The following is a 134,333-nucleotide window of genomic DNA, read 5'->3' as shown; positions in this document are numbered from 1 at the left end:
TGTTGTTTCATTGCTAGATGCAAGGTTATATATTTGAGTGGTGATTAAGCCTCTAAGACAGAGTAAATTTTACAAAGATAGTTCTTATCGTCATTTTCGATGTTTTGTATATCATTTTCTGAAATTTTATCACATAAACAGCTCTGGATTTATATGTTCTACTGCATTTATAACATTTTTCAATAGCTTTTTAAATAGTAGTTTTAGTTGTTTTTGATTCCACAGTAACTTTAGGATTATCAATAGATTCTAATTCTATTGCCAGTTTGTAAGCCAAATTTTGATTTAGCAGGCCAACATTAATTTTTGCTCCTTGAATTGTTGTTTTTGACAATATTTGTTGCATCTGTGCAACATATAAATTGTCAATAAAGGACTATACATTTCTCCCTTTATCAATCAGGAACATTTTGTTAGATATGCATTAATAGTGTAGGTGACTGGTTCGGTACCTTTTTTCTTTATATGGAAGGTATATTGGACATTGTTTCTCTGTTAATCAGTTGCAGTTGTTTTAGTGAGATCATAGTTGTTAGAGTCATCATAGAGCTGCTCACAAGCATAGATAATATGTTCAAATGATATTGCATCAAGCTTTACTTTAACACCACCCCTTGTTCTTACATATTAAATTTCTGATCTTTTGGTAGATTCAAGTTTTTTCTTTGATTTTTCTAAATTAAGAGTGTAGCTGTTCTCATATTCGCTTCTGATTGAGATTTTACAGTCGCTATTATAATGCCTCAAAGATTTCCTGAGAAGATCCATTTTTGTATTTTGTTACTATGCACTGGTTACAATTACTTACTGTTTGGCAGGACTGTTGTGACAATGAGAACTAGGACACTGTGGAAGGTCATTGCCGCCATGTTGGCCATGCATTCAGTGCGCTATCTGAAAAGGGTCTCCCATGCCAGTCATTATACATATAAAAGATTCAAAAGATCTGGTCTTTTTTTTTTGCAGAAGAGGTTAGATTCCAAAACTAGCCAATTAGAATCAATAATTGACTATGACATTTATGGTTTTCATTCAATACGAGCGAAAGGAAGAATGCGTAATGAGAAGCATACAGATTCAGTACTCCCGCAAATTTTCTTGCAAATTGATCTTGTAGATTCTGAGGAGTTGACAGAAACAGGGAAATGCAGTTTTGTCAGATAAGTTTTTTTATGCTATTTATGTTAACACGTCTACTTCATATCTTGATTTACTTTTGGAAATTGACAATTGAATGAAGGTAGTTTGATAACTTAACTTGGTAAAAATAAAAAAAATCATTTTTCCGATTGTAATCAATCAATTTCTGTGTAGAAACATTCGAACAGCGATTTCACATTATTTATATATCTCTCCAAGTTGATATAACATTCTAGGTCTTAACTTGCTTATCATCATTTCCTTGACAGACGGTTGCTGCTTCCAGGAAGCTATTGAACTAAAAGTTGCTATAGCAGTAAAGTTGACGTCATCATCTCGAAAGGATACAAACACCATCATGATTTGGTTGACCGTACAGATGACCACGGATATGTTCCACTTGTAGCCATAAACCCGTTCTTCTTTTCCTTGATTGTGATTTCACGATTGTGACATATCACTGAAAAAAGTAAAATAACAAAAAAACCGAACTCCAACGAAAATTCAAAACGGAAAGGAGGAGGTACGATAAGAACAATTATTTTGTCCTCTGAATTGCAAAAAATAGTAAACTCATTCAAGACTTTCATAATGCTGTCAATTGTATTGATATATGAACAAATTGGTATAATCTAGACACTTTAGTGCATACAGGTCACTCGTGATGTCACTGTGACGTCATAAACATGACGAAATTTACGTATTTGACCTATATTACCCATTTCGCGCATAGTTTTTGGTCAAAATACGTATGAGCAATAGCTTTACATGAATGATATTTACGCACATATTTACATCTTTGCTAAATGCATTTAACTTTAGAAGCATAATATTTTTTTGGTAAATCTGTTGCTCGTATCCAAATATACTGTAAATGAAGCTATTTTGGCAATTTCGGCTGGTTTTTTTTATAGAAAAAATGTTGAAACCCTAATGTCAATATATAAGAGACACAATTCAAATATAATACTGATGTCTGATAGACGAATGACTTATATATGAACATCTGAAAGAATTTATTTGGTAGATTTAAAATCATTTTTCATTTTCGAGTTCAAGAGGTTGGAAAATGTGGCTTTATAATACCTTCTCCTTTAACTTGCCACGAACAACACGACTGGTGTTCATGAAGAAGAGGAACTGCACACACTTCCGAAACACATGGATTCATCCCGGTTTTGGTTGGATTGCTGTTGCTCACGTTTTTTGTTTCCTGTTTGTGCTTTTGGACTGATATTTGTCTTTTCTTTTGATCAGATCAAGGTGGTGTCTGTCTTCTTCGACTTAAAAGTTTTTGTGTGCGTCGTTGGTATCTTCTCCCCTTTCATGTCACAAACAATTCTATTCTGAACTTCAACTTTTTATAATTATTTTCCTCAAAATATCACCCGAATAAACGTTTATTATCATCATAAAAGATAGATTTAAATGTCTTATAGTTCCCATAAGTTTAGAATGCTGTTAGCCTTAATGAATTATTCAATAACTTTTAGTGCCACAAGGTTGTTTTTTTTAAATATTCAGTAACTTTTATTGCAACGGAATGTTATTCAATGATAATTGGTTTAATATCAGGATTGAAATTATTGTTTTGGAATGGAACATGCAGTGTGCATTTACTTTTTGAGAAATTACACGTTTCTTTCTAATCAGGCGTGTTTAACAATTTCGCCATTAAAGTTGTTTAAAAGCTTTAGAGGATAAAACGTCATTGAAACGGAAAAACAATTATTGTAATTTGTAATATTTCAGGTTAACTACCCTTAAATGGTTTAGATGAAACATGATATGTATTGAAAAATTACCACTGAGTCACATAAAGATAAATGGATGTACCTATTGCTTTTAATAACCAGTATCTCTAGATCTAATTGAGGAAACGGTTGTTGATTATTTTTTTTAAACATAAGACGGATTATTATTCTAGTGTAAAAATTCATGTGGAACTATTGGCTTTATCATTATGATAAATCATTCCTTGCGTCGGCTTATCTCGAAAATAAAGTGGAAAGCAAAACAAAATCCGCATCATTGCTTGGAAAATAATACACTGACGTTTCTATCCAATATTAACCTATTAAAAATACTTAGAATTTCGTCAATAATTCTAAGGATAGAATTAGCATCCTATTCATAGGTATTTAGTTCTCCTGGGTCAACTAGATGGTTTAAAGAATCCGTGATATGATTTTATGAGTTTCGTCCCATTACTCAAAATGAAAGTATGAATGCAAATAGAAGCATTTCGAACCAAACTGACGATCTTGTATTTCTTGAGGATGAAATAACAAGAATCATCTTCGTATATGTGTCACCGTGTGTAATATTTATTGGAACCGTTGCTAATATTTTAAGCATTCTTGTTTTGTCAAAGAAAACGATGCGTCGATCAACAACAATGTTCTATTTGCTTATTTTGTCGTCTGCTGACCTTCTCGTTTTGTACACAGGATTGTTAAGATACTGGATTGTTATGGCTTTTGATGTGGACATACGATTATACAGTGATTTTATTTGTAAACTTCATGCTTTTCTTGTGTACTTTTCTCTAGACTTTGCGTCATGGATTTTGGTTGCCGTGACCATGGATCGCTGTATTTCTGTGATGCGACCACTCAAAGCTAGAGTATGCTGCTCTCACAACGTATCAAAAGTTATTGTGGTAGTTTTATTCGTGACAATGGTTTTTATAAACAGTCATTTGTTTTTTACAGTTGAGATTATTTCAAGAAATGGATCAAAACCCATATGTCAAGAAGCAAATGCCACTTTTGTATTTGTCAGTAAAATTTGGCCATGGATAGATTTTGCAGTATTCTGTTTTGTGCCATTTGGAATAATGATAATAGCTAATTTATTAATCATTCGGAGAGTCTCGGCGTCTGTTAAAACTTTGAAAAATATGACAGTTGACAATGATATTAGCAGAAGTTTCGACAGTTTATACACACGTAGAACCTCACTTAGATCGAATCATATTTCAGGTGAGCAATCAGAACAAATATCAACTATCACAGAAACGTTTGGAAACCATGGCTTTTCCAACAATGCTGTAAATAAAACAGCCATCAACAATTCAACAAGATTACAAACAAGCACAAACGTGACTGTGATGCTCTTGACCGTTAATTTTGTGTTTTTCTTGTGTACAACGCCAATAGCAGTCTATTTCATTGGACAGCATTACTGGGAAACCCGAGACTTGCACCCTCATAGGATCGCTGTACAAAATCTAGCTTACTGCATTGTGAATATTCTTCAATACCTCAATAACAGTGTACATTTTTTCTTGTACTGTTTCACAGGGAAGAGATTTAGAAATGAATTTTATAAACTGTTTTCAAAAAAACGTCGATCTGTCATTTTTCAATGAGACATGCAAAATTAGCATTCCTGTTTATTTGGATGCAGTCCTTTTGCGCCATATATTTTTTTTCATAGATATCAATTGCGCAAAAAAAAAAAATTTATTTGCGCCAGTTTACTTGTACACATATTTATCAAAGTAAATACTATTCCTAGAAAAATTATTGTACTACCTTAAAAAGAATAATGTATGGATTTAATGGGACTGTAGTTGCTTAAAAGATCAAATGAAAGGTGAGTGAGTGTACGTCTGAATACTAGACCAGAGGCATTTCATAAGCACTCGAATCAAATAAATTATTGTATTCATTACATCCATTTATGTTTGTATTGAATTGGTGTCGCATTGTACAGTCATGGATTTATAAAAGTTTTCCAAACTTGTTTCCGAATCCCATATTTGAATTTTATGTAAATTGTACTACTGCATTGTTATAATTTTTCAATAATAAATACTGTTCAAGCAATATGTTTTTTTATAATTTGTTCTTACTGAATGCCATCATTACACCACTGTCCTGTGGGGGGAGGGGGATGGGCACCCACAAATATGTTTATATTCATTCTATATGTGTCTGTCACAATTCAAGAGCCTGTAATTGAGTGGTTGCATGGCGTTTGTTGCTGTTTATAATATTTGTTTTCGTTTATTGTTTGTACATAAATGAGGCCGCATGATTTCTCGTTTGAATTGTTTGCATTTGTCATGCATTTCAGGGCCTTGCTTTGCTGTATGGGTTCTGCTCATTGTTGAATGCGATACGGTGATCTATAGTTGCTTATTTCTACGCCATTTGGTTTCTGGTGGAGAGTTGTCTCATTAGCAATTATACCACATCTTCTAAATTTAATATCATGTGTACACTCAGAAAGAACGATTATTTCATGCAAATCTACGATCTCTTAAAAGTTCGATAGAGTTTCAACAGTTGGTCATCGGATTCACAGTATGAACTTTTTGAAAATTATATTGACCCGGCAGAAAGTAAAATAAATTATTTCGAATTCACGATATGTACCACATTTAATTAAACCATGGGAGAATAGTTCTATTGAACATAGATAATACAGTTAACATGTATCACCATGATTAGACAGGACTGTCAGGATTTCTCTCCTCCTGTCAATAAATAATTCGCCAAATATTTAAAGAGCCATTTAAAAAATTCTTTGAATGAAAAATACGGGTATTAGTGTGTTTGGAGGGTGTTCATTTTGAAAATAAAATTTTTAAGGTAGACCGGATTTCTTCCACTAGCTCGGATTTGTAAATTACTATAGAAAACAATCGATCTACAACTTTAATGAAATATGCATTTTAAATGAGGAATGCAATTCATTTGTAAGACTTTTCATTTCAATGAAGATAATTACATGTTTAATACTAATATTCCGATCATGGCGATAGATTTGAAAAAAATGCAAAACCTGCAGCTTGAAAAAAAATCTCTGTGACTTCACTTTTTATCAGAGTTTTGAAAACAACATGAGTCTTCATTTAAAGTATGAACAAATTCTAATTTTTTTATTTTAACTTAAACCCTGCTCTACTTGACTTGAATAATTATATATGTGTTTTAAAAGACTGTATAGTTGTCCTGCTTGCTTCTTTCACATTTTTTTTGAAACGGCCATTATTTTACGATGCGGTCTACAGTTATGACGTCATATTTTAGCTTTACGTCAAAGTCATATGACGGCAGCAATGGGAATTCTGACCCTTGCAATAAACCGAAATATTCCTGCATTGAAACCCTGTGTCGAGCCTCAATGTATTACCCCTACCCATCTGTGACGTAACGTGTATTGTTACAGAACAGACGAAAAAGGCAACCGTTGCCAAGCCTAAATAAAGACCGTTGGCATTTGAAAGGAGTACTGAAAGCCTAAATTTAGGATTTACGGCTTAGTAAGGGTTAAATATGTTGATGGATTTTTTTCTCTGAATTAAAGTGGTGCTTATTTGAGGACAAAATCATTGACCTAAAGAATCGATAATTATTAACTTATTTTAAACAAAACTCTAACCTCGTTTGTAACATTTAGAAAGAAAACTGTCATATTTTAAACCAAAACTCTATTTAATTTTCTCTATTATCAATTACTGTGAATATTTATACATGTAGATCCAAAAGTATACGTAAATGGCAATATTTTTTAAGAGGATTCAGTATAAATCCTTCCATACTTGGAACATTTTCTGTATAAATAAACACTTATAACCCATTGTTCAATGTAAACGGTTATCTTTGACAGAACATTTTTCATATTGTCATGAACATTCTGTGATTATTACTTATAGCTTCGCATCTCGTTGCTTCGTATCACGGTGCGAAGCTATAAGGTCCAGTCGATATTCTACCATACCATACACGAAAGTTTTACTATACAGTTAGTTCTGATTGGTTGCTTCTTGGTGTGGCTAAGATTCTATATTAGTTTGAATGAGTGATAAAATGGGGAACACGTCAGAAAAGGAAAGAAGAAATTATATGTGGATGGTATTACGGTATGGGTATTCGAGAACCGATCGATGAATATGTTGTTATAGGATCATATTGTAGGATACGCGAGCTCATAAACAACATTGATACATTTATTATTAAGGAATTCCTTTGGTATATTATAGTCTATATACAAGATTAAATTTATTCACAATATTTTCTATGTATGATGTGTATGGTGTACATATCATATTATCAGTCATTGCATATAATATACGAAAATGATAGCTCTGTTCACTGATGCGTTTACGATGCTGACCAAAATGTATTTCATGTATTAGATATAAATTTGTTAAATATCACATTATACAATTTAGAAAGTATGGTTCTAAAACGACACTTTAAAACTGTACAACAAAACAACTAACACACATGTATATCTAACGTCAACAGTGTAGGTGTAACCATCGGAACATGGTAAATTGATTTAAAGCATCAAGTTATGGGTTACTCTCATCGGGTACTTTAGGTGATGATGAAGTTGAGAGTATCAATTTACTTGACAGAAATAATTTAATTCATCAGAGAGAGAGTAGCATCAACGATATCGTGAGTCAGTCTAACCAAAGTGATCCGAAAGTATTACTAACCTCCTTTAATAGCTACTGAATCATTTTATCAATTTTAGTATTTTATGTTATATTTTTCCTTTCACGGTCCATTTTTCGTTCCCTTAGAACGGAGCCGATTCCCTGTTTGGTCATTCTGTGTATCATATTAATAATTATGAGAATCAACCCAAATGAAATTTATCTAATAATTACAAAAAATAATAAATATTAGTACTCAGTGTCTAATTGTTGTGGGGATGTATAAGTACCCTACCACGTCCACTCTGTGTTTTGTTATTTGTTTGTGTATCTATCTGTTGAATTAAGCCCTTTTCAACAGATTTTTATAGTTTGTTCATTTGTCATTTCGGGGCCTTTTATAGCTGACTATGCGGTATGGGCTTTGTTCATTGATGAAGGCCGTACGGTGACCTATAGTTGTTAGGTCTCTTGTGGAGAGTTGTCTTGTTGGCAATCATACCACATCTTCTTATTTTTATATTTATTATTAAAAGTACATCAAACTGCCTGTTTTTAAATAAACGTAAAATAAATGTATTCTATTAACACAGTGCTTAATAACGTATAAAATAAATTTGTTTTAAAATATACTACTCTGTCTGTTAAGAATGAGACATAAAATAAATGTTTTCCCAACCCATAGTGCTATCTGATCTCAATTGTTCATAGAATATGTTTCAATTACATCAATCTCACGGTCTGTTTAATATAAGGCATAGACTAAATTTATATTAAAATCTTTACTAATACACTTTCATTCGTAATTATATCTAAGAAGACAGTTAAGATCTCCCGTCGTCCTTTCCGACGATGATTAGTAACATTGATTCTGATTTTCACTTTTTAAATTTGTTATTCCGTTCCGTTCCGTTCCGCAAAGTACCAATTGCTCTGAGGAATTGTTATGTAACGGAATCGAACGGAAAAAGACATCTATGTAAAAGACGGTATGATTCTTTTTTTTTTCGTCTTACACCTCTTATTCTTAATGAGTGGTAAGTGTTTTAGATATGCATCCAATAACGGATCAATAATTTATTTGAAATAGGCAAGTCAGACAAAAAGTATTACTCCTTTCATTCGTAATTATATCTAAGAAGACACGACCTCCCGTCGTCCTTTCCGACGATGATTAGAAACATTGATTCTGATTTTCACTTTTTAAATTTGTTATTCCGTTCCGTTCCGTTCCGCAAAGTACCAATTGCTCCGAGGAATTGTTATTTAACGGAATCGAACGGAAACAGACATATATAATATAATAACAGCAGTATGATAAAAAAAAATTGTCTGAAACCTCTTTTTTGGCATGAGTGGTAGGTGTTTTAGATAGCATTTTCGACCTGATCAATAATTATGAATTTACCACAAATGCAGGTTAGACAAAAAGTCTTTCTCTTTCCATTAGTAATTCTATTTAAAAAGAGAGGCCTTCCTCCGCCCGTTCCGACGATGAGAAGAAAAACTGATCAAGTTGAATCTGATTTAAACTTTTTAATTTATTATGCCTTTCCGTTCCGCAAAGTACCAATTACTCTGAGGAATTGGTAGTTAATGGAATCGAGCAGAAACAGATATCTATAATATATATATGTAGGACTCTGAAACGCAAAATCTACGAAAGTTTTTGTTAACGTACGATGGAGCGAGGTATTCTCTAAATACATACGGGTCCACAGACTCTCCTTATTATAATATAACGGTAAACGAGGATCTCATGTGAGGAACAAAGTAAAGATGAAAGTTAACGCAGAATTATGTCCATATGCAGAAAATCAAAGAAGACGATCTCTCATTTAGTATGCAACTGTAACTAATGAATACATAGACAATAATGCATGCAAATTTATATACTAACTTTGAAACAAATATCATGACTGCTCATAATAATTGCACATCTTAGATTTTAAACTAGCTATCACACGTCATATAGACCATCGCACATCATCGAACGAACCACTGCACTTCGTCGCAGACCATAGCACTTCAGCGTGATCATAGCACTTCAGCGTCCCCGTCACACCTTCGAGTCATACATATATATACACCTCTGTTTACTTGATTTCAATAATTGCAAACACTTTTTTATACCGATTTTCTGAAAATGGGTTTTATTGTACTATGGTAATAATTATATTTCCCGCGGGTATAACCCAAGGGAAATATGATTTATTTTAGGGTTTATAAATCTTCATAGCTGAAATATTTTGATGGTTATGTAACGATCAGATATCTCTCCTTTATTCAATTGAAATGGAAATTAAACTCATAACAATATTGTGTTTTAATTAAAGAAAGTATAAAATTTTGAGATTTCTAAAGTAAAAATTTTAACTTTAAAGTCGAAATTATGAGATTTTAAAAGTCGAAATTTCGAGATTAAAAAAGTAGAAATTTTTGTTTAAAGCCGAAATTTCTTATTGCCGAAATTTCTTAAAGTCTAAATTTCGAGTTTTAAAAAAGTCAAAATTTCGACTTTTTAAAAGTCGAGATTTCATGATTTTAAAAACCCAAAGTTTCAAGTTAAAGTCAAAATTTTAAGATTTGAAATGTCAAAATTTCGACTTTGAAAAAAAAGTTCAATACCAATTTTATTTTTACTATCTCCCTTATACGCTTCGGTCGTACTATTCTGTATTTTTGCGTGAATCCCCTGAGGGGTTCACGCTTATATATTGGCGAGTTTTGGAAGTGTCTATGGGCCACTCGATATCCTCGGAATCACGATTCTCGGAACGTTTCGAAAATTTTCCATCGTTTACACAGGTAGTTACTTATGTCTTTGATACGGTCCCTCTATGGATAGGCTACAACGTGACATTGTATATTTCAACAATCCGGCAAAGTTCATTTGTAGATTTGAAAGTAAAACAAAAAAAAACTAGGTTGCATTCTAAAATCATTTATATGTCAGAACCTATTTGCCTTTTGACAAAACATATATGTTTTTAATAATGTGAATGTTTATTAAATATCAAGTATAATGATAACGCAATTATATAATTCATGCTTTGAGACGGTCCCTCTACGCGTTGTGTGTGTAGTATTTAATAAACATGGGAATAGTTTATTGATATACAATGACCCAGAATGAACTGATTATTTCTGAACGTTTATCATTTGATATTTGGTATTTCAATCATAGCATGAGAAAATGTCGGAAAGCAAGAAGAAAATTAAGAAAACGATATTTCTGTTAAAAATATTTATCTAAGGTCGGAAGCAATATATATATATATATATATATAACCAGTCTAAAAGGGTACAACATCACCAAAAAATGACAATAAACGAACAAATGTAACTATAAATATTTCGGATAACAGATATCCTTCATCAGTATGAGCTCGATGTAAAATGAATCAGATCAATCTTTTCTGATTAATAAACTATAGCAATCTTGAATTCTATACAATAAAAAAGTGAAACAGTTTCACCCGAACATCATAGAGACGCTAATAAACTTTTAAAATTTCCGAAAAATGACTCAAAGACATGCCTAAAATGAAAATAGTAATTAGAGATATGAACTGGCACAACTCTAAAATTCCAAAATGACGTCAGTTAAGATGTTACAACAACTGCGTGAAAATACATTCCCCCCAAAAAAAACAGCACTGATCGATATAAGCTGGTAAAATATGTCAAACAGAGGCTTTTATCATCCCAAATAAATAGCAGTTTTATAATGAAAAGAAAAAAATAATAGTAAATTTGGGATAAGGTTAAAAAAATGGACGTAGATGCGTACTTGTACATCCCTACCAAAATGAAAAGAACCCTGGTATTTAAACTAGTAAAATTCAAAAAATTCCAAAAGAATCCTTAAAACTGTAAGGGTCAAGTAAGGAAGCCGGAGTAACTGGAAACAAATGATGTCAGGAAAATGAGTGATGGTAGGGAAAATGAGTGACTCATTCTATGTTTTTTCATTTATGCCCTCTGGGGAAACTGTCCTTAGCTTTCTTATCCAAAACCTTTCCCGAGCAAGTCTTTCGGCCCTTGACCAACCCTCGTTGTGGTCTATGATTGTGATTGTAAGGTTTTTGAGATCAGCTTGGGCGTGCCCAGGTGATCTCAAATGACGACTTACGGGGAGGTCGGGCTTGCAGGTGTAGTCACTTCGATGACCATTCATGCGTTTGTTGAATGGCTGTTCTGTCTCGCCAATATACTGCATGCCACATCGACACTGAAGAAGGTATACAACATTCTGTGTTTTGCCAGTTACATTACAAAATATAGTGTACACAGACCCAGTGGAGTGGCAAGTAAATGTTTGAGTAGTCAGTATTTGTTGGCAAGTCAGACATCGTCTGTTACCACACGACTTGCACCATCCTGCAGTTGAACAGCTTTAATTAGAAGAGACGTCAGCTTTCACAAATAAGTCTTTCAGACTTGCTGGTCTCCGAAAAGCTAAGACAGGAGGATTGGGAAAGATCTTGGACAATTTTGGGTGCTTGGCAATAGTTTGCCAATTGGCACGGATCAAACGTGAAAGGTTAGTAAAGGTGGGATTGTATGTTAAAACAAACGGAACTATTTTGCTGCGCCTCTTCTGTTTGTACTGTAATAGGTCATTGCGGCTGTTGTTATTAGCACGCGCAAATCCCTTATCTATGTCCAATTTCTTATAACCTCGTTTGGTAAAAAAAAACCGCGAAGTTCCTGTAACCGTTTAGTGACAGCCTCCTCAGAGGAGCAAATCCGCTTTACTCTGAGAGCTTGACTGTACGGGATACTTTTTGTACAGTGTTTGGGGTGACAGCTTTGGGGAGAAAGGTATTGATGTTTATCTGTACGTTTACAGTAGAGATCTGTTGATATGACACCGTCCTTAATAGATGTAGTAGTGTCTAAGAAAGATATTTTGGAGTCGGAAGTTTCATATGTAAATTTATCTAAATTTTGAACGGTCGTGAATGAAAAAATACATGCGTGGTTTCAATTCACAAGGATTTTAAATCCTTGCATCTCACAAAAAACGTAATTAATATTTTACAATAATCATAACAAAATTAATTACTATCATAATGCTAATTATTTTATACTGTTTTAGTAGGGATTAATAAGTCTCTGGTTATATTTTGTATAGCAATATTTTCATATAGTGGCATGTTAGACTTGAAAAAGAGATTCATTTGATGAATAAAATGTCCATCCGTAAATACTTGACATTTGTGTTTATTGATATTATATTCAAGCTATTTTCGGAAAAAAGTTCACTAACAGGAATGTATGTTTATTATGAAATTTCATTTTTTTTTTCTTTTATTAGTTCAACCTTATGGCATCAAAATATTTGTACTATGGTACGGTTTTTAATATTGTATTCATTGTGTTGTCCAGGTATCCTACACGTCTTGATTCATTCACATTATACATCACTCTGTTCTCATGCACACTATCGGTTTGCGTTCACAAAAATTCCGGATAAAACGTCAATGAATCCGGAGTCAAAACGCTTGAGTTAGGTAGTTTGACATCCGAATTCAATTATAAGATTAATATATGTGATGACGCAAATGCGTATTCTTATCCAGAGTATCATTGCGTATGCTCTCTATTTACTATTTCTTGCACAAAAATACCACGTTCATGCATAAATATTAATTTCACTCGCGAATGCGAATTTTCGCTTTTCTTATCTAAATTCAGGACACGGCAGTAAGAGCTTGACATGTGATTTTCAAGCACGGTCATCATTGCTTACGGTATTCTGACCTCTAGCTGTTTCTCTTTTGTTTTCTTTTTTGAGTCACTGTCCTTTTATAAACGTTGACATTTTCGAAATGCCAAGGATTTTCTACCTTGAAGGAATAGATTACTTAACTTCGTACTTTATTTGGCCTTTTTAACTATTTTTATTCGAGCGTCACTGATGATTCTTTGTAGACTTAACTCGCGTCTGGCTTACACCATGTTAATTCTGTTATCTTTTTATATCTATATGTCTTTTTATATTAATTGGTTCTTTTGAGAGTATGTTCAGGTATTCATAAAACTTCTGGAAATAAGATGTTCTTCAAAACCAAGTTTCCCTGTAGAATATTTGGATTGATTTAAGTAAAATCAGGAAATCTTTAAAATTTGAGATGTTTTATGAGACCAAAATAAGTCTGTATATACATTTGTAAGAGGTCCAAATGAAGCTGGTGTGTTACTCTCAAGAAAAATATACGACACCTTCTTATAAGTTGCATGCCAGAGAGTTTCACTTCACATGGAAAATGGACTTAAAATTTATTTATACAACATCTACCATGAGAACAGACAACTTCAATAACGAGTTGAGAATATGAAGGCATCCATGCAGGAAACAAAATATAAAGATATGATAGATAAGATAAATGCATCCAGATTATGAACCAAACTGCATGAGTGCTTGAATATATATTGCGATTGGTTTTTGCATTATACATCCGGTTTGTAGAAACTGGGATTTGCAATAGGATTATGAAAAATTGATGTACAATCCCAAGTAATAAATGAAATAGTCTAGCTTTAAAATGTATATTCAAAGAGTACTGTATATATACTTTTCTGTTCGCAACTATCCAACATTGCTTTCAACTGACTTGTGCAAGACTGTACACACTATAACATATTTTTGATAAAGGTTGTTTAACTTCATCATTATCTTCTTCTTTTCACAGTCAACTATTTCAATTCAAAAGCAAACACAAATTCAGCAACAATATTTTGGTGACCAGTCAGCGGTCTTGGGTTCACGTATTGCTTTTCTCTTTTTTTAAAGAAAGCAACTTGTTTGTCCATTCTGTAAACTCCATCCACACCCTCTTATAAGTCGAAGTTAATGACAAACAACATTTGAAATATTTGTCGGTCGATTTGTATATCATTAAAAGTCCATTACCAGGGTTTCCGCCCAGTAATGTCTCTGATACGAATAATAAACAAATAAATACACCCGATTGCGTTTAACAAAAAGAAAATTAACAAAAATACCAAACTTCAATGAAAATTGGAAACGGAGAGCACCTTATCAAATGACGAAATCAAAAGCTCAAACACATCAAACGATTAGATGGCAACTGCCATATTCCTGACTTGTTGAACAAATTTTCGAAATTTAATAATATGCAGTTACTTCCCCTTAAATTTTATGTCAAGCATATTCTTCTAATTTTATGTTGTGCTTTATTTTGGTGTATAAATTATCTATTTAACGTCTTAACATAAATAAAAGTAATTCAAAAAAGAATTATTCAAATTAACTATTTAATTTTGTTTTCATTTATGCAAATACAAATTTGATATGTACCGTTTTTATAATTATAATTGTATGTTATATAGTTCAATGGAAGCCGAGTTTTCATTGGACGGACGGACGGGCGGTATTGCCGTTATGATACCCCCCTCGCATTTAAAAATAAAATTTGTGTCGGCCTTAATGCAAGGCTAATAAATACTAGGTTAATATAAAAATAAGAGATAGCTGAGAGGGTGATAGAGTAGATTGTTACCCCGAGAAAACATTGTCAACTGAGGCGAAGCCAAGGTTGACAATGTCTTTTTGAGCGGTAACAATCTGCTCTATCACCCCCTCACATATGTGTTATTTAATTTATTATACTGAATGTATTGTTATTACTGTCTATTACATTTCAAATTCAAAGTAATAAACTATGACGTCTTGTACATAACAATCATCCGTATTTATGAAAGCGCACAATTGGGCAACGTCTCCTTGAACGGTAATAGAGTATTTGCCATGGGATAGTATACACATAGCTGAGAGGGTGATAGAGCAGATAGTTACCCCGAGAAAACATTGTCAACTGAGGGGAAGCCAAGGTTGACAATGTCTTTTCGAGGGGTAACAATCTGCTCTATCACCCTCTCAGATATGTGTTATTTAATTTATTATACTGAATGTATTGTTATTACTGTCTAATAAATTTCAAATTCAAAGTAATAAACTATGACGTCTTGTACATAACAATCATCCGTATTTATTAAAGCGCACAATTGGGCAACGTCTCCGTGAAGGGTAATAGAGTATTTGCCATGGGATAGTATATAAATAACACATTAGCTGAGAGGGCGATAGAGCAGATAGTTACCCCGAGAAAACATTGTCAACTGAGGCGAAGCCAAGGTTGACAATGTCTTTTCGAGGGGTAACAATCTGCTCTATCACCCTCTCAGATATGTGTTATTTAATTTATTATACTGAATGTTAGATGTTATTACTGTCTATTAAATTTCAAATTCAAAGTAATAAATTATGTCGTCTTGTGCATAACAATCATTCGTATTTATTAAAGCGCACATTTGAGCAAGCGTCTCCGTACAAAATGTAGCATAGTTTTTCTTGTTTGCCTTTTAATATTCTTATCCAATATGCTATCATTTTGATTTTGATATCAATATTAAGAGGGTATTGGCCGAGTTCCCCATATATAACATAGTTAGGTGTAGTGGATTTTAAATGGAGAAGGAGTTTACAAAATTTTAAATGAACTTTTTCTAGGATGTCATTGTTTTCATATCCCCATATTTCACAGCCATATAAAAGAATTTGTTTAACAAGTTTGCCAAAAAGATCAAGTTGACAGCTAATAGAAAGATTATGTTTTCTTCCTTTTCGTATCACATCGTACATTGCGTTAGTAGCCTTTCTGCCAAATGAATTTTAACCGTTTTAAAACTCCCAGTTCTAGAGAAATATACCCCTAAATAATTAAAGGCTTGATATTTGATTTATTGTATTTAATTAGCAAATTCTTTTGCAATCTTTCCTTTGTAAAAACTACTAACTTTGTTTTTCAACATTTACCTTGAGTCCCCATATGTTACAATAAATATTAAACTTATTTAGGGATGCCTGGAGATCAGTCGCAGTTTCTGCAAGTATGATCGTGTCATCAGCGTAAAGTAAAGCAAATTGATTCAAATAAATATCTAACTTTGTTTCAATGTTTTTGCTTATTGTTTCTAGACCAATCACATTTGCTTTGCATAGGAAATCTTCTAAGTCATTTAAAAAAGAGAAAATAAAAAGGGGGATAGAAAATCTGATTTTTGTCCATTATATAATAAACATGATTTGATATTTTGATACATATTAAAAATAATGTTGTACATTTTGCCATTTATATTACTTAAAAGCATTTTGTACCACAGAGCATCCCGTCGAACAGTGTCGCACGCCTTCTCGAAATCAACAAATGCACAAAAGAGCTTCTTATTCTTATTTCTAAGAATTTAAAAAAATGAATGCAAAACAAACATGCAATCAGTTGTCGAATAACCTTCACGAAAACCACATTTGATTTTTCTTAATCAACAATGTTTCTTCCGAAAATTTATTTATTCTTGCATTTAAGATTGAAGTAAATAGTTTTCCAGAACAGCTAACAACTGTAATCGGACGATCATTATTAGGGTTGTATTTATCACCTTTATTTGATGTAAAAGGGTTTAATGGTCCCAATTACCCATCATTCAGGAATTTTTCCCGATTCAAAGATAAGATTGATCAATTTGACATAAAGCTCCATATACCGACCAACGGAAGATTTTATGTATTCATTGATTATTTTATCATCTTAACAGGCTTTGTTGTTTTTTAATTTTTTAACGCACTTTTAAATTTCATCTTCAGTTATTGGCATCTTAAGGCTTTCATTGGTGTTATTAACGAAATCGCAATGAACTTGAGAAGTGTCTAACGTATCTGGTATATTGTCTTTAACTGTAGTTCCTTGAAAAATGTAAGCAAATTTTCAAAATCTATATTTGGTTGTATCGTGCCATCACGGTTATTCAAAATTTTCCAGTATTCTTTTGTATCATTATTTCTCAGTAATCTCATTCTTTTTTCTAACTTCTTTTTTATATTCCTTTTGCGCTTTATTCATATTTTTTTTATATTGCTTTTCGCTTGCTTTTGCGAGGTTGCAGTAATGTGCGATAAGCTTTTTCTGCGTTTAAATTTCAGGAATTGTTGTCTTGCCTTTGAGCAACCAAAATCAAACCAAGGTTGTTTTGCGTGCCTCGGTTGGTTTTTGCTATAGCTTTAGATACAGGTTTTTTAGTACCAAAAGTCTTTTTAGCCGAATCTAATAGGCTATTTCCTATTTTATGCACAATTGAATCTATACTAAATTGAGACACGTTCTTAGTGTCTTCAATTTATTTTATTAAGTTAGCGATCATTTCGGTATCAATATTTTCCTGGAAAAGCAATAATTTTGCCGGGTCCCATTTCTGAATTTTCTCATCTTTGACATTATCAATTCCATCATCAGTTTCCTTATCTAAATTTAAACACTTAATTGATATAAGTAAAGGAGACTGGACATCAGAATATAAACTGGAAAAATCTAATATTTCTAAGTTTAAATTTTTTTGTAAAAAAGCTACATTACTTATACAGTAATCGACCACGCTAGCATTTCGACATGTTAATTTACCTTCCATATCTTTTGTTGTTCTGCCATTCATAATAAAAAGATTATTACCTTTACAAAAATCTAATAACTGGTTCCCAAAACGGCTTTTGCATTTTTCTTTATTGTTCCTTTTCCGAGGTAAGTTTTTCGCGTTTAATTCACACACCCTGTTTACAGTCACACCCTCACCATCAGTGCATATTTCATTTTCGTTAACATAAATTAAATATCTGTCTTCTGCTGTTCGCGAATTAAAGTCACCGATTAAAAATACCTTTTCAAATTTGCTTGAGAGATCTAAATATTCATTTTCTATTTCATCTAGAGCACTTGACGAAGAGTATGATGTATATTCCGGTGGTATAATGTATATTCCGGTTGTATATAGACAATTCCTAGGATCACATCTTGGTTAGAACATATAATTTTTGAAATTTTACACCACAAAACAAATTTACAATCAATTTTTAAAACCTCAATATTTTCATGAAGGTGTTGTTTAAAACTTAGAGCTATGCCCCCGGACTTTATTCTACTTACTTTTTCCCTATTTTTCAAGATAAATTTATACCCGTTTAGCCGATGGCATCTAAATCATCAGTTTTAGTTTCTACAAAGCAAACAATGTCATTTTTGTAAATAAGTTCACTAAATTCGGGGTATAGTTGATTTTTGATTTTAGACCACAACAGTGTATACACGGTATATTTAAAACGTTCTGTTCATTTTCTATACGAACTTCCTCTTGAAAGGATTCTCTCGATTCATCCTACATATATATGGGTTGACAAAGTACTTTTCTCATTTTTATCACCGACAGAGTCATTTCTCGAACGTTTAAACCGACGCGGTGGTATTGGCGGGGATCAATTAATTGTCATAGAAGATTTGTTGTTAAGAAGAACATCTCTATATTCTGTTGTTTGTTTGATGGGTGCTGTTGTGTTATTGTACGGTTTTCCATTTATATAAAGCTTGTTTCGGACAAGCTTCACTTTTTTGCCCTCTGCTTTGGCCTTCTTCATAACTGGATATGGTTCTTTTCTTTTGTTTTCAATTTCTGGTGGGAACTGTTCACAAATAACAAATCGTTTGCCTTTTAATCTATATGTTTGGCTAAGGAAGTCTTCGAGTTCTCTTCTGTAAATAAAACGTGCCACTATAGGACGGACGCCATTTAGACCTGGTTTGCCGAAGCGATGAACATTAATTTTTCCAAATGATGATACTCGATAATTTATCCCTAGTTCCGATTCTAAAAAGTTTTGAATTTTCACTTCACATTTCATTTTGTTGGAAATGTAAGCCAGAAAAGATTAGGTTGTTTTTCATGCTTCTGCATTTTAAATCTGTGATTGTGTCTTGCATTTGTTTGATTGTTTCCTTCTCCCTCTGTTCTGATCGGTCATCTGTTTCTATAGCCAGGAGCCTATCTTCGATGTTCTCAATTGTGTCCGTGTTCCTATTACAATGGTTTAAAGCAGTATGTACAATTTTCCCTATACTTTTAATACTTTCTTCTATTACTTTGTTGTTGATTTGTATGTCATTTAGCAGCTCTTCGTGTTCTTGTACTCGTGCCACTACTGATGACAGTTTTTGCGTTAATGTCCTCTATTTTCTTAACATCTGTCGCTATTTTTTCGATTTTATCGTTCAGATGAAGTAGGGTGTTTAATATTCTGATCAGCACAGTTTTTGTTTCGATCTGATCGGCTTTGCTATATACTATCGTTGATTTAATCTTTTGTAGATCGAATATTCCAATATCGTCCATTTTAATTTTCTTTGAACGGTTGTTAACTGTTCTCCTTTGTTCTCTATTGTTCTTGGTATCTGTGACGTTCATGAGAGGAACAAATTAAAGAAAAAAATGTTAACGCAGAATTATGTCCATATGCAGAAAATCGAACTTTGAAACAAATATACTGCTCATAATAATTGCACATCTTAGATTTTAAACTAGCTATCACACGTCATATAGTCCATCGCACATCATCGAACGGACCACTGCACTTGGCGCAGACCATCGCACTTCAGTGTGACCATAGCACTTCAGCGTCCCCATCGCACCTTCGAGTCATACATATATATACACTTCTTTTTACTTGATTTCAATAATTGCAAACACTTTTTATACAGATTTTCTGATAATGGGTTTTATTATACTATAGTTATAATTATATTTCCCGCGGGTATTGCCCAAAGGAAATATGATTTATTTTAGGGTTTACAAATCTTCATAGCTGAAATATTTTGATGCTTATGTAACGATCGGATATCTGTTCTCTATTAAATTGAAATGGAAATTTAACTCATAATATTGTGTTTTAATTAAAGAAAGTATAAAATTTATTTAAAAATTACCGTTATAAGGTCAAAACTTTTTAAAAGTCGAGATTTCATGATTTTAAAAAGCCAAAATTTCATGATTTTAAAAAGTCAAAGTTTCAAGTTAAAGTCAAAATTTCATGATTTGAAATGTGAAAATTTCGAGTTAAAGTCGAAATTATAATATTTGAAATGTCAAAATTTCGACTTGGAAAAAAAAAGTTCAATGTCAATTTTATCTTTACTATGTCACTTATACGCTTCGGTCGTACTGTTCTGTATTTTTTGTCCATTATTCTCTATTCTGTAAACTCCATCAACACCCTCTATAAGTCGAAGTTATTCCCAAACAACATTTGAGATATTTGTCGGTCGATATGTTTATCATTAAAAGTCCATTACCAGGGTTTCCGCCTAGTAATACTCGGACTCCTGATATCACATAATCAGGACATAATCCATACGAACAGAGACATATATACATGTGTATATATGTCTGTCTCTGATACGAATAAAGTAAATAAACAAAAATATCGAACTTCAATGAAAATTGGAAACGGAGAGTCACTTATCAAATGACGAAATCAAAAGCTCAAACACATCAAACGATTAGATGGCAACTACCATATTCCTCAAACCATATTCCTGACTTGTTGAACAAATTTTCGAAAACTAATAATATATAGATATAGGAAGATGTGGTATGAGTGCCAATGAGACAACTCTCCATCCAAGTAACAATTTATAAAAGTAAACCATTATAGGTCAAGGTACGGCCTTCAACACGGAGCATTGGCTCACACCGAACAGCAAGCTAAGCAAGCTATAAAGGGCCCAAAAAATTACTAGTGTAAAACCATTCAAACGGGAAAACCAACGGTTATACATAATTCTATATAAAACGAGAAACGAGAAACACGTATGAACTACATAAACAGACGACAACTACTGTACATGATCAGATTTCTGACTTAGGACAGGTGCAAACATTTGCAGCGGGATTAAAAGTTTTAATGGTACCAAACCTTCTCCCTTTTCTGAAACAATAGTATAAAATCACAACATAGAAAGACACACTATAAAATATCAATTGGAAGGCTTAACGTAATCAAAAAACGTAAATTAACACACAATGAACGAATAAATTTGATCTGTGATACCTGAATGCAAATACATAGTTAATAAAAATTATAAGGGATAAATAATTAAGGTCACAAGTAAATAAACAGGTCTAAACAAAGTTAAAGTATGATACCACTGTGAAATGTTAAACAATATTTAGAAAATCATCACTTTTGAAAAAACCTGCGTCATATTATACACAGGTAAATGAAAATAATTTTGTTGTTAAGTGTACTTCTTCTTCTGTGTGTATAAAATCTTCCGTTTAGGAATACCAAGAAATTTCTTTAATATCAATAAAACTAATTTAACACTTGGTACATATGGGGTGAATATCAACAATAAAACTATACAATAAGTGCTAGATAAAACTTCCTGTACAGTATTTAAGGAGAAATGAAATAATTTTGATGTTCATAGTACGAAGAAGAGAAAATTTGTAGTAATACCAAATAATCAAAGCTGGTATATAGACAAGATCCATGTTAACATTAAATAACAAAAAAGCATTACAAATAGTATCAACAGGTCAAATTAAAAAGAAAGTACGATTTGAGAGTACTCCTAGTTACTGACAGCTAGTTAAAAGTCAAAACAATTAATAATAAAACATCATGCATCAGAGACTGAAATCAACTAAAACACATCACAGGGATTTGGTATTTTAACGTCATGAACAGTCAAAGAAGAGCCCAAAATAAATGTATCGACAGGTAGTAGGATAGTTAGGAGGGACTTCTTTATAGATAAAAATGAACGTGTGTGTGTCTCTATACATCCCGTTTGAAAAGAAAATACAAATTTAGTTATGTTTTAATTTGCTAAAGACAAAATCGATAGTAGTGCCAATGTAAACTATATTCAGAGATCTAATTACAACATAAGTTTGTTTAAAGGTTCGATGAGTTTACACGGATCACATAGTGATTTCCGCGCTTTAAGTACAATGTTACCGTAAAATTTAGGATGTGAAATACCATTTTTAATAAGTTTTCTACAGGTTCAGCCAAATTTACTAATCAAATCTTTACACAGTTACTTCCCCTTAATTTTTATCTCAAGCATATTCTTCAAATTTTATATCATGTTTTATTTTTGTGTATAAATTAACTATTTAACATCGTTATATAAATAAAAAGTAATTCAAAAAAGAATTATTCACATTAACTATTTAATTTTGTTTACATTTATGCAAACACAAATTTGATATGTACCGTTTTTATAATTATAATTGTATGTTATATAGTTCAATGGAACTCATACTTCCATAGCAAAATTTTATAGTAATATCAATTTCTGCCGGCCTTAATGCAAGGCTTATAAATACTTATTCATTAGCAATCAATCAATCACACGATACTCCATCATAGTAATATTTCCATTCCTATGGAATATCACACCCTACTCCATTATAGTATAATTTCAATTCCCTATTTTAAATCACACCCTACTCCATTTTAGTAAAATTTCAATCCCCCATTGTAATGATATGAAGAAAAAAATGTTACAATTTTTGCAATTTGCATGAAGCGAGATTGATTTTTACCAAATATAAACTTTTATATAAATTGGTTCTTTTGAGTGCATGTTCGGGTATTCACAAGACTTATGAAAACAAAACTAAGTTTTCCTGTCGAATTTTTTAATTGATTTAAGCTACTTCAGGAAATCCTTAAAATTTGAAATGTTTTATCTGACCAAAATAAGTTTTCTTGCGCAAGAATAGTAAATGCGACAAGCATACGCACTGCTATTCTGGATAAGAATATGCATTTGCGTCATCACGTATATTTATTCTAGGTTCAAATCTAATCTTAGTTGAATTCGGATGTCAAACTGCCTACGTAAAGTGGTTTTACTCCGGATTCGTTGCCATTCAATGCGGAATTTGTGTCAACGCAAACCGATATTGTTGTCAAACCAGATTTTAAATCCGATGTTGTTGTGTCATGTGAACAGGGTGTAATAATAATAGTAATAAGGATCGTAATGGGGGTACCGTCATGACGAAAAACGGTAACGTATTTTTGGTGCATGACGATAAAATGTACAGAATTGACTGATTTTGACGAATCACGTAAAAGTTTTTACAGTAATAACGATAACGGTTAATTATCTGAGACAGTAGCCGAAAATGACCGTTTGACGCCTGACGATAAAGGGCATTCCTCCCCTCAGTAATATGATGTAAATAAACGACAAGACGTTTGTAGGGTAGCTGGTCAACACAATGCATACAATTTTTAAAATCGCACAATCATTGCAAAGATTAAGATGCTATAAGGTTGAACTATTAAAAAAAAAAGAACCTACATTATATTCCTAGATGTTAATAAATCTTTTCCAGAAATTTAAAATATACTATCAATAAACACAAACGTCAAGTTTTTACTAATGGAAATTTTTTATCAAATCAATCTCTTCTTCAAGTCTTACTTTCTATTTTATTTCTATACAAAATACAAGTAGAGACTTAAAAAACCATACGTAAACGGTGTAAAAATTAGTAACGTAAACGTAGTAATTATTATTATTGTAAAATATTAATTACGTTTTTTGTGAAATGCAAGGATTCAAAATTCTTGTGAATTATTACCATGCAACTACTTTTTTCATTCCATACGGTTTAAACATTAGATACTAATTTATTTGTGTTCATTCCTGATAATTGGTACTCATATGTTGCATATGATTTTCATAAATGTATTCACTGTTAAAACTCGTGGGATGATAATATAACATTATTAATTATATTCTATTCGGCGCTTTGCCTCTGCGCCAATTGGCATTTCATTTGCACTAAAAAATCTTTCATTTGCGCCACAAATAATTTCATTTGCGCCAAAATGAAACATTTCATTTGCGCCAATAAGAGTGGCTGCTAGCTTGAGCCTGGTAAATAGTATAAAAAATGATTTATTCAAAAAAGTCTTTTAATAATAACTTTAAACACAGTTTTTGTTTGCATAGTGAAACATATATATAGCCAAGGAAATATTTTTAAAGTCATTTGTAGATTCCATTCCTGAAAGATAGAGAGAAATCTGTGTTCAAAATATCAATTAATAGAAGTATTGTACGTGTTTGCCCCAAAAAATTCTTCTAAATTTGGCAAAAATGTATTTGTACATTTGGAGATAGATAATATAAGTATTGTTCTGTTTAATTTGGAAAATAAATTTTGACTCGCATATAGTACAAGCAATATTGTATCGTATTTCTATTAATGATAAATTTAGTTTCAGTTTAATCTTTAATAATTTTAATGAATACTCTCTTGTCTGTTAGTATCTATTAATGAAAATAACTATTTTAGACAGAATATCGTTTTGTTTAATTATCTTTCTGTTTTCCGACCTAAGATAAATATTTTTAACAGTAATATTGTTTTGTTCATTTTCTTCTTACTTTCCGACATTTGCTCAGGCTATGATGGAATTAGAAATATGACATGTTAAACGTTCAGAAATAATCAGTTTATTCTGGGACATAATTTAATGTCAGTATCATTATTCCCATGTTTATTGTCACAATGCACACAATAGCACGTTGTATTAAATACTACGCAAACAACGTACAGGGACCATCTCAAAACATAAATTTATACAATTTTTTATATAATTGCAATAAAAAAACGCATATGTTCTGTCAAAAGCAATTAGGTTGGAATATATAAATGGGTTTCTTACTGCAATCTATTCTTTATTTTTTTACTTTCCGATCTACAAATGAACTTTAATTTGATTGTCGAAATATTAAAACAATGTCACGTGGTAACATATCACTAGAGGGACCGTACCAAAGACATAGATAACTATCTGTATAAATGATCGAAAATTTTCGAGACGTTCCGAGAATCTTGTTTCCGAGGATATCGAATGGCCCATAGAAGCTTCCAAAACTCACCAATATATAAGCGTGAACCCCTCAGTTCACGCAATAAAAACTATAAAATGGCAGGTATGCGTCAATCAGACAGTAACACAACAACAACAACAAAAATCAGTGCCGGATCAATATCTTACATTCGTCAGCAAAACGCAATTGTCATTACAGTCCATATGTCATGCCTTTAGTCGAAGCAAGTTGTGAATAAAGTAAAAGTTCAGGAAAAGTTGCCATTTTGCATTAAACCACTTTTCAAGAAAAAAATCAATATTGAAGCCTGGACGTATTTCTAAGAAAATGTTTTTTTTTCTGTTTTCGTATCTTTCTTTTCTTGCGCAAATATTAACAGAATGTATAAAGCTGTGAGGCACCGACCATTGAAAAACAATTTGTTTAAGAAGAGAGAAAAAAAAAGAACTGTTTGTGTCTTTTGTAAATCAGTTTAAAAAAATAAAAACGACACTGATATCTAAGAAAATTCCTTATTCCAAAATGTTTTCGCAAAAAAAGTTTTGTGTTGTTATTAAAGTTTAACAAAAAGGTTTGTTTCTAAACAAAATATGCTCGGCCAACACAAAATGAATGGTTGGTGTTTTAATGATTTTTTCTTCCTGTACTTTGCATGACGCTGCTGTATGAAATCAATCCTAAAGTAGGGCTATCGATAGCATGAATAATGGGATGCGCGGGTAATACATCAAATCAACACAAACACAAGTCAGTTACCTGACATCTAAAATTAAGAGGTATAAGCATAACCCGCGCTTGTATCAACTTTATATGTAGGACTCTGAAACGCGAAATCTACGAAAGTTTTTTGACGTACGATGGAGCGAGGCATTCTCTAAATACATACGGGTCCAAAGACTCTCCTTATTATAATATAACGGTAAACGAGGATCTCATGAGAGGAACAAAGTAAATATAAATGTTTACGCAGAATTATGTCCATTTGAAAGAGGACGATCTCTCATTTAGTATGCAACTGTAACTAATGAATACATAGACATTACTAAATGCAAATTTATATACTAGCTTTGAAACAAATATAGTGCTCATAATAATTGCACATCTTAGATTTTAAACTAGCTATCACACGTCATATAGACCATCGCACATCATCGAACGGACCACTGCACTTCGGCGCAGACCATCGCACTTCAGCGTGACCATAGCACTTCAGCGTCCCCATCGCACCTCCGAGTCATACATATATATATATATACACTTCTTTTTACCTGATTTCAATAATTGCAAACTTTTTTATACCGATTTTCTGATAATGGGTTTTATTGTACTATAGTAATAATTATATTTCCGCAAGTATTGCCCAAGGGAAATATGATTTATTTTAGGGTTTACAAATCTTCATAGCTGAAATATTTTGATGGTTATGTAACGATCAGATATCTCTTCTTTATTAAATTGAAATGGAAATTAAACTCATAACAGTATTGTGTTTTAATTAAAGAAAGTATAAAATTTATTTAAAAATTACCGTTATAAGGTGTTGTTTTCATTTATTACAGCACTGGGTCGATACCGCTGCTGGTGCACTATTAGTCCCCGAGAGTATCAGCTCAGTAGTCAGAACTTCGGTGCTAACATGATTTATATAACAAACATTTCTTAAATTGTCAGTTTATAAATTTAGAAAATATGAAGAAACGAAGGTTTCAGCTCCCTCGGGCAAAGTTGACCCTAGATGGATTTAGCTCTTCTGTAAAAATAAGGAGATGTGGTATAATTGCCAACGTGACAACTATCCACCAAAGTTCAAATGAAGAGGATGTAAGCAATTATAGGCAACCGTACGATGAAAAAATACATACCGTAAAATCGGCTATAAAAGGCCCCGACATTAAAAATATGAAACAATTCAATTTAGAAAACTAACGGCCTGATGTATAACAAAGCAATTTACAAAAAAAAAAAAGAATATAACAGACTTGAAATAACGACAACCTCTGAACTACATGCTCCTGACTTTGGACATGTAAATCCAGAAAATTGTTTCGGATGCATGACATTTATAGAGTGTTGTTTTGTGAGGGGATCGTGACGTAGGGATGTGAATGAGTGGTTTATGTCTGCAATAATTTCGGCCTTCTTAATCATAGAGTAAATCTACAGTTGTTTCATGTAGTTGATATACAAATTATAACAATTCTTAGGATAAGATGGATGAATTAATAGTTGGTTGTTTAACGTCCAGTGGCAACTATTAGATGCATTATTAGGGGGAGAACATTAATTATGATATAAATATGAACAAGGACGTACATATATATATATATGCAGATTTTCAACTTTATTTTAAACGACAGTTTCCGATCCCTGGCGTCAAAACCGAATTTAGACTTGTGTAAATTTATTAAACATACATTTCATAATTTAACCAATGTTAAGCGTTCGGAATTCACGCCACATTTTTGAATTTATCCTCATTATGATATCAAGAAGAAAGAATTTTTAAATGCTCAGGCAAAACAAATAATACCGTTTTGAGCTATAATGTCAAATCGATCCTGAGGGAAGGATATACACACAAGACCTAACAGTTCACCGTTTATTATGATGAACCAATTTGAAAGTCAAACGTAACGTACTACATGTATATTTGATGGATGAATTCTGTATTCTGTATTATTTCCCACAATGAAAGCTCGAAGGAAAAGGAATTGGAATGATTTAAAAACCAAAGTTATAAATCAACCTTATTCATAATATGACTTGCATTTTCAGGAACAGAACCTGTTTTGCGATACACACTGACAGTGTGCGCATTACTAGACCGAATTGCTGAACGGGATTTAACCTTGATAGATGCATACGAAACTTCAATGAATAATTTGTATTCATCAAAATAACTATTATATCCGATAATAAACAGCTGCGCCATGAGCGCATGATAAGCCCGTCGTCTTGTGTGTGAATTTTTATGCAATAAGCATAAATAGTTTCTGACATACGGCGTGACATGCGAAAACCCCCTTTTTTTTTTACAAAAAACTCAATATCTCTAAAATAAAATTTTGAATCAAAACCAAAAAGTATACAGATCTTTAGATTAATATAACTAAGAAGTGTGTAAAATTTTAAGCAATAATCATAAATCGTTTTTGAGATACGGCGCGACATGTGAAAACCCCCCTTTTAAAAAAAAAAATCAATATCTCAAAAATAAAATTTTGAATCAAAACCAAAAAGTATACAGATCTTTACATTAATATAACTAAGAAGTGTGTAAAATTTTAAGCAATAATCATAAATCGTTTTTGAGATACGGCGCGACATGTAAAAAATTTCCTCCTTTTTTTACAAAATACTCAATAACTCAAAAATAAAATTTTGAATCATCACCAAAAAGTATACAGATCTTAAGGTTAATATAACTAAGAAGTGTGTAAAGTTTTAAGCAATAATTATAAACTGTTTTTGAGATACGGCGCGACATGTGAAAAACCCCTCCCCCTTTTTTAACAAAATACTCAATATCTCTAAATTAAATTTTGAATCATCACCAAAAAGTATACAGATCTTAAGATTAATATAACTAAAAAGTGTGTAAAGTTTTAAGCAATAATCATAAATTGTTTTTGAGATACGGCGCGACATGTGAAAAAAAACACACACCTGTTTTAGTTACTAAGTCCCGTAACTCAAAAAGTTTAAATCTTATTTTCACCAAAAAGGATACAGATCGTTTGACCATCATAAGAAACAACTATGTTAAGTTTCATGAAATTTGGATAAGTCATTCTCAAGTTACGGTGCGACATGTTTACGCCGGACAGACAGACGGACAGACGGACAGACAGACGGACAGATAGACGGACAGACGGACAGACAGACGGACGGACACCGGACATTTGTATACCATAATACGTCCCGTCAAATATTGACGGGCGTATAAAAATGGAAAAAAAATCAATCGAATAAAAACTACCGTTGTTTTCCTATGAGACAAAATATATCCTATATTGGAGTCAAATTTCTCCTATGGATTCGTAAAGGACAAAAATGTCCTCAGTAAAGGAACAAAAAAAACCCAATGGTAAAAAAATTTCGTCATTTTTTAATAATCCTAGAGGGTTAACAAAGTTCTAAATAAATTATTTTTTCGGAAATAATCCCTTAGACATACCTTAAAAACGGTGTGCCGGATTTACAATCATGAACACGATTAAACTAGTCCGCCATTCCATCTAAATCTCCGCACCGTTAGTGTAGCGATAAGTGAACACAACAGGGGTCCAGTTTAGAACACGATGAAAAGCGCAAATTAATCCGAGAAAGTGTTAAATGTTTATTTTAAATGAAATAAAGAATTATTATATACCCTAAATTTAACTATTGCATCAGAAAATAAATATCTGTATTTTAAACCTGTAAACACAATTTCAAGTAAAAAAAAAGTTCCTATATTAAAATCGTTCATAAGGAATACTTGATATGTTTGCCTGATCTTGAATTTGCCAAATAAGCGTTTATACATTGGACATGATCTTATTAAATGATATTATCAGAAGTTCGTTTCTACGAATTTCAGAATTCTGATACTATAGTTGTAGGTTAATAAGTTCCTTTTCAATTATAAACTTAAGTAAAGTTTATAACACAAATTTGAGAACAGGAGATTTGATATTTGCTGTTTCAAATATAATGCAAGTAAATAAAGATAAAGTTAAGAATCAGAATACACATAATAGTTAACCTATTATTATAACATCACATACATGTAGATGAGAAATATATGGCTATTATGTCTATGTTAGTACTAACGTTTAAAGTCGATTTGATAGATTCTTGTCAATATCCAAACCCTGATCATCATATTTAAGATTGGCATGAGAAATATCAAACGCGTCATATGGAGATAAATTAGGAACCAATGTAGCAAATTCAAAACCGTGAGTTACGTGTACGATTTTCTTTTTTAAAAACAAGGATTTATATAGTATATATAGTTATAGTACTATATAAATCCTTGCTATGAATAAGATTTTTTAATAAGTACATGTAATATCGTTTCCATATTGATAAAAATATTGAATAATAATGTCTTATTTTAATACATTTTAAATATGAAAAAAGTTAAATGTGAATTTTGTAATTTCGTCAAAATATAGTTCTTACATTATTTAAGCTTTACGAGTTTTAGCTGTAGATGTAAAACAAGACATCATTTTGAGAGTCCTGCAGCAGGATTGTTGAAAAGATCATTTTCATACAGATAACGCCATCATGGACACTATGAAAATTCTTTAACAGTACAACAAAATTCACCTATGGCATAAATAATTCTATAGAACAGAATTTCTTTATAAGCATTTAAATCTCGCCAATAATTTCTAATCTATACACAATTTTAAGTAATAGTGAAGTATTAATACTCTCTGTCTGCCGTTGCATATTCTTCATGATCCGTTTTGGTATCGCCCGTACAACCGAGACAAAAATATAAATAAAATATTAATATTCCTATCAGTAGTATCTGACATTCGCGTGGATATAGCCATTGTAGAGCAGCAGAATATTACGATTATATTATTTTGGTCAATCAATTCTCGAAACTCAAGTTTTCAACGAAAAGGCTATGAAGTTTTCGAAATTATTAAGTGAAAATTAATATTACCCCTGCTCCGAAGGAGGGGATACACTGGTTTACGTCTTTCCATGTGTCCGTCATCCGTCCGTCTCATTAAATGGGTTAATCTCCTTTTTTTATATATAAAAATCGATAGATATATCAAAACAATTGCGGTTACCTTCATTTGACAAATCAGCCAAAATATTCATGACTGCAGTTTTTAACAAATTAATATTGTTTTCCTTAACAGAACATATTGCACTGGATGTATAAGTATGAACTGACTTCCAGGTAAAAAAATATTTGGGCCAAGATCCTTCGACACAAAAGTTTGCAATTTTTAATGCATTTTGCATGTTCAGCTGAATAACAATGTAAGTATATGGGTTGATTGTTGTTTGCTTAAAACCAAGTGGCAAATGTTTCATTAGGACGAGAATAAGTTAACATTTTATAAAATAGGTAGGTTCTGTCTGCATTATTGTTTAATCTAAGATGAAAAGTGAAAATTTCTACAACCATTGACACATGGGGGCAAAAGATGGATTAGAATATTTTACATGCAGAGGGAATGCATGGCACTCCCTCTACACTAGGCATATGCATCTGTGATTTATAACCATTCCCTCTATCCATTTGGACGTAGCTAAGCATTTATACATCCCAGTATTTAAACCATTGTGGTGACGTCAGCCTATTCATTTACCGTGGATTCTTTTTCTAGAATCAACGCTTCCTAAATCTGCCGCTGAAATTGACTCACCAACTTATATTCAATTAATTCCTTTGTGTGCCTAATTTCATTAAGTTTGAATTGGCTAATTTACTGATTTCTGTTCACTTATGGAATTAATTTAAAAAATTACCTTTAATTTTTGTAATTTTTATATGCCTTCACTGGGAATCGAACCCTTCCTTGAAATCTGTTATGTGTGACTGACATCAACACATCGACTAAACCTCTCGGCTACCAATGGGTTACACTATAGATGTCTATTTCATATACTTAAATGAACATCTGATATACATCGGTTCATCGGACACACAGGGCTTGTACCTTTATATAGACACAATAGGCAGTCGTATAGTATGAGTTGGTAGCCGCGAGGTTAGCATGGTTAAAATCAATGAGTCAAAGATAGGGATTCGTCGGTTTAGGTTCGAATCCCTGTATTCTCTCTATTGTTCCAATTCTTAAGTTATCCTGTTTTTTTTCTTATTTTGCATGTTATAGTGGATATTTTTGTAATAATAGCGAGTTTTTACCGTTTTTTTTATCATTATTGGCTATTTCACATGTTTGAAACAAAAATGATTACATTCTATTTGTCAATTTTTATTTTATAAATATAGTATGATTTCATCTGTTTTACTACATAATTAGTTCTTTCCACTTTTCTGTGGAAAGACCTATTGTATTTGTTCTGATTATTATTATTTTCTTCCGCCAAATTTTGTTCTCGCGTAAAATTTTTGTTTCGCAAGATGTCACTTAGATATTTCTTATATAGTATCATACAGTTTATGCGCTTTTCATTTTCACCCATTCTAAGCCGAACAATTTTCTTTGTAGGAGTTATCTCCCCGAACACTGTTTTCCTTGTGACTGCATCTCCTCCGTAGCCGTAAAAGAAAGCGACAAATTTATTTTATAAAATTGCTCGTTATATCCTTTGCATGATTTGTCCTATTTTGACCGAAGCATTATGAATATTCCATATGAGAGTTATTTCCTCTTATGCATTTGATATAAGTGATATGCATTTCTATCTTGTAAACCATAAGTGATAGAGACCTAGAATCTTTTGATTTGAGGTCCTTGATCCAAAAATAAGAAAATTAGGTCAAAGTCAGCGGTCAAGGTCATATTTTAAATTTTGATTTTGGCTTATTTTCAATTCTTTTCAAAAACCGTATAAGATATCGACAACATATTTTTACTAAATTGTAAGTTGCGACATGTCGTAACACATAAATTTTGGTTAAAAGGGTACGCTAACATTAAATTGGAGTTTTCTCCCCTCTTTTATTAAAAGTTAAGCATATAGCGATATAACTCATTAACCATATATAATTAAGACCTATAGTGTTTCGATTTGAAGCCCTTGGTTTATGACCTTGAAATTGAGCTAAAGGTCATAGGTAAAATTGACGTTCTAGATTTTGACCTTTGCTTTTACCTCATATGTATACATGATAAAGCCATGGGACTTTTTGCATTACGTGGCAAGCCACTTGACTATGGAAAAGCCAACCGGAAGTGACCTGGTGTAAACCGGAAGTAGCTATTTTTTGTACTTATTTAATGTAAAAGTATATTGAACCATATATTTTTGGAATCAGTATCAAGTAAACTATCAAATAAAACCGGAAGTGACATTTTTCAAACCGGAAGTAACAATTTATCTCCCTTATTTAGAAAAAAATGTATAGAAACCATATATTTTTGGAATCAGTGTCAATAAGCTATCATTTGACGCTGGATATGATATATCTAACTGAGTTTTAATATTTCAATATCAAAATTGATCTTTATGGGTGGAAAGACCTTCAATTGTTCTCTGAACAATTGGTTTTTAATTTTACAAAGGTTTGTTCGCAAATTCCTATGCGTGAAAATCGTGATGTGCCTAGAGTGCTAGAAAAATTTCGATAACATACTTATTATATATACTTTATATATGCTTTTTGGTCGGGTTGTTGTCTCTTTGACACGTTCCCCATTTCCATTTTCAATTTTATTAGAAATAATTTCGAATATGTCTTATTTTTTATAAACAGATAATATTCATATGCCTGGTTATATGAACATCTTTAAAGGTAGAAGTGTTATATTTGTGTTTTGTTAACCAATTAATTGTGATCTGAGATTTATCAATGCATCGTTGGACACGATAACATGGTTATTTAAACTCACTTACAATACCTTCTAATTAAGAAAAGGCTTTAATTTTGAAAAGAAATTAACACAATAGTTTAAGTTATAGATACAATGGATAAGCGTAGATTCATGAAAAACAAACCATTCGCCCTCCGGGCTCATGGTTTCTTTTTCAAGAATCCACGCTTATCCATTGTATCTATATAACTGAGTAAACGAATGCCTCACTTCAGTAAAGAAGGGAGAAGTCAATTTTCCTGTTTCAATTTTTTATTTATCTATTACAATTTTTAGAGTGAAAGGCAAATTAAAAGGAAAATTAGTAAAAACATAGCATAAAGAAAGCAAATTCATCTAGGTGTAATCAAAGGGTTTTCCTCAAGTTAGTGTTTTCATAGATCTTTTATCAAATGCTGATCCAAGAAAAAACGGCGAACAAGAAGTGGGACTTGCTAACCATTTATGAATTAACCATATATATTATTCCATAACAGCCCTCATCCTCATTAATCTGCCTTTGTTTTTCTATTATAAATTCCGAGATCATAGACAACAGAAAAAAGTATTGTAAATTCAGAAATCATTGCGAGGTTTTATTAGTGCGAATTATACGACTGGGTGAGTATCGCAATAACATAAACTTGCATTCTGATATCTGATACATTTATCTGTATGCAGATAGTCCTTAATGGCAATAATTAATCTGGAATTTGGTTGGTCATGTCAAAATCACATTAATAAATGTAATAATTTCTCAATTTACGGTACAGTGTAGTTAATCAAAGTACTGAAGTACTGAACATCGGATGACTGCAAGTTCTTGTGGATGGTCACAAGCACTTGTCTCAGAAAAAAAATCACATCTCTATACCTGAAAGTGAGGTTAATGTACAGATATAATTTTTTTTTCGTAGACAAGTTCGTGCGTGGATGATTAATAAATGACAGGGGATTCAACCTCACCGTAATAAATATGATATTGAAGTGATACAAATCAGTATACTCTGGTTTGTTGTTATATATTATATTAATATTTGTTTATTACAGTTACATGTATATATAATTTTCATCCATTTGTATATCATTCTATTCTACTATATTAATAATAGTGCAGTGCAAGTGCATGGTGGACACTCTTCTGTAATAATTCGATTTTTCTAATAGATTGGATTTGAGTAGGCATTCATATTTTCCCGCCAAACTTTCAATCTCCCATGCAGAGTTATCGGTCCTTGAGAGAGAGCGAGGACCGATAACTCTGCATGGGAGATTGCAAACGTTCTTGATATATTCTTCCGCATGCGTTAACACACATTTTCTGTACGTGTGCATAGATATTAAAGATTTTTTACTTATATATATATTTCTCACGACAAAACATTTTCATATTATTAATTTATGATCTAAAAAAAATATTTTTAGGAGTATCCATTGAAAAAATGAATTTATATCAAGCGATAAGGAATGTTATTTTGCACTTGATAATGTCCGCGTATTAAGCATGTTTATAGATCAGTTACAACCCCGACACGAAAGTTACGTAATGGAAATCTAGGCGACAGCAACACACCGGAATGCCCTCACGGTCATCCGATGTAAAAATCATTATTTACGGTTATCAACAGTGTAATAAAGCCATACAAATGACCAGGCGTCAACACGAAGGGAAATTTTACGTTTTGACATACATTCTTTATAATTACCAAGACACTGAGGGTAAGACAAGATTTATCAGTGTACACATATCTAGACGATGGTGATATTTGAACAAATTACATTCAGTTGCGGATCCAGGATTTTCTAGAAGGAGGAGGGGGCTGGCAAGCCGACGTTTGGAGTGATTCTTGTAAAAAGTCTATGTATTTGTCATAAGTCTAGACCAATAAGGGTGGCCTGGGTCCCCTGCCTCCTAAGATCCGCATCTGCCATTGATAAAAAAATACAAGTATATATGTAGTTAATTCATCAAAATTCAAGATAATAATCTATTGAGTGAATTTATAGATAAATATTTTATAGTTAACCGATTTAATAAACATGCAATTAATCTGAATGCTACATGTTTTTGAATAATATAATCAAAGTACTGAAGAACTGAACATCGGATGACCGCAAGTTATGGTGGATGGTCTCAGAAAAAAAATCATATCTCTATACTTGAAAGCTAGGTTAAGGTACATACATATATTTTTTTTCTGAGACAAGTTCCTTTGTGGATAATGAATAAATGACAGGGAATTTAACCTCACCGTTATAATTATTATATTGTAGAGATATAATCATTTGTTATCAGTACAATCTGGTTTGTTGTTATATATATTATATTAAAGGGGCACTAGCTTCGAGATACATTAAAAATTTAAATTATGATTTTTTTTGTTCAATCATTAATGAAAGTGAAATAGTGAAATAATAATTCGCTATTAGCATCCAGTATGGTTCAATCTTGTCAAAATAAGATAAGAAACATCGATGATGAATTATTCACTTGCAAGTGAATAATTCGACCTCATGGAATCCGTATTCATGTGAACTTCAATTTCACCCCTTAGCTAGAGATGGATTATGCATGATTGATGCGTGTTAGGCTATTAAAAGAAAAGAATGTCAACATTGAAAGTAAAACAAAGGTAAATCATTTGATTGACTGGTTCGATCCACAAAAAATCATTCTTATACAGGTAAAATCGAAAATTAACTAATTTTTTTAACCTTAAAATTGAAATCAAACAGACATAGAAAAATCCATTTGCACGAGGTCCATATATCTATTTATATTTATGTTTATGTTTATATCGTGTTATGTGACCGTCGGTTGTTTTCGGGTCATCTCGATAGTTAATTAGATGGCGTCTAGACTAAAATACACACGAAACGAAGCTACATATTATCGAGCCCATGCCCTGTAAATTGTTTATTTTAGACTTTTATATAATTTGGATACATGTTTTACATTGTTATAAATCTAATATGAGAATTTGAATCAAATCGGTGAACATGAATTTGACAGCTAGTGCCCCTTTAATATCTGTATAACAGTTATATATATAGCAGATCATCTCTCGAGATATTCTTCCGCATGCGTTAACACAAATTTTCGGTATTCATGATTTGTTACTGATATATATATTTCTCACGACAAAACATTTTCACGGATATCATTTATCTATGTTCTTAACAAATATTTTCATGAGTATTCATTGAAGAAATGAATTTATAACAAGCGATAAGGAATGTTTGCACTAGATAATGTCCCCGTATTTATACGAAATACGTTCGATTATCAGTCAAAAGCGCAGGGAAATTTCTGCGGCAACATATAACACCGGTATGACCTCTCAAGGTCACATCCGGTGTAAAAACAACATTACGGTATAATATTCACCTCAATCAAATTACACAGATCAAATAGATTTACAATTTAGTGTCCCAGCATTATATTTCAGCCAGCAGTGGTCAATATATTACAGTAATAACACATAATAAAGCCCAAATTTGATCCAAATATTAAGGAGATATCAGAGTGAATAATTTATTGATGCTAATTAATCCATTCAATATATTAAAACCTCTTATTAGCATCCCTGCCGGGCAAAGATTAGAAAGTGTGAGGACTGGGTGTGAAACTTTTACATAAAGCATGGTTAAAATGGAAACGTGTTATTTTTGGTAAGCAGACAGAAAGTGACAGGACAAAAAGTCACAGGACAGAAAGTCACAAATTCGATAGGACAAAAAGTCACAAATAATTTGTTGACAGTTGTTTGAATATATAAGAGAAAGATCTTGAAATGTTTACTTTTTATTACATATCATGATTCATTTTACAGTTTAGAAAATTGTTTATTAGCCTTGATAAATGAAGATTTATTAAATTATAATCATGTAAAGGATATATTTCTTGGCACCATGAAGCAAAACATGGCTATTATATCTATGGTATGATCTACCTTCCGAAATATTAAGCTTTTAAGTAGTTAGTTAACGCCGTCGCCAGATCACTATCACTATGTCTCGCTTTCTGCGACAGAAGTCGCAGGATCGACAAAAAAATGTTTGAATAATGTATTATCAAAAAAGTGAAAAGGAATTTTTTAAAATGGGTTGATTAACTGAAAATTAAATGATAAATTTATAAAGGTTATACTTGAAATTTGATGAAACTTGTAAATAAATTGACAATTTTGCAAATTATAGATAACATGATTTACATGTATGTTAATTTTAGATAATCTTGAATATCAAATGATCTTCTTGGTACACATCTGTTTGTAATTTTATCTGTATGAGAATGAGGTCATGGTCAAATGAACCCTGCAAGACAGACATGTACACATTACAATCATTCCATGCATCAAATAAATTATATAGTTGAACTATTGCATATATTATCTAAGAAACAAATTTTAAGTAGGAAAACCTAACATTGACCAATGAACCATGAACATGAGGTCAAGGTCAGACGATACCTGCCATACAGACATATACACCTTACAATCATTACATACACCAAATATAGTTAACCCGTTGCGTTGCATATGTATAGTATAAGAAAAACAGACTAAACACAAAAGTTAACATTGAGCAATGAACCGTGAAAATGATATCATGGTTCATTTGACCATGACCTCATTTTTGGATCATGTTAAGTTTATGTGATACTTGTAGTAAACCTTTATATTTAGGACTATCAACATGAAATCAATGGTCAGTATATCAGGCAAGACATTTCAGCATGTACACTCTTGTTTACATTCATTGGAAAATTAAATGTAGTTTTTTGTCAGCGTGTTACTAATACGCTAAAGGAGTGAAACATTCAACGCAAAGATTAGTGTAACTAGATCGGAAACAATGTGCGAAGCTGCATTACAAGAATATCAATCACTTCATGAAATACTGTTCTTCGATTTCAGAAAATAAAACTGGATACATGATTCAGAAGAACACCGAATAACCCTTGACCAACTCTGAACAGGACCGATGTTATTTCAAGACTTAACAAACAGTATTTGACTTAACATAATTGAATACTAGAAGGTAGGTATTTTTTAAAAGCATGACTTTAAAATACGTCTTTGAAAAAGAATTTCCAAGTAAAAAATTACCATGATTATATTTAAGGTTTCAAAATTAAAGTTTGGTTAAACAGGGCTGACAATTAGACAATATAAAAAAAAAATTATAAAGCTTTTTTGTACATTGACATTTGCTGCTTTTCTGACAAGCACGCATCATTTAGGATAATTATCAATTGATTGTTTTATGCGTTCAGTGGACAATATTTCATGCATGTTCAGGATGAAAACAAATCGATACAATAACATGAATAGGTAGGATTTGCAATCTGAGGGGTCTACTGGGATGAAGGGCGGTAAATTTAAAATATCACTGGAAAATGAAGGTATATTGAGGACGGACAGAAATTGAGACTTGCAACAGGAGTTATAAAACCCCTTAGGGTATCGTTTAGGAGAAAGAGGAGACTGTTTGTTACTTTGCGAGTAAGCATGTGGAAAATAACTTTTAAATCTTGTCGTTTTAACTTTTTTCTCCAGTTTGTTTTGATAAATAGCTAATACTTTAGAACTGATATGAATGAACTTGTTAGTACTGACATGTGGATAATTTCATCTTTCAGGTAATAGAAATACATGTATGTAATAAGCCATCTGAGATAAAGAAAAGCTAATATTTACAAAGACAGTTAGAATGTTAAAAAGAAGAATTTCTGCTATCTTATCAATTGATCAAATGTTCTGAAGATTAGGACCAGGTACATTATTCCATAGCTACAGTTTAGTTACAGTGTACATAATGAAAAATATTCTCTCACATGTGCATATATAAAACATTCAACAACATGTTGAAAATTATATAAACAAACAATCATGATTTTTATGAACTTTCGAACTAAATAAAGTAGCTGATTTGTTACAAGACTTTTATAACACGTATCGAAAAGAAAGAAAAAACAATGTTCGAGGAGGGAGAGAGATATTATGCTCATTTTAACTTTGGACATTTTTCATTTTATTGACTTAATGCATGGTCAAGTCAAGATAAATAGGTATGCATTTCTATTAGATTTTGACTACATAACAAACAGATCGGTAGACTCTAAAAATATAACTACGAAGATCAGAAAGTTCTTTGCATATACAGAATAAATTTATTTTATATTAACTCTGTAGGATCAGAATGTTCTACGTATGTATAGAATAAATTTATTTTATAACTCTGGATGGTCAGAAAGTTTTCTGTTTATATAGAATAAATTTATTTTGTAACTCTAGGATCAGAAAGTTCTAATAATATGTATGTATAGAATACATTTATTTTATAACTGGATGGTCAGAAAGTTCTCTGTTTATATAGAATAAATTTATTTTATAACTCTAGATCTGTATGGTCAGAAAGTTCTCTGTATGTATAGAATAAATTTATTTTATAAATCTGTATGACCAGAAAGTTCTTTGTAGGTATAGAATAAATGTATTGTATAACTCTGTATGGTCAGAAAGTTCTATGTATGTATAGAATAAAATTTATTTTATAATTGGGGATGGTCAGAAAGTTCATTGTGTGTATAGAATAAATTTATTTTATAACTCTAGATCTGGATGGTCAGAAAGTTCTCTGTGTGTATATAATAAATTTATTTTATAATTCTGGATGGTCAGAAAGTTCTATGTATGTATAGAATAAATTTATTTTATAACTCTGCATGACCAGAAAGTTCTTTGTATGTATAGAATAAATTTATTGTATAACTCTGTATGGTCAGAATGTTCTCTGTATGTATAGAATAAATTTATTTTTACATCGGATCACCGTGAGGTCATTCCGGTGTATTGCTGTCGCCTAGATTGCCATACGTAACTCTTGTGTTGGGATTGTAACCGATCTATAAACATGATAAATACGCGGACATTATCGAGTGCAAAATAAAATTCCTTATCGCTTGTTATAAATTCATTTTTTCAATGGATACTCCTAAAAATATTTTTTTAGAACATAAATTAATAATATGAAAATGTTTTGTCGTTAGAAATATATATATAAGTAAAAAAATCTTTAATATCTATGCACACGTACAGGAAATGTGTGTTAACGCACGCGGAAGAATATCTCAAGAACGTTTGCAATCTCCCATGCAGAGTTATCGGTCCTCGCTCTCTCTCAAGGACCGATAACTCTGCATGGGAGATTGAAAGTTTGGCAGGAAAATATGAATGCCTACTCAAATCCAATCTATTAGAAAAATCGAAGTATTACAGAAGAGTGTCCACCATGCACTTGCACTACACTATTATTGATATAGTAGGAAGAATGATATACAAATGGATGAAAATTATATATACATGTAACTGTAATATACAAATATTAATATAATATATAACAACAAACCAGAGTATACTTATTTTTATCATATACTTGTTTAAAATATTACTAAAATTTTACAGTTCAATAACATTTAAAAATATTTAAAGGCTATGAAAGGATTACTAGGTTTATTGGTCAGATTCCTAAGAATTTCCTCAGCGGGCTGATAAAGGAACCTTTATTGACTGCTTCCGGAATGTTATCACATACCTTTCCGTTAATTTCCGTGACGTTTATCACATGCAACTTCGTGCATTTCCGGAAATTTGTTCGAAAACGGCAACACAGTGCGGAAAACCGCAATTCTAATGCAATTATTTTGTATCAATGGTTCTGATTGGATGACAGTAAGCGTAAAATTCTCTATGTCCTTGTCTGTAACTAGGGAAGCCGACATTTTGAATTCCGGAATGTATTGACATGTAATTTCTCCAATAATAAGCAAAAAAAACTTACATTTTGCACCTAAAATTTTCTTTTAATCAAATTTTATTCCATTCTGAAGCGGACAAAAAGCCAGAAAACGCCCGGTGTTTACGTTTGATGCCGGAAGCTTACCTATGACGTCACATAGTTTAGGCGCTAAAGAAGTTAACATCATTTCGCGGAATTTTTGTTTAATGGAAATTTTACACTGAAATGATGACTAAAATTCAACGATTTGTTTATTTTGCATTATAATAGAGATACGCGGAGACAGGTAAACGGATATTTGCGACAGTAAAACTACCGATGGACGTCCGCAAAGCTTCAAATACAATACAGTTATCTCTTAAGTGATTTAAGACTTTTCACAAAATGGTTGAGGGGCAAATTTCAACCTAAGAACATGATAATTGTTGTGACAAGTTGAATAAAATGCTTGTAATATCAATAAAAACAATTAAAGTTAAGAAATTTGTATTTGGTTGTCTGTAAATTATTACCTAAAAATTCATGGAAAGACAAAATTTTAATTAATAGTTCTTGTCTGTATTTCTTCTGTTGAAGTATATGATAAAAAGATAATTACAAGTCATTTATCATATCAGACCCTTTATCGGCCCTCGTTCATCATATCAGCCCTCGAGCCTGCGGCTCTTGGGCTGATATCATGACCTAGGGCCGATAAAGGGTCTGATATGAAAAATGCCATGTAATAATCTATACGTATCACTTCAATATCATATTTATTACGGTGAGGTTGAATTCCCTGTCATTTATTTATCATCCACGCACGAACTTGTCTAAGAAAAAAAATTATATATGTACATTAACCTCACTTTCAGGTATAGAGATGTGATTTTTTTTTCTGAGACAAATGCTTGTGACCATCCACAAGAACTTGCAGTCATCCGATGTTCAGTACTTCAGTACTTTGATATAACTCTGTATGGTCAGAAAGTTCTCTGTGTGTATAGAATAAATTTATTTTATAACTCTAGATCTGTATGGTCAGAAAGTTCTCTGTATGTATAGAATTAATTTATTCTAGAACTCTGTATGATCAGAAAGTTCTCTGTGTGTATAGAATAAATGTATTGTATAACTCTGTATGATCAGAAAGTTCTCAGCATATATAGAATAAATTTATTTTACAACTCTGAGGGATCAGAAAGTTCTCTGTATGTGTAGAATAAATCTATTTTATCACTCTGTAGGATCAGAAAGTTCTGTGTATGTATAGAATAAATTTATTCTATAGATATAAGAAGATGTGGTATGAGTGCCAATGAGACAACTCTCCATCCAAGTCAAAATTTATAAAAGTAAACCATTATAGGTCAAAGTACGGTCTTCAACACGGAGCCTTGGATCACACCGAACAGTAAGCTATAAAGGGAGACCAAAAATTACTAGTATAAAACCATTCAAACGGGAAAACCAACGGTCTAATCTATATAAAAAACGAGAAACGAGAAGCACTTATGAACCACATCAACAAACGACAACTACTGAACATCAGATTCCTGACTTAGGACAGGTGCAAACAAATGCAGCGGGTTTAAACGTTTTAATGGTACCAAACCTTCACCCTTTTTCTGAAACAATAATGTAACATCACAACATAGAAAGACACACTATAAAATATCAACTGAAATAGCTTAACTCAATCAAATGACATATTAACACCAGTGAACATACACTGAACAAATAAATTTGACCTATGATACAATGTAAATACAAAATAAATAAACTAAGGGAAGAATAATAAAAGTAACATGTTATATCGGTATGAAATGTTAAACAATATGCTCGAACAAAAATATCAGCCATTTGCAATTACATTAAACACAGGTAAATGAAAATAATTTTGTTGTTAGGTATACGTGTATAGTTCAAATAGAGAAAGGAAATATTTTTACAAAATAAATAATTTTGATGTTCATAGTAGAAGTGAAAATTTATAGTAATACCAAACACTTATCAAAGCTGGTATATAGACCAGATATAACCCTGAATAACATTAAATAACAAAAAAAGCATTACAATTAGTATCAACAGGTCAAATAAACAAGAAAGTACGATTTGAGAGTACTCGCAGTTACTGACAGCTAGTTAAAAGCCAAAACAATTAATAATAAAAAATCATGCATCAGAGACTAAAATCAACTAAAACACATCCCAGGGATTTAGTATTTTAACGTCATGGACAGTCAAGGAAGACATGACTTGTGCAATGCCAAAAATAAATGTATCGACAGACAGTAGGATAGTTAGGAGTTTAACCTCTTTATAGATCAAAATGAACGTTGGTGTGTCTTTATACATCCCGTTTGAAAAGAAAACAAATTTAGTTATGTTTTAATTTGCTGATGACAAAATCGATATTAGTGCCAATGTAAACTATATTCAAAGATCTAATTACAACATTGGTATATATAAGATAACCTTTACTAATAAGTTTGTTTAAAGGTTCGATGAGTTTACACGGATTACATAGTTATTTCCGCGCTTTAAGTACAATATTACCGTAAAATTTAGGATGTAAAATACCGTTTTTAATCAATTTTCTACAGGTACAGCCAAATTTACTAATCAAATCTTTGTATCTATGAAAGAACTTAGCAAAAGTTTTACGTAATTCATGGTAACGAAATCCCTGACTTAATAATTTACCAGTGATGCATTGATTACGTTCGTTAAAATCTATGACATCACTTCACACACGAGCATAACGAACGAGTTGGGATATATAAACACCGTTTGATGGAGCCAAAGGAACATCGCCGTCTAAAAAAGGAAAATCAACAATAGGGAATGAAAAATCGTCTCTTTTGTCGTAAATTTTCGTATGGAGTTTTCCTTTAGCGATTGAAATGTCCAAATCTAGAAAAGGACAACTACTGCTGTTTATGTTAGATTTAGTTAAAGTAAGTTCTATTGGGTAAATTTCGGTAGTATATTTAGAGAACTCTGGATTATTTAACGAAAAAAACTTCACCTAGATAACGGAAGGTATTGTTGAATGTATCAACCAAATGTAACAATGACGTGTCTTTACTGAGTTTGGTCATAAACTGAGCTTCATAGCAATACAGGAATAAATCTGCTATTAAAGGGGCGCAGTTAGTGCCCATAGGAATACCTACTACTTGTCGATACACTTTATCGTCGAAACGTACATATATGTTGTCCAGGAGAAAATTTAAATCTTCACATTTCCAGTAAGTGTATCTAGCATACTTTCCTTTTTCGTTACAAAAAAAGGCTTTAAACGAGTTACAGCAAATAAATTTGTATGCATTATTGTAAATAGACAAATTTCTTTGAAAGGACAGCTAAGTTCATAGCTCAAAATAAATTTATTTCAAGATGTAAAAAATAACATCATTATAATAGTTAATTTTAGAAATACACGCTTTGTAGAATAAAATTATTCCAGATAAGGTTCAAAATTGCATTTTTCAGGATTTTCGGGAAAAAAGGGGAAATTGTTTTTTGCCTTTTTTATTCTGCTCTCAGTTCGTGACTTTAAAAAAAATGTTTGAAAGAGGAACTAAAACACACAGAGTTTTGATTTCATTTGTCAGAACATAGCAAATTATGTATTAACGATATTATTAATCCGAATTGAACATCACATGCAGATATGTAGCAGGGCTTCAAAGACGTGACAAGAAATAGGGTTCCAAATTTTGGAGGTAAAGGTACATTTTATAGAGCACTTTTCTTTTTCTTTTTTTTCCATCATATTTTGGATTAATCTATGTAAGCGATGAATATGAGACAATGATCTGGTGTTTAATTATAATCAAATTTGATTTCAATAAATGAAACCGGTGGTTTAAACGGTTCATTCCTCCTAATCCCACTTTTTATAAATCTGGTAAGAAAAGTTAAAATTTCATGTGGGAATAGGGGGAAAACTTGTGCTAACAAAGGATTATACTGTATAAACATTGTTTAATCAACTTTTTATTGACAAGTGTTTTTTGGATAGGTAATAGGTTATTTTTTTATGTGTATGAATTCTGTGTTTTTAATTTAAATAAATATGCAAGAAAAGGAAACAAATATAAGTAAATTATTTTATTTCTTTTATAACACAAATTCAGCAGTAGATTCAAGCAAGCATAATAATATGAAACAAAAAATACAAATTAACAGCACTAAAACAAATCAAACATTGTAGCACACACATTAGAAATTCAATGTATATACATGTAAGTCTATTAAAGTTTATTAATCTATTCAACGTGAATAAGGTGGAGGCTGCATCACCAAACTGTACTGTTGCGACTTCCTGGTTGCGTTATCTATCCATAAGATCTTCTAATCTGTAGTTGATTTCGACATACTTTCGTTTTTGGGCCACTCTCTCTCTCTTCCCATCGGCTGTATACTGGATTATGGTCAGGGCGTAGCTTCCTTATGTTTCTGTAGTTTTATAAGTTTAAAGATGTTTGGATGTGGGTGTTGAACATATTTCTTCAGCTTGCATTGCCATCCCTCAAGGTGATGTGTAGTCCTCAGTCCCTGTGTTGTGTAATGGTCCCATCAGTATTTTGTTACATAGTCTGCAAAGGGCGTTTAGCTGATGTTAGTATCAATCTGATCAATGTCGGTTAGGGCATTAAACAACATATCTTCGACCTCAGCAGTAGGTACAAGTGGAAGGACAGCAGCACGGCGTACTAGTTGGTGAATGTTGTTGTCTTTCTTGTATGAAACCTGATTCCCTGTCCATTGTGCTTTTCTCCAGATGCATTGTGTGTAGTGCAAAAAACAGCTGAAGTTGTAGTTGGTGTTGGTGACATACATCTTTGAGTAAAGTCAGGAACCTTGTGTATATTAGTTCGCTCTTGGCTGGAAGTGAACTGTGTACCAGTGGATACATTGCGCCGTCAACCATTGCGTGAAATGGGTAAAGTTTGAAGAATAGGCTTGGACAGGAGTAAAATGTACCTTCACCATACTAGTATATGATATCTGCTGCTGCTTATGTGTTAGATTCGTTTGAGAACTGAAGATTAGCATACACCCAACTGTGTTCAGTGTCGTTTGTTATCAGGAATGGGTCACCTTTGGTAGAAAAACATATTACAAACAAACAGTGTATTATTATTATATATATTTTTTAAAATAATATACTTAAACAGTGTAAGAAATATGTTTTCTTTTAAAAAAATACAGATGAATTCTTAATTAACCTTGATTGTTATAAAAACAAATTATTTATCAAAACATCTATTGTTATTTGCATGTGAATAGTGATTTTAAAAAAGTGGGAATAGGAGGAAGACGCCGTTTAAACCGAGTTGTATGTTGTGAAAATTCCTTAGTACAAGTTAGTAAGTAAATTCTATCTAGAGTCGGCACTTATAAACATAACAATATAAGTAACATGAGCATTAATGAACTCTTATAACCGACTAGTCTTTATGAAACATTAGCATATATATACAAAGAAACACTGTAACGTTACGCACGGTAATCGGTCTATTTTTTGTTTGACTCTATCATGATGAATACATAGGATTACAACAAATCAATTCTACGTAAAATTAAAAGGATTTTCAATGTTATGTATTATTATATACTATTACAGGTTTCTTAATATTACGATCGTATGAAAACCGCCCAAACTAGACGCAACTCGCCGTAACAAGAAAAGAGGGGGGCATTTTTTTTATAAAATAATGTTGGACTCGTCTTTTACGTAAAAATACACAGGTTTTTGTTTATACCATTTGAGTTGTAGACTTTCTATATCAACTTGATGTATGTATAACTTATAATTAATGATTCAACCAACAGTAGAATTCTTTATTTTTTTTTTAATTTGGGCAAAGAAAATGAAATAGCAAGACCATGCAAATGAATCGATGATGTCTTGTTCATTATGCAGTTTTTGTCGCATTAGAAGTAACGACAAGATTCAACAATCCAAATCAATATGAGGGAAAAAATGGATTTCAATAAATGTGTTTAGGAGGTAAATACTATGAACATAGTCATCACACGAGACGGTAAAGTTAATTTTTACATCAGTTCGAAGTCTTCCGGCCATTTTCAAAATTCCGTAGATCTGTAAGATATGGAGATTCTGGGACAAACTTTTGTCCGCCAGCAGTTCGGCATTTTAATATTTAAACACAAACTAAAGAACAGGTTCTACTCAACATAAACTTTTATAATTCCATTATCCTTTTTGCACCTCACCTTACCCCAAATGCAAAGTTGAGTACAGGTAAAATTTATACCTAAAACAACCCAATCTTCAAAACGGCTCTAGACTTTCGATTTTAGTCCAAATTTTCTATACGTCTAATAATCCGAGGTTTTTTTTCTTGTTTAAATTTGTCTGTAAAATATTCAATTTAAATGCAGACCAGAAAATATGGTTGAATTAATTAATATTTTTATCGTCTGATAGCCAGTTCACAACAGTCAGATGTTTTTGTCCTTTTTTTGTAAAAGTTGTTTGTCACAAGTTCACAGTTTCTATTGTTGATGGATAATGAGTTTAAGTAATCAACAATCAAGTACAATGATATGACACATTTTTAGGTAATCTCTGTTCACAATAGTAAATTAAAAAAATGCGCTTCAGGGTATAAGAAATATTGCCATTTAGATGTTTGGTTATGTAAAACGTGAAAAAAACATGTATAAACAACCAAGGATACTTTTTCAAGAGGGAAGTAAGTAAATTATTTTTAATTTCAATGTAACCTAGACTACTAACAGTAATGTCGTCCTTGCTTAACAAATCTTTGAAAATACAATGTTTTGTGGAAGGAAGCTGTAAACATGTTTCTAGTAAGGCTGAATACATTTCACTAGGGCAGAAATTTTCCGATTAAGAAAATATTATAGCATTTACATGTTCACAGTAGACATTCATGTTCTACGGAAAGCGTCATTGGGTGGTGGTTTCTACCCATTAAAACTGTTCTTAAGAATAATCTTAATATGATGTTGACAAAAAACAAAATATAGCAGCTGAGAGTATACAACTATTCCAGACTTTATAGTCTTTGTGTGTATATGCTGTGAATATCAGATAAGGATTGATGTGATTCTTTTCACTTCTTAAATTAAAACGAAGTAATAAATAGACTTTTTAAATATATATATAAAGTATAATGACTGTTGTGAAATGCCATGAGAACGTTTTTAAAGTGTGTTGGGGAAACTTAAATTCTTATGATAATACTCGGACCAAACCATACCATTACTCTTGCAATGTATATGTGTTTATATGCAGATTTATGTCAAATTAAAAAGTGTTTGGTTTTTTTTTCGACTTTTTCTAATGTTATGTGCATACATGGAAAAAAGAGACTAAAGGTAATAAACCTATGCAATCATTTTTTTCAGGCTGTGTTTAGAATTGGATTTAAGATGCAAATAGACAACAGTGACGGTCTTGGAGCATACCGAAATGTTTCAAACGAAACAGGTATGATGATCTTAATAGATACATATCACGCGGAGTTACTTTGGATATATTTTTCACCGTGTGTAATACTTTTAGGAATGATTTCATCAACTTTGTCCATAAGTGTTTTATTGAGAAGAACTATGAGACGTTCTACAACTATGTTTTATCTAACAGTTTTATCATTTGGAGATATTCTAGTGGTCAATACTGGACTTTTACGCCAATGGATACGAGTGGCTTTTGACACTGATATTCGAACATTCGGTCGCCTCAATTGTAAAATCCACGTTTTTCTGACATATTTTTCACTCCAGTTTACGGCATGGATTTTGGTTGCTGTGACCATAGATAGGTGTATATCAGTAAAACTTCCATTGAAAGCAATGTATTATTGTACATTGCGACGTAGCCGTTTTGTTGTTGTTTCGATCGCCATTCTTTTAATCATGCTCAATGGACACTTACTATTCACTACCGATTTTCAAGATGAAATATGTCAGTTTGACTCATTTTCGGTGTCCGCTTGGCCTTTTATAGACTTTGCTGTATATTGCTTTTTTCCATTTACTATAATGCTGATATGCAATGTTCTTATTATTCGGACAAGTATCAAATCTTTCAAGCGGTTTTCAAGTATCAAAGAAAACACTTTGCCTAAGAATTTGGCATATCAAGCAAATTCCAGACGGCAACACAATCGAAATTCAAATATGACGGCCATGTTACTATCAGTGAATATATCCTTCCTCGTTTGTACACTTCCGGTTTCAGTGTATTACATCTGTGAGACGTTTTATATGGAAGCAGACCCATCTCTCATGTATCTTCTAGAAGCCATTTCAAGCTTATTAATGTATCTGAACAATGCAATTAGTTTCTTTCTTTACTGTCTTTCTGGGACAAAATTTAGAAAAGAATTGGTTAAAATGTTTACAAGGACTAAGAAAAGGGAAAAGACAAGTGCAGGAATTTATACAGTTGAAAGCGTTTCGTCAATAGTGGATTAGTAAAATCATTTTATCAATCCCTAACAACTATTACTCCTATTATATATATGTATATGTTTATCGGCAGATTTATGTCAAATTAAAATGTGTTTTGTTTTAAACTTGATTATGTTATGTGCTTACAAAGAAAAGCCACAAACTAACGAAAAAGTGAACGAAATGAAAAAATACCATAACAAATACCTTTTTTTCTTAACTAAAGGAATTATACAATAAATATGCCTTAGTACCAGCTGATAATGCAGCTTAATTCTAGCAAGTGTGCTATGTTTTTGCTATGTGTCTATCAGATTGTCTTGTTCTGAATTTTGTGCCGACTGGCGATGCATACCGCTATGTCAACAGTTTATTTCTTTCATTTTTGCATATTATCTTGAAAATTATAATATAAACTTTTAATAGCAAAAACATAGCAAAAACGATCTACAAATAAGTTTGCATAGCCGAAATAGTCGGTCGGTCCCTGATTGGAGTAATTAATCTTTAATAACCATTTTTACATTTTTTTTGCGTTTTTGCCTATTATCTTGAAAACTATAATAGATAGATAGAAACTTTAAATGCAAAATTTATCTGGAAGGCAAGATCTACAAATAAGTTAAATTACAGCCAATTGGAGTTATCGCCCTTCAATAACTAAAAACATTTTTTGGTGTTGACTTTTATTTTGAAACTATAATAGATCAAGAAAATTTAACACAGCAAAATGATCCACAAGGCAAGATCTACTAATGAGTTGATATTGCTGAAATAGATTATATAAATTAGTGCAGACAATTTTTACCATTTGTTTTGGGTCTTATCCTATTATCGCGAAAACTATAATAGATAGATAGAAACTTTAAAAGCAAAACTGATCAGCAAGACAAGATCTGCAAATAGGCCAGCATACATGTAGATGAATTTGTCAGTTGTTCAATCCTATAAGAGTAATTGCCCTTGAATGACGACTTTTACCCTTTTTGTGTTTTGGGTAAAACTATAGAAGATGGATAGAAACTGTAAACAAAAATAAAGATCAGCAATACAAGTTCAATAAACAAAAAGAGATTTTATTCATGATCAATAATCTAGTCAATAATGTTGGAGAGTGTCCATTGATGCAGATGCACATAGACCAAGCTGAGCGACATGGGCTCTTTAGAGCCTCTAGTTTTCGGTTGTATTGGTATTTTGTAGATGTAGTATTACTGACCATGGTTGTTGTTAAAGCATCTACCAATTTACTATAGTTTTTGAGATAATAGGCAAACACACTTAAACAAGTCAAGGAGTAACAAGTCCAATAGTTTTGGGTCACATTGAATTTTTTTGTACATGGTGAATGTTCTTCATTTTTGTCATAAACTGTTCCTTCCTATCTAATATAGTTTTTGAGATAATTGACAAACACATAATTTAAGGACAATAACTCCTTATGATGGAAACATCTGATAATTTTAGTGAAAATAGGAAGTAGGTAGATCTTGACATTTTGATAATTTTGTCCTCTCCAGAGTTGGCAAAGTATTACCCGGGTGGGAAAAAAGATATAAGACAATTAATGCATTTTAATACATATATTATATGTTAAGCCATGATGGCCATTTTAGTTGACGGACCGGAATAAAAAAAAGCGAAAACTATACTTAGGATCCGTCAGGCCAAGTTTCGTTGAAAATAGTTTATTAGTTTCAGAGGAGGAGATCGTTGAAAAAGTTTACGACGGTCGACGGACACCTTTTAGGCCATGTAAGCTTCAGACACCTAGATATCAGGTTACTTGCTGAAGATATGGTTGCAAGCCATCAACCCCCCTCTAACCTGACAGTCTTGTAACAGTACAGCAATAGTACAGACTAAAAAATCAACATTAAAGGGAAACGAAAAAGAAAGAATTGTCAGATATAGCTGTGTACATGTTTCGTACCAAATCCCATTTAAGATTGTGAAAGTTTTATCCAAAATATAAAAATGAAGAGGATGGTATGATTACCAACGACAATACCTGAATTACAGGCTCCTGACTTCGGACAGGCACATTAAAGAATGTAGCGGGATTAAACATGTGTATGAGCGCTCAACGGCCTCTCCTAAACATAGGGCAGTGGTGTAACAGCACAACATTAATACAAACTGTAAAAGTTAGAAATCTTAGCTTAGAACTTATAATTCATTTCCATAGCGATATTATTTTCGTGATTTCCGGTTATTTCTACTTTATAAAAACTCTCATTTGCACAATATCTATGTTGTCGATTTTTTAAAACATTTACCTAGATATTCCACACAAAGAAAACAGAATAACGGCACTCATTATTTTTTAAATCTTGGTAAATTCGTATTCGTGTAGAAGTTTTGACACTAACTGTTTTAGCACGCTAGTCCACAGGGCTAGAAGAGAAGAAAACCAACTAGCCTAGCAACAAATTCACTAGCCAAAAGAATGCAGATAAGGTCAAGATTATACCCTTTCCCTGGCCTTGACTGCATGTTTTAATAAAATCAATTTACCAGAAGGATAATCATGAAAGTAAATATATATGCATGATTCGTGAGCCTGATGTTTGATTATAAAGCAGAAAAATCAAAAGGTCTGTCCAGAGATTTCAATTGCATCCTTAATTTTTTTATCCCGCATTTGTTTTTGGTAGTAAAAGAAAAAAGAACAAAATCCTTTTTATAATATATGTACATGGCAAAAACCAACTTATCTTCAAATTTTACCAGGAGATTTATAATGAGTTTCCTGTAGGAGCATTTATATACTACTTAATATAAATTAATTCATATTTTCTATACTATAATCGGGTATTAAAAGTGTGACATGTACCATATTCTGAACAGTGACTTCTTCTTTTGTAAGTATTGCCTTCCTTGGTTAGGAACACCCCACTAAAGGGTAAGTTTTAGTTAAATAATTATCTTTTCATTAGGTATTCAATTTAAAATATATCTCCTGTTCCAAGTGACAGAGAAACTGTTCACCCAAGGGCCAGAATGAAATATTGTCATCACTTTGTGTCTGTCGTCTGTCCGTCCGTCCAGTAAACTTTGAAAAAAAATATTCCCCTTTGAAACACTAGAACTGATTTGAATGGAACCAAATTTTACGACAAGTATCCTTATGGTATCTACTTCAAAAGTTACATCACAAAAATTGCAGTTTTTGGCATCTGACAACTTGAAAACGATAAAAACTACAGAAAAAGTCAAAGCAAAATAAACAACCAATACGATCTACAAATAAACTGTAATAACGGACATCGTTGGTTGACTTTTATATGAGTTATTGCCTTTGATTGACATATCAAAATATTTTGGTCAATTTCTTCAATACTGTTTTACATAGAAAAAAACTGTTATCAGCCATTGTGATCAGTAAAACAGAAACGTTTCAAATTTTTCTCAACGCCGTGTTGTTTTTATAAAGGGACGTAACACCACTACTAACCGTGTATTAGAATAAGCCCCGCCTACTAACCCCATATGAAATATACACGGTCTCCAAACGGTAGCTTTTAACCAATGATATTCCTAGAAATGTATAGGAGGTAAGATATAAATATACATATACTGGTTTCTTTTAGCATGAACCCCGAAGTTTGACTGAGGTATAGAAATATGGCCACCTGGAATTATTCCATCCGGCAGTCAAACCCATGCTAAAGAGGGCCAACCGTTTGGAAAAATGTGGATGTATAAATGCGCAGCCACGTCGGACGTAAATTCCGCTGTCTCGTGTATAGTAAGTGCCTCGCTGAACATGTTAACGAACCCTTGCAAAATCTCCTTGAGGTGTTAGTAAGTGGCCTGTTGCAAGGAAAAAATTGAAATACTATTCAACACACCTTTTTCTATAGTGATTCCATGTTGGTAGATTCTTTATAGGACTGATTGCCTTTAAATGACGATTTTGTTTACCCTTGTTCGTGTTTTTGGCAAAAACAAAAGAAGATAGAGATATAAATAGGAAAAAAATATCAGCAATTTTAGATCAACGAAAAAGAGATTTTTTCATGAATTATATCCAAGTCTACAATGTTGGAGAGTGTCCATTGTTGAAGATGCACATAGGCCTAGATTAGCGACACAGGCTTAATACAGTATCTTGTTGTTATAGCCGGACCACCGTATGGGAGCGACACCGGATATTGGTACTAGCTGAAGCGGAGAGAGGTTGTAAAATGTAAGCTGTCGTACATATGAATACATAAGTTTCCGTACACTATTGAAACTTTGTCTTTGTGATTTATATAACATTTAAAGACAATTTCTTGATCTTAAGTAATCGGTGTCTCTTTTTTCCTGTATTAGATGGTATTTTTAATGTCCAGATTTGATTTACGCTGATGTCTAACAAAGAGACGATTTTTCATTCCCTATTGTTATATTTTTCTTTTTTAGACGGCGATGTTCCATTGGCTCCATCATACGGTGTGTATATATCCCAACTCGTTCCTTATGTCCGTGTGTGTAGTGATGTCATAGATTTTAACGAACGTAATCAATACATCACTGGTAAATTATGAAGTCAGGGATTTCGTTACCATAACTTTTTACTTAAAACGTTTACTAAATTTTTTCATAGATACAAAGATTTGATTAGTAAATTTGACTGTACCTGTAGAAAACTTATAGGAAACTTATTAAAAACGGTATTTCACATCCTAAATTTTACGCTTATATTGTACTAAAAGCGCAGAAATCACTATGTGATCCGTGTAAACTCATCGAACCTTTAAACAAACTTATTAGTAAATGTGATCTTATTAATGTTATAATAAGATCTTTCAATATTGTTTACATTGGCACAAATATCGATTTTGTCATCAACAAATTAAAACATAACTAAATTTGTATTCTTTTCGAATGTTTTTTTTTTTGGAATGTATAAATACACATCCACGTTCATTTTCTATATAGAGATTGCTTTATCTATATATTACATTATACATATTTATTATAAGGTTAAATCCTAACTATCCTACTGCCTGTCGATACTTTTATTTTGGCATTGCACAAGTTATGTCTTCTTTGACTGTCCATGGCGTTAAAACACTAAATCCCTTGGATTTGTTTTAGTTGATTTTTTATTATTAATTGTTTTTGGCTTTCAACTAGCTTTCAGGAACTGCGAGTACTCTCAAATCATACTTTCGTGTTAATTTGACCTGTTGACACAATTTGTTATGCATTTTTGTTATTCAATGTTTACCTATTTTTTGTTATATCTTGTCTCACTATTTTTAATTTGATTTTTGATAAGTATTTAGTATGACGACAAATTTTCACTTCTGTTCTCGTACTATGAACAACAAATTTATTTATTTTGTAAAAAACATTTCCGTACACCTAACAACAAAATTATTATATTTAAATTTACCTGCATGTATGTGTACGTTATTTTATTTAACGTCATTTTGTCCAAGGTTATAGTTGTCTTTTTGACATTGTTTTACATCTTCCCCCTTTTTTATTTAATATTGTATTTATAGTGTGTCATAGATCAAATTTATTCATTCAGTGTATGTTTACTTGTTTTGTTAATATGTCTTTTTGATTGAGTTAAGCCATTTCAATTGATATTTTATAGTGTGTCTTTCTATGTTGTAATGTTGCACTACTATTTCAGGTTAGGGCGAAGGTTGGCGCCTGTTTAAATGTTTAAACCCGCTGCATTTGTTTGCACCTGTCCTAAGTCAGGAACCTGTTGTTCAGTGTTTGTCGTTTGTTGATGTGGTTCATAATTGTTTCTCGTTTCTCGTTTTTTATATAGATTATACCGTTGGTTTTCCTGTTTGGATTGTTTTACACTAGTTATATTGGGGCACTTAATAGCTTGCTGTTCGGTGTGAGCAAAGGCTCCATGTTGAAGGCCGTACTTGTTCACTTTTTACACATTTTGAGTTGTCTCATTGGCACTCATACCACACCTTCTTATTTCTACTAAATGATTCAGAGAACTGGACAATTCCCAATATACCTTTATACAAATCTTTATACACGTGCAGTAATTACAAATGCATAAAACATTGGAATTCTTAACTATGATTACAAAATTTTACCGCTCTCCGCTTCAGCTAGTACCAATATCCGGTGTCACTCTCACAGACGGTAAATATGCAAAATATACATCGTGAAGGAAATATCTTAGTTTTGATATTGCGGATAGGAATGTATGAAGTATTTTATTTGTTCAAGTCACGAAATGAAGAAGATTTCTTTTGTATTTTGTTAATCTATCTTTAAGTTGAAAATAGTGAAGATCAAGATTGAACATTACATCTTTGAGTTGTTAATAAAAAGATATATGGGATATATATGTTACAGTGAATTTGTAAAATCAGGGATTGTAAAATATCTGGAATTATTAGCGATTTTGTAAAATCCCTAACAGTTTCAGTGATTTTGTAAAATGCACATCCACCTGTGTTTTTTGTTTTTGTTTACATCTCTTAATTCAAGAACTTCATACCGTGACATTATTACTAATATTAAACAAAATTTACTTTCCGTTTTATTTAAATCTGAAGAGTGGAAAAAATAAATAAAATAATTTATCCCTATGTGATAGCATGGATATAGGTCACAGTGTCTAGGATATAACCAAAGCAAGAGTAGCATGAAATATAGTCAAGGTAACCTATTTCACCTGGTTAATTGAAATGCAGGCCAAATACGAAGTAATTTTGTTGTCTTTTCTATTTTTGTTGATAGACATCACTTTTTATATGTAGCATATTAATAAAACAACACTTATTTGATTTTTAGATTTCCTTTTTACTGACCATGAGAAATATACGATGATAATATTTGACTTGTTTCCAGACCTCGAGTTTGAGTCAGAATAATATTCCCGGGTAGGACATGTCGCCTTGGAATTTTACCATGTGAACAAGCAGGTTAATATCCTGGCTCAGCGTGCCCGTCTAGCACAAAACAGGGTTCATATTGATATCACATAAACATATTCATATATATTATATGCCTTTAATACTTGCCACTGGAAGACATAGCCTTAACCAATCAATTTCTTTACTCCTTGCATGTGTTTTCTGCTCTTACGAAGGCAAACAATTCAATGTGCTGCCTTTATATTTTATTTTTAAAAAGTAGATAATTTCTTTTATACTTTTCAGCAATTACAAACTAAAGCACTATACAACAACTCACTATCGAACAAGATGGTAATATGAGCTTGTTTCGTTTTTTTTTTTGTGGGTCTTTAGCAATATGTTTCACAAATTCCTCATATGGCTCCCGTTTCCATGTATACATCACATTTTAATTTCCCCGCATGCAGTTATTTGAAAACTGCTCACCTTGTGTAAATCAAATCAGACACATTAACCCAAATTATTAAAACAAAAAGATTGAATTTAATCAGCGAATTTGTAACAAAAATCTTAATTATTTCAGTGATTTTGTAAAATCTCTAGTTGATATCAGGGATTTTATGAAATCGCTAATCATTTCAACACCTGAAATTTAAGGGATTTTCAAACCCATGATTTTATAAATTCACTGTAACATGTATACGTCAACGACGAGACAGCACACAAACAACAAAAACATTATGTAAGTTTACTTGATACTTCAATGCACATTGAGTTTTATTTGGTCTTTATTGTCACAAACATATGACAAGTTGTACGACTGTCATACAAAGAATTAATTTTGTGTACGAAGTATATATTGAAAGTTTTTTCAACAGAAATAGAATAGAGTGCAACACATTTAATGTGTTTAATCTTTATTTTTATCAATGATAATTTGAATTACTGAGTTTTAACCATGTCTAGAATATTGCAGACATTTTTCACATGTTCCGTCTTTTGATTCGCGGATATTTTTACGATATTGCCTGAGATTATCAAAAAATTATCTTACAATTCATGTCACTTTTACTCCATATTTCAAAGGGTAATAATGAGTTATCTCGCCTTATTTGCTACGGTTGCTATATACACTTACATATGATGATACAGTTTTCAAGTCAGTTCAATATCGTTAATGTTGTTTATGTTACAACAGGCACGATGCTGCCGTTCGCGGAAGTTGATTTCCTATGATATCATTTGCTCAGTAACTTGTTTGTTTGCTAATATTTCCGTTCGTGTCTTTCTTTTCTTTGCCTTAAGCATTCGTTTAAAAACGTGTTGAATTGAATGCGATAAGTTTGATATATTTAACTTTTATTTTTATATATTTGATAAATAAAAGTACATTCTCTACCCAAAAATTAATCTGTATTCAGGTACAGGTTTCACTGGAAGGGACATTATCCTAACTCTATGCAAGAGGCACTCACTAGAGGTTCGTTCACAAGACCTCATGATACAAAGAGAACTGCCGTTGTTGCAGAATATTTGGACAAATTACCAGAGCAAATTTTACGCCAAGGCAATAAATCTACTGCAGACACAGACTACTATAGGCGTACGACGAGACGTTGGATGATAACGACGTGTTGATCATATCAACAGTTTCTATTAAATACTGGAACTGATGACTTCACAGTCCTTCACAGGTTTGTAGAAATATTCAACAGATTTAACAATGTCAGTTCAGTAACAATAGAAAACAAGTAAGTGTATTTTACAACGTATTTTCTTATATGTGTGGACTATGATTGCAAATATATACAAGCAATAGACCACAGTTTTGATGAGTTAAAATATGTATATGTTGTGATGTTACACTATTGTTTCAGATAAGGGTGAAGGTTTGGTACCATTAAAACGTTTAAACCCGCTGCAATTGTTTGCACCTGTCCTAAGTCAGGAATCTGATGTTCAGTAGTTGTTATTTGTTGATGTGGTTCATAAGTGTTTCTCGTTTCTCGTTTTTTAAATAGATTAGACCGTTGGTTTTCCCGTTTGAATGGTTTTACACTAGTAATTTTTGGGGCCCTTTATAGCTTGCTGTTCGGTGTGAGCCAAAGCTCCGTGTTGAAGACCGTACTTTGACCTATAATGGTTTACTTTTATAAATTTTTACTTGGATGGAGAGTTGTCAACAAAAATGAGAAAAATCCATACCGTATAGTTGGCTATAAAAGGCCCCGACATGAAAAATATGAAACAATTCAATTGAGAAAACTAACGACCTAATTCATAAGAAAACATTTTACGAAAAACATATATGACAGACATGAACCAACGACAACCCTTGAACTACAGGCTCCTGATTTGGGACAGGCACATAATGAATTTGTCGGGGTTAAACATGTTTGTGAGCGCTCAATCCTCCCCATACCTAGGACAGTGTTGTACAGCACAACATAAGAACAAACTATAAAAATCAGTTGAAAAGGGCTCAACTTATCAGATCGATACAAAGCAGAAAGAAACATCTAACAAAAACACAGACCGGACGTGGAAGGGTATTTATGTATCCCTTACAACAAAAAAGACAAAGTACAGATCTGAGAGTACTCGCAGTTACTGAAGCTAATTCAAAGCCAATAACAACAATTAAAAAATCATGTATCTAAGACTAAACTATCAATCATAAGTCCCCGTAAGCAGACTGTCATTTTTTACCAAGGTTTGCCTCTTGTCTAAATGATTTACCTATAGATGGACTTCAATTTTTCAGTTACTATCTACATACAATCTGAGGTTAATGTTTTTTTACATTAATAATTTTGTTAAATCTTCATAAGTTTCGTCATATATGTAACAGTTTTGGACGAATATAAAAAAAACGTTTAAACATATTAGGGAATACCTTACAGAGTAAAGGTCAAGATAAAGAACTGCGATACATGAAAAACAAGAATGTGTCCATAGTGCACGGATGCCCGACTCGCACTATCGTTTTATATGTTCAGTGGACCGTGAAATTGGGGTCAAAACTCGAATTTGGCATTAAGATTAGAAAGATCATATCATAGGGAACATGTGTACTAAGTTTCAAGTTGATTGGACTTCCAACTTCATCAAAAACTACCTTGACCAAAAACATTAACCTGAAGCGGGACAGACGGACGGACGGACGAACGGACGAACGGACGCACAGACCGAAAAATATAATGCCCCTAGGTTATTGTTACGTGTTGTTTTCAATTTTTTAGGCATAAAAAACTATTCCTTTGTTATATTAGTTTCCTTTAGTATACTTAACAACTCAAATAACCCCGACAAAATCAGACCATATACAGAAGTTTCACAATATCTTGTTTTTGCTAAAAATTTGTAGAAATCTATTATCATATTGTAAGCAAAACTTTAAATTTAATGCAGAGTTTACATAGAAATTTTCATTTTAGTGTTGACAATAGAGATTTCAATCACAAAAGTAAAAAATGTATAAAGATTCAAAAATATGAGAAACCATGTTACAAAACTTAAAAAAGTGTCTATGAAAAACTGTTGTTTAGGTTGGACCAAAACAGTATCTTTTTGACAACTATAACTTAGCCGTTTTTCTAAAAAAAAAATGTCACTCTGGGGAACTAAAAATTGTTTTATTCGAAAAAAAAATCATAACACCAAAGATGTTTCAGAACACTTTACTACAATTATTTTCAACAGTAGCAAGATTGGTAGTGATGTGATATACGACCCACCAACTCATGCTAGTATTTTGCAAATAAAAGATTATAATTGCACAAACACACAATTTGATTTTCCGAAAACAACAACAGAAACAGTAGCAAACATTATATACAAAATTAACATTAAAAAAGCTACTGGAGTAGATGGAATACCAGCAAAGGTAGAGAAATATTGTGTACCTATAACCGTGACACAGTTAACAACATTCAAAACTGCGTCTGTAGAAACTGGTGTATTTCCCGATAGACTTAAGCAGACTCAAGTAACACCACTGCACAAACAAAAAACAACCAACTTGACAAAGCTAAATATAGGTCTGTTAGTTATCTACCTATTTTTTTTCTAAAATTTATGAAAAGGCGTTTGAACTACAACTTGGTGATTTAAAAAAAATATATATTTCATCCTTATCTATGTGCTTTAGACATGGCTATGGGTGTCAGACCACACTGTTCAGACTGCTAGAAGATTGCAGTATTAGATAATAAGCAGTATATAGCTGTTGCGGTTCTAATGGACCTTTTAAAGGCTATTGATTGCCTACCACATGAAATTCTGTTAGATAAATTAGCAGCATATGGTGTCTCTTCTCATTCGATTTTCACTACTTCAATCTTATTTGTCAAACAGGAAACAGCAAATTAAAATCAATAGTATTCTTATCAGTTGGGCTGACATTCATAAGGCGTTCCCCAGGATTCTACGTATAAAAAAATCCATGTAAACGTATTCAAAGTGCTGGTCTTTCGTGTGAGTCAACTGTCAAACTTCTTGGCATTGACATTGATTATCAGCTTAGTTTTGATACTCATATCAGTTAAATATGCAGGAAGGCATCTCAACAAAAGAGAGGCGAAAGATATCAAAGGGACATTCAAACTCAAAACGAAAAATAAACTGACAACACCAGGACTAAAAAAGAAAAAAAATAGACAAACAGACAAACAGACAAACAACACTACACAAAACACACCATGGAAAACTAAAGACTGAGCAACACGAACCCCACCAAAAACTGGGGGTGATCGCAGGTGCCCAAGAAGGGTAAGCAGATCCTGCTCCACATGTGGCACCCGTCGTGTTGCCAATGTAAGTACAAACCCGATGATAGGTTTATTCACATTCGGGGAAAAGGGAACGGGATTGTACGACAATTGGAATATATACGTTGTCATCACGGTCAACCAACTCGTGATGGCGTACGTAAAATTTACGAAGTGGTGTTTTCAAATTCTACACTTGGAACTCTTTCTTTGATAACTTCCTTACGAGCAGCAACCCTCTATCAAGGAAATCATGATAGGAAATACAATCCCTGGAATATAGTATCAACTTGGAGATATATAGTCCGTACGCTGGCGCTTCTGGAAAGTTGCTACATAGACATGGAAAGTTCACAATTGAGAAGTTGAAATCATGCAACTATATTTTGAAACGTTTTGGAAATTATTTGAACAAGCTAACTAAGCTAACTATATTCCATTCCTTTTTTTTGGAGCAATTTCAATTTCTGCCCTTTGGCATAGCATTTCTGTATTGAGAAAAATAAAAAAAAAAATACAAAAAGTGCAAGAAAGAACACTAAGGTTGTGTATGGAGATCATTCAAGCTCGTAACAACCGTTGCTTGAAAAGGCTAAGATGCCTTCACTGCATATTAAAAGACAAAGAACAGTGGCAATTGAAACTTTTAACATAGTTAATAAATTAGCACCTGTCTGTTTACATGATCTATTAAATGTAAAAGATTGTAAATACTCTTTCAGATATAATAATATACTGGATATTCCACATGTAAAATTAACACAGTTTGGTAAAAAACATTTTAGATGTGCAGCTGCTTCTCTGTGGAACAGCCTACCTGACCATTTCAGGACTGAAAATAGTTTTTCACAATTCCAAGAGCCTTATACCATCCTGGAATGGATCAGAATGCCCTGGTTCTGTATTATGCATTAAATTTTGCATGGATGCTTTATTTTCTATTTGTGCCTTAAATTATCTTTGCTTAATTCTTATTTGTGCTTAAATTTTAGTTATGCTTCAGTTTTAGTTATGTTTCAGTTTTAGCATGATTAGATGTGTAGTTTAGTAGTGCTTTGCATTTATTTCGATATGTGTGTGCTGTATCTATGCATTAAAATATATGCTGCTTATATATATTATCTGCATGCTCTCTGTTTTAATGTTATGTATATGTCATTCATATTCGGTAAAAAGCTCTCAAGAGCTTATGTTTGTACTGATATATAAGAACCGAATAAAAAATCAGAAGACTGATATAAGTCAGTTTCAAATTGGTCATTAGATAAGAATTCGATGAAGAAACTGGAAATCAAGTCATTTCGTTGTTTTCAGGTGAAAAGATACACACGACTTTATGTTCCCAAATGAACATAAAGTCGTGTGCTTGCAACATTTAATTGTTTGTTTGTTTATTTTCTTTTGTGGGGGAGGGGGGGGGGGGGGGGGGTTTGAAAATGTGTTTTTTTAGAATTCAAAAATTGAAAATTAAGACAACTCACAGAGTTTGATGTTTATGACTTCAGAAACGTGTTAAAATTTTGACCAATTTTTAAAATCGTTCTATACAATTGAAATTTTACTCAAAAGAAATTAATGATGTGGTGCGTTTCTTTGTTGAGTATATTTCATGAGTTTATTACTGTACATTTTACTCATATCCTTCCTTAACACTGTAAAATAACATGGTTTCTCTAGGATGCATGTTCACCTATGGATTCGCGCAGGTCATAAAGTGCAGTATATTATTTTTCATATTTAATCTCTGACAACATTTTTATGCATAATTTACAAATACAGAACTAATGATATTGTAATCCAAAACACAAACTCAAAATTCGGATGGCTTGCAACTCAGAGTCTCTAATCTGAACATTTTCATTGAAAGCACCGCAAGACTACGATGGTATCAATGAGTTGCTCAGTATCGTCAGATACTCGACACTATCACTATGAGTAACAGTTTTGAAATATATATTTCAACAATAATCATTACATTGAAAAATTAATTTCTCTGTATAAATAACAGTCAGCTACGTTCTGGTGTTAAAGTGGTGAATTCGGCTTTACCATTAGTACTCGGTTAAATTGGTCGCATCTTTGTTGAAGCAGTACTTTCGTAGCAGAAATATCGTATCAACCAAGACTTATACTTACAACCAATATCAAGATACATTTTGATAGAGCTAATTGTTTAAAAATTCACAATAAATAAATGCCATCTACTCAGTTCAATTGATCCCTCACGCCCTCTCTGTTCCATTATTTTGAAATTTGCGTCGTGTTCTTCTAGTATCACGATCCATTCCAGGGGCGTAGCTACCCGGAGGCACGGCAGCACGTGCATCCACGTCGTTTTCACAAAAAAAAAAACACAAAAAAAAAAAAGAGAGAGAGAGAGAGAGAGAGTGTTAGGGACAAAGTTAACATATAGGAATTGGTCTTTCTATGTATGCATTTTAAAAACTACACAAAGAATTTAATCCTGTAAGACATGTATGTGTACGATAAATACATACAACTGGTGTAAACTTAGAGGAACTTTTTATATTACGGGCACTGTTTAGAAAATACCAGCTACATAGTTGTTGGTACCACAACCATACCGTATACTCGCTTTGAGTGTAAAAAACAACTTAATCCGGGTTAACAAAAAAACTTGAAAATTATTATTTTCCGCTTCGCCCCAAAGCACACATCTTACTAGAATGAAGACTCTTCAACTCGTATCGATCCGGGAATAATGACTGTAACCTTGTGAACTAGTTCAATATTGACTAAGTATGTAGGTCTTGACAACACGAATAGTTCATTTTCACATCACGTCAACGTATCTCGTCCTGTGTGCATGTAATATTTGCTACCGGACATTAATAACCATTCAATCAATCAATAGTTTCCGTATACTAGTAGATGAGAAGTTGGAACTGAGGTTATTATAAAAAAGTACACATTTTCCAGTACATGTTTTACGTTTTTATTTATTTTACAAAAAAAATCTTTTGTATAGATTCGATAATTCGAAGTCGTTTCTATATGGGCCGGTTATACGAATGGTTGATTGTAAAACCATTTAAATAAATTGTTAATTCTAACTCGTTTTACTGGACTATTAGGTCATTCAATTTTAAAAAGAACTGTCTGTCCGAGTAGGACACTAAACTGCTGATTCTTTTTCGAAAGATACACCAAACTTTTATTACACGTATCTTCACTGTTATCATCTAGATATTGCCATACAACTGTTCGAATGCATATGCATTTGTTGATTAGCTGGCTAATTAAAAACGCAGATCATGAAAAAGATCGTGTTCAAAGTACCATTTACTCTGAAAAAGTTCATTAATTTCTACTTCGAATATTCCTAACTACGTAAAATTCGAAATTCCCATCTCTCTCTTGTAGAGTTTACCCACAAAATTTTAAACATCTAAATACATATGTTAAGCAAAATATATGAGAATGTGTCCACCAAGTATTTGGTATCCATGATGTTTTGCTAACAGAAACTCCACATACAGTATTGTGTTTATGTTTATTGTTTGTTTTTTTTAAATCTACTTTGCTCAATACAAATACTAGCATATGGAACAAATCTCCGTGATTTTAAAAGCTTTCACGTAAAAAAAAAACGCAAGGGACAATGTTAAGTCTTCATTCGACTCGAAGTTAAACAAATAGTTGACCAAAAAACCACAACAAAAATGTCAAGTTTTATTTCGGTTGTGATTGTTTTGAAACGCTATATATGAGGAGCTTCCGGGGGGGGCTTCGCCCCCTGGCCCCCCTACCAGGGCTTTGCCCTGGACCTACTGGGGGCCTTAAGCGGCCCCCAGACCTCTCGCCCTATAGTTTGTGATTCCACTTCATTAAGAAGGTAGCTACGCCCCTGCATTCGATCGTCCAACCTTTATTTTCGTCGCCATTTTCTCATACGCTATAAAACAAAATGACTTTATGTCTGACAAGCAGCTTGACAGTGGTGAGCTGTAAAGGAGAGCCGAAAGATACGAAAGAGATATTCAAACTCATAAGCGGAAACCAAACTAACAATGCCATGACAAAAAAAAAAAAAAAAAAAAAAATAAAATAAACAAAACACAACATAGAAAACTAAAGACTGAAAAACACAAACCCCACAAAAAAAAAACGGGGGTGATCGCAAGTGCCCCGAAGGGTAAGCAGATCCTGCTTCACATGTGACACCCTTATGCATTACTCATATTTTTAGAATATGTTGATACGTTGTATCAAGTGCTTAGGCACCACGCAAGAGGGAATTGGTACATTGTTATTAACTCTTATATCTAACCCTAAGAGGGGTCCTAAGACATCATTCGGGTGTTGACGTTTTACGAAGATTTTGTATTAACATATCTGGCGTGTGGATGCACTATATATGTACAAAATGTATTTAACCATAATGAAATAAAATACAAATAGCATACCACATCTCATTATATGTTTTATACAATGATCCTTCACTATACGTATAATTGTCATTAGCAAAGATAATGTAGTATGCTACGTACATCTTTACTAAAGGTAGAAAACATAAGTCTTACATGAATTTATGGAGCTTCGGGAAACACGTATTGTTATTTAGCATCTTTCTTACAATGGGAACAGTTTGCACTAATTCAGGCAATTAAATGTTACTGTTGAACCAGCTATACAAATAAGCAATGAATTTATTGACAACGGCCGTGTTGTAAATGATTGAAAAGACGAACATTAAATAAGTATAGTTCATTGATTTCATTTGTATCAATGATTCCTCTTATAGCCGAAGAGAGTACAGTAGAGGAAATACGAGACACAAAGCAGCCATATATACACCACAAAAATAATTCCTTTCACAAGAGTGTTGAACGTATATGATATATTTTATACATAGCATCTCGTCAGTGGAGTTTTAAAGTTTTACAATCCATACCAGAATAGTACCCATGTAACATGTAACCCCTCAGCCCCATCCACTTATTTGGCTCTGTTTTATGCAAACAATATAATGATGGTAGACTGCATATGAATTGACGTTGATGAATTGACATATTGGAAATTCTTAAAGCGCCTTTGCACGAACCACAATTCAATTTGCATGTATAACGATTGTGATTACTTGAACAATCACTGGAGTTTCTTTGCTTAAGATTAGCATATGAAATACTGTCTTCACATGACTTTTTTAGTTGTCTACCAAGAGGACATTTATGTTTCTACTTTGTCCATTTGTCTAATCAGATTATAAGTTTTCCTGCTTTCCTTATTCCCTTGAGATTGGTATATTCAAGTATATCATTCAAAGTTACAAATCGAATAAAGAGGTATGGCTATTTCCTCCTGAATTTATTTCATTCCAGGGTCATTTTCTAAATGTACTTCAATTTTTACTTAAATTTCTAGTATCACAACCTAAAGTGTGTATTATACAGTTTTAACAAATTTGCGTGTTTTCAAACATGTGTCCAAATAATAAACGCTGAAAGTTGACTCATAGCTTCAATTTTGATAATTTTGCGATCTTTATATAAAGTGAGGGTACCCAAATTGCACCTTATTGACATTTTTTTTTTCGCCTACATTTATCTAAGATCCATTTTGTGTTTATTTTGTATATGTATCCTTATTTACTATGTAGGTCCTCAAATTTGATTTTGAATCCATACTGAATCATAGAAAAATGGGTTTGAACCGACCTCCAAACTAACCAAGATTCTGTAATGAGGAGTATATACCTAAATTGCATCCATGCTTATATTCACATCCGTAAAAATCGAATAACTGATGTTTTGTTTTATTTCTCCTGATTTTTAGAACAATTTGACAACAGTCCATGCTTAATTTTTATTTTATAAGAAATAGATGATTCGGACATATATTTTAATTGCTCATTTTTTAAAAAGTTGACTTTTGTGGACGTCTTATATGACATTTCTGAAAATTTTGCTTTTTCTCTCGGGATATTTCATGCGTTGATATATAATGTGACCGTTTTGTGCATATTTAAATATAGTTAGCTATGTTGAAAGACGCATAATGGCAAATTAAAAAAATAAAAAATATTTAGTTTTTACGAAAACGTGTTAGATTTCCGGTGCTTTTTTTTTGCAAAATGGTTGCAATTATAGATTACCAAGTACTTATCAACAAAGTGAAAAAGGACGACATTCTTTACCAACACGAACATGTATATTTAATCGGAAGTGAAGATATATGTATATATATAAATCGTCTTTCATATAAAAGTTACCAACCGTGTGAGACCCTCATGAGTAGTCAAGGTCATTAAACACCCCCTAGTAGTAGTAAAAGTGAATTCACTTTAGTATATGGATGTCCTTTATTACAGCTTTTTACGAAACCGTAAAATTTCTATTGTGTTTCAAAGTTCGATAAGAACAAAATATGTTAAATTGTTGAAAAATCAATAAAACAATATTAAGAAAACTGTAATATGTTTCAACGACCTCATTATGCATGTTGACTCTGCGAGTGAAACAAATTTATTGGAAATTGACTCAAACTCTCTGCATTTCCTCCAGACCCTTAATATTTTGCAGCTTTAAAATTCTTGAAATTGTAGATGTTCTGGATTTAAAATTATGCCCAAAGCTTTTCTGTATCGTGTGCCCTTAAAATCAGGTTTCCTAGGTATTAGATTTTGTCTGAAAGAGGGACTTAGCCTTTGTAGTCTTTGTATGTTGACTGTAGTCTGTTGAAATCGAACATTTGATATGTATAATAAAACTACATTAAAAGTTTGAAACAGTAAAATATCTTTCAGTGCAAGTCTGAAAATCAATTTGCAAATGGTTTATTATTTCATCGGTGTTAATTTCCGAGAAAATTTTTTTATTTGAAATAAACATTGATTTTCATTCCATTAAACGTACAATGTATGGCTTGTTTTCCATTAATTACTTATTTGAAATATAAATTCATTAATATCTGTCAGTTTTAATATCATTACCTCTTTCTTCTTTTTTATCAATTATTCTGGATAATGTCAATTATAGTTTTTGTATTTCAAATCATGTATATTTCATAGAAATCAAGCTGCTTTTTATTGCATAATTCTGTTTCTATAATAACGACACTATTCCACATTGATTATCTGCCATATGCACACGTTTTGCATGTCTATAGGACAGGTTGGTATTGAACACGTAGTCATAATTATCGTGTTCTGAAACGGGAATAAAAAATGGATTAAATTGGTTTTGATAACATTTTGTGGAAGTAGCGAACGTTTCCACTTATTATATATTACACACGTGTTTAGAATCGTATCATACTATTGACAAATTTCTCCCGCAGAACACTCGGACTGCTGTTATTCAAAATCATATATGCTATAAACGGCACATAATGTCTGCAAAAAACTATTAACAAAAATACCGAACTCTTTGGGGTAATTCAAAAAGAGGCAACTCCAAAAAAAACTGACAAAATCGAACGTTCGACAATATAAACCAACGGAACGAATGGAAAAGACAGAGAATATAAATGCTGACCATGTCTCTGACATTGTTACCGCCTAAAGTTAACTGTTCACTCTACTTCAGTGAAGCGATGAGCAGATCGACTTTCGATAGAAAGTTTCATACATTTACATTGCCTTGCATTATGTTATTTATTTTATGTTTAGGCACAGCTTTTTACATACATTTCAGCTATGGAGGTTGTTCATGTCAGAAGTGGGAACGAAGGGGTAATAGTTCAAACTTAAAAAGTTCAATGCATTCTCTCAAGTTTCTGTCGAATAGTTAAGATCATTAAATTGGATGTCCCTCTCAGTCTGATCTCGTCATTTTTTGCCCCAAAATAATTTAAGTTCAATTCTTTAGGAGTTGAATTGTGTGTTAAAGAGGTGTGAGAGCAAGATCAGATAATCAACATTTAGAGTGTTGTTTGTATACAGTTTAAAGGAATAAGATGATCTGAAATAAGCCCGAAAAATTAGTCAAAATATACATTTGAGTATATGAAGTCAAAAGATGACAGTACAGCAATGTCAATTTAGATGACTCGTTTCGATTTGATAACGCTACCCAAGGGAATCCGATGGTATAGAAATTGGACTAATACACTGCATGGCTTAGCCTTGATATGCAAGTATCTTTATAAGACTTAGTCATTAATCGTGAATCATACATACCATTTTTTGTAAACATTCGTTTTTAACTATTAAATCTTTGGGTTGGTTATGTATAATAAACTGATGAGTTATTTATTGCTTAGATTAAAGTTTGTTCAATTTATGAACTAAAAAAAAACATCGTGGCAATATTTACCTGCGACATTCACATTTCCTAACATGTGTACCCCCGCATACTTCCTGATAGGTCGCCACAACCAATTGGATAAAATAAAACTTCATAAAATTTAATTCAGAAATCTGCTTGTCTGACAAAATTAAATATAAAAAGCACTTTTATTTGTACAACATTTAAATGTTACGAAATATTAATTAACTAGTTATAAATCATCAAGAATTTTAAGACATCAAAGAAACAATTATGTTTTATATTCTACCAGTGAAACATAAAATATTGAAGCAGTGAAGAATTTGTTTATGTGTTTATAACTAAGCGCTTATTTCCGATAGAAAAATGACATAATTCAATAAATAATAACTTGTGTTTATTTAATTTCTTTTGAAGTCTTTTTGCACATTCTTTGTCAATTTTGACATTTTCTCTTCAAGTAAATTACCCTCATTTATTATAAAAAAAAATATACCACTTTAAAAACCATTGTCGTTTTTACATCTTCTCCTTGTAAGATATGCATCAATTCACTTTAGTATAATAATATGGTATTAATAATTATAAATATCGAGATTAATTATCAGAAATAACGGCTCCCGGGACTTTACAAAAGAAATAATAGCTCTTAAGCGAAATCCAATGATGCGAACAGCAGCGCTACAAATGTGTTTGCAATCAATTAATTTATCAATAGAATACAGGATTCTAGATAGAACATTGGACAAACGACCACTTATCAATATTTACAACTTGTCTGAGTTATGAGGAGGTTTTATTTTAATTTTTTTCAGAAGCAGGATTTCTTTTGATTTTCCTTATTGTCGTGAATCATGATTAAGTCAGAGTTGGTAACGTCTGTTACATGTCCGTCTTTTAGGGAGATAAGAGAAGAAAAAGTCAAAAGGTATGTATTATAACACTTATAACAATTTGGATTTGTTGGAGGTTTTTTGTCTTGTTATTCTAATCTATTTCTATGGCATATTTTACTAGTTATCAATTATATATTTGTTTATTCGTATCACTTGGAATAGAACATGAAAGCAAGTGAATAGTTGAACTCTACTAAATAAGCGAAATTGAGATTTTTATCTTTGCTTTAAAAAAAAAAGAAAAAGTATAGAATTCTCTTAACCGTAAATCGAAGTTGTTGTCGTTAAAAATTTTTGTAGTTACTTTCATTAAAACTCCTGTTAATAGAAAATATCTTCTTTAGTTCTCTACACATGAAGAAGGTATGGTGCTTTTTCATATGGTCTCATAGAACTGTCAACTAATTTTTCATATATATTTCTGGACTGGTGTAGTGATTTTAACTATTTTACTGAATATGACCATAAAAGTATTATATTGACATATATACTAATTCTATGATATGAGTATATGTTCAAACGATAAGCAAATAAGTTACACGACATCTTGGTGGTTGTTTGTGAGATTTCGATTCTTCACTTAAAAAGATAAGAATCAGGCCTTACGTAGTCATGTCCATAAATAACAAAATAAATATTGCGAAATGATAACAAGATTTAGAAATACAAAAACAAATCAATGGTTAAAGGTCAAACTACTAAATACAGTTATAATAGGTAGAAAACCAAAACGTAAAAATAAAAAAAACCTATAAAAACCAAAAGGCAGAAAAGGACGACCCGATATTTCGACCTATATAAAATGTCAATGGTTGTTGTTGAAAAAGACGAAAAACATTGCTTTAACCAGATCACATGAGAACGTAGTGACAACTGACCTGTTGATAATAATTGGAACAGATATAACATAATAATTCAAAGTCTATATATACAACAGACGCTTGGGAAATTTACCTCTTTTTGTTATTTTCTGACTCATATTTTCCTTCATTTAATGAGTTTTTGCTCTTACCAACACAATCTTGTCGCGAAGGAACTTATATGTGCAGACATTTTTCTTTTTAGAGTGCAGAAGCGGCATATATAAACTGATATCAATCTATCAGATTGTGAAAGAAATAGCAAGAATATGTTAAAAAATATAGGGGAAAATAAGCTCAAAAACTTTAAAAAAAAAAGTATTTTAAATATTGACAACACATGCAGAAAAGAGGATGTATGCCCTTAGCAGCGGTGGTTTTACAGTAGTCCCTTGTTTTAATATGAACTCGATAAAGTATAGAAATGAGTAATAAGGTCTTTAAGTATTTTGCAGATATTACTTCATTTAGTGCTTTATCAAGTATTTCACACTAAATCAGACTAAAGGAAGTTTTATTGATTCTAATCGGGAAGTAAATGTTGTTATTTGATAAGATTGTATAGAAAAGGGTTTGCCGAGTCTGAAATAAATCTTATTTACTATCTGTGAGTCAGAAACAAATTTTCAGACAGCAAAAACGTGATGAAATATACCGAGCTGTTCAATTAAAATCAAAGCATTATCCCAACTTTTCATCTGAAACAACACGCTTATTATTCATATAACCGAGTGCATGTCTAAATATTAAATAGAAAATAAGCAAGTATCTTTTTACGATAGAAACAAAAACACAATGGACAAAAGTTAATATACTAAAACTATAAAATTTGAGATAATTTATTTACTAAGAATAACCCCCAGTCCTGTGTCCACAGCGACATGTTCTTTTGGTCTGTTGGCTAAATGTACACGGGAATCTTTCTCTATCAAATTAGATTCAATTTGCTACATCTTGTAAACTGGTGAACATTTCATTTCTTACTAAAATTGAGAATGGATATTATGATGTTTATTATCAAAGAAAGAAATGAAAGAAAAAGAAAGGAAATAGCCTTCGGAATACTTGAAGTCCAAATATCATGAAACCACTAGTCTTTAATCCACCATTTTCTACATAAGGAAATGCCTGTACCAAGTCAGGAATATGACAATTGTTTTCCATTCGTTTTATGTGAACTTGAGATTTTGCCATTCGATAAGGGACTTTTCGTGAATTTTCCTTGGAGTTCGGTATTTTTGTTGTTTTACTTTCTACCAATGCCATTAACAAGTGTCATATTCCTGACTGGGAATCGACTTGCACAGAACAGTCATTAATATTACGTGTGATCCGTTTTCTATCAATGAGTAATGATCAAATAACGGAGATGATTCGCAATGACATTTTTTTATTTCGGAAATAAAATTCCACTATCGCTATACGAAAAACGAATGACCGACATAGCTATTTCCTCTAGAAACTAAGCGAGAAATTGCATAGCCGCATTAACATGATTGAGCAAAGGGAGAATTTCTTGTTTTTTATACAAATTATTAATTCAAATCAATTGGTCAGTATTCTGTATTTCGATCGTCGGGCCGTCAAAAGCTTAATATATTCCAGGTGAAATCATGTACTTAGTAAATAAAGTACATTAAGATAAGAAGGGATACAAAAGTATCTTTACCAGGTGTTGTTTCAAATTATCTACTATGCACTGTTAATTAATTATTGCATAATACTTACGCTATAGATGTAACATGTGCATCCGGTATCTTATGAAATGTCAAAATAACACTAAATATCTAATGCCTAAATATACAATACACTGTGCTAAGGGGCGTTAATTTGGAACAACGATGCACCCGTCCCCAAATATTTTAGACATAGGGTTGTAGAATTACTTGCTGGAAATGGTGTTTTTTAAACATCATTTATAATACAGAACAGACTAATCGTTCGTTTTTAAAGTCCAGTGGCAAACATTTTATGCATATTTATGACGAGAAAAAATAATACAAAATCATTTGAATAAAAGGAAATTTGGTGTACACGTTCATGCGACAGCAACCAAATGACAAAAACAAGTCAAAGACATTTAGAGGTCAGCATACAGGTGCTTATACATTATGCAAAACTCTGTTTAGCGCCTGAAACTTTCTTACTGAAACGGTGATGGTTTTAAATGTGCACACAATGTATGGAGAATTTTATACTTTTTTGTCTTCCACTAATACGAGCAAACATTTCATCTAAAACATATCTCTTCTTCTTTGATTGCATGTATTCGATCTGGACCGAAGTGATTACTTAGGGAGCTACCATTTGATTTCTATGGGGGGCTAGGATGAAAAATTTTGTCCTGAATTTTTTTAATTGTTTTCTCTGTCCTGCCTTTTTATTCTTCACTGTATTCGGTCTTGCCTTTTTTTAATTGGTTTATCCTGACTTTTTTTTAAACATAAATTGTCAATCCGATTTTTTTTTGCCAAGTTGCTCATCCTGCCTTTTTTTTTTACTCAAAATTCCTGTCCTGCCTTTTTTCAAATTTCATCCTAGCTCCCTCTCCCCCCATGAAAATCAAATGGTAGCTCCCTTATTTCTTCATCACGCACTACCAAACATATGACTACCAAGCAATGGTCGTGCTGTTGTGCGAAAGAAATACAGCTATATCAGTTGAGCTTATTCAATTAAAAAAAACAAGCTTTAATACATAGTCATATTTACTTATAAAAATAATGAGGTGTGGTATGATTGCCAATGAGACAGCTATCCACCAGAGTTCAAATGAAGATGATATAAGCAACTGTGGGTCACCGTAAGGCATTCAACAATGAGCAACACAGACCATACAATCAGCTATACATGGCCCCAACATTACAAAATGTGCAGCATTTCAAATGAGAAAACCAAACACTTGAGTAATGACGAAACCATAACGAAAAGCAAACATGACAGACCGCAACTAACAACAACCACTGAATTACATGCTCCTGGCTTATATAGAATGTGGCACGGTTAAACACTTATGAGCGCTCTCCCCTCCAACTAACCTAGAACAGAGGTGTAACAGCAAAACTTAAAAGCAAACTGTAAAATCAGTTGGAAATGGCCTCACTCATCAGATTGTGCAAATCACTTAAAACAACAAAAAAGAAAACAAAAAGACACAAAATACCGGTTTAAGAGTACTCACAGTATACTGAAAGTTAGCTTAAAGCCAAGAACGACTATTCAATAAGACATGTTCTTCCAGACTGGAGTATATACGTTTGTTAAACTGCATCAAAATATGATTTTATTTTGGTCCAATAAGCTATTTTTCTCCTTTTAATATTTCTGACTGTTAAAAAAAGAAAGAGATGGTGTATCAATTCACGACACAACATCACTATACACACATGAAAACACCAAAAAAGCAATGGAACGTCGCTTTTATTGCTGTTCTTCAGCTTAAATTTTCGGCAAATAAAGAATCACGGCCAAGTTTCTCTGTATTTGTTTCACTTATACAGGGCCAAAATCGAAAAATTGTCAAATCCTTATGGAATTTGAATATAAATGTAACTGAGTCTACATCAAATACTTAAATAAAATGGAGAATGGAAATGGGGAATGTATCAAAGAGACAACCCGACCAAAGAGCCGAAAACAGCCGAAGGCCACCAATGGTCTTAACATTTTTACACATCTTTATAACTGCAAAATTTAAAAAAAAAACACCATACATCATTAAACTGTCGCAATGATAGTATAGCCAGTCTATTTTAAAAGGATGTGCTCCTAAGTAATACAATTTTGAACTCTTTGACATCCTGGCCAAGTCTAAGGCCCTTTTTTACATATATATTTAGAATTAATAAGGTTTTGAGTTACAAACTTAATGCTCTTTTCTCTGCTTTTTTGTCGACCTTCTCCTTTAAATGTCTATACTTCTTTATTTGGTTTAATCGATGAAGGGTCTGCAGCTCTCCAAACTTTTGTTTCTCTCCTATCACCCATTACTTAACATTGTCTAATTCATTTACCAATTTTTTGTCTATTATATTTGCGACATATTTATGTGTGGATCGTCTCTGCATGCATACTATACAAATTCCATCATTTTAACATAGTAATGTGTGGTTGGAAGATGGAACCATTAGAGTCAGTAGCTTTTAGCCATTACAAAGAAGTACTAGTTATAATTAAAACCATGTTAACCGTGTAATCATTGCGAAGACCAGAGTAACGACGTAAAATAAATAGATATTGTAATTTTGCTACTGTTTCTGTCAATATGAAGAAAACAGATATGCCAAAAAATCTTCGAAGTATTCTGTCTCTTCACATGTTACTTCGCAGCAATAAATCAGACAAGTTGAGTATAGATTAAGATGATTCTTCTCTCCAGAACTTATGCACGGTAATAGCAGAAGGTAGGCTTCATTTTATCTCTTAATACATGTAAGTTCACTAACTAATTTCAGTTTCAAAATCATCGGCGTTAAAAAAATCATACTCAACTTATCTTTGTTCTATAAACATATTATAAAAAGAAATAGTTTCAGAGTCATGCATGTTAAGAATGGTGATAGTCAAATGCTGTTGTATAGCTATGATAACAATTTAACAGTTTGCTAAATACGACTTCGACTTATTGTAAGGGATATTTTGAAAAATAAATGTATGGCGAAGCTTTTAAAAGATAAATCCAAATCTTGATTTCAACTTATTTACTGGATGTGACCCTGACCTTCAATATGAATAACGCCAGTTTGTCAACGGCTCAATTTGGTTGAAAATTTCAGAGATCCTGATACAACTTTAACACCTCTTCTATAGTTTTCGACAGGTTAATCAATTTGTCAATGGTATGGTCATATAAAAAAATCTAAGCGTAAGAGATACCTTCTGAGTGTTTTTCATCTATACATGACAAATACACATCTATAGGTTTGTTGGTTGCAAGATATTTCGTTCGGACATGAAGATGGAAAATAATGTTTTAAATGTCCTTGAATTCAAAACGAGGATAAATTTGGCATGCAACGTATCACTTTAGAGTTATATGCATTTACATAGAAAATATCATATAAGATTGAAAGATAAGATGATTAGGTCATATTAAGTTAAATTTGTTCGACATATATGCATACCTATAACGCTATGGATTTACAAATAAAATGTAATATAGAGAATAATACATGACAAATTCCGTATCATATGCCGTATCATCCCGAGATACCAATATCAGCCCGAGGGCCTTTAGGCCCGAGGGATGATATTGGTCGAGGGTGATACGGCATGTGATACGGATTTTGCCATGTTTTATACGCTTTATCGTATATTTAAACAGGAGAGTATATATGAACTGCTTTCTGGTCCTTAGCACCTTGGTTACCTTCAGATTTACATTTTGAGTAGGGTTGTGATAAAGGATAGGGGTGTGATAAAGGGTAGGTCGTGATAAAGGGTGCACATCAAAGTTGAGCGATACAGATAATACAGCAGGCTATTTATCAAATATTCAAAACTACTGTATTTACTACTAATTATATGATAAAAGGCTATATTTGTAAAATATGTAGTTTATCTTGCAAATACTAAGATTTTTGACGAAAACAACATTTGTTCTCATAAATTTTTGGTTGACGAAGAGAAGAAATCGCGTGTAAAACTTTCACTTTTTTTAAATATCATAGTTCCCTAATGGTCCGAGTACACAGTTATTTCGTAGTGCATTTCTTTTAGACAATAAATGAAAATTTAAAAAATCCCACCTGCGCTTTCTCAATAATATTTTTACAGTGTGTTGTACTACTTTTGGGACAAATTATATCAAAATTATAGAAAACTTCATCGGCTCTAACTCAAAATATGGACAATTTTATGTTAAGGGGGTCTTGAAATCTTTTGACAGCTTCCGAAGTGCTTATTTTTAACCTTTTTCAGCTGGACCAAATCACTACTTTACTTTAAAATTCATGACCCAAATTTTTTTACAGTGTAATTTCATGCCCCTACTTGCTATTTGATGCATAAAACATGGAGAAATAAATTTGGAAGGTATATAAAAAAAATTGGCAAGTAACACACTGTCCACACTAAGCACTATATTTGTGGACAAATCAAAGGACGATAACTGTGTACTCGGACCTAATGTGTTAATAGTTAGTCTGATTGTATAGTAAGATACACGTATACTATTTCTATATTCGAATATCATTGCAATTTTGAAATGATTATTGAAAGTGTTTTCTTCCTTTGAGTACAAGACTCCAGGAAGAGAGAGTATTGTAAGTGTCGCATGTACTTTTAAATGCTGTGAATGCACTGCAGACTTTCTTCGATGTGAGATAAAGAGGGAATGAAGCAGAACAATTCTATTACTTTATCTATAATTGTAATTTTATTAGGACGAGAAACAAGTTAACAAAACTGGTGAATAGATCCCAAATGTGTAAGTAATCGTTGACGTAAAGGATTAATTTTGAAAAAATATTCCATTAATCTGTATTTTGTGTTTAATCGAGCAACAAAGTATAAGTCTGAGAACAAACATAGAAAGACAGTTCAATGAAATATTCAAAATGTCCCAGCAGATACTCAAAGATGCTGTGAATGAATAGGATATGATGTCATGTCACCGTCTAAACTTAGATTAGTAGTCCAGTTCTGTCCTAGGACGAGTCTATTTACCAACAAATGATCATAGAAAATCGACATATCAGAAATCTTATCATTTTCATACAAAAATCCTCAAAAACGATATAAAAAAAATGAAGCACTTGTGAGAAATTGCGTCAATTCACCTAGTCGTCTACCACAATAGAAGTACTTCAGTAATATCAAAGCTGTTTTTATCAAAGAGCAATAATATATTTATAAATAGATCAATCTATAAGATAAATCTCTGATGTTACATAAGATGTGTTATTGTTCATCTCTATTCTACTTTAAAGTTATAGTAAAATGAATTAGTTTAATTAGTTTCTCTCATGAGGCGACAACGAGCACTAAAGTATAAGGATGCTAAACGATTGAGGTTTTTCATGTTTGATATGCATGTATTACTACTATATGCATATTTAATGACTATGTAGGAGTTTCGTATACTTTGTGAGTTGCATGGATGTTTATCGTCCAATAGTTCATCTTTCAAGAGTATTAAATGACCACTGAAGCCCCGAATCAAGTCCAGTTGTTTTTCAAAGACAATATAAGTTCTTACAAATCATTGGCATACAGACATTCGGCTTTGATCGTTTCTGGTAAAGGTAAATCCACTAAAGCGCTTCGCACGCATGAAATTTATTAAGTGGTGTTTTCATTTTTTTACAACACCGGGTCGATAACGCTGCCAGTGGACTATCAGTCCCCGAGGGTATCATCAGCTTCCTCGGTAATGCTATGATTTATAACAAAACTTTCTAAAATTGTCCGTTTATAAATTTTAAACTATTAAGAAACTAAGGTTTCAACTCCCTCAATCAAATTTGACCTTAGATGGAATTGGCTATTATTTTAGGTCTTTTTTGGTCTTATAGCTCTTCAACTGTTTCAGTTGTTATATATAGACATCATTAGCTTTTAAATATTCGGCTTTGGGCCTTCCTGATGAAGGAAAAGCCAGAAAAGCGCTCCGGTCGCTTGAAAATTATGAAGTAGTGTTATCTTATTTTTTTATGGTCAACCAGATCGAAATTAAACATGATAATATTGCGTTTTGTGTTATAATAGGCTAGTAAAACTGGTGACAAAATATACTTCCCTTCCAAATAGAACTCTTCAATGTCTTTTTGTACTTTCCTCCCAAAGGCGCTAATATATATGATTATTAGATTACTAAATGATATATATATCTTGATAAATAGTCAAAAATAAACAACAATTAAAACGCAGTTATCATATATTTTTTGTTTGTTTGCTTGTATTCAAATATAAACAAACGAAGAGAGAATAGGTTGCAGTAGTTTTTGTATGAAATAAGTTATATTTCTATATACGAACAAAATCCTACAGTAAACCAATCTTAATTTACTTTATGGCAGAAATACTCCGAATCTCAGTTTATGTACGAATTAAGACCAGAAAAGTTCAAGTACTAACAAAATGAACTTGTTTGCAGCTAATCTTACACTTTTGATATTAATTAAATCACTAAGGAAAATATAAAGTACGAACATTTTTTTAACATAGACTTTAAATGATGAAAACCTTTCTTTATACTGAACAGTGGGTGGATTTCGGGAACAAAAATTGTTTTAAATAAGTTTATCAATAGCGTTCTATAGTTAGACCGCCTCCGGGTGTGGGGTTTTCTCGCTGTGTTGAAGACTCATTGGTGGCCTAGCTTGGGCTGTTTTCTGATCTTTGGTCGGGTTGTTGTCTCTTTGACACATTCCCCGTTTCCATTCTCAATTTTATTATAGATGTATAGACGATTTTTTTTTTCTCTGTCAAGGATTTCTATACAAATCTTTGTCTCTTTGTTTATATTTTTCAAGATTTTATTAACAAAATGCAACAAATATTGACATCTATAAAAAATATCAGTGTAACAAATTTCAAATGTTTCGATAAATAATGGAAGTAAAGAAAACGAGTATTTGCACATCCATTTCAAATGACGTAGTTTTACAGATAATTTTAAGTAATTTATAATTGTGGTTCAAAATAGATTTTAATGAGTTTGGTTTCCGAATTGAACAAGCTATTGATTTGATCTACGGTGGATAGTTGTCTCATAGGTAATCATATCTCATCTTTCATTTTATCATTGACTTTACTTATTTTAAAAATCTCAATACAAGAAACGCTACTGTTTTAGACCAGCCATTTATACTACAAGTTTACAACTGTCATTTTCATGAAGTTTTCTAAGTAAAATATCTATATATAGTAGGGTTCCACTAGATTACAAACCGTAGTCGAACATTAACTTCTTAATGTACAAAGATTCATCAAATATGTATGTATAAGTTAACTCAGTATATTCGTGTATTCAATAACGGGTGAAAGCAAATGAGCAAACTGAAAAAATGTACTTAAATATCAACTAAATATCTGCAAGGATTATTAAAAATGCTTGGAAAAATTTCATTGTCATAGAAACGTCGAGCTTTAATGTCAAAATAGCAAATAATAGGAATAGCAAGAATTACATAAAATCCTATACAGTATGAAAGACCACCCAAATTCTTACGCCCGGTGAACTGAAACAATCAGCAATATGTTTATTTTGATAGCCAGGGAACGTGCAACTATGTTATCCCTCCCTTCTCTTAGTGGTCGGGGCATATGGTGTTTCCCGTGTCCGTCATTCCGTTATTATCAAATGAAACAGTTGACAACGACTGCATATATTGATCTGATATTTTGGCGCATAAGCGTAATGATGACATACTACTAGAATTAGGGTTCCGTTCTGGTTAATCGACTTCTGACTTCTGACGGAATTGCAGCTCTTAGACGTTTATTGTAATGCCTGCATGCTGATCTGGGGCTTAGTGTACTTTGATGACTCAATATACAGATCGAGTTGGCGTTTCGTTCTGAATGATCGACTTTTTGCGGAATCATAGTTTGAATTTTATTTCTACAGGAATTAACATTCTTTTAAAAAAGTACATATAAGTCGAACATTGAAATCCATCAACAGTGTTGTCATTGTATATCCCTGGTATACCCAGTCTTTCGTATGAATCACCATGAATGTAAAAAAAAATACAATTAGCTATGACCAAAATCCGAAATCATGACTTTTTAAGTCCAAAGACCGCTAATCCGTGTGGTACCGACACATCTAGTTTTGTTCTACTTATAACAACAACGGTCGTGTTGGTTGAAAAAAAAAATCCCATCCACTTTAAGCACTAATTTAAATGGTTTCAGAGTCAAAGTAGAAAAACGACGGTGCGGATGCTGATGACACGATATTTCATATTTGTGAGATAGACTGAACCACGCGACAATGTCAAAATGAGACGGAAAATGTCCAATAACACCGCTAATATAAGATATACAATTGATATTCGCTCAAATTGCAAAACCTTTCTTACAAAAAAAATGTTCCTAGTTCGATTAACGGTACCACTGGCTAAGACACATTTCTGACATATGTCAATCCTATTCAGCAAGGGAATAATAAAGATAAAGAAAAGAGAGAGAAAATCTTCCTTTTCTTATAAATCAGCAAAATTAATTAGAAACATGTACATTATTATTCATTAGATAGAACGGATGGTAATAATTGAAGAAGCGACATAAAAAACAGTGAGGAATTTCTTCAAGGCGTTCTTACAGTTTATCAAGAAACGATGTTACCATCGCTGATAGAACATCAAAAATACTTTGATTAGAAGTATATATTCATCGGAATAAAATGTGAGCAAGATAAAATTGATAACTTGATTTTCATCCTGTTTAAAGTGATGTCGCCGATTAAACAGTTCATCTTCTTTGAAATTCACATTTTTTTAGAACTTGGAAATTTCACAGATAACTTGAAAACAGTTGCAGCTGTAATTTTGTGATGTTTTGCATTCTACATTAGAACACTGCTACGCAGAAGATGAGTGAAATTTCGTAATATTATCTGTAATATCAGATGTACACTTTTTGTGCGCAGGGATACATGTGCTAGGAATTCTTTAAGTTTTCGGTATTTTAAGGAGGAACATTTTCGCTGTAAGTATTTATGTTGATAGCAGCTGCATTCAAGGGAACGTTGGTAGAAGCTGCATTCAAGGGAACGGTAATAGTTGACGCTGTAAAACGGGGTTGCAAAATTATTGAATATGTATATGTTGGTTTTCGTTTTCCTTTACTAAGTTCCTATCGGACAATTATTCTTGTTGATAGTGTGCAAAGTTGTATCTATATGTGCATGGATAAAGAATATAAGACAAACAATCGATGGTACTATGTACTTTTAAGCAGTAGGAATTTAAAAATCAACCATATGTATATTTTAGTTCTTGCAATACTTTGACTTTGCTTTGTCTTAGTTTGCTGCAGGGATTTGACAAATATGCCCTTTTGATAAAACTAAAACCCCAAATTCCGTGAGTACCTTTGTCTAAATTACTGAACAAAAAGTCCAGCGGTCAGTTTTGCAACAATATTCAGCATGATTACAATTTTTTTCGAAAATAGATATATCTTGATCAAGATTACGAATAAGAAATATATTTTGCAAGATTACCAATACGAAATATATTTTGCAAGATTACCGAAATGTAATTTTAATGCATGGCAAATAAGTGAGAGTTCAGTATGCGTAGAGATGATGAAACTGATGAAGATATTCTATTTTCATCCTGGTATCTTCACTTATTGCCAAACCTTGAAAAACAACTACTGTTTGTACATAACGAAGAAAAGATCAATGATAAAATTCATTTTTTAACATTGAAACGTCCTTGTTATTTTCAATGAACCTTGACCGGTGTCTCAAGTTGTGGTGTTGATGTCAAGAACACGTTTTACTTCCAGGATAACCAATAATTAAAACATTTTAACTAAACTTAGTGTTACAGTTTTTGATAAATGGGATATTGTTAATCATTTCATATTCTAATGAGTGTAACGCACTTACAAAATAACATAAAATCTGAGAAATTAAAATGAAATATCCCTTATTATATTCAATTTGACAAGTTTGTCTTAAAAATCCCCGTGAATAGATAAATCGTAATAAGCATTTAAGAGTCTCCACTTATTAAACATTATTTTCTACTTTGCCTTAATGATTTAGCGAGACATTTGATGTTAAATTATTGAGTTAATTTTGATGTAACATGTAGGCTAAGATGCAGCCTTCCTTTTCTTTCTCTACAAGATAAGATCTCAGTTATCAAAAGTTTAACTGTTACGTTTTTCAAGAGCAATCGTTTTGATGTCAATATTTTGTATTGTTTCCGATTCATGCACAATATTAATTCATGTTGACAGACAAATAAACAGTTACTTCATATTTGAAAAACAAGCAATATATGCTCTCAATTTTAGAATTCATTCATATACATTTTGTATTATTCAAAATTATCAGTCAATATCTGTTCTACAAAGATCACCAGTCCTTCACCTTTCATTTTATACCTTAATAACAAAAATATATTCTACATAGTTTTATATTTACACCTATGCCTAGGAACTATTTTGTTTTAAATATATACTACTTTCCACTATGTTCTTTTTTGACCGGGCCCGATTTGGTGGTGATACATCTTACAAAGTCTATCCGAATCAATTTGCAAAGAATTCCGCTCAAATCTATGCTAGGGGCCGTCTTAAACTAGCAGTGAGGTGAGATTTTTTTTCTCTTTTTTTTTGCTTATTGTTGTAGGCCTCATTGTGACTTTGAGATGAAGAACGGCAATTAAAGCACTGTCCCTTTTCTTTTTGTGTTTTTTGCTGTGCATGTACTGATTTTGTGTTATGGATAGATACCACATATCCTTTGTTTTTCTATTAAAGCATATGTTACCACATATCCTTTGTTTTTCTATTAAAGCATATGTTTGTGAGAGGGACTAATATAAATCTTTAATATTGCAACTACGCAGTTATTTTAATATATTGAAAGATATATATCTCGGTTTCTCCGTACTAAGGATTGCCCGCGCGTGCGTGTGCGTCTATATATATGATTTTTTGTTGTAGTGAAGTTTAAAGATATGGAAGATTAGGGGTTAGATACTGTACCACTTATCAATTTGGTAAATTTGAGCATAATTCACGTTTTACTTTGGAAACTAGAAAATGCAAGTACCACAAGGTCATTCCACATTGATACTGCAGTGCATTGTCCCTAGCTTTGAATTTTTTGATAACTGAACGGAAATCCTTGACCCGCGGTTTACTTTTCATACAATGTACAAATGGCATTGTCAAATTATTTATATTAAATTTGCTACAATTCAAGAAAATGGAGAGAATGGTAGTGTATTGGGAGAAGGAGTAATTAATTAAATAATGGTTCAAGATGTGAAGCAATTATCGAAACAGCTGCTAACAGCCATTACTGAAACATTGACAAATAACCAAAACGATGGGTATCAACAATTGTCTTGCTTCGATCATTTTCTAAAAGCATCTGTAACAGTTCTAGATTTGTAGAAGAAAAACAAGTTTTTATTTTCATCGAGGGATTCATTTATTGAATACATTCTTTTCAAAGAAAAGTAATTATTTCACGTAATCTTGATAATTTTCTGCGTAATATCCCCCAGAGATTTATTGCAAATAATTTCTGAGAAATAATTAGAAAATTGATTTGCATCTGAAAGCGATTTCGTAACAGATAAACACATGCTTATCCTTGGAGATAAATTTCAATACGTATTTTCAGGTACCCTAGATTTTTTGGAAAACACGATTATATATCTAATTACTAGAAAATTTGCACAAATTGAATTGATTTAAAATCCAGAGAGACCCATTTGGAAAGTATATAACCGATATGATATACATTATTACGTTAAGGTCACACACAGAGATAATATATGGCAAACCCAATGTGCTGCATCTATACACGAGAATTTAATGAAAACAATAACTCTCAGAGAATATATGGCAAAACCTGTATAGCTGCATCTACACAAGATTGTTAAATGTAAATGATATCTGTTTGTTGTCTTCAATGGTTAAGTGCAAATCTTCCAAAATAAAACTTCACATGTTTGTTTATTTTGAGAGCTTCTTAAGGTTTATAAACCCTATCTAAAATTACCTGTCAGAATTTTCATCTTAAATATGATACATGTTGATTAGAATCTTCTGCCAGTTATTTGTTCAATTCAACTGTTGCCTTTCATCAGGTATATTAATACATAATAAGGAATGTTTGGTTCTTGAATTGTCACTATACTAATTTAGCATGCGCGAATGTAATGTTAGCAATGAATCGACAAGCAAGCTCCCAGTAGATTATGTGGATGAACAGACATATGTTATTGACAATGCATAATTTGGTGTGTCATATATGAAATATATAGGGCCAACGGTGGTTACAAAAATATAGTCAAGACACAAAGCCATGATAAGCATTATTTCACGGGATGTTATTATAACGTTTAGATATCTTCGTAATTTCGACGGGAAACCCATAAGTTTGGATATAAAGTCTTTCATCTAATTAGGTAGTCAATAAAGTATATATGTACAATGGAACGTTGATGATGGTCCAATATATAGCACTGACGTTTGTCTTTGCCACATATCCTCTTTAAAAGCTTTTATATTTTCCAATGCAACTACTGGTATTTAACGGGGGAGTAGATTTTGATTGTTTGTGATATTACCAAGCAGTATGTTCAATAGTGACTAGCGGTAGAAATGAAAACTTCCACTATTTCTTTTTATTCTAAACCCTTAAAAAATACTAAAATATATATAAGCGTATGTGTTCTGTTTTATATTAATGATAGTAAAAGAGCTTGTCGGTTCGATAGCCCATTAGTGCTTTCTTAATTCCGCATTTTTCATGCAAATTCACTGGGAATTGATAAATTAGTATGTATGTATCAATAATATCTGTAAATTTCACAACATACAGGTTTTGTTTAATTAAGAACCTTTTATCATATAAAACCATCTACTTTTAGAAAGAATATTTACTTTTACTTATTTATCATTTTGTAATATTAATTCAGCATCATATATACAAACAACCTTTTCCCGTTTCAATTCTATATCAAGCTCTCTATACCAAACAAATAATCACAAAAACCAGTAAATGAATGAGCATAGAAAACAATATTAAGCTATATAATGATTCCATCTGAGTGAAGAATATTTCCAATACTTTGCCGTCTCGATGTCGCCCATTGTAAGTGGCAAACATTTGTTCTATTGTTATGGAAATGCGATAAACAATTTTACATTTGATATCTTTATTAACTGAGGCTGTACATGCATAAGAGTGACTGCATTCATTATTGACGCTACAAAGATGACTTTTTCAATTATGTTCTTACAAAAAGTTTGATTGATTTGACATTGATCGGTGTCTATATTCTTTGAAAAAAGTGCTGTAGAAAGTATAATGCCTTACTGTTGTTTTCAATAGCTATAATAATTTACATGATAAAAGTTACTGATGCAGAGACAAAAATATAAACATACTCAGACTTAGTTGAAAATGTGCGCTTCAGTAGTCTGGAGTGCATGGCCAATGTATGGCAGACGTTAGAACCAATGTTTACTTATACTCATTTTCCATGTTGTTTTTTTTTTTATTGAAAATTAACAGTCCATTTTTATCCTAATAGTCAGTTATTGGCAAATTGTATGCATCTTTCTTTGTTTCATTATGGACTAGTCGATAATCCACTCCAAGACGATTCTACTCAGGAAGAATTAATAGAAAAATAACCAGTAAAATCATTTAACTTCAAGTTCCTCTGTTTCGCGACTATATTGATACATGGCAGCTCCTAACCTTTTCGTGGTATATTTATTTCTTGTCCAGAAAGATATGAAAACTTGAGATTACCATATGATGTTTATAATAATTGACAATCTTGTATTGCGATGTATTTTATTACAAACTATTTCCATATTAGGCCTATTTGCAGTTATACAAATCGACAAATCTGGCCTTTGAAACAAACATATTATAGATTATTGATTTGTTTTTGTTTTTTTGTTTTTGTTTGTTTGTTTGTTTTTATTTTTTAAATTACAGGCAAAAGTTGTTTACCAATATTTAAATCTCTAAAATTCAGTTAGAAAAAATAAATAAAGGTAAAATCTACGACAAAAAATGAGGGAATCCACAAATTCCGAAAAGAGCGAGACCGGATGCATCGACGTGATAAATGTATCCTACTATGCATGCATCACCCGACATACAAATCCACATTCACACAAAATGTCACAATCGGGAAATGTACAGATCAGACTTGAGACCGCCAAAACATGTCGCTATTGAGCTGAGACACAGACACATCGATCGTATTGCATTGTCAACCAATTCGTGATGGTGACCGTACTACTTATGTAGTGTTACTTTCAGACGTTTTTCCTGATAACTCTGTCGGGGCAGTTTTTGTGTCAGGAGCACATCCATGTTTCGTGAACATGCACGAGCGTATCGAATCAATTGATATATGTCTATATATATGTATACATCAAACGATGGAGCAGAGGGTATGTAACTGCTGAAAATAGGAAGTTGACAATCCGTTTAAGATACATTGTTTTAAGTATCACATTTCTATTGAAACTTATTGCTTGGTAAGTGAATGGTTGATCAACATCAGACTCCTGTTGAATTAATATGTAGGTCTTTGAACTGATGATAGGAATTAAACTAATGTAGAAGCATGCGTGTGTCTAAGTCTTTTGATCGTATTCTTGTACATTCGTTTGATGGAGACCATTACAAACGAAATTCAGAGGAGAAAACCAATTTTAAATTACACTGAGCGGTAATTTAAATCTGATTCTAAATACTACTTTATCCTATAACAGAAGTTTCTGTTCCTAAATTAGTTTTGATGTCGATTGAATTTCTTTAATAATATCGAATCTAGTATTTAAGCTTTCCCAATAAAAAAAAAACCTGTAATTTAAACCAAGATTCGATGCAATTAGCAGAAATTGCACGCAATGGGGCTCTGCAAATTTGTTGATTTAGAAAAATAAATTCAATTCCTTGCAAATTTATTGCAGTTCTATTTTAAGGATAGTTAGATCTCGATTTGTTTAGTCTTTCCGTGAATTATTGTTTTTTATTCTTGTTTCCTGTTCTGTGTTTACTTAAGTTCACATGTAGGAATGAGAAAATGGAAAATGGCCAAACAGCTATAGGCGTTAAAGTGCAAATGTGTTGTATTTATTTCGGATTTATAAATTAGAAAAGGAGTGTAATTGTAAGGTTACGACATTTGTTAATTTCAATCTTTGCAGTAGAAATATAAAAGTTGTATTCTATATATTTCTTATTTATATGATAGAGCAACCTTATTCATTCTGTGATGGATTCTACGTGCTGTCTTGTATTTCTAAAGTAGTCCTTATTTCTGAAGATATACCAAATCATGTTTATTACAGACTGGGCTGCAAGTGACTGTAGTTAACGGTCCTCTAGTTGAACTGGCATATCATTGATTAAAGAAAGATAACTCTAATCATTATCCTTTCTACTCGAGCCTAAGAAGCTTGCATTACAATTTTCTCTTAGTTTGCAAACATATGTTATATGTAACAAAATAAGCAGAGAAGAATCTGATGAAAATGAGAATATTATCTGAACCGTTGCATGGGAGGTGTTTAGAAACCCTATAATAAATCAATATTGATAAGAAATAAAATTATGTTCTCAACAAGATATTATGTATTTAAAAACATACTTTCGTCGCCACTTTGACAAAAAAAAATATATAATTTTGTTGATACAATTGATACGCTTTAATAAATCATAAATATCTTGGATCTTGATATTTAAAGTCGACAAAATAACAAGGATCGCTTTAATGCTAATCTGTTTACGTTTCCTTCGTTATCATCTATCATTCCTGTTTCAAATGTACGTGCTTCTTGTTTCCATATTCAATGTTATTTTAATGTGAAACAGTCGCATGATAACAATATTACGTCATGTACTCTTGGAAAGCAAATTGTTATCAATTCACTAGCAAAACTACTCTTTTTAATCTAAGATTCTTTTCAACAGTCTTATACATTAATGCATGATAATTGAGACATCAAGCGAATGACTGTATAGTCAGAAAAACGATTCTGTTGTTCAAAGTTAAACGAAGATACTTAAAGTTGAAATATATTTTTTTAAAGAATACATGCATTGCGATTCGTAGGGAAGTGAAAGTAAATATACCTTTAGACAGTATGATATTTCTGATGCACGAACATTGTTATATTGTGGTTTAATATGTATATCTTATAAGAATGTGTAGTGCGCTTTTTAATGAGACACCTTTCCATCAGAGACTTATTTTTTCAGTACTTTTGTGACAGTGTCTGTTGATCGAATTTTTATAAAACGAATGTTATAGTATAGTTTTATCAATTTAGGACTCTTATTGCTGATTTGATTTGGGATAAACTGTATATCGTAGTGTTTAAGTTTGAGATTGATTCATTTTAAATGCATATTTTCAACACGTTGTTTTATTAAAACTTTATCTTTTCAGCATGCGGGTGTTTTCTCAGTTTTCATCCATACCTGGAAACATGAATAATTTCAAGGCAGAGAAACGGAGACCTCATAGTTGTTCAGGTTAGTATGTGTGGTACTTTTAACGTTTGATCACGTCACGTCCTGTCAAGAAACATTTTGAGCCTTGAAATAAAACTAGTCCTCTTCATAATATCTAAGAAAGAATATTTGATATGTTTATTTTCTGTAAATTTACTGTTTATAAAATGCTGAAATATTCAAAACGCTAAGGTTTTTCTACCCCCAGGTATAGATTGCCCAAGTCGTATTTGCCAAATTGGTACAACTGTTCGGAGTTTTCGGTTATTAATGCTATTCGGTTTCGTAATATTTAATTTGGCTTTACCACTGTTTTAAATCGAGCGCCACCGACGAGTCGTATGTAGACGAAACTCGAGTCTGGCGTACCAAGTTATAAGTCTGGTATATTTTATGAGTCTTTCCTTGTTTAATTCATGCACCAAATCCATTGCGCACCTGACAAAACGAATAGGAAAAGAACAGTGCCTTAAATGCATGTTCTTCGTCCTCACAGCGAGGCTTTCAACACGGAGCAAAATCTCAATTATCACTGCAAGTTCAATTCGGACATATCCATCACTTACCCATTTAATAACCAATGGAATTTTGAATGTTTTTCATTCAAATAACCACACAAAGTATGAAAATCGGAAGCTTAGTTTATGTATCCATTTTCAATTTAATTAGTTATATCTATCATAAAATATTAATACTGTTTTTGATAGAATAAAGTTTTATGTTTAGAAAAATGTATTGATTTCAAATAAATGACATGAGAATTCAAATTTAAAAAAAAATCACTGGAGCAAATAAAAAGAGAAAAGCATAAATGTCGCAATTCCATCAGAAACTATTACTATTATCGCAGTAATTTATCTGTAACGGAAACGCTTCAATTAGACACAAAACATTTTGAAAAAGAGAATTTCAATTCAAATTTAATTTTACACAAAGGATCATTTCTTCTGCAGTAGTTACACCGTGAAAATTATTTGTAACATTTTACTCCTAAATTGACGGAAATTGTCGTTTATGGCGAATGTCACCATTAAACAGATGCTATACATGATCATGGGAACGAACTAAGCATCAATAACATGAACTTTGGATTAGATAACTAGTGTCAGAAAGGTTCATACTTAATATGTCCGATGTCATTGTTTTGTTTGTATAATTATATGACTTGAAAGCATGCAATATATAAATTTGCAGTGTGCAACTGAAACAATAACTTGAAAATATACGAGGGTCAGGATGATGAATCCTTTATTTCTGTATTCTTTAAATTTTTAGGCCATTTTTCTCTATTCTTTATACGTTTTGCCCATTATTCTCTATTCTTTATATTTTATCACCTCATTATTCTCTATTCTTTACTTTTTTGGTCTATTTTCTCTATTTTTTATATTTTTTGCCCACTATTCTCTATTATTCTGTAAACCCCCATCCACACCATCATATACTTTAGACGATATGATAGATATCCAAGTATACGGTAAGACATTGTAAGGTTTCTACATAAAAAAAGATGTGTGATATAAGACAAGTATCCAGCAAAAGACATAAGAAAGAACACTGATGAAAAAACTACAGTCTACGGGATTCAACAATGAGCAAAACCGACGCAGGTAGTTAAGTTATTAAAAGCATTTTCATGTCTAACACATTTAGTATCAAGCAAAATATTATTTTTACGTCTACTTTTTATATACAAAGTTCAACCTGCTGCGCCCCACATAACGTCTTTTTGAAAGTATAGAAAAAATTGTACATTGTCATTAAAACAAGTAATGTCGATTCCTTTGAGTCATTATTTCAAATGAATATCGTTGCATGTGTCAAAACATTTTTGGTTTTCAAAGCCAGTCTGATCTTATTGATTGTCAACATTTATCGCTATCCGTCTTTCCTGCAACTATTGGGCAAAACTGTATAACATATATATGAATGGCAAATGAAAGTATGGGGTAAATAAAACATAACAAACTAATAATGAAACAATACCACAGGAAATATTGTTTACTAGTATCTAATATATGCATCATGACAGTTGCTGAAAGATTTTCAGTGATGAGTCTAATATAAATCATTGGATTTAAAGTCCATACTTATAGATAACTGGACTTTTTTCATTCGGCTGTCAAAGCCATGCTTTAGGGGAGCCGGCAGGGTTCTTCGTTCGTTTGCATATACCAAAACTTAGCATCTCGGTCAGAAAAGGGATGATAAATCATACCCATTTAAGAGGCAAAATGCACCCCCCCCCCCCCCCCTTTCAAACTCTTTTAATATTGGTAGTCAAAATGTCCAGTCCTTCATTCGGTTAACCCATGTCTTAGATCCGTATGCTAAACTTGTTCTCATCCTGGTCCATATGCATGAACTATTAAACGATTAAAACCTAATTTGGCCAATGACGGTACTTAGAAAAATTCAATTTCTAAACTTTTGTTCTCGCGGCAAACCAACAAAAATGATCAAAGCTACTTCAAAATGAGAGACTAATTCTAAATTTGCGCCATTTTAGCAAATATGGAGTTTGGATCCATAATACGTGTGTGTGTGTATATAATTCCACGACTCGAGAAGAATCAAATCCGTTTTGTAACCATCAGCACGGTGACCCAGTGGCGGATCCAGAAATTTTCATAAGGGGGGCCCACTGACTGCCTAATAGGGGGCCCGCTCCAGTCATGCTTCAGTGATTCCTTATATAATCAACCAAATTTTTCCCACAAAAGGGGGGGGGGGCCGGGCCCCCTGAAAAACCCTCTAAATCCGCCTCTGCGGTCGACTTTTTGTCCTAACTTTTAGTTAAATTCAAGATATAAAGTCAATGTTAAAATAAAAATGAGGTAATGTGGTCTGATTGCCAAGGAGACAACGATCCATCAAAATCGGAGATCATCGGACAGTCCGGCCCTTCTTGGCTTAAACCAACATAGCTGTTATATTGGCCGGGAACCTCTGTCCCGTGACATCTTTTTCTGTATCTTTGTATTTTGGGTGCCAGAAAGTTTTACTTTAATATTGACTTTTCTGTACATCTTTTAATTATAGTTAGTCACTTCGATTTAGAGTAAATTTTAGAAAGCGGGAAATTCCATGTAAATATCAATAAAAATTAATCAGCCCTTCAGTAAAGTTTTTGAAAACAATCTTATAGTATAGACTGGAACGTCGGTGGTCGAGTTGTCTAAGTAGTCGAACTACGGATCACTAGCCTGTCAGCACTGAGTTGGTGAGTTCGAATCTGGCACGAGGTAGGTGCGTTCGACTCCAATCTTAAATGACTAGGATTGTCAGTTTTTTTCTACCGAAGGGCGGTGGTTCTCTCCGGGCATTCCGGCTTCCCGTCTACCAATTAAAACTGATCGCCAAGAAATAGCGCAATATTGCTGAAAGTGGCGTGAAACACTAATCAATCAATTAGTATAAACTCTAAATACATGTGCATGGTTTTTAATATCAAAGATGACCAGTAGTACGCAGCATCATGATCTATGCAACAAATCTGAAATATTTCATTATTTCTAGATGGTCTTTAGGCAAGTTTAAGCTAACTCAAAGGCGTAATATATTTTATTTAAATTCAAAAAGTTGTTTTGACTTTATGAATTGATAAAAACAAGTCACAACAGTGGACTGAGGGAAAGTACAACACAACTTACAATAGGTACTAGTAGTCCAAGGTAGGTAACATAGATTATATTGCATACCTGGGACTATTATACTACTGAACTAGTATATAATAGTCTCAGAAAATACTGAGGTCATATTTCTCTATCGCAGATAACTGTTTATTTCCAAATCAATAAAGTGAATAGAAACACTGGATGTTATCCATTTTTTAATGCGTTTAGACTATCGGTCTGAATAATTAGTGTCAAATTATGTGTGCATACAGATGATCAAGACGTTAAATATCTCAATATTGTTTAAAGATTGGTTCTAATATTTAAACTTGTAATGCATCATATTTGCCTTAAAGCTATGATTACTGTGTCCAGGCGCGTAGCTACGTTTACGTCAAAACGCCCGGGCGTACACATGAATTTTGAAAAAAAATATTTAAATTAAATAAATTAAAAGAATTGGTTAAAAGCACATTAGGCTTGTAATACTTTCTTCAATGACGACATTAACTTTATGAATCAAATGATATGATAAAACATATTTGTTCATTTTCTGTCAAAGTGTGAATCTACTGTGAATTCTACTCAATTTCCTATTGTTCAAAGCAATTTATTATAAATAAAATCTTGTTAACAATGAAAGTGGTGGTGTCTGATAGTCTGAAGTCAAGGAGACAGCATTAAGGATTTAACTAGGCAAAACGTTTATTGTACTATTTTTGCCAAACGACATGTGATATGAAAATAAAATAATTTCGAATTTTGTCTCCTGTAAATGACTGGTCAAACTTGTCACATGTAAAACAACACCTACAAGATGATTCTTCTCACCATGATTGTGTAAAATTGGGACAAGACTTTTTGGGTGTTGCAAATTCAATATCCAAGTCAATAGCTTCTCAAGTTCTTCACTGTCATCCTTTCATCATGAGATTCTAACAAAAAACCGACATATACTTTCAAAAATAGTTGATGTAATCATCCTTTGTGAAAAACAGAATATACCACTTCGTGGCCATACTGAAGGAAAAAAGTAACTTTATGGCAACACTTTTAAAGACAGTTGCAAATTCGGATGACGTCTTTGCTATGCATCTTGAGACTGTCACTTTGGTCAAATACACATTCCCAAAAAACCAAAATTAACTCATTGTCATACGTGCAGACCAAATATTAGACCAACGTATATAAGGACTCTTGTTGTAGCTCATCCTTTCTTGTTCTACTTGCTGAATACAACAACAGATAAAGCATCTCAAACCCAGCTTTCGGTTTGTGTTACATTTAGGGAGCTATCATTTGATTTTTATGGGGGACTAGGATGAAATTTGGAAAAAAAGGCAGGACAGGAGTTTTGAGTAAAAAAAGTCAGGATAAACTAATGTTACACTATTGTTTCAGAAAAAAGGGTGAAGGTTTGGTACCATTAAAACGTTTAAACCCGCTGCATTTGTTTGCACCTGTCCTAAGTCAGGAATCTGATGTTCAGTAGTTGTCGTTTGTTGATGTGGTACATAAGTGTTTCTCGTTTCTCGTTTTTTATATGGATTAGACCGTTGGTTTTCCCGTTTGAATGGTTTTACATTAGTAATTTTTGGGGCCTTTTATAGCTTACTGTTCGGTGTGAGCCAAGGCTCCGTGTTGAAGACCGTACTGTGACCTATAATTTTTTACTTTTATAAATGTTGACTTGGATGGAGAGTTGTCTCATTGGCACTCATACCACATCTTCTTATATCTAATAAAAAAGGGCAGGACCGAACAGAGTGAAAAATAAAAAGGCAGGACAGAGATTACAACTAAAAAAATACAGGACAAAGTTTTTCATCCTAGCCCCCCTAAAAATCAAATGGTAGCTCCCTTACGTGAACTATTTTTAGGATTCAATCACGCCAAAGCTTCAACAAAAGAAGCAATTGCAAATCTGCTACTTGAATTTATGAATCAAAATGGTATTTATCTACAAAAATTGAGAGCACAGGGTTATAATGGTTCTAGCATTACACTGCATATACAATGATTTATACAATTTGGGTAACTTTTATTCACAATATCGTACAAACCTTATCATTTGATTTTTTGATAAATGTACCCATTTCTTTTTTATATTTCTATGGAAGCTGAAATACGATATGTGATTTTCACCCCACATCTCCTGTATCTCTTTCTCGATAACGCGTGAGCTTCCGTGGGGGGGGGGTCTCCCACATGAGCCCCTTTCAGAGCTACACCCTGGATCCAGACCCCTCGCTGAGGTTCGGGCGTACACTTAAAAAAGGCCTTGCTACGCCACTGGTGTCAATTTTTATCAAAGATTTCTGTAGTCGTAATCTTTTGTTTTTTATGAATGCAAATTTTCGCACCTGACAAAACTTTTCAACTTCCGGTTTAGATTTGTGTCACCTTGACCTTTAAAATCAACACATGGAGGAAAGGATACATTTTTGGGTACAGGTGCATGTATAAGAATGGAGACAATATATAACTACAAACTATTGAAGGTAAATGCAAATATAACGTTTAAAAAGATATAGGATTCACCGAAGACGACCGAAAACACGTTAAATGTGATGCAATTCGAAAATATGTCGACCATCGGAAAATGGCGCCTACAACTTCCTGTCGAAAATTCCGATGATATATTTCTGGCATTTGTCCAAATTAAATCTATTTACAATGCACATGTGTACAATTAATATGCTGCCTGTATTTTAATTGTTGTTAATGCATGTGTATATATATTTTATTGCTTAAGATATATCTAAAAATTGGACATCAGTTTCACATAGTCTTAGGATTTCCTAAACTAGTTACTAGTACTACTGTAAATAATAACTTACTGACCATGCATGTCCATTAGTTAGATAACAACAATGTCTTTGCATTTTAAGAAATTTTGTTTTCTTTCTGATAACAAATAAAAGATAAAATCTTTTCAATATAGGTTGTTTTTTATATCTCAGGCTTTAGAAATGGCACTAGAGTGAACAATATTAAGAGGAAATGACTCACTTATATATGCAGGTGTGACAACCTGAACAATTTAAAACGCTATCCTTAATTAAAGGATTTTAAAAATATGATATAGTCAGAATAGGGACCTTTCACATTAAAAATTCAAAATAACTATAACTCATATTTTAGAAATCCTGCAAGTTCAGTTAATTCCATGCAGTACCTTAAACAAATGTAAATTAGGAATTACATTATAATCCCTCTATAAAATGTTAATTGAAGTATAGGGAATCAGAGGCGGATTTAGAGGGTTTTTCAGGGGGCCCGGGCCCCCCCTTTTGGGGAAAAAATTTGGTTGATTATATAGGGAATCACTGGAGCAGGCCCCCTCTTAGGCAGTCAGTGGGCCCCCACTTATGAAAATTTCTGGATCTGCCACTGGGAATGGCAAAAAATATTGCCTGTCTCTAGGCAGAAAAAGAAAGGAATCTGAGCACACGCACATGCACTATCACGTAATTTTGTTACAAATTCAAATCTCACTATATATACATTGCTGTTTAAAACTTTTGCACCCTTCAGGGATCTCAGTGGAAAATAAACTGGAAGAAACTTTCATCAGAATAAAAACTATGCGTGATGGGATTCAAATCCTAGGACCTGTGGTGCATAAATTTCTTTAACTACAGCAGTAGAAATGGCAGATCCAGGGGGGTTCTGGGGATGGAACCCCCCCATTTTTTTTGACGATCAATGCATTTGAATGGGGACATATAGTTGGAACCCCCCTTTATCCTGGGTTAGGAACCCCCCCTTTTATAGATGGCTGGATCCGCCCCTGAACTGTATGAGAGTGCAAAAGGTTACAGAGCAGAGTACCTTAGCAGAGGGATACTTAAGAGCCTTACATACTTACATTCATTGAAACCTGTCTTTTGTTACAGTCTGTATGTTGCCCTCTAGTTTGTCTTTTTGGTATTTTTGTTACATGAGTTGCTGTCTCATTGTCATAAAATGTAGACCCAATCATGGCATGTCTTCTTTTATTCATATCCCTGGCTGCAATTAAAGGGACATGTAGTACATATGTGCATGGATAAAGAACTAAATAAGTCAGACATCTGGAGGGGGAAAATAAATGAACTTTAAATTTTGACAAGAAATTTGGAGTCTGGGAATACTTTCCTCAATGTTTGATATTTGACCCTGGACCTCCAGCTCATTATACAAATGTGATTAAAGTCTTTGAATGTTAAACATGTAACACAATTTTTCATGTTTTATCGATTTCTCCTAAGTCAATAGACTTGAAATTTTTCAGCATGTAAATAAAATAACAGAGATATGTTTGTCCAAACAAATAAAAAGGCATGAAGGTGTACATTTGCTAACACCCTCATAGATGTATCTAATACATGTAAATCTGGAAGTGGAAAAACTTGATTCAGTAACAGTACATACAATGTTCAATGTCAGACAGATGTCTGTTATCATCAGTGTCAAAACTTCCTGCTAATTAACTCAGTTAGCTTGCTTGTTTGTGGAGTACTACAAATGTAGTTACATGTACAGCATTGTTGAACAGCGAAATCTATTGAAACTAAACCCTGCATAATCAGATCTCTATTGAACTCTTGTGTCAGGACATAAATGTACAGTGAAATCTATTGAAACCAAACCCTGCATAATTATAAATACATTGAACTCTTCTGAAAGGACATATGTGTACTGTACAGTACAGTGAAAATTCTTCAGTAGTTTTTACTGTCATGACTGTTTTTAAACAAAGTGTTTCTAATCAGGGGAAACAATCTTTGTTAGTCCCGAAGAGTGAGTGGTTAAACAGGTTTCAATGTATTTGGCTGTCCGGTAGTTAAAAATAATTAGTTTTATCAGTAAAAAGTCTATATCCGCTTGCAATTCACATTTTAAAAACTCTTCCTATAGTATTTATCTTATATCATTAGTGATGACATGTTATTGAATTGCATACATGAATGTTCATTAATAAATTAGTAGGCAGGCTATAAAATGATAAGTGGAACAACACCAGTTTTGAAATAATCCACTGTTTTGTTATTCATGTATCTACTGTATGTACTTTTTAAATTTTTATATGAAAATTTTACAGTTTGACTTAAGTTTAACACTCTAAGAAACTGAATGTAACATGGTTTTATTTCCAGTAGTAGTTATATATACATGTATATATTTCGAATTAATTTCAACAGATCTTTGATGTGAATTCAAGGATTCTTCTTATTTTTCCCTCCAGAATTTTGTTTTTTAATTTATACATGTATCTAGACTAAAATAGCACGAAAATTGTCAAAATTTTAAGGTCATTATACATTTAAACTGGCTCCCCATACAAAGACAATTGAAATTGTCCAAATCTAGCCAAACAAATAGTTAATTATCAACCTGATGAATATAGATTTGAAGTTTTGAAAATTGGTCTTAGAAAGTACCACTTTATTAACTCCTCAAACATTATTAAAAGGCTTTGAACCAGGCTTCAGTGTATTGAAATGATCCCTTGCATGTTTATAACATGCATGCACTAATCCAATTGAATATGGTCATCCTAAATTGACATTTAATAAAATTATACAGTCATTACTGATGAATTTGAATTAATTGTTGATATGTATGTTAGTAATAGATGATGATGAAGTAAAGTTTTGATTTGAATTGCTTGCTTCAAACATGCAAGTCTGAAAGCCTAAGATAAGTTTATTCAGGTGCCTTAAAATCTGTTAATAAATATTCTTTTATTTTTATATAACAGGAGGTGACAAAGATCAGCTTTAGTAATACCATTATTAGATTTAAAACAAATTTGCTAAATCCATTTACATTTTAGCGATAAATTTCATGTGACCTTGAAACTTTACTTCTTTTTTTTAGGAGACAGTTTTTGAAGTTATAGTGTTTCTTTTGATCTTTCTGAAGTACAGACCCTTAAAAGGAAAGAGATGTTTTACCAAACATTAATAATTTTAATCCCAATTCCTAAAATTCAGGAAGGTGCAACTAATTATCCCAGGTGGATAATAAACTAATACTAATTAACTAGACTCAAGAAATTGACACAGGAAGTGCCTTGTAAACACTCTGGGGGAGGCCTATCAGCCAATGAATATTTAATTCAAAAGTAGGAACTAATTGTCAAACAAACAATCAGAGCTTCAGTTCTCACCTGGTTTATTTCACAATTAGTATAGAGAAACAAGAAATACGTTTCTGAATTTGTTTTATTCTGGGTATTTTTTGGGTGCATTGTATACATGATTGTTAGAATGAAAATGAAATGTGTAAGTGGATTGGTACATTTCATCAAAAAGAAATTTACTTCAAGTAAGTTGTTTTTTTTAAATTAAAAAAAAAGAAGGTCAGATTGAATATGTAGTTGACAATAATGTAAAATTAATTAATTTTAGAAAATAAATTATTTCTTGAATTAATATTTGAAGAAAATATATCCATTACTTTTGCTGAACTAGATTCCATGGTTAAGTATATCATGATTCAAATTAAACACAGAAGTAAACGTAAAAATTAAAAATTTTGAAAATTGTTTAAAGAAGAACGAAACCGGTAAATCTTCACTAATTAAAGAACCTCGGTAAAAGATTATACATTTTGAAAGGGGACTGGATACTGTTTCAGAGGACTTGAAAGGGGCTTTGTTGTTGTTTTATCTCTTAGATTTTGTGACACTTTATTACACCTTTCTTTTGATGATCACTGACCATGAATTTAAAATAAAACTATTTGTGCTCTGCTTGTTCAGTTGTTTAATCGAAGGCTGAACCTTGCTTTTAAGATTCTTTGATGTAATCAAAATTTAAAAATCCAACTAAAATGTTCAGATAGGCATTCTTTTATAGAATTTGTAAAATTTTGGATACATAACTTGAGGCCATTTAGTCATTCTAGTGTGTATATATCTACAAAATTTCATATTTTTGCTATTTTCTGCTGTTCATTTGATTTCCATAGTAAAATCAGAAGTAAATCAACATTTATAAAGTGATGTAAACTAATACACATTTTATATATCGATGGACGAAAAGATATTATTTTATATAGAATTAATGGTATATTTCTTCCAAAAAAAATGCTGATTTTTTTTTCCTCATTTGCATGATTTTCATCTTCTGTAATTTTCTGAAACATCAGAAGTGATAACATGAAGACAGACAAGCAAAAAGTGATTTTGATAAAATGAATTGTTTTGATTAAAATATAACATATTATAGAAGTACTAGTTATTACCCTTGAAAACCAAAGTTTTGTGGAAACAATGATAGATAGAGAGAAACTTTACTAAGAAAAATTTTCAGCAAAGTAAAACCTACAAAGATTCAACTTGGCATAAATAGTCCATTGATCTCTTATAGGAGTTATTGCACTTGAAAGACTATTTTTACCAATTTTTTTAGTTTTTCACAAAAACAATGATAGATTGAGAGTATTTTTGAAAGCAATATTATTCAACAAAGTAAGACCTATAAATACATGTAAGTCAAGTAACCAAAAATTGCCTTTAAAAGAAGTTTTTTACCAATTTTTTAGTTTTTTGGCAGAAACTGTGACAGAGAAACTTTAAATGGCATGTTTAAACGCATATTATTTAACATTAAACAGCAAAATGATCATTGATGCAAGATCTACACAAAAAATTCCAAGTGAGCGATTCAGGCTCTAATAAGCCTCTAGTTTATTTGGTGTTCTATATATGGATTGTTGGTTTTCCTTTTTGGAAAGTTTGCTATAGCAACACTATCTTAAGATATCGGCCTTAAACCGGAAGTGACAGACTATCTCAAATGTTCTGCTCCAAGATAATGTAGTACTAGTGTTTGAATACTGAATCTAGGAAGATGCTTTTGAAATTTTGAGTTACAACTCTTTTCATAAGATTGCAGCTCGAATAAAAAAAGGAATGAATGTTCACCGACAATTCAGATGAATTTAACTTCATTTTGAAAATGAGTATCACAAACACTACTTCACGGATCTGCCGTGCGCTGAAGAGAAAGAAATCTATGTGAGACAGCGTTTAATTCATGAATATTTCATGAATGAACATTTTCCCACGCTATTTTTACTACGTAGGATATTCACAAATGTGGATCAAATGTTTGTTATTAAATTAGTAAAAGCCCGAGTGTATCGAAAGAATCCGGTATGCAACATGTTTATATTTTGACCAAGCCGTCGGATAATTGACAAGTGATAATGGTTTGATTGAACAATACACAGGTGACAGAAAATTTTAAAATACTCGATAATCATATGGCTAATGTTTCACGCCAAGGATGAGTAAAGGTAAATACCGGCTTTGATAGAAAAGTGCATCGTTTTTGTCAAAACATCGATCGGAAGGTTTTGATGCAAAACATTTGAAAACTTTTAATTTCGTTATTTAAATACTTGCTGTTTCACATTCCAATGTGGATAAAAGGACCTTCACTCGTTCAGCATGCTCAAGTGGATCAAACTGACAGCAGAAAAACATTGACTCAACGACAATTCTAGTCTGAGATTACTCTGATGTCCAACGGCTGTTTTGCCAGACAAGCTGGGACCGTTCTAGAGTTATGCCCCTTTACAAATGTAAAAAATGCTGATTTTTTTCATTTCCGTTATATAACTGTAGTTTGCTCAACCAAATGTTATGAAACTTATAAACAATACTTTTAATTCCATGCTTTTCATTAGTCTTTGTAATAATGTTGTCTTGGAAGGCTTAATATTTGCATATTATTGTATCTGTTCTTTTTTTATCTTTTTCTTTTTTTTATAGTACGGTGGAAGTACTATATAATTATGTCTTACATTTCAGGGATGCAAAATGGATGAATTTGTCCCCTCCATTTCAGAGCCTGTACATTTGTATCAGAAGTTGGAATGTTCATTTTCATTCGTACAAATCCACATTTGTCAGGCATTCTGTTTTCATATTCAGATACTATACTCATGCATATGCTTCCAATTAGTGTGCAACATCAGTTGCATCAAAACAAACAAATAAAAGCCATATGAATTAGTATATATAGCACTAAAGGCCAGAATGCTTTTCTCATTAACTCCCAGTGGTCACTGAAGGAAGTGACCAATTTAAATGACTTGACCATTGGCATTGGAATTTTTATTCCTATGGGGAGGTCATTATTGACCATTAAGCTGTCATTGGCTTTTGGAGATTTTTGACATTTTCATAATTAGAGATCAGCAGGTCAGGGTCACTGTAATTTATATCAGAACAGACCTGGTTGAAGAGTAGATACTATTTCAGTAAACTTGGAATAAAAGCTAGGATAGAAACAAAAATTGGATAACCGGGTTAAATTTCAGGTCACATGGTTAAATAAAAAAATATGATGCATAAATTTGAGATGATAATTAAAAAACGTTTGTATCTGGTTTTTGGTAGGGTTTATGTTACTATGTTGTATTTATTAGGCTGTTGTTTTTCTTTTGTTCTTTTTATGCCCCTGCCGCAGCAGAGTGGGCATTAAGTTTTACCCTTGTCTGTCTGTACGTCCATCTGTATGTCCCTAAATTGGTTTCTGTTCTCTAAGTTTAGTTTGCGTAAACCAAATGTTATGAAGCTTATACAAAATGCTAATTCCCACAAAACTCAGATCAAGTTTGAATTTGGGTGGCATCACTTTTATCGTTCTTAAGTTATGTCCCTTTATAACGTTATATGCAAGCGGGAGCCTCATCTGTGTCCCATGGGCACATTCTCCATTTATTAGTCTCCTACCAACGAAGTCAAAGGGGACTTTAGGTTTGACTCTGTCTGTCTGTCCAAAACAGAATTTTGTTTCGGTCTGATGATTTTGTGCAGAGTTATGGTCCTTGGACTTAGAAAATTCATTCAAATAATCAGTTTTTCCACACTTTTTTTCATCATGCTTGAAGATATTGATTTGATAATTGGTATATAGTTTACACCATGACAAGTTATAGATCAAGTTAGCATATTGTTCCAGTACAATTAATTTTTAACCGGTAGGAGACTACATGTATGCATTGCCTTGCAATACTCTCAGAATGCTTGTTATGTTTTATTTTTTGCCATGGCGTCGTCTGTTTGTCATGGACTTTTGAGTTGGAATATCTATTTGTTCTTTGTTTTTTGCTATTGCCTAACATTGGCATTGTCAGTTTGTTTTGGACTTGTCAGTTTGTCAGTTTGTTTTGGACTTGTGAGTTTGTCAGTTTGTTTTGGACTTGTGAGTTTGTCAGTTTGTTTTGGACTTTGTGTTTGAATATCCTTTGGTATCTTCTGCCTTCTTGTTGTAAAGTATTCTAAATTTTAAAAAAATGTTCCTCAAGTGCTTTATTTTTCCATCTTTTAAATGTTTAGACTCATCAATACAATATGTATGAATTTCTGTCAAAATTAAGTTGAAAATCAACCAAAACTAATAAGCATTTGATTCCTTGAATTAGAGTTATAAATCAGGCTTTGAAAACTTTAAGCTAATAAAATACAAAGTTTGAAGTTGAAACTACATGAATGCACATACAGAACTAACCATGAATGCATTGTGAGCATGTAGTAATTTTTATACGACTTTTTGTAACACATGTTAGTTAGACACAGAACATTGAAGGGATCTGGTTAGAAATTTAAAATAGATTTTGGTTCAAGGTCAATGAACAGTATACAGACATATATATAGGTTAATTAAAAGTGCCAGATTGGCAACTTTTTCTGTTTGAAACATACCTCCAATTTCTATAAAGGAAATCAATTCTTGAACTTGCCAATATGAAATTTCTATCATATTTACATCTTTATATAGATATATATGAAATTGAATAATGGTAGTTATTTATAATGTAATTTTAATTGAACTATCTTGAAAGCAGTCCTTTAGCACATTGAATGTTTGAAATGACTTACCAGTACTTATATCATGACTCAATGTTATTGATATGCCATATGCATGTTTGTCTGTAAATAAGTGTCCCACATAGATTTATTTCCTCGTCACATCAGGATATGAAAAAAGTAAAATTAACCATATAGTATTGATAAGATTCAAAATATAACTTGTGGGTAATAGACAGATAATGATAGAATGGATCTGGCATGACCCTATATGAACTGTCTTCAGAACCATCTCTGGGAGAAAAAAAAGTTTAAATGAGGAGAATGCAAGGTCTGCTTTTAACTATCAGCTACTAGTGAGTCTTGTGAAATTGATTCAGACTATATAGCTACCTGGGCTTCTTTTGAGTAACGTTTTTGACATTCACATTTTTAATCTCCAGTCAACTTTGCAGAATTTGTATTATGATTATTAAAAGAAACAACAACATGTACATTGCACAGTGAATTGCGATAAAATAATGGTACTGTAAGTCATAACTATCATGGGAAGATATGTATTTCATACACAACCCAACTAAAAGTTTTCTGCACTGCCACTATAATTGACTATATACAAGCCTCATACAGGAAGGGAGGCATGATCTCTGTCTAGTTAAGAACAACACTGCAATTCTAATTCAGTTGCACATAATTAGTACATACGCACTTGGTTGTCTTGTATATTTTTGTTCTGTTTTAAAGAAATACCAATTATAAGATAAAATTTCATTCAAAACACTATGCACCTGGCACAAAGTTAGAAAATATAGTAGAAAAAATAATCATTTATACCATTAAATGTAATCTACACTCAAAATGTAACAGGAAAGTTCCTTCAAGTGCCCTCACACCTGCTAAAGGTCAACCACTTGTTATTTACCCCATGGTGACCCTCAGTAAAAAATAAAGATGCTCCTGCGATAGATGATGATGATTATCTGGAGTCTGTTGTGGCAGGAAGTTCTCTGATTGTTACTGTGTGTAGGCATTCTCCTGTCTGCTTCCCTTTGTGGCAGGCATCTTTTTTGTTTCTGTTTTTGGTCCTTTTCATTTTCTGCAGAATGGGAATATATTGTGTGAACAAGTTCTGTGCAGATTATGGTTAAGAGTTTGTGTTCAATGTATGTTTTTTTTCACCACAACTATTATGTATCTTGACTTTTTGTTGCATGTAGGAATTTTAATTGGATCTATTCTACTCTGTGCCAAAAAAGTCTCATCCTAAACAATTAAAGTGTGATTTGCCATTAACAAGAGGAAATCATTAGAATCAGGTAATGCACTTAGTTACTGCTCCGTTTGAAGTTTGGATGTTCAAAAGATGTGGTGAATACAGTGATGTACAACAGTGATTAGACAAAGTCTTAAGTTTGATTTTAAAGTAATCAATTTTTTAATCAGATTCATTTGGAAGGAATTAACAAAGAGTTTGATCAATTATTTTGTCAAAAACTTCATAAATTTTCATATTTTTTTTTAGTATACTACAAGTATGCAAAATTTTCAATTGAAATGGATTTTACACCGTGGAATAGCTTTTAGGTAGAATATAAATGAACAAATGTGAACAAAATAGATGATTGCATGTCAAGGGAAAATTTAGCTTGTTAGTCTGAAACACATGTCAAAAGGGACATTAATCTACAAACTTGTACAAAGGCTAGACATTTAAACCTCTAAGGAACTACATTTTAATCAGTATATGTTTTTTGATTAGTAAATGGACGTGGATAAGAGGTCTGTACTTATCAATAGTTATGAATTGCAAAGGATTAAAATTGCAAAGTCAGAATAAGTCGGGATAGAAATATTTTAAAAAGAGAAAAATAACAGCGTATTTTAACTTCTTTCCGTTGGGATAAGAAGGATTGAAATAACTTAACCAATAGGTAAAAATCATGAAGTGGAAACGATTAAAGCGTTGTGTTATGTTAAAGAATTAATTTGGGATTAACGTCAACAATCAATGGAGAAGAAGAATGGTCAAAAACTTATTAAACATGTGAAAGGACTGTTCAGTGAGAAGTGTAAATCTACAGGGAGCATAGAGTTTGTATTTCCTCCGTGCAAAAATGAGAATGCGGATATGTGTTGGATTTCAAACAGCATGGCAAATGTTCAGTTTAAAAAATTGGGTGAATCCTCAACAATGCCTAAAATAAAAAAGAAACATAAGAAAACATCTCCAGGTATGATGCATATATTTTATGACAAAAAAGTGTACATGTATTCTCTACAGATTGGGAGAAATGTTTTTGGTATCGAACATGTATTTTATACATCTATGTATATCTGAGATCTTTTTTTTTCTTTGTACTCTATATATTATTAATTGAAAGTGAAACTGCCTCTATAATCTTATGGTAGTATGCACGAGTCTTTCATTTAATTCTTTGCTATATTTAACTGGATTTGCAATTGCTGTTTTTCTGCTTAAAACCCTGAATTGATGGGGAAAACAGTAAAATCTGGTCAACATGGAATCACAATAATGTGTATAAATAAACATGTCATCCTGTAGGCTGACCATGCTTTGTGGGTTAGCACATAAAATATGGTGCAGCATTTTAGCCAAGTTCAAAGTTAGGCACCCTACTATCAGTCCAGAGAACACCTACACTTGTCTTTGATATGGATCTAATATTTGCTGCTGAACAAAAGTCGACCATCATTCAATCACATTTAACAAATGTTAGATAAAGAAAGTTTTCTGCCTGAGTGATTTAACATAAGATAATTGAACCATCATTTTTTTTTAAAAAAACCAAGAAAAAATCTTCATTACTAATTGGTTAAAATTCCAACATCCTGTGTTTATCCCACACTGTTAGAAAGATCAAACAAGACAGAAAATCCAGAGGTTTAGAAATAATAGAAACTGGAGCCAAAGCCATAATCTGTTTTTGTTGTAGTACTTCTTATATTGGGTTAATAAACAGGTCAGACAAAAATAGCTAGATATGTTTCTGTAGGGTTAACAGATGCAGCCTTGGATTAATGCACTAGGATTATACATGTAACAGTGAGGGTTAAAAGGGGAAATTAAGTATTAAAAATTGGCAATAATTTAAGTAGCTAAAGGAAAAGAAAGTGTGAAATGATCAGCCTTTTGATTGCAAATTGTTTTTTTAAAGTTTTTTTTATGAATGATCTTAAAATTTCTTCAGAAAATGTTGATTTATATATATATATATTGGGTTAATATAAAAAAGAAGATGTGGTATGATTGCCAATGAGACAACTCTCCACAAGAGACCAAATGACACAGAAATTAACAACTATAGGTCACTGTACAGTCTTCAACAATGAGCAAAGCTCATACCACACAGTCAGCTATAAAAGGCCCCTAAATGACAATGTAAAACAATTCAAACGAGAAAACTAACGGCCTAATTTATGTACAAAAAATGAAAGAAAAACAAATATGTAACACATAAACAAACGACAACCACTGAATTACAGGCTCCTGACTTGGGACAGGCACATACATACAGAATGTGGCGGGGTTAAACATGTTAGCGGGATCCCAACCCTCCCCTAACCTGGGACAGTGGTGTAACAGTACAACATAAGAACGAACTATAAAAATCAGTTGAAAGAGGCTTAACTCATCAGATGAATAAAAATACAAATACAAGAGGACAAGGCCGGGTACTTGTACATCCAAACAACAAAAAGACACTGAGTACAGATCTGAGAGTACTCACAGTTACTGACAGCTAGTTCAAAGCCACTAACAACTAATAAAAAAATTAAGACCACAGTCAGTGTTAGTCCAGCCATTTTTTTATTTATTTTATTTTTGAAAGCTATACCATCAGCATGGTTTAAGCGGTTAGGTTCTAAATACACTATAAATTGTATTAAATTGTTCATCTTATCTTTTGGTACAAGAAACTTTTGGTGTTGTAAAATCAAAAGTCAACAATAAAAAACTGCTTCTGAATGTGTTGAAAATAAACAAAGGCTAAGAAAAAAAAGACCTAATGAACTCAGCAGTCATCCATCCATCCAAACCTACACAGTGCAGCAAATGCTTTGAACTGTCAGATTTCCTTTTTTCTGCAGCTCTTTAAAAAGTGTTAAGTGGTAAATTGTATGTGCAGGTGGTAGGCTGTTGACATTTTCTATTATCTGTTATTGTGCAAAATTATCAATGAGTAAAACAGATGTTTAAACTTGCTGATTGTTGTCACTATAGACGGAAAAATAGCCATTTTTACCTTTATAATTTTGTTTGCAAAAGAGAGGAAAAGACTAATTTGAACGTTATTGTTGTAAAATCAGAAAGTAAATGTTGAATGTTGACTCTGGTCTGTTTGGTGGGATGATAAATTGTTTGCAAATTAGCCCATTAAAGTTGCATGTAAACACCACTGTGGGATTTGTGAAAGTTTTTATTATACAGGAAATTGATTTGATATGCAATTTCCATGGATGATTATATGGGACAGGCTGTATGGTTTTGATTGTTTGTGTAAACACGAACCTTAGTTTTATGATTAATAGTCCAACATTGGAAGATTATTTTCTGCTTAAAAAGGGGAATTGATCCAAGCTTTGTATTGAATAAAAAATACATGTTTCACACTATGATGCCAGTTTTGAGAGAGTTTTGAAAAAAAAGCATTTTGTCCAAGACAAACTTTTTTCAATTTCATTGCACATGTGTATATTGATGATATTGTTCAAGGGTCTCCAAGTCTGCAGAACGAAGTGATGAGTAAAATATGGTTGTCTTTTTGGTTTTATTGATTGTTAGGTAGCTGTCACATTGATGAACACCCTTCATCACCCTTATTCATAGTAATTGATGAGTTTAGTGACCTCAAAAAACGCTTGAGAATATAATCATGGTAATAATGGTTATTTTATAACCTTTTGACACACAGTGTAATTTGTCCAGATAATATATACATGTCTGTTCTCAGATTTATTGTGGTCTTTGATCCTCAAGTTAATAGTTAGTAGAGGCTTCAGGACTATTCATAAATAATATTGTGGTTTTGAAGTACTCTTTGGTGTAAACAGTAAGGGCATATATAGTCGGAATAAAAAAAATATGGAGGTTTACCCATAGGCTATGCTATCAAAATTTCCCATCTTTAAATCACCATGTGAACTCTTAATACTTGTAGCATCTTTATAACTTCTTGCTTGTTTATGACACAGAAATGATTCTTTTTTTAATTTTACATTGAGCTAGAGGAAATTTTTCTTGTCTTGAAATATTCTGAGCACAAACTACAATGTTAAAGTATATGCTTATTGTTGAAAAATTATACAGGGACTAAACTTGGTAATTTCAAGCTGGAAGCCCAGACCAGATATTTCATAATTAGTTTCTATATGTTCAACTGAAATTTACCTGAAAGTTTAGGGGCCCAGCTCAAAATCTAGGAGCCATGGGCAACTGGGCTCCCTTTTAGTTTTGTCCCTGTTATACAGCAAATAGAAAAGCTGTTTGAAATGAGGCAAAACATAAAAAAAAACTTTTAAAAGTTGTAAGCTTTTCAGATTACATACAGATATGTTTTAATTTGCTTCAGCTACATTATGAATGAACAATACTCGACTATACACTGCCAATTTGCTCAAGTATGTAAAAACCACATCTTATTCTTCAAGATGTTTTATCCTCCCAAATTATGAATTGTTCAGGAAAGATACAAGTGGAATTTGATGGTTTGCCATGTGAAAAATGTTTAGTATTTTGATAGCTATTAATTTTATGTTAGGTACATGCATCGTAAATAATTCTTTGCTTAATTTCATATTTTATTTTACGCTGATAACATTAGTTTGCCTTGCAAAATACATGTAGGTTAAGATATAAAATTCAAGGACATTGTTTCAGTAGATAATGATGCTGTCTGTCCAGGATGGGCAAGGTAAATAGATAGTTTTGAAAATGATTTTTTGTTGTTAAAAAAACTAGCTTTTTGCTAGTTCCAGGTAGAAAATGTCTTGATTATAGAACAGTTGCATTTATATGCAACATCTGCATGAAGATATATGTTAATTTTCAATTTTCTCTAACATATCTTCTTTTTTCAGAATGGCTAACCATGGCCAGGCACACAAATCGAAGTAGCCTGAGAGAAAAACTACAAGAGGAATTTCTATCCTGTAAGATATGCTTAGAGCCATTTATTAGACCAAAGGCATTACCGTGTTTGCACAGTTTCTGTGAAGCATGCCTCAAAGACTATGTTCGTAGACATCCAGGTGAACGACCAGGACATTTTCCATGCCCTATGTGTAGAAAAGACACAAAGATTCCCCCAGGTGGGATAAACGATTTTCAGGATAATTTTGTTCTGCTTAGTTTAAGTGACACTCTTGAAGAGGATGATGTAGAAACGTGGAACTTAAATCATTCTGGGAGTTTTAACCAAGGAACAAGCCACTTTTCACCTCCAAAGCCATTGGCACCTTTGACGCCACAAGAACAATATCTAAGGACATATGAGTAAGTCAATCAATTCCTTTTAATGCTTTTCATTTAGTCAAAATCATACAAGTGTCAATCAGTTCTCTTGCAAGTGGCATGGTCAGTTGTTGAAGTTTTATGAAGAGCTGTCTTAAAAACCATTTATAGTTGCAACAAAACTGATTTATAGTTGGAGGTCATGTTAAACTAAGGTAAAGTCACTAGAAGCACAAAATGAGTTAACACTTCTATAAGTTTGGTTGTAACAAATAGCATCAAAATGATCACTCTGACAGATATTTTTGTAACTTATACCGTACATATATTGAGTTGTTGTTTGAGACTTGTATTACATGTATACCAAGTTCATGGTATTGATACACTACAGATTATACATGTATACCAAGTTCATGGTATTGATACACTACAGATTATACCACACAGTCAATATTGTGTGATCTTGATAGGAGTTGGCAAATATATAGAATAGAGAATGGAAATGGGGGAATATGTCAAAGAGACAACAACACGACCAAAGAACAGAAAACAGCCCAAGGCCACCAATGGGTCTTCAAGGCAGCATTTATATCCTGCATCTGGAGGCAGGCTCCAGCTGGACCCTAAACCATGATGTATACTAGTTCAGCAAAATGACACACTTAAATGGATCAAAATTTAAAAAACACATATTATAAGTTATCTACGTTCATATCGGTAGATATGGATATTTAAACACCCTGAAGTATCCAAGTACACACTGAAGCGAAGCCAAAGGGTGTACAGGGTACTGAAGGGTGTTAAAATATCCATATTTACGGATATGAACGTAGATAACGAATTTATCCCAGTTCTTAGTCCGAATCTGGCGATTTTTAGGGAAATTTGACCACAAAGTGTTAGGTGAAAGCAAATTTTTTTTCATTATATAAAAACTTTTTATTGACATTTGGGAATTTGACCTATTTTTTACTGGGTGTAGGGTAGAACCGTACAGGTAGTCAAATATAAAACGTTTTTAATCCAGAGAGAGAAACTGGAATGAGTCTAATTTGGAGCTTAATGTTGTTAGAGGTACGTCATAGACTGTGACATGTCAATGTAGGTTATTTGCATAGCTAGGTCAGTAGTCCCATTCATTGAAAATGTGGCAGCCAAGTGATGCATTTACTTAATTAAGTGCAAATGATCGGCATAATAGGATAAAATCGTTAGTGGATTAAATATTTAATTACAGACATGATGGATAATCTACAGAATTCAATATTTCACAAGGAACAACCATGGAACTATGGAAAACGCGCATGAAGTTCCCTGGGGTAATTGGTAGCAACGTCCGGGGATATGGGTTAGCAACACCTGGGGCTATGGGTTTTTTAACGACGTGCATTAACCAATCAAAATCCTAGAAATATACTTAGCCGGGGATAAATTAATATGTTTGAATACATGTACATGTATTTCTCAATCAGATGCTTTAAATAAGAGGTGTTTTTATTGCACTGAGTAGATATATATGGCCCTTTCAAAATGTAATACTAATTGATTCAAGAGTTTCATTAGCTTTTATGTAGACTTGTACTTTTCCAATCTGTGGTATGTACTTTTTTATTATTCGATCAATACTTTACATAAAAATCTCTTTTATATTTATTTGATTTATAAGGTACCAAAATGTCCAATCAGTAGTGTATAAGCTGAGAGATAAAAGGTACATTCTCTTTTCAAAGGGCTGATAATTGTTGGCAGTTTCATTGTCCATACACTCAAATGAAAATATTTGTTCACTTATATTGTGCTTGAACAATCATTCATGTTTAGGATGTTTTAAACCAATCACATGTGTTGTATGCATTGAAAGTATTACCAAAAATGCATTAGATTTTTGTATGGTCGAAAGATGATAAGGTTTCATTTTATCACTATCCTTCCGGGGCTTGACATATAGTTTTTATCATATTCAAAACACCTCTTTCCAATGACTTTAGAATACAGAATTCACTACAGTTTATTTTACAATTGAATTAATTTGTCATAGACACTTTCTCCTTTCCCTATTTACATGAGTGACCTACATGTATGGAAACTGGCAAAGACATTTTTATTTGTCAGAATAAATCTGCTTGTTCTACTAAGTATTCATTATTATATACTCCATGGGGAGATTAGAGAGGTACTGCATAGGAATTTCTTTGTCCATCTGTCTGACAAAGTGTCATGCAAATTGGGTCAGGCTAATAACTTTTAAATGCTTTGGGTGTAAAAGAGATACTTCATGTCCTTGGTACATATTATTATACCCTACAAACAACTTAATTGCCTGCAAATGAGGTTAGAAAATCTGTCTTTAGTTCAAGGGTAAAAAACTTAGTGTGAAACCTCTTACTTTGTTTTTTTTAATACACTAGAAGTGGTGTCTGACAAGTCTTGAATAAAATTAATAATACTCAAAGTCATTGTTACCCAATAAGTAGTAGTACCAGAGGATACAAAGTAAGCAAAATGTTTTTAAAATAAGAAAAAAATTGTTAAAAAAGGCTTAATATCAAGAAATTTCTTGCCCACCCCTGTAAACATGGTAAAATACATTGTATGTTGAAATGCCATTCATATGAAATGATACCTTTTTTTTATGTCCCACTATGATTGTGGGGAGTCAACAGTAAGGTTTGAATGTGTGTGTGCAAGGTCAAGGTAACAGAATAGGTTCAAAGTTAATCCTTTGATATCAGAATGTCGAAAGTGGTGTCTACCTCAAGACCTTTAAGTGAGTATTTCATGATTTTCATGTAGCCCTTTATCAGAAGATATGTTACAAGTAACTTTGAAGTAAGAAAGGATGGTCATCATTGTTACATCACAAACATACATGTAGTTTAAAATTTACATGATATCATATATGAGATCTACAATTTTGAATGGACTGATGGAAGGTATTTATGTTTATTAGTGACTAAGAAAAGTCCTGACCTGTGTCCATCAGTCATGTATTTTGGTACATGTGTCACCTGACATCATGCATCCAGTTGGGGTAATACAAATAAGGATAATTTCTGTTGTTGTCTGTGTCAAAGTTTATAAATCCGCAACTCCTTGAAAAATGCTTTTCAATTTGATAATTATGATATTATAATTATCAAATTGAAATCAAACTCTTTCTTATAATAAAAGATTAAGGTAATTCTTTCTCTTGTAATGGTCCCAAATATAACTTTTTACATTGATAAGAAATGCTGCTTCCTGTTGATCAAACAATCGGCTGCGGTACATAGAGTTGTTAATGGTGAAGAGGAACAGGTGCCCTTTCCTTTACATAGTGTACTTATTACCTTTCCTTGTACCTGATTAACATTCCGATCTTTATCTCTGCACAGGTGTAGGTACAGTTTAATAAACAGGTAAAGGAATTTCATTGATTTCATTACTGAATAAAAGTCACACATGGTTTTATTAAGGCATTATAAATCACTTTGATTGGGTTTTGATTTGAATGATGCATGTATTATTAAATTTGTGTTGACGATTTGTGCTCTTGGAGGCAGTCAACATTTTCAATTTAATATCATTAAAATCAGAAAACAAGTACTTGCACTTGGTACAAGGACACAGTCTTTTATCCTGCAATCATCCGATTATTATACAAATAACTGGTATACTTATAAATTTTTGCTTTATTTGTTATAATAAACAAATAAGGTCTCCTGTTATCCAGCTTCTATGTGAAATGCAAATGGTAATGTAATTTAACAGTTTAGGTCACAGCTCATTTTGTTGGGATCATCACGGTTCTTTTTTAAGCCATATTGATTCAATGATCAAAGACTATGTTTGGGAATTTAAAAATCTTAACATTAATGTTGGGATATAAATAATATATGTACATTGTCAAAAGCTGTAAAATTTAATAATTATTTGTTATCTTTTCCTATTATTTAAATATATTGTACATGTATATGAATTAGAGTGAAGCTACTGATATAGGCCAGTGGTCAATTCATATGACAGCAGACCAACTAAAATCAATAAGAAAATAATCTTTGGTTTTATTCTGATTTATTCATGTGATAGGTATACATTGTACGACAAATAAAAAAAGTATGGAATTATAGCTTGTGCAGTATTCCCGAATGGAGATTCTCTTCAAACTTGTCTTTAATTTTTTATAAATGTGTGACTAGAAATTTACTGAAACAGACCTACGGCAAACTGTTTATGTCAAAAATGTGACATGAGGAAAAATGACTGTAAACAGCAAATCTAATTACCGGTTAATACCCTTACATCAAAGCAGTTACTTATTAAGGTTCATTTTAAGGCGTAAAGTTATCTGTTTATCTGAAAAAGTACAGGTAAACTGTTGCCTGAACTTTTTATTTCATAGTTGTACAGCTTAATATTGTTGAAAAAGAGAATTCTAATTTCTTTTTTTCATAACATACTAGCTAGACTTCTAACACTTCAGACTATAAGGAAAGGTCACCGAGTCTTTACTGAATAGAAAAATGTAAGGAAACAGGAAAACCTAAAATTCTGACTTTAATCACAAGTCATGTGGTTTCTTAAGTGATGAAACAGAATTGAGATTTTGTTATGCTTTACTTATGTGACAACTATCCACACTGGTCTAATGCATATATTTTGTGTGAGGGAGTTCTGTGGCATTGTAAATTACTGACAAGTGGTGTGTTCCATGGCTATAAGTTCTGATTGTTCAAGTCGTAACCAGTAAAACTTTGGACTTAATAATAATTAGCAGCAGTTTACTAGAACGTGTCAGTTCAACAAGCAGGTGTCAGTTTGTAAGTGGATATATGACCCATTCAGTCTGACTTTTTTTGTTGCCAAGAATAAAACTTCAAAAGTCAGTTTGTAATTTTCATTAGTTGTGTTCACAGAGTACACATGTAGAGTTTGTATCTTACATTGGTTGTGTTCACAGAGTACACATGTAGAGTTTGTATCTTACATTGGTTGTGTTCACAGAGTACACATGTAGAGTTTGTATCTTACATTGATTGTGTTCACAGAGTACACATGTAGAGTTTGTATCTTATATTGGTTGTGTTCACAGAGTACACATGCAGAGTTTGTATCTTACATTGGTTTTGTTAACAGAGTACACATGTAGAGTTTGTATCTTACATTGGTTGTGTTCACAGAGAACATATAGAGTTTGTCTTGTGGTTGTTTCTATCATTGGGTTGCTGCCTCATTGATTCCCATCCCCTTTTATCTATATTTCATTTGTGATGGTAATAAAATCTTTCCTGTCAGAAATTTGAAAATTGATTAATACCGATAGCAGGATGATTATTCACTAGTTATACAACATCTCTCACCTTTTTCTAATGGCTTGGCAAAGTCTTGTAGAGTTTTGTTGAATTGATAAAATGTTTGGCACACTTTAAATCAAGGAAAACATTTTGGCACCCTCTCACTGATGAGGGGATTGTTGCCAACAGCAGATGATCTTTAAGATTTTCTTGAGTGGTAGCTATAGGAAAACTTGAATTTTGTCCAGAAGAAATAAATTGAATTACAACTGGTGTTTGTTTACATTGAGAGTTGTACCACACATCTTGGTTTTAAATTGATGTTTTCTTCTGTTCATCAGCTTTTTATCTATTGGTTTACCGTTTTCAAGAAATGGTTTAAAAAGTTTAAACTGTACTTAGGATAGTTTGATTTTAAAAGTCACAGCTGTCTGTTTTATTTCATAATTCCCTATTTATCATATATCAAAGAATTTTAAAAACCCAAAAAACTAAGAGAAATATAAAGCCTTCAGATAAGTCTATGCATGAAGAAATATATAAATTGTGTATTAACATTTAAATATTAAAACAAACATAGAAATGAACAAAGATATCTGAGACAATCCAAGAATTCAAATTTCAAAAAATATTCAACTCACCAAACAACAAGCTACCTGAATTCATTAGGCATTATTGTTATTCTGTTGCTCATTCATTGCCATTTAATATTTTTAGTTTTTTTTCTTGTAAACCTGCAGATTCATGAAATGATAATCAAAGTATGATTTAAATTTGATGTTTTTTAAGAATATCTATATTTTCATTTCAGTTGGTATTTTGGCAAGGTGAGCCGGCATGCTTCAGAAGAATGGTTGTTGTCACCAGGTTATCCGAAAGGTACATTCCTTATTAGACAGGGAGAGGCTGCTCCAGGTAAGAAACTTTAATAGACAGGCAGAGTAGAACTATATGCAACTTTGCGTATCTTAGCATCTGTTTGGTAGTGTTTATTTATGGAATACACATGTCATTATATGTAACTATATAAGAATTCTTTGAGGATTGTAAATTCATTATAAGTGTAACAAACTGCATCTTCGCTAGCCAAGGGTTACGATCCAATCCCCTCCTTTCCATCCTTGGCAGATTAAGGGGGACTGAGCCATAATCCTTGGCTAGCAAAGATGAACAAACTGATATAAAATCAACTTGAACTCTGCTCACGCAACATTAAGAATTTCAAGACAAAAAAGAAAGATTGCAGCTAATCTTTAATCATAATGAAATACAGATAATTTATACTTATCTTCAGTACAGTTTCAACTGACTGAATGTTTAGGCTATATCAGAATGTTTTTAATATAATTACAGATTAGTACATGGCCTTATACAATATTGATACAGCAATCTCCTTTTGGTTATATTGGAGTCTTTGGATGTTAACCAGGAAATATGGAAAAGGCCATGTATTTGATACCTCTGATGTAGGAAAGCTATCAGCCTGATCACCCCATATCAACCCAACCATGTGACACCAGGCTAGGTTGATATGGAGGTTTTCAGCCAGGGTACTTTCAAACAGCCATTGAAAACATTTAATTTACCCTTCTGTTTTGTTGACTGCCATTCATTTCCAGTTAAATATCATATTCAGAACGTAACATAATAATTATATATATGTACATAAACTGAAGCTGTTTCTAGTAAAATTTATAGTCCACAAAAAAACAACAAAAAAACATGAGGTGGTCATTGCTTAGTAGTATGAAAATCTCACTTTTCGATGACATGCAATTTGTGTGGAGTTATTGTATTGTGCTTTCATCATGTTCATTGTAGAAAACTATGAAATATCTTTTTGTATTTGGAGTAATCATCTTATTATTAGAAGGGTTGTTGCCATATTTTCATGCACTTATTCTGTAATTTTTATGCTTAACATTTCTATGAAAATGAATGGAATTTTCTTTTTTCTTTTTCAGACACGTATACTTTATCTGTTAGAGACTGTGATGAACTTAGAGGCTTTTTAGTCAAACATTATAAAATTCATAAAGAAACCAATAATGATGGGTTACCTTGTATAGAATATTATTATATTACTCCAAAACGACGGTTCCGGTCCTTACAAGATTTAGTCACACATTATAAAGGTGAGAATTGATCAAATGCTAAAATAGCACATACTGGTATGTTATATTTTATATATACTAAAGAAAAAATAATAAAAAAGTGCCATCATTTTTCAAGGCTACATTTCAAAAAAGCAAAACCAACTGTGACAGCAATAAAAACCAAACAAAAACAAAAAAGATGTCTGAAATCATACAGAACAATCTTTGATGGTAGATCTATATCAAAATTATAAGTCTAAATGCCTGTTTAATAAATTGGGGATAAGAACGAAACAGACTATCACTTGTGTGTAAATGCAAAGAATTTTAGTTGAATGATGTAAAAATTACAGCACTGTTTCATAATTTACTATGCCAGACATGAGGAGGCAATTTTATGTCCCTATGTATCCCACCATAAGGAATTCAAAAAATCGTATATAGTTCAACTTCTTATAGAATAGACTATTTTCACATTATAATTACCGACTTTTGGATCCGGAGTTTATATATTTTCAACAGGTTACCTTCTCTGTGGTAGGACATCCTGGTACTCGGTCAAGTAAGAGCAACTTATAGAAGTAAAATGAAGCTTTTCAGTACAATTTAGGGGGAACATTAACTGTTAAATGTTTTTTATCAATGAGAAAATTTTCCAAAATCAGTAAACTTTCCCCCCAAATTGCACCGATTATATGTTTGATTTTACTTCTTTTGGTTGCTCCTACCTGACCGAGTACCAGGATGTCCTACCACAGAGTAGGTAACCTGTTGAAAAATTATAAAAATCGTAGTCAAAAGTTGGTAATATGAAAATAGTCTATTCTTTGGGGGTAAAACAACCCTTATCCATACCTTAATTTCTAAAGAGTTCTCGAATAGAATTTCATGCATGTGTAAACTTCAAATCCTTAAGCAAACAGAAAGCCGGATATTGTCAATCCTTCCTCTTCAGAGCTGAAAAAGCAGATATTTCATACTGATTTGGACAGCCAATTGGAATTCTGATTATTGAGGCCCTGCAGGGTAGTCATCAAAAATAGAAAGTTTAACCACTGCTATTCTTATTCTTTTAACATGTAGCAGGTGCATTAGACTCCAATTTTAATTGTCTAGGATTGTCAGTTTTCCTGCAGAGTATTGTGGTTCTCTCAATGCATTCCAGCTTCCTCTACTAGTAAAAACTGGTAGCTGAAAGTAGCGTTAAACACCAAAAATCAAATCAAATTTTTTAACATTAGCAATTTTAAATTTTGATTTTGTGATGGATATACATTAGAGGTTGTTCAAATGTTCAAAGTTTTTATCACTTATTTGATTCTTAATGAACCACACACAGTAACATTGCTTCATCAATCACTGCTTACAGTAGATGATTAGAGAAAAATAGAAATGACTAGACATTTGCACTTGAATATGCCACCATTGAAATCCTTGAAAATTTAAGAAAGTACATCTAGTAAGTGGGTTATTTTATAGATTGTTATTAATTATTGAAATATCAGTTTATATTGTCAGTCTTAAGGGGAAATTTATTATTTAAAAAAAATGGTCATTGGCTACAGTTAACTGGTACTTGGCAGCTTACATCATTGCTGTTTATTTGGTAACCAGGTTAATGACCTCACATGACCTAAATTATGGATGCTTATGAAGTGCTCTGTACATTAATAATGTTATTATGAAGAGATGTCTTAGGGTTAAAGAGAGGGTGGAAAGGAATTCCAGCAAATGGGGCTCAAAACAGGAAATTGTAAACTAAACCATTATACTATTGAAAACAAATGTTTTGGTCTTGTACATGTTCTTTAAAAGTTTTTAAATTGTTCCACTGTTGCAACTTTGAATTCAGGGGATACACATTTTTTATCACAGCAGATATTCGAAAGAATCTGTGTTTGCTGTTTTTATCCTTGATTGTATCTGAAATAAACAAAAATTAAGTGAGAATTTAGGATGGAGTTTTTGATTGAATGAATATCTTTAAACTTACCTCTACTGACAGTTTTGATCAAAATGAGAAACAAATACCTTTGAAAAACCATGTGTTTGCAACTTCTGCTCTTGTTTCTGCATAGAATTAAGACAGAAATTGTGAAATCTAAAAACTTATGAAAACTAAATGGAATTTTCAAGCACTAAATAAGACTATATATACATTGTTTCTTTGCAGAGTCACCTGATGGGTTGTGCTGTAAACTGTTACAAGCTTGTTTAAAGCCACGATCATTATTGTGGGCATTTGAACGAGGAAACCCTGATGAGTTCCATACTGAGAGGGAGTCTATAGTTTTAATTAAGAAACTCGGCAGTGGGCAGTTTGCTGAGGTCTGGTTAGGTAAGATAATATGATTGAAACCCTACTCCTTAAGTCAGACTTCAAAGGCTTTCATTTAGATAATTTAGTGTCCTGGATACAAATTTTCATGGTTTCAAAGGATACTTTGTTTATGGTTCTGTGATATTCTGCTGACTTTTAATGATTATATCTTTAAACAAAGTTTGGGGAAGAATCAAAGGTCTTAATGTCCAGATGTCTGTCCAGTCCAATTTTTTGTCCTTTTTCTATTTCTCTGAAAGATGTATTGAATACAAAAGATTTGTCCTGTCATCTTTATGATCAGCCATAAACTGTCTTATCAAAAAACATGCTTCTCTTCAATGTATTTCTCAAAATTCACATCCATTTTTATTCATACTTTTTTTCTTGAAATTTTAGAGAATTCAATTTAGCTTAGAGTTAAGACCTGTGTACTCCTAATTATTTTTCCCTGTCTATCTCCCACCTTGTCAAAGCATGGTTGATTTATTAATAGAATTAATAGTAGACGTGTTAGCACACTTGTGTAATGTCATATTGAGAGCAAATTTGGTCCATATATCACAATGTAAAGTATGTGAAGGATCTGGCACATAGATAAGATCTTTGTTTAAAACAAAACACTTTGTCATAGCAACTCCAGTGAAGTGCATGAAACTTAATACATTGTTGAGTTTAAGAGTTATACAAGTCTGAAATATGAAATTTAACAAAACAGTCAGATGAGATTCTTATATGTAGGCGTTGGTAGGATGATTTTTATGGAAATAATTTTTCTGAAATTGTAAATTTTTACCCATTGAAGAACCCATCCTTGTCATCAAAATTTCTCTTACAGGGTTTTATTGTAATGTATTTGATAGATTCTTGTACACAGGTGTGGATAGGATCTAGAAATGTTATTATATGTCAAGCAGCACTAGTTTAGATTATATGATTTGGGATTTGCCTTTCCTCATGAAATTCCATGGAAATTGATACAACATTCAGAAAGAACACTGTATTTTTATGCCCATGCTGCAGCAGAGGGGGCATTAAGTGTTACCCTTGTCCATCTGATAGTCCCATAATTAGTTTCCGTTCTCTAACTAAATGATATGAAACTTATACACAATACTTAAACCATAAACCATAAAACACAGATCAAGTTTGAATTTGGATGACGTCTCATTTGGATGGCGTGTCTAGTTATGCCCTTTTATTACGTTATATGCAAGCAGGGGCATCATCTGTGTCCCATGGACACATTATCCTTCTTTTTATGAGAATTAGAAATAAGCTGTTGTAAGCTTTCAGGTATCATGGTTAATTATGAAATTAAGGTTTCATATCAGTTTGATCATTTTAAATGCAAAAGTAGCCATTTTCAGTCAAATTAAATTTTTCTCTAATAAAAAATTATGTAAAATCACTAGTTGAAGTCAGTAATGCAGAGTTTGTGAAGGAAATCAGTCCAAGAGCAGGGCTGACAAAGTATATATTGACCATTCCTGGATTTTCTTGAGTTGGACAATGCTCCCCAAGATAAGGAATACTAAGAAATATTATTTTTATACCCCACTTATGATAGTAGAGGGACATTATGTTTTTTGGTCTGTGCGTCCGTTCGTCCATCCGTCTGTCCGTTCATCTGTCTGTCCCGCTTCTGTTTAAAGTTTGTGGTCAAGATAGTTTTTGATGAAGTTGAAGTCCAATCAACTTGAAACTTAGTAGTTAGTACACATGTTCCCTATGATATGATCTTTCTAATTTTAATGCCAAATTAGAGTTTTGACCCCAATTTCACGGTCCACTGTACATAGAAAATGATAGTGCAAGTAGGGCATCCGTGTACTATGGACACAATCTTGTTAAGCTTATTTTTATAGATTTCATAACTAGTCTCTAACTTCTGCCTCAAAAATATAAATGACTTGGGCCAGTTTTTCATATTGCCCAGTATTAACCAGTCAAATGCTGGTTTTCCCAGTATTCAACTGGGGTTGGCAATACTGATAATACCAGGGTTTTTTCCAACCCTGTCTGAGAATTGTAACTAGTTTAAACTAATTGTTCCAATGAAATAAAATTATGGCTGATAACATCAACAGTAAAAACTTAGTTTAACTGAATAACCTATGAACCATTTGAACCAGGAAACTGATTTTGACTGGACCAAATGTCATTATGACCAGACATCTTTCATTGAACTTTATCTGGCAATGTTTCAAAAACAGTACAATGCAATGGAAAAAAGAAAATTAATAAATTTCTAGTTATCTTTTAGAAGATAACTATGACTTTAGTTGGAAACTTCAAGAACATTGATCATATGTCAAACATTGAATAAGAGTGAAAAACAGTGTTGCTTATCTTGAAAGTGCAGACAGTCTAAATTAGTGTATATTAACTTTAATTCTATAATTTTTGTAAGAACTTTGATTGTATGTCAAACATTTAAAAAGAATGAAAAACGGTGTTGCTTATCTTGAAAGTGCAGACAGTCTAAATTAGTGTATACATGTATTTACTTTCTATAATTTTTACAGGTTCATGGCATGGTTCTCGACAAGTGGCTGTTAAAATTCAGAAGAGGGATGCCGTAACGACGTCTGCATTCTTGGATGAAAGTCAAATTTTAAAACAATTACAGCATATAAATGTGATAAAACTTTTAGCAGTGTCTAGTGAAACTGAACCAATTTATATATTAACAGAATATATGCCAAATGGACGATTATCGATGTATTTACGGGAGGGAAAGGGGAAAGATCTGTCAGTGACACAGTTGTTGTGGATTGCTGCACAGGTAATATTATAGTTATAAAATCTCAAGTCATTTAAGACCTTATCATTTATTGGAAATATGTTGAAGAACACAAGAAGAAAGTCATAAAATATTGATAAATAACCAATATAGTACAGGAATGTGACTCATATTGCTGTTCTTAATCTGATCTGTTGCTGGAAGGTTATATTAAAGTTCTAAAGTTTTTCATGCATTGCATTTCATACATTACAATCTACTGTAGACTGCAAAGTAAAAAATTCACAGAACATTTAAAAAATAACATATTCATCTAAGTTATGACATTTAGTTACTTCTTATTCATTGAAGCATTGTACTCTATTAAAATTTGGTAAATACACATAAAATATAATATTGAAAATCAATAAAAGGATGAGAGCATTAATCAAAATAGTTTTTGTTGAATTTTGAATAATTTTGGCCCATTGATAAAAGTAATTTTTTGGACAGGTTTAGCCTTTGAAATCGGAAAAATATTAACCCTACACAGTGCCTCCTTTAAAAAAGTAGACAGTATTAGAATATAATACCCAAAACGTTTGTGTTCTCTTGGTATGGAATGATTTAAAACCGAACGTTTGTTTTCATTAATTTTGTAATATAAAGCACCGACGAACCCCAACTCCAAGTAAGGAAATATTATTTTGTGAATTTGCAGATTGCTGAGGGCATGTGTTACATGGAAAAGGAAAAATTTGTACATCGGAACCTTGGTGCAAGAAATATACTTGTTGGGGAGGGTAATAATGTAAAAATAGCCGGTCTTGGAATGACTAAAGTTGTTGATGATCCTGATTTTAATTTCAGAAGAGGTAAGTCAAAGATCTCAATCTATTTCAGTAGATATTTTGTAAAATTGAGATAATAGGGCAGACTAAACCTTAATTATGAACTAAATGTTTTTAACCTTCTTTAAAACTCAAAAGTCTATAAGTTATGTAAAATTTGTTATTTATTAGATATTGGTTTTGATTTATTTTGAAATTTTCCTATTCTTAAATTGTACATCACAACATGCACTGAATGACAAAATACAATCTTTTCTCTTGATGTTACACTTGATCAGACTTATGAAGAAACAATATGAAAATATCTTATGTTTATTTTACTTGCAATTTTTATGTATGCACTTTATAATGAAATATATGAAATGTTTGTATGTTCTAGGTAGGAACACTAAATTTCATATTTCAATGCTTTTAGAATAACTAAATTATGTACTCCATAGTTTATAGTCCTTTAAGTTCTTTAAAAATTTATTGGTTAAAAGCTATCAAATCTGTGTGGAATTGTACAATTATTGATGATACATAGCTGAGACAATTTTCTTCCCCTGCAAAATTTATGTATACAGAAAAAATTGTGCTATTGATTCTTTCTGGCTATTTTGTTAAAGTTCTCTTGAAACATAACCTAATTGTTTGTAAAAGAAGAACAAATTGGGGGGTCAAAGTAGGTTTTTTTTGTTGCTATAGGCAGAAAACCCCATCAATTTTAAAATCCCATTTCCCCTTTTGTTGCTATAAAATAACTTCCCCAGTATATTCCTGTTGCAATGTCTTTATGCAGTGTTTCAAGCCATACATAATAATGTACTATGAATCATTTATTTGCTTTGCCTAAAGCTTTATCCCTGGCAGTAGATTTTGCATTCTGCCATAAACAGTATATTTGTTTTCCAATGCAACTGCTATATCCAAAATTGTAAAGCAGCAGAAGAGATTAGAGACTTGTAAATTTCAAATACTTCAGACTTTTAAAAAGGAATCATATTTACAAAGTTTGATTAACTTTGTAGGACTGAAGATGGCAATCAAGTGGATGGCACCAGAAGTACTACTGTGTAACAAATACAGTACCAAGGCTGATATATGGTCATATGGAATTGTCCTCATAGAAATCTTCACCTACGGAAAGGAACCTTATGAAGGTATATACAACGATCAAATGTAAAGAAAGATAACTCCTGCCATTATAAATTTGGTATTGTGCAGCTATTTCTTTTTGACATACTAACATTTGCTGAGAATGGAATTTACTCTTGGGAAAAGAAAGCTATATTTGATGGAAAGTGGGGGCTATATTGCAATCATGTTGTCTGTCTGTTTATCCAACAAATATATTTGTCACACTTTTCTCGGAAATTGCTATTGTCTTCATATTTGGTTTATAGCATCTTGTAAGTGATGAGTTGAAACCTCAATTTTGCAATCTGTCAAAAACCTTCTTCCTGTTTCGATACTTAAGTTCTTTTGTGACATAGTTCTTAAATACTAGTGAACAGAATGACTTCATATCTGCTAGATATATACTGTCTGTTTTCCAATGCTTTGAATTATGAGTTAGGGTATGTTTAGCAGTACATGTGTGCATTCTAGTTTTTTAACAAATATGAACAATGTCCTCTAAATGACCTGTTAGTTTCTCATTAAGACCAAAATAGGGCTAAGCTCAACAATATATTTTTAAACTTTCTTAAAGAAGGTGTTCATCTGTGTTGATATTATTGTTCAAGATTTGAAATTTATACCAAATGAAATTCTACATTAACAACATAAGCAAAGATATGTCTTGTTGGATTTTAGACATTAATGTAAAAAAAAAAATTTAAAGCCCGGAAAGAAGAAATATGATATTTAAGTCTATGCCAATACAGCTTACCTCGACCTAATACATGTGTACTTGGACATATTATACTGTACTTGGCAATAATACAGATTCAATATGAAAACCCCATTTGATAACACTATATTATAACTGAATTAACTTCATCCCAAGACTTCATTACCAAATTCTTGTTCAAACAAAATAGTATGACAAGTTTTAAGTATACAAAATTTTGTACTTTCTATCTTGCTAAAGGTTGGCAAATTAAAACATACTGGATTTATGTCAAAATAAAACAATTCAAAACAAATATGAGGACAGACAAAAGGAAGAGAGGTCTTTTCTCCTTGTGATTCTGAAGTAATGTAGCACTAAGGTGGATTTTTATGCCCCCACCGTAGGTATTGGGGGCATTAAGTGTTACCCTTGACAGTCTATCTGTCCCATTTTCGTTTCCGCACAATAAATTAAGTTTTTTTCATCCAAATTTTGTGGAACTCATACACAATACTAAGAACCAAAAATCGCAAACAAGTTCGAATTTAGGCTGTGAGTCACTTACTGTTCTAGAGTTATACCCTGTTATTACTTTGAAAATTTTTGTTTTTTTCTGCACTCCAATTTAGTTTGTCTCAAACAAATTTTATAAAACTCATACACAATGCTAAGAACCACAACATGCAGACAGAGTTTAAACTTTGGAAGTATGTCATTTGCCGTTCTAGAGTTATGCTCTTTTTAACTCGAAAAAATTAAAAAGCTTGAGCAGGGACATTTGTGTTCTCAGACTCATTCTTCTTTTATTTTTAAGTTAACAATATTACTCAATTGAAAAAAATGCAATGTTTGAATAACCCCTCTCAATGTCCATCATACAATATGTAATCATGTTAAATTTTGTGATTTACAGTGCATTTATTTGGAGGAAATGTTGATTTTTCCTTGTAACTTAACAACTATTTCTTTAATTTTGTAGGTATGGGGTCAAAGGAAGCTTTTGAACTAGTGCAGAAAGGTTATAGAATACCGAAACCAGACATTTGTCCGCGAGAGGTTTATGATGTTATATTATCATGTTGGAATTGTAATCCACCTCCACGGCCTTCATTTGACTTCTTAAACACATTTTTACACGACTATCAGCCGACATCATGACATAGGACTCTATTAATTGCTTGATACTTAGTGTTTTGGCAGGTTTTTGCTGAAATATTTTTTATGTGTTCAAAATACATAGAGGCAGGGTACATAGCCAGGAATACTGCCACAAATGTGAATATATTGGGCTATTCAAGACAGTGCTGTTGGAAAGGAATCAGAGAGCCGTAACTGTTTTTTGTTATTGGTTGTAGATGTTTGGTTAGATATGTGCTTATTTGGTGCAAAAGGCTGCCAGTGTGGGAAGAAAGACAACTTAAGTTGATACACTTGATCTTTTTTTAGAAAGAAATTTATTGGTTTTTCAGTTTTCTTCCATCTCTCTTCTTCATTAAATCAATAAATGAAATGTCTTTGATGAAATGCTCATAAGTTTAAGCAGATATGTTCATGCCTATCACATAATGTAAAACATTCAGTCATGCATTCTACTGTGAAAAAAAAACAACCCAAACAATTAGTTAAAAAAATACATTTAAATTGATGTAAGAGTTTGGTATTCAAATATATTAAAGCATACTTTTATTATATGGAAAGCTTTGTTTTGTTATTTAAAAAAATGTTGGAAAATTTTAGTAGTGTTATACTAAAATTAATTCTCTTTTTTTTGTGTACTCAATAGAACCTTAAAATATTGCTGCAAGGGAAAAGTTTGTGTTCGGTTTATATAACAGAGTGATACGTACCTAGGAAAAACATCATCATGGAAAGTAATCTTAATCTGCAGCTTTGCCTAGCCCAGTTGCATTCACCTCTACAGAAAAATGACTTTTAAGGCTCCTATTTTTTATTATCACATTGAATTCTATGGTTTCTTATAGCAAAAAAAGAAACACATGAGAATGCCTTATTTATGTAAGACTTATACCAGAGTTTGAGGTTTTTATGGTAAATTCTTCTTTACCCACTTTTACTTTTGAAACTTAAAGGTTAGTCCATCTTTTTTTCTCTCACCTATATCAGTCCTGTGGTTGCTTTTAAAATAAGGGTTGGATACTGGAAATAAACTTTTTTTATGTTTCCATAGCATGGGCATTGAAAACAAAGTATTGTTTCAATTGATTTTTTTTTGGGTGTGCTAATGGATATTATTGATTAATAAATTAATTTTCAAAAGTAACAATATGAAAGAAAATCTTTTTCCCTTGGTATGATCAATTATTTACGTGTGCAATGTATATAGATTGTAAAGAAGTGATAAGAGAATGTTCTACAGGCAGCAGTTACAAAACTTATATAATGGAGTATGTGTTTAATATATACAAGTGCTGTTTTTTTCTTTGGATGAATTTGTTTAATTAGTATTATCTGATTTTTGATTTATCAATATTTTTCTCAGATCCATATGTTTTAATTATGTATGTTTATGGGGTTAAAAAAGCTGTGTAATTATTTACTGTCTTTTTGATCATGCATGCAGTAATGCTGAAAATGAAAATCAATATTTATGTTTTGCATGACGAGGGATATTCTGTAAATAATGATATTGGGTGTCAAAAGGCATCCCCTATAAAATTTTATGGGTAGTAGGAACTTTGCCCACCATAGAATCTGTTAGAAATCACAAGGTGTTGAATCAAAGAAAAAGATCCTTTTGACTCCCAAATTTATTCATTTCTGGATAAGCCCTGAAATAAATGTTATTTTGATAAATGAATCATGTTTAAATTAAAGCATCACATGAATTTAATATTGATACTTAATATTGGTACATTTGTATATGTGTTAATGAGCATACAAACTTGTATTTTATTCTCAGTCAAACAGCCAGTCAATTTTAGACAAATTTTCTCTTGGTCTTATCAATTATTTACTTGTTCAATGTATAGATGCAAAACAAGTGAATTGTATAGGCTCATGTAGCTATAAATAGAGTCACAAGGGACACCGCTGTATGAAATGACCTATCAATTAGGGGTTACATCAACTAGCTTGTACATAAAGAGATCAAAATTAAATATTCATAAATGATCATAGTTATGATGTTGTTTGAAATAAGAAAATTAAAACATCCCATTTATGACTTGATCTTTGAAGTTTGTTTCATGTATTCAAATTTAAGAGCATGAAACATAAAGTTTCTGAATTGTGAAGCATTTGGGAATTTAAAAATTTCTATTTCTGATTTAAGAAAAGTGTTCCTGGTCTACAGTCCATTGATAACTAAGACAAATACCTATATAGCATTGTTTTTATATCTGTAAAGTATATTTTGTAATTTTTCAAACTAGTTTTAAGGATTACAGGCAAAAATATTTTATTCTATCATTTTTCAATTTCATTAAGAACATTTCCTTGAAATGTACAGTCTTTGAATTTTGAAGGTGCAACTATATTAAAGAAAAATACCCAAATTATTCATTCAAATTCTGTCTTAATTCTGTTTGGCTTGTGTAGAAAATTTTAACTGTGACAAAGATTTTTCTTGGTAAAATGCTCTTAAAAAACCCAACTGACTGGTTTCAGTACAAGTTTTATGACTTATCATTTTGTTATACTCACTGTAAACTGTTGCGGTGTATTCTTGCAATTTCAAAGGCCAAACCCTTTTGCAAGATTATATTTTACATTTTTGTTGTTTTTGATTGCAATCTATCTTAAGATTAAGTTTATGGGGGGTTGTCAGTTATTTTTCATGATTTTATAATAATTGCAAAATTAGCAAAAATAAACCCCTCATGTAAATTTTCCACTTTACAATAACGGACAATTTAAAATGTATAGATGTTCTAAAAAAAGTAACATTTGAGCCATTGAGGTACTATATGCATATAAATTGTTAAAGGTGTTTCGTGTCTAGACCATACTTAAAAATTTAATTATATGTTCCCCTTAAGAGCCCAATATAATTTTTTCACGAATCAATTCTTGGTTAGAAAATATAACAGGGAACAGAAATAATGAATAAAATATGAGAATATTTTATGTATAATTTACCTATTATATTATGTCATTTTCGTTTTTGGTAATTGTATATTTCATTCAAAAAATAAAAAATATACAATGCAGCTTTCAGGATGATATAATATGGTATACATTTAACAATTGTTCTGTCTGTTATTGAGGATGATATATTATATGGTATACATTTAGCAATTGTTCTGTCTGTTAATGAAACACAATAATTAGACTTCCTTGTCTACTGGTGTTTCAACTTGAGTGCTTATTGTGACGTCATAGTTTTGGTTTCGGTATGTAAATTCTGAATTTGTTTAATTTTAAAGTTACTAACAGAAGGCAATCCGTGTTGAGAATATGGATTTACTTTATTTCAAAATAAAATATTTGGTTAAAGGGGCAAATTGAATGATTAATTGTAAAACTTTTTAATTTAAAATAAAAAGATTTTAGCAGTAAATTTACAAAAAACAGTTTACATTTAGGCAAAGGAAAAAATGTGTAGGCCCTCATGGAGTTTTCTGTTCCTTTTCTGAACTACAGATTGGATTGGTGGATATTGTGGTATATAAACAGGGAACAGGTTTTGATATTCAGACTTTACTTACTTTTCATTGTTTTGAAATTTATTGTGTTATAGAAGCTTGTATTACCTGTTTTTATGGTTGAAACAATTTGATGTACATATTTAATATGTAATTAATTATTTTTGTCTGTACATTTCTTGTACATATCATTTGTATATCTTTGTAAGAATTTGTAAGTAAAATGTTTTCTTTTGTCAAATTTTATGAATAGATTTTATAGAACTGTTTTGTAAAGAAAAATCTTTTAATGAATTAAATCTCTTTTTCTTTCTGCCAAATATACATTCTAGCAGGCTAACTTCTTTTTGTTCATTGTACATATTTGTATTTTTTATTTTTTTACTTCTCAGAATACGAACAGTTAGTACAAAACTTCAATCTTTACAGCGGCTAAACCAGGTATATAATTTTCAATTATTGATAGATATAAGAAAATTTTGTAGGTTGTATTTTTGAATTTTTAAACTTTTTATGCAAAAAAAATGTTGTTTTAGGCTTATATCCGGTTTTCAACAAAAATATTTATAGAATAGTAACTTTTTTTTAAAAAGTTTGTATAAGCTTCCACTGTCCATAAATGTTTCCTTCAAAAAATAGTTTGGTTTTTGTGTGATGTTTTGTCTGTGAAAGTGCTACTACATTTGTGATGGACTGTCATAATGCTAGTTAATTGTTACCCGTTGAAAGGTGTCTGCTTTTGATAACATATGTTTTCTACAGCAATCTCAACATATTTGTGTATTTTGTACGAATTTATCACATTTTAGGCCAGTTTTCATTTCATTTACATGTTATTTACAAATCAATTTTGGCATTATATGTCTCATTGTTTGATCGAAAAATAAATCACTAACAAATAATTTTTTGTTCTTTTGTGTATGGGCATTTTTTATAAATACAAATTCTCATTTTGAAAATGAGAAGTTCTTTTGTTAAGATTAATAATAATAAATTTGCTGAATGAAATAAGTGGGAAAGATAAATATGACATATTTGTTATTTTGCTGATTTCAGTATTAAGCAATATGGTATAAGCATGATTTATCTAAGAAATAGCTTATGAAAACATTTTTCACATTTGGATGGGATAACTAAATTTTACTAATTCACTTTTTTAAGGAAAATTTTGAACAAATAAATGAGAAAATCAAAAAGTGATTGTGGTCTTCCAAAAAAATGTGAGCACCTAAGCAAATCAAATTAAAGTTGTTTTCCTTGAATATATTTTGTTCAACTTTTAAATAGATCATTCATAAAATAACATTTTTTTTTAACGGACCTCAGTTTCATTATTATTATACCACAATGTATATTTTTCATAAAAATGTATTTATAACTGCGATAAAAATTAAAGATTTCAGTATTAGTGCTTTAATTGTATGAAATCATGTCCATCTACAAGAGTCCAAAATTGCCATGAATGTCTTTTAGAGGATTTGTAATAAAAATAAGCAGCAAGAGCTCTTTTAAAGAAAAAATCCTAGAACATGTATAATTGATTGTAAGTTTTACTGAAATGTTCAAGACTTATGATTATATTTGTTGTCGTAAGATTTTTTTGGTGAAATGAGTCACTTGTCTTTTGCTAACTAAAATATTATAAATTGATGATCGTTAACAAATTTACTAATTTCATGCTAGTGTCTGGATTGATTTTTAGCTACAAGATCAAATTTATAAAAGGGAGAAATTGAAAATAGTCTTCTTAAGTATAGCTAGATGAAACGGTATAAAAATAAATACATTCTTTGGAAATTAAAAAAATTTCATTTTCAAATTTCAAAACATTAGTATTAATATTTTAAAGATATATTAAATTAAATAAATTGAAATCTTAGTAAATAAAAATAAATTTTGAAAATAATGAAAACAGTGTCTTAATGAAGAATATCAGATTCCTTACAATTTATCATACATGGTATTTTTGGACTTGTTTAATCGTCATATTCATATTTTCCAAAGCTGTGTATAATCTTTACAAGGTTGTAAATTATGATTCTTAGTTGTACGACCTATAATTTTTTAGCTTTTGTTTTTGTTGACAGTTATGAAATCACTTATGCACGGTGATCTTCTGTTGTTGCTGTTTACTTGTTTTTTTGGTGCCCTTTTGTGACAAAAAGAGCAATAAATATCAAATATAAAACTTATTTGTTTATACTTTATTTATTCATAATCCTGGTTTTCAGTTTCAAGTTAAAACATAAATGGGACTCAGAGAAGGCGTTTCAAAATGACAGTTATAAGTAGGTGTCAAATATGCTTTTTATGGTCCGCCACAAAGTGGTCGGATCCATACAGTGTTACCCTTATCCCTCATTCTGTCATTCCGCAACGAACAATTATACAGACTTTTTTCTAATCACCTTCACATATTGAGCTAATTTTTAGTATGTGAGCCTACTATGATGAATGACAGATGGAGTATGGGTTTGGTTCTGCTCTTTGATTTTTGCCAAAATTATGGGCGTTGGAATTTGAAAATTTTGTGAAAATAACAGTTATACAGATTTTTTTTTTATCAAAGCCTTCACATATTGAGCTGATTTTTAGTATGATGAGTTACAGACCTAGTTTACATTTCGTTCCACTCCTCTGAATTGTGCCTTTGGGCTTTTGACTTTGAAAATTTCGTGTAAATATTTGTAATTAGTTAATATTTGTAAATATTCGTGTAACAGTTATACGGACTTTCATTCCCAAATTTCCACTCCTAAAAATTGCTTCAAGCTTTTTTTGCAGGAGGGGCCATTTGTGTTGTTCTGACACATCTAGTTTATTGTAAAACTGTAAACGAATTCTAAAATTGCTTCTTTAGGTGGTTAACCCATTTTCAAAGTGCTTTCCATGGGTACCATGCATTTATTCATTGAATGACCTTAATCATGAAGGCATTCCAAATTCTGATGAATTTCCTGATTTGTTTGAAAATTTCTCCCTGGAGAATATTGAGGCCAAACAGGGGTTATAAATTTTTAGAGTTTAAAATATGCTATAGTCACTTGTTTATTACTGAAGGCTGTATGCTGACCTCAATCAGATGTCATCACCTAACCGTGACCTTATTTTCATGCGCCAGTGTATAGGTTATGTTTTCTGGATATCTATTTCTAAGCTTTTATACATGATAGATCAACAATATTTTGTATGTGACTATTTTACAAAGAGTTGTATCAGTCTCCCACAATTTGTCATATGACCTTGCCTTGACTTAGTTTCGGACTTTCACGGTTTTTGTCTCGCCTGTGACGAAAGTCCCAGAATGCAAGACATAGGGATTACTAACTATTTTAAGAAAGCTATATATTTCAGAAGGTAGAAGACCTGGATGCTTCATACCTTGTATGCAGATGCCTTATGTTATCTAGTTTTTGCATGTCACATGTCCATTGTCCTTGATCTCATTTGCATGGTTCAGCGACTGCTTGAAAATTTTTAGTTATTTGTTATGTGAATAACTCACTTATTATGGATAATAGAATACCTATATTTGGTATATGGGATCTACATGTTCGTCTGACAGGGTTCACCTGACTTTGACCTCATTTCATGGATCAGTGAAAAGGGTTGTTTTTCATGGTCAAGTCTGTATCACAGATACTATAAGCAATAGGTCATTTATATTTGGCGTATTAAATGGTATAGATAATGACTAGTGTAAAACAATTCAAACAGGAAAACCAACGGTCTAATCTATGATAAAAAAAAACGAGAAACGAGAAACACATATGAACCACATCAACAAACCGTATCTCAGATACTATAAGCAGTAGGTCTTTTATATGTGGTGTAATAATCCTGTGTGGGGATACGAGAGGCAAAATATTAGGAGCTCATAAAATTACATCCTTTAATG

At 32.1% G+C, this 134,333-nt stretch overlaps 3 protein-coding genes across 6 annotated transcripts; all 3 read left to right on the top strand.

Annotated features, from left to right (window-relative positions):
* Positions 1 to 3,364: 3,364 nt before the first annotated feature.
* On the top strand, positions 3,365 to 4,513 carry LOC127737071 (cholecystokinin receptor-like). The gene has a single exon (XM_052247602.1). The coding sequence runs from the start codon at positions 3,365 to 3,367 to the stop codon at positions 4,511 to 4,513; it is 1,149 nt and encodes a 382-aa protein (XP_052103562.1).
* A 44,517-nt stretch (positions 4,514 to 49,030) lies between these two features.
* LOC127738500 (probable G-protein coupled receptor 139) lies at positions 49,031 to 50,145 on the top strand. The gene has a single exon (XM_052249786.1). The coding sequence runs from the start codon at positions 49,038 to 49,040 to the stop codon at positions 50,082 to 50,084; it is 1,047 nt and encodes a 348-aa protein (XP_052105746.1). The 5' UTR covers positions 49,031 to 49,037; the 3' UTR covers positions 50,085 to 50,145.
* A 20,493-nt stretch (positions 50,146 to 70,638) lies between these two features.
* LOC127738488 (tyrosine-protein kinase SRK2-like) lies at positions 70,639 to 132,627 on the top strand. 4 transcript variants are annotated; one of them, XM_052249771.1, is made up of 10 exons: positions 70,639 to 70,827; positions 89,784 to 89,869; positions 110,378 to 110,792; positions 116,835 to 116,938; positions 117,988 to 118,158; positions 120,293 to 120,457; positions 122,968 to 123,227; positions 123,886 to 124,039; positions 125,026 to 125,157; positions 126,811 to 132,627. In XM_052249771.1, the coding sequence occupies exons 1-10, from the start codon at positions 70,754 to 70,756 to the stop codon at positions 126,987 to 126,989; spliced, it is 1,740 nt and encodes a 579-aa protein (XP_052105731.1). In that variant the 5' UTR covers positions 70,639 to 70,753; the 3' UTR covers positions 126,990 to 132,627. The 4 variants fall into 4 exon arrangements, with proteins under 4 accessions (XP_052105731.1, XP_052105732.1, XP_052105733.1 ...); XM_052249772.1 differs by lacking the exon at positions 70,639 to 70,827 and adding an exon at positions 82,158 to 82,311; XM_052249773.1 differs by lacking the exons at positions 70,639 to 70,827; positions 89,784 to 89,869 and adding an exon at positions 95,863 to 95,966.
* Positions 132,628 to 134,333: the final 1,706 nt, after the last annotated feature.

The sequence above is a fragment of the Mytilus californianus genome, unplaced genomic scaffold (assembly GCF_021869535.1).
Source record: "Mytilus californianus isolate M0D057914Y unplaced genomic scaffold, xbMytCali1.0.p SCAF_4, whole genome shotgun sequence".
Lineage (NCBI taxonomy): Eukaryota > Metazoa > Mollusca > Bivalvia > Mytilida > Mytilidae > Mytilus > Mytilus californianus.
This window is presented reverse-complemented; position numbering and strand designations above follow the sequence as displayed.

Bases quoted from the DNA above. Each gene is read 5' to 3' on its own strand.
- LOC127737071 (XM_052247602.1), top strand. From the start codon at position 3,365: ATGAATGCAAATAGAAGCATTTCGAACCAAACTGACGATCTTGTATTT.
- LOC127738500 (XM_052249786.1), top strand. From the start codon at position 49,038: ATGCAAATAGACAACAGTGACGGTCTTGGAGCATACCGAAATGTTTCA.
- LOC127738488 (XM_052249770.1), top strand. From the start codon at position 106,287: ATGGAGAAGAAGAATGGTCAAAAACTTATTAAACATGTGAAAGGACTG. The intron at 106,510-110,377 runs GTATGATGCATA...TTCTTTTTTCAG, and splicing joins ACATAAGAAAACATCTCCAG to AATGGCTAACCATGGCCAGG. The intron at 123,228-123,885 runs GTAATATTATAG...GTGAATTTGCAG, and splicing joins TGTTGTGGATTGCTGCACAG to ATTGCTGAGGGCATGTGTTA.